The sequence below is a fragment of the Schistocerca serialis genome, chromosome 5 (assembly GCF_023864345.2).
Source record: "Schistocerca serialis cubense isolate TAMUIC-IGC-003099 chromosome 5, iqSchSeri2.2, whole genome shotgun sequence".
In the NCBI taxonomy this organism is placed as follows: Eukaryota; Metazoa; Arthropoda; class Insecta; order Orthoptera; family Acrididae; genus Schistocerca; species Schistocerca serialis.
In genome coordinates this window covers 450,761,678-450,905,856 of record NC_064642.1, presented here as the reverse complement: position 1 = coordinate 450,905,856, position 144,179 = coordinate 450,761,678, and positions in this window count along the sequence as shown.

Genomic DNA, 144,179 nt, shown 5'->3' with positions numbered 1-144,179 from the left:
AGGGAAATTACAGAATCGTATAGATTATCATTTTTTCCTCGATTGGTACATTAGAACGAAGTACGAAAGAAAATTGATAATTCTGTTACAGTATACCCTCCACCATGCACTGTACAAAGGCTCGTTGAGTATGGATTTGGAGTAGACGTGGGCTTTACAGACGTTTAGTTTGTCTTGGAGCAGGATTGAGTCCACATTTTGACTGGCGAACACACACCATATTGACGTCCACTAGTAGATGTTCGGATACTTTTGGTCATATGATGTGTGCACAGTGTCGATCACACAGCACAATTCGAGCAGCTAATAGGGAATCAAGTTTGCGCAAGCACACTGGACTGTGTTGAAAACAATTGCCATGAAGGAAGAATATAAACGGCTAATGGAGAAAACACTGCAGATATGCAAGCAATGTTTACAAATTACTTTCCACTCAAATGGATCAGGGACAGATGCTATATGGTTGTAATACCCTACACCACACCTCATAAGGTGGTATTCAGGAGTTCCGAATCTGATTTTTGGTACAGTCTCTGTAACAACAACATCATCTGGTATGTAGAGTGTTAGTGTTATCTATTGTAAACAGTATAGGAAGCGCAGTATAGCTGGAGGCGAACAGGTATGTCATGTCGTTCCTTAAGTGCAGTTTTTAGTGTTTCATTTTTATAACTGTGATATCGGTCTACACAGGTTGGGGCCTAGGCGGCTTTTTGGCTAATAAATGGCAATGTTGCATCGTGATAGGAAGTACGTAGAATATTACAAAACACGTAGAATATGTACAACAACATCTATAATGCGGAGATGAAAAATCATCCAGGATATTGCATATACGTGGATGTCAAAACAAGTCTCAGGTCGAGCTGTGTGCCGGAGACATACGATCAAAACCCTGTGCACATGTCAACTAGATGCTATAACGTTCAATCTATTAAATAGAGAGACTTTGACAATCTTTGGAGCGAAATGTAAGTAACGGATTCCTTTATGAAATAACCTCTTTCTATCTCTATCCACGACTTTGTTTCAAATATCGACTACATAGCAATAGCGGATGTATTATACACAAAATTAAATAGCAGCTGAGTCGGATAAATGATGTAGGCAAATGCCGTTAAATAACATCTTGACCTTAACACTGGGGGAGATCCGGCACAATGCAGAGTGGGCCAGGACCAGCCTTGTCCATGACGTACATCTGTTGGTGACTCTCCATCACAGACAACATGTTGTGCCTTCCCTATGAAGAAATCCTCAGTATAGTCACATATGTGGTATGATACCTCATATTTTTGGAGTGCCATTAAAAAATGTTAGTGTTGTGCTAATCAAGCTGCATTTGAGAACTCAAGAAGTTTTGCGTTCACCTGATTGCCTTGATCTATGGCTGTCAGTACGACAAATGAGACAAGCGCGAGATTATCTTCAGATGACTGATGTTTTCGAAATTCATTGTGATCGAGATATCTCAATACATTTGAGCTCATAGTATTTTTTAAGATTCTACAACGGATGGATGTCAATGACACGGAACTGTGGTTTTGTGGATCACTTCTATTAGCTATGTGTGATCTGTGCTTTCTTCCAAAATCTGAGCACAGTTTGTTGTTCAAGGGTTCAATAGTATGATTTGATTACGAGGGGCGCTAACTCAGCATGTACTACAGAGATGTGAAATTTGTTATTTCAGAGATTACGTACTTGTTCAGCGCTGTTGCGGAGGTTATTTTAACTATAAGCAAGTAGCTACTTGGATTACACCAAAAATGATGATGATGATGACGAGGTCCAATACTCCGCGGAGCGTAGGGGACGATGCGGGAGACCCGTACCGCCGTACTAGGCAAGGTCCTAGTGGAGGTGGTTTGCCATTGCCTTCCTCCGACCGTAATGGGTATGAATGATGATGCAGACGACACAACAACACCCAGTCATCTCGAGGCAGGAACAGTCCCTGGCCCCGCCGGAAATCGAACCCGGGACCTCGTGCGCGGGAAGCGAGAACGCTACAGCAAGATTAAAAGCTGCGGACACACCAAAGAAAGGGAATAATACTTATTTTAGTATTAAACTAGTAACAGTAAATACGCTCAGAAGTGTCAAGCCTGGGAAAATTAGTGGTGTAGCAGTAAATAGCGTTCGTGTGGACCAAGACTGATGTTTAGGCAGCTCATGAACGGGCATTGTTTACCTTTAAATGAGTCAGAAGCACCGCCAAACGCTTAGTTTTAACGGCAAAGCAAACCGCGTGGCAGCTATTTCCCAGAAACGTGATTATATGACTCGCACATACAAAACCCGTGTCTGGTATTACCTGATCATAGGTTTGGTAATTTTGGCAATCAATGAGTCCTCATTATATGAAAATCACATAAAATACCCACGAACGGCAAACTGGCGGACTTCGAACAATGTTTCATTCTTGTAAAGTAGATTTCGGCACACTTTCATCGGATTGTACCATACGATCTCTAACTGTCCGGGAGCACTGTTCTTCTTGTGTTGAAAGACATGTTGGGTAGTTGTCAGTAAGGAATTACCTAATATTACCTCTCTGTAGCAGTCAGATAACGATCCTAACAGTTGTATGTGGGCTATAACAGCAGTAGCCACTCCCTCAGACCAGAAGCCAGCAGCCGTTAAAAAGGTGGGCACGGCCCGAGAGTCACTTCTAAATACCGATGGAGGCCCTCATATCTCGCTGAAACGCTTTAGGAAGGAATCACACGCTGCTAGAACCGCCGAATGGGAATCGCTTAAGAGAATAGAAGGTCTTGTCTGCATAGGCTGTGCCTGTAGGTAATCAACGTGGCATGTGTCCATTTTAGAACTCCCAGCCGTCCCCTCTCCTCCTCCTCCTCCTCCTCCTCAACCTCTTGTGATTTGCAACAATAGCCATTGCTCCATCAGGTGTACTATGATACGAGTGTGTGCTGAAAATTACTGCTTCCAAATTTTTTTATTTGAAAAAGCTTTTTGAATAAAACTAACGTTATTAACATCCTACATCTTTATTTTCATGTCTACATATTTTCAGCCCTCTGGTGCTAGAGGGCTCCTCCGAATTGTAATGTGTAACATGACGATGCGTAATATAATTATGTCGATGCTTGACAAACCGTGTCCTATAACCGAGTTCCGAATTCGAAGTGTTCTTCCACACATGGAGCACCCTCTCATTCAGCATGGAAACCCTGAATCTACTCTGTAGGAATCAACATGGATTCCGGAAACAGCGATCGTGTGAGACCCAACTCGCTTTATTTGTTCATGAGACCCAGAAAATATTAGATACAGGCTCCCAGGTAGATGCTATTTTTCTTGACTTCCGGAAGGCGTTCGATACAGTTCCGCACTGTCGCCTGATAAACAAAGTAAGAGCCTACGGAATATCAGACCAGCTGTGTGGCTGGATTGAAGAGTTTTTAGCAAACACAACACAGCATGTTGTTATCAATGGAGAGACGTCTACAGACGTTAAAGTAACCTCTGGCGTGCCACAGGGGAGTGTTATGGGACCTTTGCTTTTCACAATATATATAAATGACCTAGTAGATAGCGTCGGAAGTCCCATGCGGCTTTTCGCGGATGATGCTGTTGTATACAGAGAAGTTGCAGCATTAGAAAATTGTAGCGAAATGCAGGAAGATCTGCAGCGGATAGGCACTTGGTGCAGGGAGTGGCAACTGACCCTTAACATAGACAAATGTAATGTATTGCGAATACATAGAAAGAGGGATCCTTTATTGTATGATTATATGATAGCGGAACAAACACTGGTAGCAGTTACTTCTGTAAAATATCTGGGAGTATGCGTGCGGAACGATTTGAAGTGGAATGATCATATAAAATTAATTGTTGGTAAGGCGGGTACCAGGTTGAGATTCATTGGGAGAGTCCTTAGAAAATGTAGTCCATCAACAAAGGAGGTGGCTTACGAAACACTCGTTCGACCTATACTTGAGTATTGCTCATCAGTGTGGGATCCGTACCAGATCGGGTTGACGGAGGAGATAGAGAAGATCCAAAGAAGAGCGGCGCGTTTCGTCACAGGGTTATTTGGTAACCGTGATAGCGTTACGGAGATGTTTAACAAACTCAAGTGGCAGACTCTGCAAGAGAGGCGCTCTGCATCGCGGTGTAGCTTGCTCGCCAGGTTTCGAGAGGGTGCGTTTCTGGGTGAGGTATCGAATATATTGCTTCCCCCTACTTATACCTCCCGAGGAGATCACGAATGTAAAATTAGAGAGATTAGAGCGCGCACGGAGGCTTTGACAGTCGTTCTTCCCGCGAACCATACGCGACTGGAACAGGAAAGGGAGGTAATGACAGTGGCACGTAAAGTGCCCTCCGCCACACACCGTTGGGTGGCTTGCGGAGTATAAATGTAGATGTAGATGTAGACAATGCCAGACCACACACGAGCGCTGAGACACTTGCAACAATTCGACATCTTGGGTTTACAGTCATCGATCACCCTCCATACAATCTCGACTTGGTACCATCATATTTACGTCTGTTTTCTACTCTTAAAGGAAACCTTTGAGGACCTCACGTTGATAATGAAGAAGCAGTGCGAGTAGAGGTGTAGTTGTGGCTCCACAACGAAGTCAAACGTTCAACACATACGGTATCAACAAACAGGTCTCTCTTAGGGAGAAATGTGTTCGTAGCCAGGGTGACTATGTTGAGAAATAAATATGTAGACATGAAGAATAAAAAATCATAAAATGTTAACAACATTTGTTTTATTTAAAAATATATAAGAGTTTTCGCATAAAAAAAATCGGAGGTAGTTCTTTTCATCAGGCCCTCGTGGTTCTCTTGCTGAAGAGGAATTGCACAAACACTCGTCATTAAGTAACAGTCCAAAACAATGTCAGTTTTGGACTAGCACCTACCGTATGATTGGAAGTCGTGTCCATGCTATGGTAAAACAACAATCACTACAGTACAATCTCCCTGGCGGTTGGTGCTTGTGAGTACAACTGTTTTTTGTCTATCCACAACGATGTCTGCCCGTTCCATAGGGAAATATCACTCATTATTCTCTCTATCTCGACATCTGGAGACCAAGCTGGGACCTCTCCCTTAATTTTGTGAACTGCTGTGAAACCGTTCGCACCATCTTCTGACTGATATAGCAGTAGGAGCAACACATCCAGATAGCCGTCTAAATATGTCTCTCGAAACGAGGGCCGGTTTGAGGCACAAGCTACACAAGAGCACAAGTGCAACATTTGTGTACAGGATGTGACGTAATTACAAGCGCAAAACCGACAAGGGTGAAAGTACATGATTAATATAAACGAAAACTTACCAGAAAACGTGAGTCCACAAGTGAGCCGCTTGTGAGATAATTACGAATATGTGGTTACTTCAGTATTGTGGTAATTCGTACCAATGTATTTCAAATTGAAACTCACCTGTCAAGTCCCAATCTAACTGAGGACAAATTTCACTCATGTGGTGTAAATAGAATATTACTATTTTGTATCACGCACATATTTGTGTTTGCCTTTTCAGTTGCAGACATGACCATGTTTATCAATTTTCAATTAGTTTCATGCTGAAGTTACTAAAATTTTGTTGCTTACTGCTGAGCTTTCATCACAAGTAATACACAGTTTACGCAGTCTTACGTTTAACACTGTAGTGTGCCCTTTACCCCGAACATCGAATGAATAAATTGTATATTGTAGCAGCCAAAAACAATAATAAAAACTCTGTCTTATTGCTGCCCAATTTCAACTATTTGCGATTCTCATCTATTTTTTTTCCCCTTTGCACTGCACAGTTGGAGTACAGGTTGCAAATGCTATTCTGAGATGCAGAGGTTGGCACAGGAGAGGAGTTCGTGGCGGGCTGCACCAAACCAGTCACGGGACTGAAGACTTACAAAAAGGGTACAGACGTGGTTATTTTGTCATTCTAGTTTATTTGTGTTAAATAATAATTTTATTGTATTGTATTATAAAATAAGCCATGGTCAGCAGCTTCTAAATAATGACTGATATGTGCATTAAGCGAGAGTAGATTTTTCATTTAAAAAATGAAGTGGTAAAATCCAGTACCTAAGTCTTTATTATTACCGCTGTTGAACATGTTTTACTAAAAACTTTTGTATTGTTTATGTTATGAGCTCCTACAATTCAGAAAAGCTACAATTTGAACCTGCATTTATGATATGAGGTCTCTTACAATTCTGAACACACGAGAAAAAGTATTTAATTATATAAAAGCACTGATAATTTCAGTAACTAATAAGATTCTAAAAACGGGAGCAAGCCATATAAAACGTTTTTCTTGTTGTAGAAAATCATTCTTATATATTTACAAATATTCTGTAATGGTATTTTTCCGTAAAACTAATGCCTTGTCAAATAAATTGTTTACGATGTACAGCAACCAGCACAAATTTGTTTTAGGTTACTTCATTTAAAAAGGAGTGTTACCACTTTTGAATTTTTTGAAGTTCATCAGACGGTTTTTCCATGGTTTCATCAAAACAAATTGCAGATTGGTTTTGATGCATGAAAGCGTGAAAAAACCGTCTGATAATGAATTGCGAAAAATTCGAAACCGGTGACGGTACTTTTTAATTGAAGTAACATAAAACTAATTTTTGGCTGGTTGCTGTACCACCAACCGTTTATTACATGCAACTGCGGTCGCCAACCATATCTTTATTTGACAAAATTACAGTAATGCTTTATTGATTATCTGTTCCATTAGTAACGAGTGGTACTCTCATATAAAAAACTGGATCAGAGACTAGAAAGACCAGAGGGAAACTGGAAGTCAGACGCAGAATAAAAATTTTTTACCAAAAATATGATGGGGGTCTCAAGAAGAAAGTCATCCGTTCCTTATACTAATTCCTGCTTATGCAGATGCTTTTATCAGTTTCAGCAGTCGTTACAGTAAGGAAAATAAAAATACCTTTCATTCAAAATCTCGTCTTTTAGCTTATGCAGTTCAATCTTCGGACTATGAAAATAACTAAATTCATTATTGCTTTCTTTACTGATGTGGCACGGCTGGTGTGGCCGAGCGGTTCTAGGCGCTTCAGTCTGGAACCGCGTGACCGCTGCGGTCGCAGGGTCGAATCCTGCCTCCGGCATGGGCGTGTGTGATGTCCTTAGGTTAGTTAGGTTTAAGTAGTTCTAAGTTCTAGGGGACTGATGACCTCAGATGTTAAGTCCCATAGCGCTCAGAGCCATTTGAACCAATATGCTGATTGTGGTTTTTGACATTCCAATTCTTCCTCCAGACGGCTTCAGTTTATTTGTTTATTTACGCTAGATTCAGAGACATACAAACACTAAGACTCAGAAAATAATTTAGATTGTGTGTGTAATGGTGACCATTTCGAACACCTACAGTGATACCTTTATGTTGTACTTTAAGCTACACTTTCACCAAAAATGAGACAACTCCGTCAATTAGTTTGCAAGTTATGGACTTTTAAACAGTGGATACATTTTTATGGAGTATAAGTACTTGATCTCATACAGAGAGAGACACTTGGGACGCGGACGCCCAGCTCGCTGAAGCTGGAAATAATGATCGAAATTATGATAGTGAAACTGAACAGTACGAAACATTGGAAAAATATCCTCTTTCAGGTTCTTCTGTAAATGTTGCAACTGCTAAACTGGTTAATCAAATATATTTGGTGTAACAAAAATTGCGGAATCTAACATTTATTGTGGCGTAAGTCACTAAATGTGTGATGTAACACTCTAGAAAGTGCATGGAGTATTTATGGTGTGCATAGATCAATCGTATCTGGTTCCCCTTAGCGTTTATTCTCTTGACGCCTTCACCAACAACAAAAGTTAATCATGTAATGTTCATTAATTAGTTACAGGTTGGAGAAGCTTTCACACAATGAGGATCGCACGTATACGGAAAATATCCAAGGATATTCTACCAGTAAGATAACGTTAACTGCACTTTTCATAAGTGGCCTCGTCATACAGTCTACCTACTTTGGTACTTGAGCTACCTGGTCTGTTTGGAGTATAACGAAAACTATAGTTGTGAGGTTTCGTCACTCAGTTCCATTACTAGCACCACAATTACATAAAATTTACTATTCAGATAATTTGGTCTCGTTAACATTATTTAACATTACTTCACCATAGCGCTGCTGCCAATGATTTTCCAGAGTGCATTCATGACTGCAGCATGGCTGAAAAGAAGTATCTCTACTCGTGACTGTTAAGTCACTCATATTACGCCTATATTTCTCTCACAATTAGAATGATCACCGAATTACGATCAAGTCCACGTTTGGTGAACCTCTAAACGTCATGACACGGCAAGACCGAGACGCTACACACGACTGCGGAAATTTCACTTTTCGTAATAACTCGGTGTTATTGAAGCTGCTGCAACTGATGTAAAACACATGACTTTCGTGGTGAAGAGTTTAACCGTTTTCATCAAATATTGTAGTTTGCAATTTTTCAGTTCACAGCTTCTGCACTGCACGAAGCTTCTATTTCCAAGGATAATCCACGAGTTCCTAACAATTACGATCTTCATTTTCGATAGAGGCGACTATCGATACTGCGGCGCCGGCCGCGGTGGTCTAGCGGTTAAGGCGCTCAGTCCGGAACCGCGCGACTGCTGCGGTCGCAGGTTCGAATCCTGCCTCGGGCATGGATGTGTGTGATGTCCTTAGGTTAGGTAGGTTTAAGTAGTTTTAAGTTCTAGGGGACTGATGACCACAGATGTTAAGTCCCATAGTGCTCAGAGTCATTTGAACCATTTTTTGATACTGCGGCGGTCCTGCAGTAGGCTGTAATGTGATTTTTATTTAATTGTAAGCTAAGCTTGAAGTCTTTGCATGGATATGAATCTGTGTCAACAAATTACCAGCTTCTGTCAATTACCATGTGGTTGTACTTCACAATGACAAGTACTCGAAATAAAAATTACATTACAGCCTACTACGGACCATGTCTACGTTTATTAAATATCTAGAGGTTGTGGATCCCCACAAATACAAAACTTCAATGTTCTTATACAGTACAGTCTCGATTATCCGACCTAAACCAGCCGCGGCAAGGTTGGGTAAGCAAGAAGGTCGGATAACACGGAAAATAATACAAAAAAACACAAAAACTAAACTAAAGTAGGCCAAATGAGTTAAACATTTAATACAATACAAATCAAATTAGACTGAATAGATATTTATTGTATGAAGAAGTTAGTAATTGTCTTTTATTTGCCTGCTGTTTGCCATTTTTTTTGCCGCTGAATCACATAGTCTCATAAGAAGTAAAACCCCGTAGACGATGTTTCCTTCAGTTGCTCTACATATTTTAAAGCAGTTTCTAAGGCCTTGTGTCCTTCGTTGTGGGAAATCTTGGGCGCACTTTCCTCCACTACATCCACTTCTTCTTCTTTTTCGTTTACCATGTTGACTATTTCTTCATCTGTCACTTCAAATTCTTGATCTTCGACAATCAATTCATTTATGTCATATTCTGAGGCGTCAGCCTATCCCGGAACTTTTGGTAACAATGAAAGCAGGGTAGTATTTTCTGGTTCGGTCTGCTGCTGTAGATTTTCATCATCTGGAGAATTTTTTTGATTTTCCTGCAGCAAAATTTTCCAGGATTTTGCAATTATATTTGCTCCAACACTCTCCCAAGATTGGACCACGTCATAAACTACGTCTTTCAAATTAATACGGCGCAACTGCTCTAGCATGTCTTCTCCCTTGTCCATAGCATTAATTAAAGAGGAAAGCAAGTTTCTGCGGTATTTTCTCTTCAGTGTCTCTAAGGTCCCTTGGTCCATAGGCTGACATAAGGATGTGACATTTGGAGGCAAAAATATTGCCTTTATATCTTGATCGTGAAGTTCATCTTCATTAGGATGACAAGTGGCATTGTCTAGAAGCAACAGTACTTTGCGGGGCAAGTTGTTGGCTTTCAAAAACTTTTCAGTTTGTGGCACGAACTCGTTAAGAGAACCATTCTTTAAAAATGTCTGAGCTCATCCAAGCATATTTTTGGTTGTAATATTTCTCCGGTAAAGCATTTTTAGATACATTTTTAAGTGCTCTCAGCTTTTTTTGGCTTACCTATCATATACAGTTTCATTTTCAAATTTTCTGTGGCGTTACTGCATGCAAGAATTGTCACTCTTTCTTTGCTACGTTTGTAGCCCGACGCTGCCTTTTCGGCCTTTGACGCTAATGTTTTTTCCGGTAACATTTTGTAATTGAGACCACTCTAGTCGCAGTTAAAAATTTGATCGCCTCTTAAGTTTTCCTTGTCCAATACCTTGTGAATTTTATTCCTAAACAATTGAACAGATTCAAAACTTTTTCCTGCAAAATAGGTCCCGACATGGGTACATCTTTATCTCTATGTTGAGTAAACCATAGGAACAAAGCTTCACTTAATTTTTCATAATCACATTTTTTCATGATTTCCGATCTTCCAAAACAGCCGAGATTGCTCGCTGAGAACACCGCTTCTCAATTTCACTGCGGTTCCTTTTCCAGTCTCCAACTGTTGTTTTCCCGACGTTATAATCTTGCGCCACTTTTAATAAAGTTTCACCATTGTCTATTCTTTTTAAAGCTTTGTGTTTTTCTTCCATTGAAACGACCATATTTTTCCGCTTTGAAGTCGTCACCACAAATTTTTACAATAAACAAAGCGCAACACGTCCACGCTACTACAGAATTCTAAGTTAGCACTGAGGAGTGAGGAGTAGCAGACGGCGACAGTGAACTGAGTATCAACAAACAACACGTTACGTCACTGACCTGTCGGCGGCTGGCGCACGGCCGGCGCAGTGAAAGGGGCGGATAACGCAGAAGTCGGATAACCGAAGATCGGATAATCGAGACTCTACTGTAGTTCCATAAGTCGATTTGAATGACATAAAAGAATTACTGAAATGTGTACCTTCTACTTCATTGTGAAGTCGTGTTACCAATCAATGAGTAAACAGAAAGCACAGCGATGGGGATTAAACAAAAAAAATGGGAGGATGTCGGCGGGGGGCTCAATTTCTGAATCTGCTCTAGACGCTAGTTACCCTTAGCACGCCACTAGCGCTAAAATCGTGTGTTTAATTTGTACCACACTGGATAGTCGACTGTTCTCGACAACCGCTTAAGTTTGAAATACCGGAGACTAGCCTGCAACAATCGAGAGCGAATAATATAATATCAAGTTCTCACTTTCCGTTCACAAATGTCAGCCCATAGGAATAATCCACTTGCATGACCCTAACCGACAAAAAAGGAAGCGAAAGAATAATTTTATAAAAGTGCTAGGCCCCGGTTAAGCTTGTTGTTAGTTTTCTGTGAAATAAATCCCATTCTTCGAGTGGGCAGCAGACGGACAGAAAGATAGCTGGAAAGCGCCTCGTGGTCGATGTTCCAACGGCTGTGGCCACGAGGAAAATGTTTCCGCAGCGTCGTGATGATTCACTGCTGCTTTTTCGCTCGTTAACGGCATCCGAGAGATCACGATAGGAACAAACGGCGCAGTAATGAAATCGTGTGCTTTGCTGTCAAGCGGACAATAAAAGTGAATGGCGCCGCAGAAGCTTAGGACCCACGGCGTAAAAAGCAGCTAATTAAGTGCGCCTGCTGTGTCGGGCTGTCTGCCTGACGGTCTGGCAAAGTGGCTGCATTTGCATTCAGCTTGTGAGATAATTTCGCAGGCGATAACAACGTGAAACTTCATTTTTCTCTGGCGTTCTCCGTCGCGGCTGTGTTCGAGGCTTTTATCGCGTTAAAGTTAGACACTGGAAGTTACGGAGACTCGAGGAGAAAAATAAAAGGACAAAAGTCAACGCCATGACTTCTGTTTAGCTGATTTCATATACTAGACATCTACGCATGCCATGTCGAATATGATAGTGAAATACAACTCCTTTGTAAAGCAATTTCTTAGCCCATACAGGGGACCAGTCACTTTTCCCAAAGAGAAAATTATATAATTATGCTGCTGTGCCGGCCGTTGTGGCCGAGTGGTTCTAGGCGCTACAGTCTGGAAACACGCGACCGCTACGGTCGTACGTTCGAATCCTGCCTCGGGCATGGATGTGTGTGATGTCCTTAGGTTAGTTAGGTTTAAGTAGTTCTAAGTTCTAGGGGACTGATGACCTCAGCAGTTAAGTCCCATAGTGCTCAGAGCCATTTGAAACAATATGCTGATTGTGGTTTTTGACATTCCAATTCTTCCTCCAGACGGCTTCAGTTTATTTGTTTATTTACGCTAGATTCAGAGACATACAAACACTAAGACTCAGAAAATAATTTCGATTGTGAAAGCACAACTCCCGTGATGGAATTATACATGGAAAGTACGGTAAAACCGGGTGGATTCGGATTTCCGAGACTAGAGCTGCCATCGGTCTGATAACACACAGAACTACTAGCAATCGTTTTTCTGGTTGTGGTAAATAACCATCATTAGCATCTGCTGGTTGTCTTTCATTCTAGAGATTTTTAAAGTTTTTGCTACAATTTCCTTCGATTTTATTTATTTTATTTTGCGCATGGCAATACAGCGACAATATTTTATATAAATACAACAATATGTAAACGAAATGTATAAAACAAAACAATGTGTAAATAGTACATGTGTAAAAAACAAGCAATAGCACAAAAGGATAAAGTACAAACACTCAAGACAAAATAACTACACGTTAAAAGCTTGGCAAGCCTGACTAGAAACTCATTCATATATTTAAAGCTCAATATCTAGATTGCACAGCCAATCCAAAGCAGAGGGTTTCACATATATAAACTCAGATACAGGTCCAGCGTATCTTCTTAAGGGGCATTCCTCAATAATATGGCGGACACTCTGTTCTGGTGCTCCACAGTCACAGGCTGGTGAGTCGCATAGACCCCACTTGTACTTATATGCATTGCATCTTGCATGGCCCGTTCTGATACGGTTTAATTTAGTCCAGGTACATCTCTTCAGGTCAAAGCCCGGTAATTCCAGAGTAGGATCTTGGATACCTTGTTTATTAGTTCCAGAATCATTCCAAAAGTGCCGCCATTGCTCCTTGGTGTCAGGTTGATGTTCTTGTGTATTAACCCATATAGGCTTCCGTGACTTCAAGCGGGTCGATGGTGTTTCGTTCAAAACATCATGGATTGGTAGATTCTGTGGGTAATCTGAGTCATAATCTTTGACCACTCTCTTGCTGTTGCTTCTTGCCTTCTCAATTGTGGAGGTGGGATATTACTCAGAGTATGCAACCAAGGGACTGGGGTGGATTTAATAATACCCGTTATTATCCTCATGTGTAGACAATCTCCAAGATGGTGCACCCCGGGCAACGGACTGCGATAGCAGGACGGCAGAAAGTCTACACAAATGGCGGCCGAACTAGATCACTGATCTCTCACGCCCACACACAGCGACAAAAGAAGAATTTCCTTCGATGTTGGCTATTCTTAGAGCAGTGTCTTGAAGAGAAACGTTACCTGATAAATGTCTGTATGATGCACATAATGTGAATGCTAATTTTCCAGCGCCATGTTTTGTTCAATCTTGCTCTGTGAGGCAAAATCGAATATACAGGCTGGGGCAAAACCGGATTGGAAAAAGCTTGTAATGTCTGCTCCAAAGGATGACTTGGTAGAAAGTGCAAAGAAATCACCTATAGGAGAAAAGACAAAGCAGTAATGTGACCTCCTCTCCATACGAAAACGATTTGGAAGTTAAAAAAAAAGCCAGGGAAGATGAAGAGCAAAAGAAGAACTCAAATCTAAACGTCTTATGAGGAAGAAACAAAAGGGTCTAGCTGTAACGATACTGAAGTGGCAGAAAACGATAGTTGGAAAGACTAGATGAATAAAATAAACACCGTCCGAACAGACCTTTAAGGTACAACAGCGCCGTCCGACTGCCATGTCGTCCTCAGCCGTGAAGCGTCATTGGATGCTGATACGGAGGGGCATGTGGTCAGCACACTGGTCTCCCGGCCGTTGTCAGTATTCGCGACCAGTGTCGCTACTTCTCTGTCAAGCAGTTGCTGAACTAGCCTCACAAGTGCTGGGTGTACACAGCTTGCCAAGGGCACTCAGCAGAGCTGGATGGTGAGCTTTCAAAGTGCTAGCCAAGCCTGACAGCTCTTAACTTCTACGATCTGACGGGAACCGGTGTTACTACTGTGGCAAGGCCATTACGTGGAAAGACTAGACCAGCTCAAGAAAATAAAAAAATAAAAAAGAGCATGATTCTGCGACTTCATCAGACGAAGAAAAAAACTTAACGAAACCTCATCTGAAATAGCCTTGGATGGTCCAATGGTAACGACCGACGCCCATTTCATCCTCAGCCTAAGGCGTCACTGGATGCGAATAGGGAGGGGCATGTGGTCAGCACACCGGTCTCCGGGCCGTTGTCAGCTTTCACGACGAGTGCCACTACTTCTCAAGCAAGTAGCTTCTCAATAGGTCTCACAAGGGCTGAGTGCACCCCGCGTGCCAACAGCGCCCGAACAGTCACCCATGCAGTGCCGACAGCGATTAACTTCGTTGAACGATGGAAACCGGTCTTACAATTGCATCAAGGCCATTGGCCAATGAAGAAGACCCAAACGAATGCATATTTTGTAACGGGTTATATTCAGACTCGTTATCAATGGAAGGATGGATGAAGTATATCTCGTGAACAATATTCCACTGCTGAGCAAGAAGACAACTACTCTGTCTGTGATTTCTGTTCATAAAAAATTGTTTTTGATGCTAGGTTTGTCCATACGTCCACATGACATGTTCTGCTAATTTCGTATAGACTCATATATATTTCGACGAATTGCATTTTATGACAACATACTGCGACGCCATACCTTTAAAGTAATATTGATGAATGTATTCAAAATTTATATTATGTCTAACGATTGATAATTGTTCACTTAGTACTTTTAACATACCTTGAGAATTAAGAAGCCACATCAGCTGTTTTTAATCTTTTTATTTTTAGATCACACCCAGTTCCGTGGTACTGAAGACCCCATTCTCAAGTGACATTTGCACAACAATGAAACACGTAAGAGTGGCAGACACTAAAATACCCACTAATATGAAAGAAATTCAAAGAACCTTTTAAAAACATGTTCCACAGAGAAAATTGTACTCATGTAATTAAGTCATAAAAGTAGCCCGAAACAGGGGTCCAACTTCCTTTAGACTAAACGAACAAACCTCTAAATGTCGGTACGTCAAATAATCAGAACCTCAGAACCAGCCCGACGTTGGGATTCATGTCCAAAATGGTCGTTAGAGCCTAAACTAATAACATCACAGTAATCCACTGGTAACGCGAAGATACCTAAACATATAAAGACTTTATGAGTGGCTACATTAAAGTATTTTCATTCACGGAAACTACAGGAGATACATAAATGACAACAGCACAGTCAAATAGAGCAGTATTTCAGCTACAGAATGTCATTTTTCCGCATCGTCACCAGCATTATTTACGCACTTTTGCCAACGATGAACCAGAGCCTGCATGACGCGCTTGTAGAAATCGGAAACAGCTGAGGCCAATCACTTCAGAGGCCCAGAGAGATGGAAGTCCGAAAGTGCTGAATCGGGACTGTACGGTGGATGTGGTAAGACAGTGAGTTGCCTGGTCACGAAACTGGTGTGGGAACTGGCTTTATCATATTGCAGGTGAGAGGTGGTCTTCTTCTCTGGCCTTACCCTGGAAATTCGGGTTTTCAGCTTAGTCAGTGTCGCCTTGTACCGTGATGAACTGACAGTTTCTCCAGGCTCCAGAACATCCAAAAGAACGACACCCTCGCTATCTCAGGAGAATTCGATTCACTTTGCCTGCAGAGGGCTGTGTCTTTATTTTCTTCTTTGACGGAGAATTCGCATGTCGCCATCCCTTCGACTGTCTTCTAGATTCTGGTTCGTAGTGGTGGCACCACGTCTCATCTCCCGTCATGCTATTCAGATAATGATCACCTTCAACTTCATACTGGTCCAGCAGATCCCGACAAATTTCCATTCGATGAGTTTTTGTTCTTCTGTTACTAAGCATCCGCGGGACCCATATTATATAGACTTTGCGATAACCAAGATATTCCGACATTCAAAACATTACAGCCGACATTCAGCTTTGCACACAATTCTTTGGTCGTTATCTTTCGATCAGCACGGATGACTTGATCAAGCCGCTCTTCACTGCGAGGGATGACAGCTGTGCAGGGTCGACCGATCCATGGCTTGTCACGCACACCCTTTTCACCACTGTGAAAATACCGTACCCATCGCCTCACATTGCTCACGTCTGCAATACCGTCTCCACACACCTTTAGCAAGCGTCGATGGTGAGCGGAGTAGCCGCGTGGTCTAAGGTCTCCTTGCCACGGTTCGCGCGGCTCCCCCCGTCGGAAGTTCGAGTCCTTCCTCGAGCATGGGTGTATGTGTTGTCCTTAGCGTAAGTTAGTCTAAGATTAAGTTGTGTGTAAGCCTAGGGACCGATGACCTCAGCAGTTTGGTCCCATAGGAACTTAACACAAATTTCCAAAAAATTCCAACCGTCGAAGGATTTCCATCGGCGCAATTTCTACAGCAGTGAGGAAGTCAGTCACATATCGCTGTTTAGTACGCGCGTCCATATCAGACTCCATTCTGGAACACTGCTCTGCTGGCGCCAACTACCGCAGAAAAGGGAAACCACCTGAAAATGAAAGAGGAAGGTTCAAGCATTAGCACTCCACCAACGATATCTGACGCGGACATCCAAAGTCACCACAAAAAATAGGAAGCATTACATTTGGAGCTACCCTCGTAAATAAAAGAAACACGTACCTCAACTCCAGTCTATGTGTATTCGCGGAACACGAAACGCGACTGCGTACAGTGAAATACTGACACCGCGAAAGTTAACAGCCACCCCATGGAAGGCGATCGATGCACGGATTGTGCTCGAACGCAACTGAAGAATTGGTGATCTTTTACGGAACACGTGAATAATCTTCACCTACATCTACATGGATTGAAATCACATTTAATTGCCTGGCAGAGGGTCCTTCGAACCACGGTCATTATAATTCTCTATTACTCCAATTTACTACAGCGCGTAAGAAACGAACACCTATTCCTTTCCTTCTAGCTCTGATTTCCCTTATTTTATTATGGTGATCGTTTCTCTCAATGTCGGTGACAACAAAATATTTTCGCATCCGGCAGAGAAAGTTGGTGATTGAAATTTCTTGAGATGATTCAATCGCAGCGAAAAACGCATTCGTTTTAATGATGTTCACCCCAAATCCTGCATTATATCAGTGACACTCTCTCTAACCTATTTCGCAATAATACAAAACCTGCTGCCCTTCTTTGAACTTTCTCGATGTACTCCGTCGATCCTAGTAAGGATCCCACATCGCGCAACGGTATTCTAAAATAGGACGAAAAAGCGTAGTGTATACAATCTCTTTAGTCGATGTGTTACATTTTCTATGTGTCCTGACAGTAAAATGCAGTCTTTGGTCAGCCTTCCCCACAACATTTTCTATGCGTTCATACCAATTTAAGTTGTTCGTAATTGTAACTCCTAGGTAATTAGTTCAACTTATGGCCTTCAGATCTGGCTGATTTAGCTTGTAACCGAAGTTCCTTTTAGCACTCATGTGAATGACCTCATACTTTTCGTTATTTACGGTCAACTGCCAATTTTCGTGCCATACAGATATCTTTTCTAAATCGTGCTGTAATTTGTTTTGATCTTTTGATAAGTTTACTAGACGATAAATGACAGCATCATCTGCAAACAACCTAAGACGCCTACTCTGATTGTCTATTAAATCGTTTATACAATATACTCTTTTTCAAATTCTGAAGGTGGCAGGGGTAAAATACAGGGAGCGAAAGGCTATTTACAATTTGTACAGAAACCAGATGGCAGTTATAAGACTCGAGAGGCATGAAAGGGAAGCGGTGGTTGGGAAGGGAGTGAGACAGGGTTGTAACCTCTCCCCGATGTTATTCAATCTGTATATTGAGCAAACAGTAAAGGAAACAAAAGAAACATTCGGAGTAGATATTAAAATCCATGGAGAAGAAATAAAAACTTTGAGGTTGGCCGATGACATTGTAATTCTGTCAGAGACAGCAAAGGACTTGGAAGAGCAGTTGAACAGAATGGACAGTGTCTTGAAGGGAGGATATAAGATGAACATCAATAAAAGCAAAACGAGGATAATGGAATGTAGTCGAATTAAGTCGGGTGATGCTGAGGGAATTAGATTAGGAAATGAGACACTTAAAGTAGTAAAGGAGTTTCACTATTTGGGGAGCAAAATAACTGATGATGGTCGAAGTAGAGAGGATATAAACTGTAGACTGGCAATGGGAAGGAAAGCGTTTCTGAAGAAGAGAAATTTGTTAACATCGAGTGTAGATTTAAGTGTCAGGAAGTCGTATCTTAAAGTATTTGTATGTAGTGTAGCCATGTATGGAAGTGAAACGTGGACGATAAATAGTTTATACAAGAACAGAATAGAAGCTTTCGAAATGTCGTGTTATAGAAGAATGCTGAATATTAGATGGGTAGATCACATAACTAATGAGGAGGTATTGAATAGAATTGGGGAGAAGAGAAATTTGTGGCACAACTTGACTAGAAGAAGGGATCGTTTGGTAGGACATGCTCTGAGGCATCAAGGGATCACCAATTTAGTATTGGAGGGCAGCGTGGAGGGTAAAAATCGTAGAGGGAGACCAAGAGATGAATACACTAAGCAGATTTAGAAGGCTGTAGGTTGCAGTAGGTACTGGGAGATGAAGAAGCTTGCATAGGATAGAGTAGCATGGAGAGCTGCATCAAACCAGTCTCGGGATTGAAGACTACAACAACAACAACAACAACAACAAGAAACAGCAGAGTGCCTATAACACTACCTTGGGGAACGCCAGGAATCACTTCTGTTTTACTCGATGACTATCCGTCAATTACAAGCCTACGAACTGTGATCTCTCTGACAAGAAACCACGAATCCGCTCTCATAACTGATATTTAATAAGCACGCAATTTCACTACAAGCCACTTCTGTGGTACAGTGTCAAAAGCCTTCTAGAAATCTAGAAATAGAGAATCAATTTGAAATCCCTTGTCAATAGCACTCACCACTTCGTGTGAGTAAAGAGCTAGTTGTGTGTCACAAGAACGGTGTTTTCTAAATCCTTGTTGACTATGCCTCAATAGGCCGTTTGGCCGTTTTCTTCGAGGTAATTCATAATGTTCGAATATAATATATATTCCAAAATCCTGCTCCATATCGACGTTAATGATATGGGCCTGTAATTTAATAGATTTCTCCTACTACCTTTCTGGAATATTGGTGTGACCTTTGTAGCTTTCCAGTCTTTGGGTACCGATATTTCATCGAACGAACGGTTGTTTATGATTGTTAAGTACGGAGCTATTGTATCAGCATACTCTGAAAGGAAACTAACTGTTATACAATCTGGACCGGAAGACTTGTTTCTGTTAAGTGATTTAAGTCGCTCACTACTCCGAGGGTATCTGCTTCTACAATACGCATGTTGGCAGCTGCTCTTGATTCGAATTGTGGAATACTTACTTCGTCTTCATTGGTGAAGGAATTTCGGAAGGCTGAAGGCTATGATCAGTAACCTTGTTTTGACAGCACTGTCGTCGATAGTATTTCCATTCCTATCGAGCAGAGAAGGCACTGTTTGTGTCTTGCCGCTAGCATACTTCACATACGACCGCAAACTACTTGGATTTTCTGTCAGGTTTCGAGACAAAGTTTCGTTGTGGAAACTATTGTAAGCATCTCGCATTGATGTCCGCGCTAAATGTCGAGCGGCCAAGAACAAGGAATATTTGGATCTCTGAAAACGATATAACTTGTGTGAAAATATAATAGTGACAGTTAATCTGCATTGAAATGTGCCACTAATAACACCAAATTCAGTGGTGTTAGCCTGAAGGAAACAACATGAGGTAAGAGCGTTTGATGACTTAAATGAAGACCATCAGATACGTACGTTACAACAAGGTGAATAGATCCAGCCCATTGTAATAACATCCGCTAAATAAACCTTTAAAATCTAAAATAAGGATTATCAAATTGTTTTCGAAACCTATGCTTTTCACAATTCGAAAGGATCTAACGAACACGGAAAACTTTTAACAACTTTAGAATACTTTTAATGTAGATTACTTTGATACCGAAACAGTACTCACATTTCAATAGCATATGCAAAGTGCATCTTCTTTATATTATTAGTATTAATATATCTGCCAACTGCTTTTATTCAGCGATCTGAAATTATGCTCTCATATTATTGAATTCAGGGTAACCAGCGAGTTATTGAAATACAGCTAGATAATATTGGAAAAAGTTGTTTCATATTTCAGTAATGTTGACACATTTTTCGACTGAGTGCGTAAAGCATCACTCAGTACCAACATATGATGAAACCACCCACAATCCGGCAAATTCCCGTCACCCCAGTTAGTTTCATTGTTGCAAAGCAACTCTGTCTGAAGTGCAGAATTCTTAGCTCTGTGCATGTGTCCACCCGACAGAGTTATTAAGGTCCCAGTTCCTGAAATGGGCGTCTTTTCGTCCTTGCAATTTCATAATTTTTCCTTTTTCTCCTAGAGTCTAAAACGATATTTTTTTCTTTTAGATTAACGTATTTGTTCCCTTAGATTAAATATGGTAGAGTGCGGCTGTGTTCTTGAGAATCTATGTCGTGTAAGACTGAATGTAGAATCGGCAACCCTTTACGTGTCCTCTTTGTCCACGAACAAATAGTAAACTACTGTTGTGAGACCAATGCGGAACGTTGGAAGGGTGCGGCCTTATAGGAATTGTGAATAGATGAAGCGCACTTATTCTGCTACAATTTTCAAATTGTGTTTGGAATTGCCATCGGAATCGGCGCGCTAGGATGTAGGACCAGTCCTCCTCTGCAGCTTGGTATTCGTTGTACGAGGAAGCGACAGACAAAAGGTTGAAGCCTGTTTCGGCATTTTTCTGTAAAAGTTCGCATCCACCAAGACAGTAGAACAATGTCGAAACTGTCGAAGCGTCAAGAAATTGACATAATTTCCCATGAAGAGCATGACAACCGTAAACAGTCAAGATGTAGTCTATAGGAATTATATGAGAAAAGAAGTAGCACCACAACTGTATCCTGAGAATGTCTATTTTATCACACGACTAATTTTGACGGCACATTTCCGCTATCCTCAGGACCTGTTTACCAATGAACAGTGACACAATGCCAATATCTGAAAACTAAACAACTCTAAAACGACGACATATTCTACGAAGAACCAGTAGAGCACATACGTCAATACATTCATTTTTTTCCTGTTCTCGTCCAGCAATGTGTAAGCATATGAAACAAACACAAAAGAAACCTGAATCACACTCACAAAACACATGGCTGTCATAATATGTAAAAACAATGGACGTCTAAACAGGCAACTTTCGCTCCTTTCAAACCAAATCATTAAAGCAATACAATGTACCACGGTTATAAATTTAACAGAGGGGCCCAAATATCAGAGATGGTGCAACTAAAATGTTCATTAATGTTTGGAGACTTATGTCAAAGGTGTATATGCAGTGTAACGACCTTACAGTATGCATATTGAACCAGGGACCAAGAAACGACAGAGAGGCTTCGTCCCACCGTAGCCCTCAGTGGTCCACAACCCCACGACGGGCCACAGTAGTCCACCCACCCCACTGCCGCCCCACACCGAACCCAGGGTTATTGTGCTGTTTGGCCCACAGTGCCCCCCCCCCCCCTCGGTAACGTGTCAACGTCTCATACCAGACGAGTGTAACCCCAAATGTTTGTGCGGTGGAGTAATTATGCTGTACATGTACCAGGTGATCAAAAAGTCAGTATAAATTTGAAAACTTAATAAACCACGGAATAATGTAGATAGAGAGGTAAAAATTGACACACATGTTTAGAATCACGTGGGGTTTTATTAGAACCAAAACAAAAAAAGTTCACAAAATGTCCGACAGATGGCGCTGGACAGCAAAACGTCAGTGACTGCACATGACAATCGTGTATAAAAGGAGCTGTAATGAGAGAGAGAATGATCCCCCCCACCCTCTGGTTTCCTCCTTCCTCTCCACCCCCCGCCCGTTGCCGCGCCTCTATCGCTGTATCCCTCTCTCTCTCTCCACCTCCACACCCTCCATCTCCTTCATCAGGGCAATTTCCAACGCGTCCCCCTCCCGGATGACGAACTTCACCGTGGCATCTACCCTTCCTTCCAACTATAACCTGGCCTTGTTCCTCCCCCCCTCCCCAGGGCCCCCTTTTTTCCTCTTCCCTCCTTCTCCCAGAGCGGATTTTCCTCCTTCCCCCCCCTCCCTTCCCTGAGACCCTCCATCCCATACTTGCCTCTTTCCTTCCCACATCCCTCCCTACCTGGCCCTCTTCATCGCGGCCCCCGCTCATCTCCCCCATCTCTTCCCCTCCCTCCCTTCTTCCAGTTTCCCTCATCTCCTTGCGCCTGGCAGATCCTCTGTTTTGATCTTCGTCAGTGTGCCACATCAGTGTTGTGTTTAGTGCTGTTTCTCCTGTGCATCAAGAGGTGTGATTTTAATTGTGTACTGCCTTGAGGTTCGCCGTCAGTGTTGTTATGTGCTACACCATCCGTCGATACCTTTTGTGCTCCAGTCATACTGTCGCAGTGTGTGGCTTTTTGTATGTGCTACTTTCAAACAGTTTTAACAGTTTTTTTATCTCCATTTTACCGTCACCCCGTTTTTTGTCTATTGCCTTCCATGATGTTCCCCCTTTTTTATATCTATGTTCACCGTATTCTCTCCTTTGTTCTTTTTAAATATCTTCTATTGTTTGTTCTATGTCTTTCGGCTGAAGAGCAGCGCATATGCTGCTGCCAGCCCGCCCCGATGGGGAATTGAAATACAATAAAAAAAAAGAGAGAGAGACAGAGAGAGAGAGAGAGAATCAGATGCGCCAGCAGTCGCAGCATGTTGACGTTACCTGAAAAGACGCTTTTAGTGAAGCTATATTATCAGAATGGGGAATGTGCTAGTTCAGCATTACGATCAATTTGGGCTACCGAAAATCGTAGAACTGTCGTGGAAACTCCATTGCACGACGAGAATGTCAAGGTATGGATTGGATTTACCACATCTACCGTTATCGGGCCTTTTTTCTTCGAGGAAATGCGTGATTCTGGTTTTGTAACCGCTACCGTGACGGGTGAGCGGTACGCCGATATGCTACAGAATCGCATCATTCCCAGCCTGGCTGATAAACACCTGCTGGAACGTACGATGTTTATGCAGGATGGCGCTCCACACCATATTGTTAGACGCGTGAAAGATCTCTTGCGCGCGTCATTTGGTGATGATCGTGTCCTCAGCTGCCACTTTCGTCATGCTTGGCCTCCCATGTCCCCAGATCTCAGTCCGTGCGAATATTGGCTTTGGGGTTACCTGAAGTCGCAAGTGTATTGTGATCGACTGACATCTCTAGGGATGCTGAAAGACAACATCCGACGCCAATGCCTCACCATAACTACGGACATGCTTTACAGTCCTGTTCACAACATTACTCCTCGAAAACAGCTATTGTTGAGGAATGATGGTGGACATATTGAGCATTTCCTGTAACGAACATCATCTTTGCTTTGTCTTACTTTGTCATGCTAATTATTGCTATTGTGATCAGATGAAGTGCCATCTGTCGGACATTTTTTGAAGTTTTGTATTTTTTTTGGTTATAATAAAACCCCATGTCATTTCAAGCATGTGTCTCAGTTTGTACCTCTCTATCTACATTATTCCGTGATTTATTCAGTTTTCAAATTTATATTGACTTTTTGATCACCCGGTATGTGGAGACAGTGTTTGCACAGTAATCACCCACATAGTGCAACTGAGGCGGAATAAAGGGAACCATCCAGAATTCGCCGAGGTAGACGGAAAACGGTTTTAAAATCCATCCACAGGCTGGCCGGCACACCGGACTTCGACACAAATCTGCCGGGGACCTGCGCGCTTTCCCGCTCGGGAAGCAGCTCGCTAGACCGCACGGCTGGCCGGGCCGGCACCTTACAATAAAAGTGAAACCAACCTGGTACAGGCTAACCACAGACCCATTGCAACTATACATGAACAGCAAAATTTTATGACAACAGAACTGTGTTACTGCTCAAATTACGTGCTAGAGAAACCAAAGGAGATACGAAGCTAGGGATCTTTGCTGATGGACGAACTCGTGGTTGGTACGCAATTTTAATTTCAACTGAAGAACAAATTTCATTATTACAGAATTACAGAATCAGAATAACAATATAAAAATTTAATTCGGACAATTGTCCTCTTTAAAAAAAATATAAAATACAAATGGAATTACCAAGGAATAAGTCTTTAAATTTCGGGCTCTAGTCCTTCACCAAACTCAGAAAAACTATGTGATTGTATCATAAATTAATATAACAAACATCAATTTAAAAATAATAATTAGACATGATTGCAAAAGGATCACAGACAGTCACCACCATAAGCACACTATTAAGTTCATTGCTCACGTAACCAAAATTTACACAACACTAATGATTCACCTTCAGTTACTTACGAAAAGATCTCGTGCGTCCCGGATATTTAACTAACGGATGGAAGTGCGGCTTATACACGGTGGTACTCGGAACAAACGAGTAGAAAGCAACCACCAAGCAATATCGAAGATGATCAGGTCGCAGACCATTTCTGTAACAGCAAATAATACACGTGGCAGACAAATTCAACTCGTGATTCGCCTTCTTCAAGACGATACAAGGCTTACTAACTACGTGACTATCTGTGTCATAACTGGAAACCAAACAGACATCTACCGAATAAAGGAACAATTAAAATTACACTGACTTAACAAAGGCTCTGCCCTTCATATCGAAAGAAAGTCTAAAACCAGAACTGGGCGAAGAGCATTCTAACTAACATACTATATCAAATTAACACTGCAACGAACCTTTAAAACAAGCACTAAAACTCTATTCCCTTTTGCATTTGCTGAAATAATCAGACCCCGCACCGCGAAAACAACACTTCAAAACCTTAGAGTTCGTTAACTTCAGTATAACACTCTCTTATTCAGAACCATCCTTAACTGATCTCCGGCAGATACAACATGCCACTATAACTTTCACAAATCTTCACAGGTTAAGAGCAGAATATGAATCATACGTAACATAATGCTTCCAGTTACGCGATGAGAAGATGTGCAGCGTGAGATGACGGACCGGCCACCGGTTTGCACGCAAACACGTCGACTAATCAGCGCCGTACACACACGGCCCGCGGCGAAGCGGCGAGGACGCCGAGGCCCAGGAACAGCGGATCGAAACGAGGGCCTGCCTTCAAAACATGTTGCCTCGTTGAACGCCGACCGGAGAGAGCCCTCGGCCACACGCCAACCTGAAAACCAAAGGCCGAACAGTCAGAGATACAAGATCAAGCGAGTGTCGATATCAGCGTGCAAGTGGAGCATAACTAGCGCCAGTCGCCACGTATCAACAACCTATCTGCTAGAACTGAAAAGTCCTTCCTGTCGAAACTCTTGATAAATATATACCCATAAATAACCAAACAAACCATGAACCATGGACCTTGCCGTTGGTGGGGAGGCTTGCGTGCCTCAGCGATACAGATGGCCGTACCATAGGTGCAACCACAACGGATGGGTATCTGTTGAGAGGCCAGACAAACTTGTGGTTCCTGAAGAGGGGCAGCAGCCTTTTCAGTAGTTGCAGGGGCAACAGTCTGGATGATTGACTGATCTGGCCTTGTAACACTAACCAAAACGGCCTTGCTGTGCTGGTACTGCGAACGGCTGAAAGCAAGGGGAAACTACAGCCGTAATTTTTCCCGAGGGAATGCAGCTTTACTGTATGGTTAAATGATGATGGCTTCCTCTTGGGTAAAATACTCCCCCATCCGGATCTTCGGGCGGGGACTACTCAAGAGGACGTCGTTATAAGTAGAAAGAAAACTGGCGTTCTACGGATCGGAGCGTGGAATGTCAGATCCCTTAATTGGGCAGGTAGGTTAGAAAATTTAAAAAGGCAAATGGATAGGTTAGAGTTAGATAACGTGGGAATTAGTGAAGTTCGGTGGCAGGAGGAACAAGACTTTTGGTCAGGTGAAATCAAGGTTATAAATACAAAATCAAATAGGGGTAATGCAAGAGTAGGTTTAATAATGAATAAAAAATAGGAGTGCGGGTAAGCTACTACAAACAGCATAGTGAACGCATTATTGTGGCTAAGATAGACACGAAGCCCACGCCTGCTACATCAGTACAAGTTTATATGCCAACTAGCTCTGCAGATGACGAAGAAATTGATGAAATGTATGATGAGATAAAAGAAATTATTCAGGTAGTGAAGGGAGACGAAAATTTAATAGTCATGGGTGACTGGAATTCGAGAGTAGGAAAAGGGAGAGAAGGAAACATAGTAGGTGAATATGGATTGGGGCTAAGAAATGAAAGAGGAACCCGCCTGGTAGAATTTTGCACATAGCATAACTTAATCATAGCTAACACTTGGTTCAAGATTCATAAAAGAAGGTTGTATACATGGAAGAATCCTGGAGATACTAGAAGGTATCAGATAATATAATGGTAAGACAGAGATTTAGGAACCAGGTTTTAAATTGTAAGACATTTCCAGGGGCAGATGTGGACTCTTACCACAGTCTATTGGTTATGCACAGTAGATTAAAACTGAAGAAACTGCAAAAAAGGTGGGAATTTAAGGAGATGGGACCTGGATAAACTGACTAAATCAGAGATTGTACAGAGTTTCAAGGACAGCATAAGGGAACAATTGACAGGAATGGGGGAAAGAAATACAGCAAAAGAAGAATGGATATCTTTGAGGGATGAAATTGTGAAGGCAGCAGAGGATCAAGTAGTTAAAAAGACGAGGGCTAGTAGAAATCCTTGGGTAACAGAAGAAATATTGAATTTAATTGATGAAATGAGAAAATATAAAAATGCAGTAAATGAAGCAGGCAATAATGAATACAAAAATGAGATCGACAGGAAGTGCAAAATGGCTAAGCATGGATGGCTATAGGACAAATGTAAGGATGTAGAGGCTTATCTCACTAGGGGTAAGATAGATACTGCCTACAGGAAAATTAATGAGTCCTTTGGAGAAAATAGAACCACTTGTATGAATATCAAGAGCTCAGATGGAAACCCACTTCTAAACAAAGAACGGAAAGCAGAAAAGTGGAAGGTGTATATAGAGTGTCTATACAAGGGCGATGTACTTGAGGACAATATTATGGAAATGGAAGAGGATGTTGATGAAGATGAAATGGGAGGTACGATACTGCGTGAAGAGTTTGACAGAGCACTGAAAGACCTGAGTCGAAACAAGGCCCCAGGAGTAGACAACATTCCATTAGAACTAGTGACAGCCTTGGGAGAGCCAGTCCAGAGAAAACTCTACCATCTGGTGAGCAAGATGTATGAGACAGGCGAAATAGTCTCAGACTTCAAGAAGAATATAATAATTCCAATCCCAAAGAAAGCAGGTATTGACAGATGTGAAAATTACCGAACTATCTGTTTAATAAGTCACAGCTGCAAAGTACTAACGCGAATTCTTTACAGATGAACGGGAATACTGGTAGAAGCCGACCTCGGGGAAGATCAGCTTGGATTCCGTAGAAATATTGGAACACGTGAGGCAATACTGACCTTACGACTTATCTTAGAAGAAAGTTTAAGGAAAGGGAATCCTACGTTCCTAGTATTTGTAGACTTAGAGAACGCTTTTGACAATGTTGGCTGAAATACTCTCTTTCAAATTCTAAAGGTGGCAGGGGTCAAATACAGGTAGCGAAAAGCTAATTACAGTTTGTACCGAAACCAGATGGCAGTTATAAGAGTCGAGGGGCATGAAAGGGAAGCAGTGGTTGGGAAGGGAGTGAGACAGGGTTGTAACCTCTCCCCGAAGTTATTCAATATGTATATAGAGCAAGCAGTAAAGGAAACAAAAGAAACATTCGGAGTAGGTATTATAATCCACGGAGAAGAAATAAAAGCTTTGAGGTTGGCCGATGACATTGTAATTCTGTCAGAGACAGCAAAGGACTTGGAAGAGCAGTTGAACAGAATGGACAGTGTCTTGAAGGGGGGATATAAGATGAACATCAATAAAAGCAAAACGAGGATAATGGAATGTAGTCGAATTAAGTCGGGTGATGCTGAGGGAATTAGATTAGGAAATGAGACACTTAAAGTAGAAAAGGAGTTTTGCTATTTGGGGAGCAAAATAACTGACGATGGTCGAAGTAGAGAGGATATAAAATGTAGACTGGCAATGGCAAGGAAAGCGTTTCTGAAGAAGAGAAATTTGTTAACATCGAGTATAGATTTGAGTGTCAGGAAGTCGTTTCTGAAAGTATTTGTGTGGAGTGTAGCCATGTATGGAAGTGAAACATGGACGATAAATAGTTTGGACAAGAAGAGAATAGAAGCTTTCGAAATGTGCTGCTACAGAAGAATGCTGAATATTAGATGGGTAGATCACATAACTAATGAGGAGGTATTGAATAGTTTTGGGGAGAAGAGGAGTTTGTGGCACAACTTGACGAGAAGAAGGGATCGTTTGGCAGGACATATTCTGAAGCATCAAGGGATCACCAATTAATATTGGAGGGCAGCGTGGAGGGTAAAAATCGTAGAGAGAAGAGATGAATACATAAAGCAGATTGAGAAGGATGGAGATTACAGTAGGTACTGGGAGATGAAGCAGCTTGCACAGGATGGAGTAGCATGGAGAACTGCATCAAACCAATTTCAGGACTGAAGACCACAACAACAACAATAAGAACAAGAAAAAAATAAATAACATCTACGAACCCGAAAACACATTTAAATATTTAAAACCTAACTGCAACAACTTTATTGCCCCAGTGTTGGGCGTGGTGCCTAAGACAATTTGTTTCCCTCCGATTTCTAGACATATACAATACATAAATATGTAGACCAGTACACCGCTAGATAAGGTGTAACAGCAATGAGAAGTGTGATAGAATCCCCATTACTTATTCCAAAAACTGCAAACCACAATATCTGAAACGTCACGTGCATTGATATACCGATGTAATGGAGTCAAAGGGAAAAGAATAAATGCAAACTGGACCTTGACCTCTGTGATAGCAGCCACAAGGTATCATGTTGTAAGACGTAGAATATGGGGAGACTAACCCATAGTAAAAATCTAAGACCTAAGTAGACACAAACAACTTGACAGGAGCTCCATCCCTTTGTTCTAGTAAACAATGATAAGAACTGCTACCCTGAAAGTTCCTATGCGGAAGGCATAATGTGCTACAGAATGAGTACCCTTAGTAATCGTTATACAACGACTGGTAAAATACAAATCACTGCTGTAGTTATTATCAAAATTACACCATGGTGGTAAGAGAAGAAGCAGCAAAATGCCAAATGAGGAGTTCTCTGATATACACGATCCAGTCACATTAAAACTTTTATCCATTCTGGATTTGGAACACTGTGACTGTCTTGTTAAAGGTTGCAGTAATTCCTGAAAACCAGTCCCATTAATCTGACCACCGCTTATGTTCGACGTCAGCGTGAAATAACCACTCACACACGGCAGGTGGTAGCACTAGCAGTGGAGGGTATATTAAGCAGAATACAACAGTGCAGTCTTTGTCGTAATGCGGAAACAGAGCGATTTAGCTGACTTCCAAAAGCGTATGATCATTGAATTTCGGACTAAGGGTGCAAACATTTCCGAAACAGCTAAGTCTCTAAACTGTTCCTTACTGCCGTTGCTAAAGTATACCGTGCATGGGAAAATGGCACTATCCAGAACTGGCGCCAGGGCATCTGTGGTGCAACCCAAGTAACAGGTGTGAACAAGGGCTGCGAAGACATTTACAGGCGAAAAGATGAGCTACCGTTGAGCAACTGACCTCCCAGATGAACCAAGGGGCTTCCAGTAGTGTATCCTCAATGACCGTTCAGCGAACGTTGCTTTGTATGGGTTTCCGCGACTGATTTCGTGCACCCGTGGTGACTGCTGTTCATCGGTGACGAAGGCTGGAATATACAGGGTGTTACAAAAACGTATTCAGGAAACATTCCTCACACACAAAGAAAGAAAATACACTCCTGGAAATTGAAATCAGAACACCGTGAATTCATTGTCCCAGGAGGGGGAAACTTTATTGACACATTCCTGGGGTCAGATACATCACATGATCACACTGACAGAACCACAGGCACATAGACACAGGCAACAGAGCATGCACAATGTCGGCACTAGTACAGTGTATATCCACCTTTCGCAGCAATGCAGGCTGCTATTCTCCCATGGAGACGATCGTAGAGATGCTGGATGTAGTCCTGTGGAACGGCTTGCCATGCCATTTCCACCTGGCGCCTCAGTTGGACCAGCGTTCGTGCTGGACGTGCAGACCGCGTGAGACGACGCTTCATCCAGTCCCAAACATGCTCAATGGGGGACAGATCCGGAGATCTTGCTGGCCAGGGTAATTGACTTACACCTTCTAGAGCACGTTGGGTGGCACGGGATACATGCGGACGTGCATTGTCCTGTTGGAACAGCAAGTTCCCTTGCCGGTCTAGGAATGGTAGAACGATGGGTTCGATGACGGTTTGGATGTACCGTGCACTATTCAGTGTCCCCTCGACGATCACCAGTGGTGTACGGCCAGTGTAGGAGATCGCTCCCCACACCATGATGCCGGGTGTTGGCCCTGTGTGCCTCGGTCGTATGCAGTCCTGACTGTGGCGCTCACCTGCACGGCGCCAAACACGCATACGACCATCATTGGCACCAGGGCAGAAGCGACTCTCATCGCTGAAGACGACACGTCTCCATTCGTCCCTCCATTCACGCCTGTCGCGACACCACTGGAGGCGGGCTGCACGATATTGGGGCGTGAGCGGAAGACGGCCTGACGGTGTGCGGGACCGTAGCCCAGCTTCATGGAGACGGTTGCGAATGGTCCTCGCCGATACCCCAGGAGCAACAGTGTCCCTAATTTGCTGGGAAGTGGCGGTGCAGTCCCCTACGGCACTGCGTAGGATCCTACGGTCTTGGCGTGCATCCGTGCGTCGCTGCGGTCCGGTCCCAGGTCGACGGGCACGTGCACCTTCCGCCGACCACTGGCGACAACATCGATGTACTGTGGAGACCTCACGCCCCACGTGTTGAGCAATTCGGCGGTACGTCCACCCGGCCTCCCGCATGCCCACTATACGCCCTCGCTCAATGTCCGTCAACTGCACATACGGTTCACGTCCACGCTGTCGCGGCATGCTACCAGTGTTAAAGACTGCGATGGAGCTCCGTATGCCAAGGCAAACTGGCTGACACTGACGGCGGCGGTGCACAAATGCTGCGCAGCTAGCGCCATTCGACGGCCAACACCGCGGTTCCTGGTGTGCCCGCTGTGCCGTGCGTGTGATCATTGCTTGTACAGCCCTCTCGCAGTGTCCGGAGCAAGTATGGTGGGTCTGACACACCGGTGTCAATGTGTTCTTTTTTCCATTTCCAGGAGTGTATGTTATGTGGACATGTGTTAGAGCTCATTTCATTACTTCTCTTCAAATCACATTAATCATGGAATGGAAACATAGCAACAGAACGTACCAGCGTGACTTCAAACACTTTGTTACAGGAAATGTTCAAAATGTCCTCCGTTAGCGAGGATACATGCATCCACCCTCCGTCGCATGGAATCCCTGATGCGCTGATGCAGCCCTGGAGAATGGCGTATTGTATCACAGCCGTCCACAATATGAGCACGAAGAGTCTCTACATTTGGTACCGGGGTTGCGTAGACAAGAGCTTTCAAATGCCCCCGTAAATGAAAGTCAAGAGGGTTGACGTCAGGAGAGCGTGGAGGCCATGGAATTGGTCCGCCTCTACCAATCCATCGGTCAGCGAATCTGTTGTTGAGAAGCGTACGAACACTTCGACTGAAATGTGCAGGAGCTCCATCGTGCATGAACCACATGTTGTGTCGTACTTGTAAAGGCACATGTTCTAGCAGCACAGGTAGAGTATCCCGTATGAAATCATGATAGCGTGCGCCATACTGACGAAACTAAAATGAGCTCTAACATGGAAATTAAGCGTTTCCGGACACATGTCCACATAACATCTTTTCTTTATTTGTGTGTGACGAATGTTTCCTGAAAGTTTGGCCGTACCTTTTTGTAACACCCTGTATAAGCCAATACTGCAACGGGAGGTCCGCTGAGTGGCGACAGTTGGCCTCTTCACATGAATCACGTTTTATGTTCCACCGGACAGATGACCGTTGACGTGTACGGCGAGAAATATCTGAAAGTAAAAACCATGCGACCGTCGTCGCAAGGGTCCAGACGGGTGGAGGGAGCGTTGTAGCTTGGGCTGGGGAATGTTTTACTGGCAGTCATCATTTTGAAAGGCACAATGGATCAACACAAGCTTGCATTTATGATTTGGGGGTCATGTCCACTCCTACATGCAGTTCATCGTGTCACACAGCTCGCAGTGTACATGCGTGGTTCGAAGAGAGCTTCGGTGGCTGAACCGTCCTCCCTTTGCCACAAAGGTCTGTGGGACCCCCGCCATCGGGCTGTTCGTATTATGGATACTCAGCCGAGAAAAACCAGTCCAGCCGGCCATTGTACTGGAGTTGACGTCCCGGTTCAGGCTTTTGTCAGGTGGCCATGTTATTGTGACTGGACAGTGTAATAATAACACTGATAATAATAATGAAAAGGAAAAATAATGAAAAATGGAATGAATATAAGACTTGACACATAAATTCAGTGAGAGGAAACAAAAATATAGGAATACACGCTCCCGCATGTGGAAATGACTTTGATATACTGTCGAAAAATGTAGTATTTGCTGTAATGCAAATTGATATTTTTGAAGGAACATCTAGCACAACCAGGTTAACAGTTTAGGCATAAAATCAAATTTTTAACAAGCATTAGAAAATATCTAAATTTCTCGAAACATATATTGACCAAACAGAAGGTCAAAATGAAACATCTTGGGGAGACAATGTAAGAAAATGGTTTGGGAGAAACGTATATAGAAGCAAGGATAGCTAAAATGGGAAGGGCATATGGTGTAACTACTGCAGTTAAATAAACGCTTGTCTAGAAATGCAAACATAAGGCATTAAAACACAGTAGTGAAGCCATAATTCCATATGGAAGCGAATATCCAGCGTTAAACTATAATTTTGATAAATTACAAATAATAGAAGAATCATCACGAAAACTACTATTTAGGTAAAACGGAAATGCTGCAAAGCCGAATCATTTGGAAAATATTAGGCCCACGCAAACTTTTCAAGCTTAGAAATTACAAAGTAACGATGAAATTCTTCGAAACATAGACGTAATGAGAAAAACAAAATCGGTATTTTTTTGGACATCTATATAGAAAGCAAGCCAACAGAGTAACCGAAAAGGTCTTCAGATATTTGTGGAATAAAGTTAACAAGTTGGATTCAAGAATTTAAAAAATAAAATAAAAGCTGAAGAATCGACAGAAAAGTGTCTAGTGAAGAAGTATTGAATATGGAAAGATTCCAAGGCAGATGAGTGAAAAAAAAACTGGTCTGAAGTGGTCAGAAAACAGGGAGGAAAAACACCGTGAACAGATGAAAGAGTTCTGGAAGAAAGGGGAAGAAACATGAAGGAGGAATTGAAGTTGGCATGTGGCCATTCGTTGATCCATGTCAGAAGAGAAGGTAAAATACATCCGAATTGGCACATCTATATTTCTGAAACTAACATACACAATGAATTTTGTTTTTTGATGAACGGGAAACTCAAAAAGTTCTATTTATACCTTTTCGTAGGTGTTCTGTATGCCCTCCTTGAGATGCACGCTATATGTCAACGTACTATTCAAATTGTTCGATCATTGCAGGGAGCATGTCTTGAGATACAGCTTCCACAGCTGCTGTTGTGCGATGTCTCAGTTCAGTTTTTTGGTAACGAAGGCACATATACAGAGTCTTTTATGGACCCCCAAAATAAACACAGTCAAGTCTGGTGACCTTAGAGGCGAGTAATGTAAGGCTGAATCATTTACTCCAGTACGACCGATCCATCGTTCAGTAATACTTTGATTTAAAAATTCCCACGCTTCCAGATGGCGGGGTGGCGGTACCCTATCCTGTCGGTACATCCAGTTGTTCGAATCAGTCTCCAACTGCGGAAAAAGAAAGTTCTCAAGCATATCGAGATATGTGCTTCCTGTAACAGTTTTCTTGGCAAAGAAAAATGGACAATACACCTTTTCCACGAAACTACACAAAACACATTAAATTTTAGAGAGTCCCTCTCACGTTTTACAAATTCATGTGGTTGTTCCGTACCCCATATTCCCACATTTTGACGGTTCACCAGTCCATTTAAATGGAATGCTGCCTCCTCACTAAATACTAAGCGTGCAAGACAACTATCATCCTCCATCTTACCAAACACGAAATTACATAACTCCACACGTTATTGTTTGTCACCTTCACAACGAGCTTGCAGTAGCTGAATTTTTTTATGATTTCATGTGTAAACGTCGAGGCAATTCACGCCAGACGGACATCGGGGGTTTGAGATGTCGAGTTGCACAGCGAACGGATATCTGCCGACTCCTTGTGAAACTATGACAGATGCGTTCGACGCATGTGCCAGACACTCGGGGGCGACCCGGCGACTTGTCTTTAAAGAGACAACCTGTTTCTCGGAATTGTTCATGCCATCGTCTAATACTTTTCGCTGTAGGAGGATCCACTCCATACATACGAAAGTCACGCTGAACAGTTATCACTGACCCGCACTGCGCAAAACATTGAACACTCTATGATTTCTCTTGTCCCGATACCATTTTTACTAGAACTGAAGTGGGCGCACACTGCTGCTGCCTAGCGGGAACCATGTAAAACTCGAGAATTTCTTCTTTCTAACTTTACCCTGTTCACGCATATATCTGAAATAACATAATGGTTTTGATTTTTTTTAATCGGATGCTTCTTTTCATACACCCCATGTACTGTTATTCCGATCCAAGGCATCTGTGACACCTTAAAAGTGGTGATGACTGTAGATTATACACTACTGGCCATTAAAATTGCTACACCAAGAAGAAATGCAGATGATAAACGGGTATTCATTGGATAAATATATTATACTATAACTGACATGTGATTACATTTTCACGCAATATGGGTGCATAGATCCTGAGAAATCACTACCTAGAACAACCACCTCTGGCCGTAATAACGGCCTTGATACGCCTGGGCATTGAATCAAACAGAGCTTGGATGGCCTGTACGGGTACAGCTGCCCATGCTGCTTCAACACTATACCACAGTTCTTCATCTGGCGTATTGTGACGAGCCAGTTGCTCGGCCACCATTGACCAGACTTTTCAATTGGTGACAGATCTGGAGAATGTGCTGGTCAGGACAGTCGAACATTTTCTGTATCCAGAAGGACCCGTACAGGACCTGCAACATGCGGTCGTGCATTATCCTGTTGAAATGTAGGGTTTCGCAGGGATCGAATGAAGGGTAGAGCCACGGGTCTTAATACATCTGAAATGTAACGTCTACTGTTCGAAGTGCCGTCAATGCGAACAAGAGGTGACCGAGACGTGTAACCAATGGCACACCATACCATCACGCCGGGTGATACGCCAGTATGGTGATGACGAATACACGCTTCCAATGTGCGTTCACAGCAATGTCGTCAAACACGGATGCAACCATCATGGTGCTGTACACAGAACCTGGATTCATGCGAAAAAAATGACGTTTTGCCATTCGTGCACGCAGGTTCGTCGTTGGGTACACCATCACAGGCGCTCCTGTCTGTGATGCAGCATCAGGGGTAACCACAGCCATGGTCTCCGAGCTGATAGTCCTTGCTGCTGCAAACGTCGTCGAACTGTTGCTCAGGGCGAGGAAACACGTGCGTTCAGCGAAGTTCAGTGTATTTTCGCCATGTGACGTCAGTTGTCAGTCGCTGCGTCGAACTTGCAAACGTCCCCATCTGCTGACTCAGCGATCGGGACGTGGCTGCACGATCCGTTACAGCCATGCGGATAAGATGCATGTCATCTCGACTGCTAATGATACGAGGCCGTTGGGATCCAGCACGACGTTCCGTATTACCCTCCTGAACCCACCGATTCCATATTCTGCTTACAGTCATTGGATCTCGACCAACGCGAGCAGAAATGTCGCGATACGATAAACTGCAATCACGATGGGCTACAATCCGACCTTTATCAGATTTGGAAAGCTGATGGTACGCATTTCTCCTCCTTACACGAGGCATCACAACAACGTTTCACCAGGCAACGCCGGTCAACTGCTGTTTGTGTATGAGAAATTGTTTGGAGACGTCCCTCATGTCAGCACGTTGTAGGTGTCGCCACCGGCGCCAACGTTGTGTGAATGCTCTGAAAAGCTAATCATTTGCATATCACAGCATCTTCTTCCTGTCGGTGAAATTCGGCGTCTGTAGCACGTCATCTTCATGGTGTAGCAATTTTAATGGCCAGCAGTGATTTTGATGAAGAGGGGGGAAGAAAGTAACAGGTAGTGATATCTCCCCTCTGCCCTTGAGAACCCAACCTCAGCGTGGCATCAACGCAGTAACCGAGGGCGACGAAACACGTGCGTTCAGCGAAGTTTAGTGTATTTTCGCCAAGTGACGTCAGTTGTCAGTCGCTGCATCGATACCGTCCGCGCCTTCGGTGGCTGCGGGCCACCCGACCCTTCGCGCCGGCGGGCCACGGCGGTCGGGCCGATGGCGCGGAGCGATAGCGGCTGCAGCCGCGGCCGGGCGGGCGATTTATGTCGCGGAAGAGCCGCGTCGTGCCGGCCCGTCGCCGCCACAAAGGAGAAACCCCGGCCCCCTAACGGCGAACCGACCTGCGCCCAGTCATCATGACCAACAGGTGGCCGGTCCGCCACGTGCGTATCAAGGCTAATGTCCGGCCGGTGTAGCCCGCGGAGGCGATGTTTAAGTGTGCGATTCTTCTCGATACCTGTCTTCCAATCACAGCAGTAGCAAAAAGAGCGCGCACGCACAAACAAACAGGTAAACAGTAAGAGGTTCGAATCTGACTGGGATTGTGTTAAGCAGGGTTCTATTTTGGGTCGACTGATTTTTCTGGTATCACGGTGACACGGCTGTAAGTACAGATATTTCTGTTTTTTTTTTTTTAGTTTTTTTTTAACTAAAGTTCAGTCTTGACCACAACACTTATGTCTCTATACCACAGGTGATCGGTTTCGGTTATGAAACTTCCTGGCAGATTAAAACTGTGTGTCGGACCGAGACTCGAACTCGAGACCTTTGCCTTTTGCGGGCAAGTGCTCTACCAACTGAGCTACCCAAGCACGACTCACGCCCCGTCCTCACAGCATTACTTCTGCCAGTACCTCGTCTCCTACCTTCCAAACTTTACAGAAGCTCTCCTGCGAAACTTGCAGAGGTAGCACTCCTGAAAGAAAGGATATTGCGGAGACATGGCTTAACCACGGCCTGGGGGATGTTTCCAGAATGAGATTTTCACTCTGCAGCGGAGTGTGCGCTGATATGAAACTTCCTGGCAGATTAAAACTGTGTGCCGGACCGAGACTCGAACTTGACTTTCGCGGGCAAGTGCTCTGCCAGGAAGAGCTGCAGAGTGAATCTCTCATTGTGGAAACATCCCCCAGGCTGTGGTTAAGCCATGTCTCCGCAATATCCTTTCTTTCAGGATTGCTAGTTCTGCAAGATTCGCAGGAGAGCTTCTGTAAAGTTTGGAAGGCAGGAGACGAGGGACTGGCAGAAGTAATGCTGTGAGGAGGGGGCGTGAGTCGTGATTGGGTAGCTCAGGTGGTAGAGCACGTTCCCGCGAAAGGCAAAGGTCCCGAGTTCGAGTCTCGGTCCGGTACACAGTTTTAATCTGCCAGGAAGTTTCATATCAGCGCACACTCCGCTGCAGAGTGAATCTCTCATTCTGGGTTTCTGTTGTATTTATATAACCTTCTTCAGACCTATGGATTAATTTTAGAAAATGCTAGAGACCAATCTTAAAATAAAATGAATCTTAAAATAAAATGACGACAAATTTTTTAACAAGATAAAATAAAACTTATTATACCCATGGCTTCCTTGGAGGATGGTAGGCGGCGCTCCCCTCAGCTGCTACGAAGTCAACTGATGGTAATGAGTGCTGAGCATGAGCTTAAATATGCAGAGGCTCAGAGGCTCCGTCTACTTCCTTTCACACTACTTCACAACTGCCAATCAGCGTTCATAATATGACGCTATCGTCAAAGTATAAAAGTACGACATACACTAATAACATAAAATTGATTCATTTAAAATGTCTGATTAACAGATAGTATGTGTAAAACTTATTTATATTTTAGATAAAAACGGTAAACTACGATGTGTAATAGCTGTGCAATCTATGGGCAACCTTAATACTATTACAGTGCCAGTTAAATCAAAGATGTAAAAGTCCTTGGAGTTGTGCTATATATCGGTTATACCGAGTCGCCTACATCACAATTGCATCTTTGATGGATGTTGCAGTTTCGTCTTACTTTAACTGTAGTTTTCATAGTGAAATTCTTTATAACAAGAGGGTAGCAGCCAAGAGTACGTTCCGCATTATGTACGTCTGAATAACCGATGAGACCGCTGATTAAATATTTAGAACTCATCGATATAATAGTTTTTGTAATAATCAATCTCAATTTAATAAAAATTTTATATGTTGTATAGCATATTTTTCATACATAACTTTTGCCATGGGTATAACTAATCTTATATTTTAAAACAAAAGAGTAGGTCCATCTTCATTATAAAATTTCGTCAAAAAGGTTGTAAAAATATTTTTCGTGAAAATCTAATTGTTCATTGAGCAGCATTGATGATTTGGTTTTCAAATGAACATATATCTCTATTTCTTCTAAGATATTCATATGTAAGCCTTTATTTACATAATGAAGAACTTGTAGATTCTGCTCTACTGTCCGCTCAGCATGGTTATTAAATGTGATGTGATGGCCGAATACAGATTTTGTTCGTGAGGTACCCGACGTATGTTCTTTGTACCTTACTGCAAAAATTCTACCTGTTTCAACGATATATAGTTTGTCACAGTCTCTACATTGGATCTTATACACTCTTAATCTGGTAAATTTTTCATTATCTTCACTTATGGTATGTCTTAATTTTTGTTGTAAAGTATTGTCAGTTGTGAATGCTATTGTTATTCCAGAATTTTTGAATAAATTAGTAATTCTATCTGATATGTTTCCCATATATGTCATCTTCATATATTTTGGATTACCTATTAGTGGAGTACTTTTTGATTGTTGCACTTTATTAGAAATGATATCTACCTGCCGTGTGTCGAAAGAGTTGATTTTCGCAATTTGTTTTAAGATGGTCATTTCCTTTTTGATCTCATAAGCTTCCAGCGGTAATTTTAGTATTCGGTGTATCATAGACTTAAAAAATGCCTTTTTATATTTGTCAGGAAGTAGGCGGAGCCTCTGCATATTTAAGCTCATGCTCAGCACTCATAACCATCAGTTGACTTCGTAGCAGCTGAGGAGAGCTCCGCCTACCATCCTCCAAGGAAGCCATGGGTATAATAAATTTTATTTTATCTTGTTAAAAAATTTGTCGTCATTAGACTCTTTTCATTTTATTTTAAGATTGGTCTGTAGTATTTTCTAAAATTAATTCACAGGTCTCAAGATGGTTATACAAATATAACCGAAACCGGTCACCTACGTTATTGAGACATAAGTGTTGTGATCAAGACTGAACTTTAGTTAAAATATAATACTTTAATGATCACTGTTTCCAAAAATGTTTACCGAAATTGTACAGATATTTCTACTGGTGACTGAAGATGGTGTATGGCATACTGAAGAACATTACTGCAGTATTTACGTCATTTTCACGGTAGTAGTTATAGCTATTACAAGTCGTATGTTTTGGCTCATTAATGCTTATTTTGCCTCGTGCAGCAGGTCCGGGGTTGTAATGCGGACACGTGAACGCAAGACGGTTAGTCCATAGTGGCAGGCGAATGAAATTTCAGGGAGAAGCACTTACTAATATAGAGGTGCCAAAGGATTTGGAAGAATAGCCGAAATGGATGGTGTCTTGAACTAGTAAACAAGACGAACGTCAACAAAAATTTTAAAAAAGGGTAATGTAATCGAGTTAAATCTCGTGATACAGAGGGACGCAGATTAGGAAATGACACTAGTAAATGAGGGTTACTTTTTGGGGAGAAAAATAGCTCATGATGGTCTCTTTTGAATGAGAGAATTTTGCTGTCATCGAATGTAAATTTCTGAGGGCATTTATCTTGTATCCATCTATGAAAGTGAAAGTGGAAGGTAAGCAGTTCTGATAAGGAGAGAATAGAAGCTTTTGAAATGTGGTGCTATAGAAGAGAGCTGACTATTACATAGATAGCTAGAGTATTGAGTCGAATTAGAGACAAAAGGAATTTGTAGCACGACTAAAACGAGGGATCGATTGATCGGATTGAGCCTGCGGTGTCAAGGGATCGTCGAATTTGGTGATGGAGCGGAGTGTGGAGGGTACAAATTTTGGAGACCAAGGATTGACTACCAAAAAGAGGTACAAATGTATGAAGCTTACAGTAGTAATGCAGAGATGAAGAGGATTGCACAGGTACAGAAACAAAGGGGCAGGGATCACGGGAGACATAAGCCCCCTACCCAAAGCGCATAAACATGTTTCAGCAGTAACGTTTACATTTCTACGTGGATCGGTTTCCTTATTTTACAGATGACTTTCAGAGAAAAGTGTTCCATGTAATGACAAGAGTCCTGTACCTAACCAGGTACAGAACCACATTGACCAATGAACTTGCCCCAGTGGTGACACGGGTTCTCGTCAATTCACCGAAGTTATGTGCTGCCGGGATTGCGTAGAACTTGGAGAAGTGACCATCCGAGTCTGCCGAGCTCTTTTGGCAAGTGGGCTGAGGCAAATTGAGGAGCTGCTTGACTGAGAAGTAGCGGCTTCATTAACTGACATGTCCCTCCATAGCGGCATACAGCAACACCTATGGGATGTGGATGACACAGCGGTCGGTCGATCCTCCAAGACCTGTTCGGATGGCGTAACAGTTGCAGGAGCATATTCCTAGCCTTTCCGTACATTGAGTGTAACTAGTGTCAACAACAAGTCCGACCGAGTGAGATGGTGCAGTAGTTAGCACACTGGACTCGCATTCGGGAGGACGACTGTTCAAACCCTCGTCTCGCCATCCTGATTTAGGTTTTCCGTGATTTCCCTAAATCGCTTCAGACAAATGCCGGGATGGTTCCTTTGAAAGAGGACGGCCGATTTCTTTCCCCATCCTTCCCTCATCCTATGCGACCGATGACCTCGCTATTTGGTCCCCTCCCCAAAATCAACCAACCGAGCAATCAACCAACCAACAAATCCGACACTATCCCAAATTCCACAGGCAGAACCGACGAACCACAGGAAGTTGAGTGAGGGACGACAGGAATGGAAAGATCATCCACTAAGGGAAACAAAATAACAGAAAGACTGACCTCCTGAACATTGGTGGAAACCACGGAAAGAAACAGCGTCCACCTCATTTACACGCTCGCACAGCCATAATCTTCTGACCTATTGCTCATAATCACGTGTTGAGTGAAGTGCCGATAAGTGAGTACAGATAAATTATGACGTTGTCAAAGAGGTGTTATTTTTTTACTATTATAGTACTTAAATTAATTGCATTAAACACGGTTTCCAATTTTCGGACGACTGGTTTTGAAGCGCTTTATTTCTCTGAATTGCAATAGCTTAAACACTATAAACCGTACAGTCACCACCTGTGGAAAGCCTGAATAACCACCTCTTGCAACGCAGACAGCTGCGAGACGTGCAGGGACGGAGACAGTAAGATTCTGGAAGGTACCAACAGGGATGTGGAGTCATGCTGACTCCAGCGCCGTGGCCAATTGCGCTAGTTGTCTCGGTTAGGATCTACGGCGTGAACACCCCGATGAAGGTAGTCCCAGATATTCTCGATTTGGTTTAAATCTAGGGAGTTTGGTGGTCAGGGCAGAACGGTAATCCTGGCGCTCTTCAAACGACCCACGTACTCCGCAAGCTGCGTGACACGTTGCTTTGTCCCGTTGGTAGAAGTATTTAGGGGTGGACACGGTCCTCAAGGACAGGTATGTACAGGGCTATTACAAATGATTGAAGCGATTTCATAAATTCACTGCAGCTCCATTCATTTACATATGGTCACGACACACTACAGATACGTAGAAAAACTCATAAAGTTTTGTTCGGCTGAAGCCGCACTGCAGGTTTCTGCCGCCAGAGCGCTCGAGAGCGCAGTGAGACAAAATGGCGACAGGAGCCGAGAAAGCGTATGTCGTGCTTGAAATGCACTCAAATCAGTCAGTCATAACAGTGCAACGACACTTCAGGACGAAGTTCAACAAAGATCCACCAACTGCTAACTCCATTCGGCGATGGTATGCGCAGTTTAAAGCTTCTGGATGCCTCTGTAAGGGGAAATCAACGGGTCGGCCTGCAGTGAGCGAAGAAACGGTTGAACGCGTGCGCGCAAGTTTCACGCATAGTGATGTGAAAGATTCAGTGTTTAAACCTCCACTACCAAGAAACGTGCCAGAACTGCGAGCTCGCATCAACAATGCTTTCGAACTCATTGATGGGGACATGCTGCGCCGAGTGTGGGAGGAACTTGATTATCGGCTTGATGTCTGCCGAATCACTAAAGGGGCACATATCGAACATTTGTGAATGCCTAAAAAAACTTTTTGAGTTTTTGTATGTGTGTGCAAAGCATTGTGAAAATATCTCAAATAATAAAGTTATTGTAGAGCTGTGAAATCGCTTCAATCATTTGTAATAACCCTGTACTTGTGTTGATCCATAGTGCTTTCCAGAATGATGATGTTACTCAGAGAATGCCACAAAAACATTTCCCAGACCAGTGGCGCAGTCTCCTTAGTAAACGGAGCAGAATATCAACAGCACAACGACTGAAATGTCTTTTGACAGCCAAATTTGTGAGACTTAAACTATATAGGTATTAACGTAATAATGGTATTCCTAAGATGGCATTTGCTGAAAAAGTCACCTATTCGATTGAGATACGTTCGCTCAGGTCGACCCCTTTCAACCCTCCCATACACACTCCTCCTTTATGTTTGTTTTGCCTGGCTCCTTTCGTTCATCCTCTCTATAAGTCAAAGCCATCTGAGGCGTGACGCCATTGAATTAGTAGGCTGTTCTGTCTGGCGTTACTGGCTCAGGTATATTATCGACTACCCCTCTTGCGGCCCCATCGCCAATATCTATGAGGAAGAGTTGGTATTTGTTGGTTGTGTCCTTAGACGGTCTTTGCTTGCGATGTATATACGGGGTTCGCTGGCTCGAGAGAGAGGCACGAAGTTTGGGGATTGGCGATAGCGTTGCGATAAGAGGTGGTCACGAGATCCGAGCGGCCGAAGCCACGAGCTGCGCAAGGAGGGCCTGCGCACAGCGGAGGTTCCGGAGTACTTCACTGGAGTCAGCGTCGACTACAAGCAGCAGGCCGATATCTCGTCAGTTGGTTGGCAATATTCGCGTCGGACCACCGCTCGTGGCTTTGCTGCCCTCTTCTACCTGGCTTTCGTCGGCACCACTCAGTAATCGCTGCGACGCACCGTGGACCCATGGAACTGCTTGCTGATAAAGGGGAGTAACATTCTGTAATCCTCGTGGTCATTTGTTTCATTGTCTACCGCCCTCATTATTTTCTGGTTTGTACCCGACTCTCAGAGTTTTACTCGGTCGGCTCTTTGGTCATAAATATAGGCAGTAGTATTGTAGTAAGACACTAGTTGTTCCGCTATTAATTGCCTTTCCTTTCTGGTTTGTACCCGATCATTAATGTTCTAATTAATCAGCTCTTGATCCTAAATACAGATGGAACAATTGAACTAAGGCACTGGTTGCCGTTAAACAAAAGAGGGACCTTGTAGTTAGGTTTAGCTGTTGAAAGTCTCTTCGGGTTTGCTGCCGGATCCTAAAATCAACTTGACTCGATATTTCGGCGATCCAACTGGTCGCCATCTTCAGGAAAATGCTGCTTCTGCTGATGAGTCCCGCTGAGAAAACGCCAGGCTGCAAATCGACGTCCTATACAGGCCACCGTTCAGTACACGGCGCATGCGTCGCCCATCGCGGTTGCTGCCCTCCAAGACAGGGAGGTGGCGCCGCCCTTAGTGGAATACTGCTGGCAACGATATATCGCACTCAGGGCCGCACCGAAGAACGTTCAATTTTGATGAGAGATAATACAGGATTCCACTTCTTGCTAAGAGGAAACCCATCGTCTCTGTTGGTTAAATTATCCACCATCCTAATTTCAATCGCCTCTTTATAGACACTGTTCCAAAAACCGGAAATGTTGGCAACTACCACAGTTCCATCAGATTTCATACTGTGTCCCTCATTTAAGCAGTGTTCTGCTACTGCCGATTTTTTCGGTTGTTGTAGCCTCGTATGACGGCGATGTTCCACACACCTGTCAAGCACTGTGCGAATCGAACGGCCAATGTAAGTTTTCCCACATTGACACGGAATTTTGTACACCCCGGGTTTCCTAAGCCCCAAATCATCTCTCACAGAGTCGAGCAGTGCCCAAATCCCAGAAAGTGAACGGAACACACTCTTAATGTTGAAGTTCCTCAAAATTCGTCCAATCTTAAACGATAAGCCTCCAGCATAAGGAAGAAAGGCCACCGATCTATGTTCCTCTTCATACACCTCCGGAGATGGTCCAAACTCCATAGCCCGGCGAATCTGCTTCTCGGATTATCCATTTTCCTTAAAAACAGCGATCAAATGCACAAGTTCTTGGGTTAAGCTGTCCGCGTCGGATGGCTATCGCGCTAAGGCGAACGGAATAAATCATTAAATATAATCCAAGGTGAGATTACTTGACTTAGTGCAAATTAGCAGTTATTTAAAAATATAAATATTAATTTAAAACCAAACTTGAAGAAAAAGAAACACTTAAATGACCAGGTTTGTTATTATCCTGGCTTACTGCAGGGCCACACAAATGCCAAGATTTATGAAACTGGAGTAATTGAATGCATACAGTACTTTAACTGTTAAATTAAAGGTTATGTCCGATAATTGCCCGTAGCGAGAGACTATAGTCAATTATTTTAAATTTCTGAGCAGGAGAGACTAACAAAACTACCGCCTGTTGTCAGGTACACACAATAGCCTGAAATAGACAAAATGAAGACTTTAACCAAAAAAAAATTTAACAAACAAATTCGTAAAATATAAATGGTAGCATATGACAAGGAGAAATTTAATAGCGTGACAAATCACTTGACGTCACCGCTCGGAAACAGGCTAACGGACCAATCACTTGCTTTTCCCGACGCACCATACGACTAACATTCTATTCATAGTGTTGCGTTATGTTAGAGAGAAGTCAACTGCTGGTGTAAGTAAGGAGGCGAGAACATATGTCACTAGAAACAGAAGCAATCACCGTCACCTAAACGTGTGATTTTGCCTTCACATGTGGCAACCTTACTGAAACCAACAGCACTGCTTCAGTGAAGTAGTGGCAACCGCGCAGGCTGTTCTGCTGGGTTCACAGCAAGAACCATGTCTACTTTCTCCCTCTCCTCTCTCAACCACGGAGCGATGAGCTTCCCCACCGCGCCGACTGCTAACTCTCGTCTTCATCACGACGGAGCACAACTTTTAGCTTTTCTCCAAACGCTGCAGAGAGCGCCAACAACCGTCTGACTCGCCCTCGTGGACAAACCGTGCACTTAGGCGAAGAATCGATAACGAGAGAGCCGTAATGGCTCAATACCCATAAAGTCAAATCACGACAGTGACTGAGAGTGACTAATGTGAAGAATAGGCTTGCATCTCCATGGAAAGATTGGGCAAGTGAACTTTGTATGCTTGAAAATGACTCACTTCGCATGGATATATACACCAGAATAAGGAAACAACAGCAAATGCCATTTTTAAGCTATTATACGAATTAGGAGTACTATTGCACCTGTACAAATCAACACATCTGCCTTCTTCCGGTTTTTATAAGCAGATCACGTGTGCCGTTAAGTTCACATTTGTTTGGGCCAATATTTCTGTATCAGAACAGAGACATTCAAATTTAGAGCTCCACAGATTTTTTAATCTGGCAATTGCGTTTCAGAGGATCTAATGTCGGTATTAAAGGGACAAAAGCTTAATTCTGTTAAGAAGCATTAAGAGGATTTTTGTCAAAGCTTAACCTCGCTTTACTGTTTCGGAATCCTGGAAACCTGTTGCGAAAAACTTCCTTCATATATGTAAGTGTTCAACGGAACAGATATTTCTACCATTTCTACGCGTCGCTGCAACCGCCGCGCGCCTCCCTGGGTCACGCGCCGCCGATCCCTTCCCGTGACCAGTTGTCCTCCGACATGTAACTCTTGCCCGCTCCGGACCATATGTCGTCTTTGCCCGTCGGGACCCCCGGCCCGATGGAGGTCGACCCTTCGGCACCTCCTGTCTCTCTGCAGGCGCATACACCGCATGTTGACGTGCACCCTGGAGCAGGTTTTCAGGCGTTTCCTAGCTCCCCGCGGTCCGAATTGCAGGGTGCAGGTGGCACAGCCTCGCCTGTTAGGCTCCCCACCTCGTCGCATACGTCAACATGGGGCCCTCCCCACGGCGGGCGGAAGCGATTGTGAACTAAGTAATGCTGAAAAAAGTTATTAGTAATCCTACTCACATGTTGTTGTTGGGGTCTTCAGTCCAGAGACTGATTTGATGCAGCTCTCCATGCTGCTCTATCCTGTGCAAGCTTCTTCATCTCCCAGTACCTACTGTAACCTACATCCTTCTGATTCTGTTTAGTGTATTCTTCTCCTGGTCTCCCTCTACGATTTTTACCCTCCACGCTGCCCTCCAATACTAAATTTTTGATCCCTCGATGTCTCAGAACATGTCCTACCAACCGATCCCTTCTTCTAGTCAAGTTGTGCCACAAATTTCTCTTCTCCCCAATTCTATTCAATACCTCCTCATTAATTATGTGATCTACCCATCTAATATTCAGCATTCTTCTGTAACACGACATTTCGAAAGCTTCTATTCTGTTCTTGTATAAACTATTTATCGTCCACGTTTCACTTCCATACATGACTACACTACATACAAATACTTTCAGAAATGGCTTCCTGACACTTAAATCTATACTCGATGTTAACAAATTTCTCTTCTTCAGAAACGCTTTTCTTTCCATTGCCAGTGTACATTTTATTTCCTCCCTTCTTTGACAATAATCAGTTATATTGCTCCCCAAATAGCAAAACTCCTTTACTACTTTAAGCGTCTCATTTCTTAATCTAATTCCCTCAGCATCACCCGATTTAATTCGACTACATTCCATTATCCTCGTTTTGCTTTCGTTGATCTTATATCCTCCTTTCAAGGCACTGTCCATCTCGTTCAACTGCTCTTCCAGGTCCTCTGCTCTCTCTGACAGAATTACAATGTCATCGGCGAACCTCAAAGTTTTTGTTTCTTCTCCGTGGATTTTCATACCTACTCCGAATTTTTCTTTTGTTTCCTTTACTGCTTGCTCAATATACAGATTGAATAACATCGGGGATAGGCTACAACCCTGTCTCACTCCCTTCCAAACCACTGCTTCCATTTCACTCCCCTCGACTCTTATAACTGCCATCTGGTTTCTGTACAAATTGTAAATAGCCTTTCGCTCCCTGCATTTGATCTCTGCCACCTTCAGAACTTGAAAGAGAGTATTCCGGTAAACATTGTCAAAAGCCTTCTCTAAGTCTACAAATGCTAGAAACGTAGGTTTGCCTTTCCTTAACCTAGCTTCTAAGATAAGTCGTAGGGTCAGTATTGCCTCGCGTGTTCCAACGTTTCTACGGAATCGAAACTGTTCTTCCCCAAGGTCGGCTTCTACCAATTTTTTCCATTCGTCAGTAATGAATTCGTGTTAGCATTTTGCGGCCGTGGTTTATTAAACTGATAGTTCGGTAATTTTCACATCTGTCAACACCTGCTTTCTTTGGGATTGTAATTATTATATTATATATATTATATTCACATATGGAACGTTAAAAGCGTGGGTGTCCGCAAGTAGTATTTCTGGGTGGGATGGGGGAGGGGGAGGGAAAAGGTTGGCGGAGGGACAGCAACAAACAGAACCGAAGTCTGGATCCTCGTCTGAGCTCGCACAGGATAGTCTAACGTCCAGAGATGTCATCAAAGTAGTCTGTGGACTGAACACCACAATAGAAATGGCTTACAGATGTTTTTGACCACATGAACAACAACAGCACTTAGTACGTTGTAACGGAAGGGGAATGTACAATGGGATCAAAGTGAGATCGAATGTGCTCCACTGAAACTTAATAGGACTTCCAATGTTCGTACACACATTGGCCTAATCGATTTATCCGAGCGTCTTGGCAGCACTGTAAAAGTTTTCGCTTTCGATGCTCTTGTCTGCATTCATTCTATGACGTCTGTAGAGAAATTCCGACAGATTTGGGCTTCGTCGGAGGTTCGAGTCCTCCCTCGGGCATGGGTGTGTGTGTTGTCCTTAGCCTAAGTTAGTTTAAGTAGTGTGTAAGTCCAGGGACCGATGATCTCAGCAGTTTTGTCCATTGGAAATTTACACACATTTGAACCTTTTAGACTTGGGCTGTATTTCTGTTTGGTGTAACGAATGGCAGCTCTTTATAAAGTGTGGACAAATACAAGGTAATGCCTTTAATGAAGAGATAGAACCTGGCAGTATTAGACTGGAGTTACCGGTGAGTATCTTGAGCATGCCATATCCTGTTGGTATTTAACGGTAATACTAAAAAGGAGCAAGAAATGTGTCCAACGCATAAACTCGTTAGCAGGAAGCACAGGGCATATGATCAGTATTAAGGAAAGAGAATAGGACACTCAAATTTTTGGAATTGCTTTGAGAAAGTCCTGTGTATCTGTGGCGAAAAATCCGTAGTTCCCGGTTGCTATCAATTGTAGGGCGCAGTTCCAGCTTTTGGGGTTCTTACCGAGTCAGTTTGATTACAGAAATCCAACAAATAATGAAAGTGTTGTGGTTGGCAGGAGAGCCAACACCGTGTTACTAGAGGAGGCCGAAAGGCACGCGTTTTAGCTCACGAAGGCTGGCGTGAGGTCTGGAACAGGACAAGGAAATTAGCATTTAGAAAAACGGACGTAGCTGGTCTAACACTTAACTTTAATCCATTAATGATGAACGTCGGTCTTGACGGTACATGATTCACAATATCAATAGTAACTGATAATGGCGCCTTGCTAGGTCGTAGCAAACGACGTAGCTGAAGGCTATGCTAAACTATCGTCTCGGCAAATGAGAACGTAAGTAGGCAGTGAACCATCGCTAACAAAATCGGCTGTACAACTGGGGCGAGTGTTTGGAAGTCTCTCTAGACCTGCCGTGTGGCGGCGCTCGGTCTGCAATCACTGATAGTGGCGACACGCGGGTCCGACGTATACCAACGGACCGCGGCCGATTTAAAGGCTACCAGCTAGCAAGTGTGGTGTCTGGCAGTGACACCACAGAAAGTACGTGCTGCTAGTATCGTGACAGGTCGGTAAAGCCCATGTGAATCTTTAACAGAGATGCTCTGGGACATTAAATGAGAACACTTGTTATAAAGGCTACGTAGCTTTGACGAAAGTCTGTTATTTTAGAGACTCTAAATTTGAGGAAACTATATTTGTCTGTTTCCTGCTACCATCGTATATAACGTGTAGAGATCAAGAGAGTAAGAGAAAAGAGATTGGGACAAGTACAGAGGTATGAAGGTCGCCTATTTTTTCCCCCTGATACCTCTTTAAGTACTCCATCTAGCTGTTTGAACCATTGTTTGGGAAATATGTAAATAACGCTCTCATTGAATTCTGTTGTAACCTGTCTTAAGAGGAAACTACTTCATAAATAACAGATTGAGATACAAGGTTTTCTGTGGCCTTGGATCTCGTAACAGCATGCCGTAACGTTGATTATAAACATTATGAAGGCACTTTATAAAAGGTGTAAGATGGTAATTGTTGTAGAGTAAAAATTGTAAAGTAACAAATACAATTTTCGGCGATAAAGAACAACCAGTAGGAACCGTAAACAAAAAATACATGTTACGAAAGCTAAATTTCTCTAATGGCGGACTCCCGATAATGGTTTACAACGTTGACATCGATCTGACAACGAATAAGCTCGTTACGAGATATGCAGGTGATTGGAAAAGCTGGTTTTCATTTAGTATATATTTTTTCTCGAGTCATCAATCACCTGAGTATAACTCCCTCCAGTGCCATGGAAGTTATTGCTTGATGGCTTAACACATCCTCAACTTTCTTTTCCATTCTTCTGTGTGTTATTCTTGTCATCAACTTGGCTGCATGAGCTGTTAACTGATTGTGCGATAATTGTCGCACGTGCCAGCTCCTGCTGTCTTGGAAATTGTGTGGATGATGTTTATCCGAAAGTCTGATGGTATGTCGACAGACTCAGGCAAGCTACACACGAATGTGAAAAGTCGTTTTGCTGCCACTTCTCCCAACGATTTTAGAAATTCCAGTGGAACGTTATCTATCCCTTCTGCCTTATTTGATCTTAAGTCTCTCAAAGCTCTTTTAAATTCTGATTCTAGTACAGCATCTCCTATTTCTTCCCCATTGAGTCCTGCTTCTTCTTCTGTCACGTAATCATGTAAGTCCTCCACTCACAGAGGCCTTCAAAGTGTTCTTCCCATCTTTCCCTCTCTTCTCTGCATTTAACAATAGAATTTCCACTGCACTATTAGTGTTACATCCTTTGACTTATCTATATCCTGGGTCAGTCCTTCCGCAATCATTTCTTTTTCATTTTCCTCTCATTTATCACGCAGTCGTTTTGCCTCAGCTTCCCTCCAATTCCTATTCCTGTCATTGCTAAGTGACTTGTATTTCCGTATTCCTGAATTTGGTTGAACATTTTTGTACTTCCTTTTTTATTCTTTTTTTTGTGGATCAGCTGAAGTGTTTCTTCCAGTTACTCGTAGATCCTTCTCGGTTATTTTCCTTGTATGTATGTTTTCTTTCAAACTTCTGTGACCGCCCTTTCTAGAGATGCCCATGCCACTTCAGTTGAACTGCCTACGAAGCACCTCATTGTCGCAGTGTGTACAGCCTCAGAGAGCTTTAAGCGTTGCTCTTCATTCGTTAGTACTTCCGTAGCCCACTTCTTTGCTCATTGATTCATCCTGACAAGTCTCTTAAACTTCAGGCTGCTCTTCGTCGTTACTAAATTGTGATTTGATTCTATATATGCTCCTGCATACGCGCTACAATCCAGTATCTGATTTCGGAATCTATGCTTGACCAGGAGATAATGAAACCGAAATCTTCCCGTATCCCGCCGCCTTTTCCGAGTGTATCAACTCCTTTTGTGATTCTTAAACAGAGTATTCACTATTTCTAGCTACAATTTATTCCAGAAAATTAGTCCTTTTCCTATGTCTTTACTATTAGCAACCTCGAATTCTCCCGCAACACTCTCTTGTACTCCTCACAATACAACCGCATTCCAGCCCTCCATGGCTATTAGGTTATCATCTCCTTTTACGCACTAAATTAACCTTTCAATATCTGCAAGTGCATTCTCTGTCTCTTCATCCTGAGCCTGCGACGTTGGCGTGTATACCTAAACTATTGTTCTAGATGTTGATTTGCTGTCGATTCTGATGATGAAAAAATCTATCATTGAACTATTCACAGTAATTCACTCCTTGCCCTACGTTCCTATTCCAACGAATCCTACTCCCGTTTTCAGTTTCTGGTGCTATTAATATTACCATACAGTCATACGACCAGAAATCCTTGCCTTCCTTCCTTTCACTTCACTGACCCCCACAATATGTAGACTAATCGTTAGCATTTTCCTTTCCAGATTACATAGCTTCCATAGCACGTTCAAACTTCTGACATTCGTAGAAAGTTACCCTATCGTTGGGTATTCATTCCTTTTCTAATGGTCACGTCCCCCTTGGAAGTCCCCTCCCGGAGATCCAAATGAGGAACTAGTCCGATATCTTTTGCCAGTGGAGAGATCATGACACTTTTTCAATCACAGGAGACATGTCTTGTGGATACACATTATGTATCTTTAAAGCAGTGGTTTCCATTGCCTTCGACATTCTCATGCCATTGATCATTGTTGATTCATCCGCCTTTTAATGGCAGTTTCCCACCGCAAAGGCAAAAGAGTGCTCTGAACCTCTCTCCACTCCTCCGCTCTATTTGACAATGTCGTTCGCAGATTGAGGGTGACTTCATATGCTGGAAGTCTTCGATCGCCATTGCTGATAATTTGTATTCGAAATTTAATCAGTGGCTAGGTTCAAACCCGGAATTCAGGGCGTTTTTGGTTACTAGTAGGAGAGGCTACCCATAGACTTAAGAGCCACTAAATAGTTGCTTCACACCGATCGCGGACCCGACGATGCTGAATTCGTATGTGTGACGACTTTCTTGGGCTAAGAAAGTTAAGCAAGTGATAGAAGGGCAAGCACGTACTTACGACGCCTTCATACAGTAGCGTGGGTTGCTGCGGTGGCGGTGACGTAAGTGCCTCATGGACCAGACGTCGTTCTTTGCGACCGTTAAAAATGCATCGTTATTCAAAAGATAAAATGCGAATTTTCAATTAGATAAACAGTATTTGGCACACTGTAGATTCTAATTTGGAATTTTTTTGGAAATTTTTAGTATGTGGACCAAACAACTGAGGTCAAGGTCATCGGTCCCTAGGTTTACAAACTACACTACTTAATCTAACAAACGAACTTACGCTACGCTAACGACAACGCACACACGCACACAGAAGATTCGAAACTCCTACGGTGGGGGGGGGGGGGGGGGGGGGGGGGAGCCGCGCGAAGTAGGATTCAAATTACAACTGTTCATTACACCGTTCACAACATACCTGAGTAGTTCTGAAATGGTGAATGAAATTACATTTGTTTCTTTTGAGCTATTCGCAACTGTTTGAACATTCTGTGTTCTTATCGTAAGCGTCTACTATACACTTAATCAGTTAGCGGAATAATTTGGCAGGACTCATCTGCGCTTATTATATCTTCTTGAGCGCTGTCGTCCTAGCACTAATTTTCAGTAACGCCATTTTTGGTGTAATACCCGAAATCGACTAGGAACGATTGCACAGAAATTTTATGTAGTTCTTATACCACTTTCTAATAGTTTGACAGCCCTAAGTTCTTGTGTGTTCTCAAAAATCATTGTAAAATGCATGAAATTTGTTTTAAAAATATTACTAAAGCGCCTAAAAGTGTTTTTGAAATCGTCCTACAATTTTAAAAAAGTGGTTTTGAAATATTTCTAAGAAAAGCTGTTTTAAATGATTGGTTTAAAAACACTACTTTGTACTGAATACAGCAACAGGCGTTGTCATCGTCGTTAACAGCGTGAAGTGCGCTGCGTCGTGCTACGGCCACCAACTGACAGATGTACTGGCTCATATGATCTCTTTAAACAAAGCAAGAAGCATTTCATTTTAATTCAGTCTGTTTGTTCATTATTTCGTCCGCCTCATTTGTCTTCCATTTAAAAATTCGTATATCCCATCCACCCATTCATATAGGTGTTGAGTGTAGAACTGTTGTAATTTTTTTTTTCTTTTGGGGGCGGGGGGGGGGGGTGTTATGGTGACCATTTTGCTGTGTTGCAGCACCAATTTGGAATTATCATCAAGTGATTCACCGTTGCTCAGGGGACGCCAGCCGGTGAATAACAGTCCTAAGTCAACACCACCTCCATGGCTGCCTCTATTATGCAACATTACACTACCATAAATTAGACGAGAAGAAGCAGCTGTAAGCGCGTTCCAAAAATGAAATTCTCATCAGAAATCACTTCTGTACACTCAGCTACATACCATACCTTCAAGCAGACTAAAATCCAGAAAACCACCCTCACGAAAGCAAGATGTGCCTGTTGTGTGCGAAAAATTGAAAGGGATTTGGCAGACGTTTCTTCCAGCAAATTATCCCCTTATTACTGAGCTAACAAAACGTGTGAATGGATTTTATGTTCCCAGGAAATCTGTATCGATTTCGTACAGAGCATGAATGGTCTGGTGCGTCTTTGTGTGAAAAGATAGACAACCAGGCGTTCGATTGTGAGGTTGCTGTGTAATGTAACACTTGACCGAAATTTCTACGGAAATTTCCTGTTGGACATTGTTGCCACGAAGCTCTGTGGACTCGTTCCGAGATCTAGATATTCGCTATAAAACTTTGATGTCTTTCTTTGTTTTATGTTATGTATTTAAAGTTCTTGTATCAAAGTTTAAAATGATCCTGTAAGCAATACGAATAATAATGACAGTATTTTCAGTTCTACCTGATACACGTTTAGTACTTTCTACATGGTAGGCAAAGTAGTATTATTATCGTATTATTCACCCCTTAAATCTAGTACTAAAAGAATACCATTAAAGTAGGCAGCTTTTCTGACACTTTTAACAATTTTTGCAGCATAACCTTATACAAATACGTACATGCAACTTTTAATTTACGCATATATCGAATTCATTAACCTTTAACTTTGATGACAATAAAGTTTTAACGTGCAATGACGTATTAAGAATACAGTAATACTAATTATCACCAACTTACCCCCAGCTCAGGACAACAATGTGACTTCGAAGGTAAGGAAAGTAGAGTAAAATTCAACTATCAAAAAGACGGATTGACCTATTGTCTTTTGATAATACACATTTATATTTCTGTTAGAAATTTGCTCCATTTTATAAGTTGTACCAGTACGTAGACAAACATTTGTTACTAGGTACAATTTGCAGCAGGATTTTGCAGCTTATACTGTACTCGAACATTATGAATCACCTTGAAGAAAATGACTTATTGATATATAACCAACACTGATTCAGAAAATATCGTTCTTGTGCAACACAGCTAGCTCTTTATTTCCATGAAGTAATGAGTGCTGTCGACATGGGATCTCAGATCGATTCCATATTCCTAGATTTCCAAAAGGCTTTTGATACCGTTCCTCACAAGCGACTATTAATCACATTACGTGCATATGGAGTATAGTCTGAGTTGTGTGACCGGATTCGTGATTTCCTCTCAGAGAGATCGCAGTTCGTAGTGATAGACAGTAAATCATCGAGTAGAACAGAAGTGATATCTGGCGTTCTGCAAGGTAGTGTCATAGGCCCTCTGCTGTTCCTGATTTACGTAAATGATCTAGGTGATAATCTGAGCAATCCCCTTAGATTGTTTGCAGATGATGCTGTAATTCACCGTCTACTAAAATCATCAGACGATCAATTCCAATTACAAAATGATCTAGAGAGAATTTCTGTATCGTGCGAAAAGTGGCAATTGGCACTAAACAAAGAAAAGTGCGAGGCCATCCACATGGGTACCAAGAGAAATCCGAAAAATTTTTGGGTATACGATAAATCGCACAAATCTAAGGGCTGTCAATTCGACTAAATACCAAGGAATTACAATTACGAGCAACTTAAATCGGAAATACCACATAGATAATATTGTGAGGAAGGCGAAACAAAGACTGCGCTTTGTTGGCAGAACACTTAGAAGATGCGACAAACTCACTAAAGAGGCAGCCTATTTTACGCTAGTCCGTCCTCTGCTGGAATATTGCTGCGCGGTGTGGGGTCCTTACCAGGTAGGATTGACGGAGGACATCGAAAAAATGCACAGAAGGACAGGTCATATCGTGTTATCGCGCAATAGGGGTGAGAGTGTCAGTGATATAATACACGACGTGGGGTGGCAGTCACTGAGGCAAAGGCGGTTTTCTTGGCGGGGAGATCTATTTACGAAACTTCAGTCACCAACTTCCTCTTCCGAATGCCAAAATATTTTGTTGGCACTCACCAAGGTAGGGAGAAATGATCATCATAATAAAATAAGATAAATCAGAGCTCGAACGGAAGTATTTAGGTGTTCCTTTTTCCCATGCGCCATTCGAAAGTGGAGTGGTAGAGAAGTAGTATGAAAATGGTTCGATGAACCCTCTGCCACCCACTTAAGTGTGAATTGCAGAGTAACCATGTAGATGTAGATGTAGGTTTTACGTTACGTTAAAATGTGACTGTTTGTAATGTTTAAAAAATAAATTGAAGAATCGTGACTGTGGATTATTACACTCCAGGAAATTGAAATAAGAACACCGTGAATTCATTGTCCCAGGAAGGGGAAACTTTATTGACACATTCCTGGGGTCAGATACATCACATGATCACACTGACAGAACCACAGGCACATAGACACAGGCAACGGAGCATGCACAATGTCGGCACTAGTACAGTGTATATCCACCTTTCGCAGCAATGCAGGCTGCTATTCTCCCATGGAGACGATCGTAGAGATGCTGGATGTAGTCCTGTGGAACGGCTTGCCATGCCATTTCCACCTGGCGCCTCAGTTGGACCAGCGTTCGTGCTGGACGTGCAGACCGCGTGAGACGACGCTTCATCCAGTCCCAAACATGCTCAATGGGGGACAGATCCGGAGATCTTGCTGGCCAGGGTAGTTGACTTACACCTTCTAGAGCACGTTGGGTGGCACGGGATACATGCGGACGTGCATTGTCCTGTTGGAACAGCAAGTTCCCTTGCCGGTCTAGGAATGGTAGAACGATGGGTTCGATAACGGTTTGGATGTACCGTGGACTTTTCAGTGTCCCCTCGACGATCACCAGTGGTGTACGGCCAGTGTAGGAGATCGCTCCCCACACCATAATGCCGGGTGTTGGCCCTGTGTGCCTCGGTCGTATGCAGTCCTGATTGTGGCGCTCACCTGCACGGCGCCAAACACGCATACGACCATCTTTGGCACCAAGGCAGAAGCGACTCTCATCGCTGAAGACGACACGTCTCCATTCGTCCCTCCATTCACGCCTGTCGCGACACCACTGGAGGCGGGCTGCACGATGTTGGGGCGTGAGCGGAAGACGGCCTAACGGTGTGCGGGACCGTAGCCCAGCTTCATGGAGACGGTTGCGAATGGTCCTCGCCGATACCCCAGGAGCAACAGTGTCCCTAATTTGCTGGGAAGTGGCGGTGCGGTCCCCTACGGCACTGCGTAGGATCCTACGGTCTTGGCGTGCATCCGTGCGTCGCTGCGGTCCGGTCCGAGGTCGACGGGCACGTGCACCTTCCGCCGACCACTGGCGACAACATCGATGTACTGTGGAGACCTCACGCCCCAGGTGTTGAGCAATTCGGCGGTACGTCCACCCGGCCTCCCGCATGCCCACTATACGCCCTCGCTCAAAGTCCGTCAACTGCACATACGGTTCACGTCCACGCTGTCGCGGCATGCTACCAGTGTTAAAGACTGCGATGGAGCTCCGTATGCCACGGCAAACTGGCTGACACTGACGGCGGCGGTGCACAAATGCTGCGCAGCTAGCGCCATTCGACGGCCAACACCGCGGTTCCTGGTGTGTCCGCTGTGCCGTGCGTGTGATCATTGCTTGTACAGCCCTCTCGCAGTGTCCGGAGCAAGTATGGTGGGTCTGACACACCGGTGTCAATGTGTTCTTTTTTCCATTTCCAGGAGTGTATTATAAAGTTCGCCTATCTGTCCGGTACAGCGGGTGTCGTAAAACGTTCTACCCATATTACAGAAATACCATGTTCTATCAGTGCTGCAACACATACTTTGGTTTGCTTTCCGCGCGTCTTGTGAAGTTCTCTCGCAGATTTCATCCCGTTTTGCTTCTTCTGTGAATCATTAGGTTGTGTCGCATTATGGTGCTCCGAACATAATGAGCTTCCGCGGGATTTGATTTAATGAATGAACATAATCGGGCTCTTACTTGCATTTCTTGATTACCGCTAAACGTTAACGAATAGAAATCAAGTAGCACCCCAAGTTTTGATAACTTTATTTCGTTGCACTGGATTTTCTCCCTCACTGCCACTTGAATTTAGCATATAGGACAGGCGCAGGATTCGACGTGAAAAGAACAGGCTGAGCTAAATTCAGGTGGCAGTGAGAGAGATAATCCAGAGCAAGGAAATAAAGTTATCAAAACATAGGATGCCACTTGATTTTTATTCGTTAACGAATAGCGGTAATCAAGAAGATCAAGTAAAAGCTCGATGATGTTCATTCATTAAATCAAATCCCGCGGAAGCTCATTATGTTCGGAACACCGCAATACGACACAGTCTAATGATTCACAGTATTGCAAGATGTTCGGAACTTCACACGATCGTTCACCAAGGCACCGTTCAACACGACAAATGATTTTTGGGAACTCGTTACACTATGCTGTCCAAAGCGCGCGTTGCATTTGTTCATGCCTGATATAAAACTTCTAGTGAGCTGTTACATACAAACGTTTCCGAGGCTCTGATAACTGCAACGACTAATTACCGGCTTCGTATTCCACTCGATCAGCCCGACGTGTGTTTCCTCGATCGTACCCGGTAGATGACTAGTAGTGAATTACAGTAGCAGTTTTGCGCCTTCTTATACAGTGCGCGCCTTTTATTGATCCATCGCCTTCCACCAATAACGACTAAGTCTCATTTGTTTTTCTTTTTAGTTAATGATTTTATGAAATTATTATTAACCTTCTATCAATGCAACTAACGTCTTAGGTGTAGCTGGAGGAGCATATCAGTGTTCAAAGAACAAATATTAACTGACAACTTTGTACCGCTTCGCGCCACGCTCAGTGTGTGATTCCCGGCTGTCTAACCAGTACACCAGTTTGATAAAGACACCGCTAGCAGGCGCATTTGCACGTCCTGAAACCATCTGCCACACAACTCAATGCACGCACTCTCACCTACTTTACTATTACTGCATGTTCTTGTCCGATAGACAGCACGCGGAAGTAAAAGAAAAATGTAGTGCGGGCAAAAAATGTGGCAGAAACGCCAAAAGTTGGAGAAAATAGAACAACTACAAGCTCTCGTTCACAGCCAACTTTCCACTTGAAGCCTACATACACAGTCTCCACCGTCTTATTGTCTGTTCTGCATCTACGTCTACATCTACATAACAGCTCTGCAGTTCACAATTAAATACCTTTTAAGCTTCTTCTTCAACGTTCCACTCTCGAACAGCACACAGAAAAAACGAACAGTTAAATCTTTCTTTGTGAGGTCCTATATTATTATGATGATCATCCCCCACTTTGTTGGTGGCGCCAACAACATATTAGAAGAAAGTTATTGAAATTTCACGAGAAGATCCTGCCTTAACGAGAAACGCCTTTATTTTAATGATTGCTACCTCTATTCACATACCATGTCCGTGGCGCCCTTTCTTCTATTTCGCGATAGTACAAAACGAGCTGACTTCCTTTTAACTTTTTCGATGTCCTCCGTCTATCCTATCTGATGCAGATTCCACACCGCACAGCAACACTTCAGAAGAGGTCGAACAAGCGTAGTTAAGCATTCTCTTTAGTAGATCAGTTGCCAATAGATCGTAGTCTTTGGTTTGCATTAAGCAAAACATTATGTGAAGGCTCCAATTTAAGCTATTTGCCATTTACAGCCTTTGTGTTTATGTAATTTATCTTGTATACGAAGTTCAGAGGATTCTTTTTGGCACTCATGTGGATGACTTCACACTTTTTATGATTTACAGTTTGTTGTCAATTTTCGCACCATGTAGGTATCTTGTGTAAATCATTTTGCATCTTACTTTGATCACTTGATCACTTTATAAAATGGTAAACGAGAGCATCATCTGCAAACAATCTAGGAGTGCTACTCATATCGTCTCCTAAATCGTAGGTTAGGAACAGCAGAGGGTCTGTAATACTTCCTTGTGGAACGTCAGATATTACTTCTGATTTACTTTCCGACTGTTACTACGAACTGTGACCTTTGTGACAGGAAGTCACGAGTTAAGTTGCACAAGTGAGACAATAGTCCATAGCCAAGCAAATTTGATTAGAAGTCGTATGTGAGGTATGGTGTCAAAAGACTTCTGGAAATCTAAAAAATGGGATCAGTTTGACATCCCGTATCAATAGAACTCATTACTTTCACAAGAACGATATTTTCTGAGTTCGTGTTGTTTGTTTGTCAATACATCGTTTTCTTCGAACACATTATACGTTCCAAAATCGTACTGCAAATCGACGTTAGCGATATGGGTCCGTAATTGTGCTCATTACTCCTATTTCCTTTCTTGCTATTAATAACTTTCAGGGGAGCTAAGCATTTTTTATGAGACTGATTGTACTGTCTCAGCGTAAGAAACCGTGAGCGAGTGCACTTTGGTTACCATATGTCAGAGATGAGCGCAGATCTGTCACGACTCGGTGCCCATTCGAGATGGTCGTGTGTCATGGAGCAGGCTGTCGCTCGACGCTAGAGCGACGGTCGGGCCTGCCGACCGTGGGAGAGCTGAGCTACTGGGCCCTGAGGACGCCGGCTGCCGGCGATCGCCATCTCGGTGGCGACTGTCCGTCACGGAGGACTAGGAGGCGAGCGCGATGGATCAGCGCCGTGGCGAGCCCTGAACGGGACGCTGCGGGTCGTGCGCTCCTAGCGGGGAGATGCGGGACTGCCTGCCTGGGGTCGACTCGGGCTCAGCCTGGGCTACACACGCTGGCCTGCTGACGGATGGGGGCAATGACTGAGGCCGCAGCGGCGCTCATCTTCACCCGCCGCTGCACCTCGCGCGCTCAGCTCAGCCGCTTCTAGCCTAGGCACCAGCTCTTACTCTGACCGAAATGCTGTCGATAAAGGCGCCACGCTAGTCACTGCCTTGAACCTATATTCACCTGGGAGCTACTACTATTAACTATTACGGATATTCATCAACCTTCGTAAGTATGCTGTTTAGGTTTTTATGTTGGTAACGCCACGTAGCGCTCTGTATGAAAACTATTGACTGTGCTGTGTGCAGTCTGTGGCTGGTTGGCGTTGTTGGAATATTCGCTAATGTAGTGTTCGGCAGTTGGATGTGAACAGAGCGTAGCGTTGCGCAATTGGGGGTGAGCCGCCAGCAGTGGTAGATGTGGGGAGAGATCAAATGGTTCAAATGGCTCTGAGCACTAAGGGGCTTAACTTCTGAGGTCATCAGTCCCCTAGAACTTAGAACTACTTAAACCTAACTAACCTAAGGACAACACACATGTCCATGCCCGCGGCAGGATTCGAATCTGCGACCGTAGCGCTCGCGCGGTTCCAATGGGGAGAGAGATGGCAGAGTTTTGAGAGCGGATGACCTGGACGTGAGTCCGTCAGAAAAATGAAATTTGTAAGATTGGATGTCATGAACTGATGTACAGGGTGAGTCACCTAACGTTACCGCTGGATATATTTCGTAAACCACATCAAATACTGACGAACCGATTCCACAGACCGAACGTGAGGAGGGGGGCTAGTGTAATTGTTTAATACAAACCATAAAAAAATGCACGGAAGTATGTTTTTTAACACAAACCTACGTTTTTTTTAAACGGAACCACGTTAGTTTTGTTAGCACATCTGAACATATAAACAAATACGTAATCAGTGCCGTTTGTTGCATTGTAAAATGTTAATTACATCCGGAGATATTGTAACCTAAAGTTGACGCTTGAAACATTGTCCTCACTTCATTGCAGGGGCCCAAACAGCTGCAACATACATCGCGTTTCTACAGAATGATCTGCCAACGTTGCTCGAAAATGTCCCACTGGAAACGCGTTGACGTATGTGGTATCAGCATGATGGTGCACCTGTACATTCCGCAATTAACACTAGGGTGACCCCTGACAGGATGTTCGACGGGCGTTTCATAGGACGTGAAGGACGCATAAATTGGCCAGCCCGTTCTCCTGATCTTACACCTCTGGACTTCTTTCTGTGGGGTACGTTAAAGGAAAATGTGTACCGTGATGTGCCTACAACCCCAGAGGATATGAAACAACGTATTGTGGCAGCCTGCGGCGACATTACACCAGATGTACTGCGGCGTGTACGACATTCATTACGCCAGAGATTGCAATTGTGTGCAGCAATTGATGGCCACCACATTGAACATCTATTGGCCTGACATGTCGGGACACACTCTATTCCAGTCCGTAATTGAAAACGGAAACCACGTGTGTACGTGTACCTCACCCTTCATGGTAATGTACATGTGCGTCAGTGAAAAAGACCAATAAAAATGTGTTAGCATGTGGACGTAATGTGCTGTTCCAGTCTCTTCTGTACCTAAGGACCATCACCGTTCCCTTTGGATCCCTACGTAATTCGATGCTCTCCGATACACACGATCGAACAGCGGAGGAGTGGTACTCAAGCGTCAACTTTAGGTTACAATATCTCCGGATGTAATTAACATTTTACAATGCAACAAACGGCACTGGTTACGTATTTGTTTATATGTTCAGATGTGCTATCAAAACTAACGGGGTTCCATTTTAAAAAAACGTAGGTTTGTGTTAAAAAACATACTTCCGTGCATTTTTTTATGGTTTGTAATAACCAATTACACTAGCCCCTCTCCTCACGTTCGGTCTGTGGAATCGATTCGTCAGTATTTGATGTGGTTTACGAAATATATCCAGCGGTAATGTTAGGTGACTCACCTGTATATATAATGACTTTTGAACACTATTAAGGTAAGTAAATTGTTTGCTCTCCTTCAAAATCTTTCATTTGCTAACTATGCCTATCAGTAGTTAGTGCCTTCAGTAGTTAGAATCTTTTATTTAACTGGCAGTATTGGCGCTCGCTGTACGGCGATATGAAACATCCCCTTAGAAAAATTTATGAATGACAGTGCTGGAAAACCTCTACGTTATTTGACTTTCAAACAGCTGAGCAAAACTGAACGTACTCAGACATTTCTCTCTCTTCACTTCATCACTAAACTGACAAGCAATATTTTTTTTTTTTTTTTTAGCGCGACCCAATCTGACTTTCAATAATCCTTTCTAGGAAATTTAATAGTAAGTGTTCTTAGTTATATTTTATCCTCAGTGGGAAACTTTACCTCTTTTTTCTGCTGTGATGGTCGTCTCGAATACAGCCACCATAGAAGTTGCTAATTGTTGACCATGTCGCCTAATGAAAGAAACTCGTATTTCGATGTGGTGAGATGAACTGTTTATCAAGCAAATAAACGGGCATTGTAATTTATTTCACGTTATTTGTATTAACCGGAAATCCAATATTATTAACAAAACTGACTTGTCAAGACACAACACAGACTCCTCTCTTTCTGCTGACTAAAAAGAAAGGTGGCAGTCACATTTCTCTCAGCTAACAGCATCTCTGCTGCAGCGTATCGCTTCCTTTTTTATCTTGCGTATACCTCTTTGGAAACATCTACCAAGTGCCATTACAAGCTTCTTCAACGCCTTTAGCCATTGTTATTAACTGTATGACTCTTTGCCTTATGTTTCCGTTCACTTCCATTTCGGAAAGGTTCCTCCCTTTGCTTTACTGACTCTGTTCTTCCTTACTGTTAGCCCGCCAGGCGGCAATGTGTACAACATTCTGTTCGCAGGTTATATGAAGCACATTTCCCCCTTTGATAAAAGTCCTTCTACAATATGTTCTTTCCTCTCAGCGTGTATGTTATTCATTTTACGCCACATATTGTAGTAGTCATTATTATAAAAGTTATTTTTTTGTATCTTTTATACCTCCTTCTTTTATACTACATACAATTTACTTTGTTTAAAACATCTAAATATGTGTCATATTACGTTTTACGTAACTGTTGTGTATTTCAGAAGTTGAGCGCGTATTACGCTATTAGCGCCCACTAAGTGACGCGTTCTACAGCACGTTTACCTGACGTTGCAATCAGTTGCCAAACGTACCATCCAATGCCTGCTCTTTTAACAAGCTGTAGCCATATAACAATATTTGCTTTTTCCACGGAGGACTTTATTCACTCTTTCTAATGTCTGATTATTCCACCCTTTCTACTGTCTGACTCGATCTCCTTACCTCAACATGTACGTTTACAATTTAACGTCATGTAATTTGTGTAAATAACAGTTTTAATCTATGTATTCCACTTCATTGTCGCAAAGTATTGCGTATTTTAGACGTTTATTTTTTTATTTATTTATTTATTTATTTATTTTTTTTGGTCATCAGTCTACTGACTGGTTTGATGCGGCCCGCCACGATTTCCTTTCCTGTGCTAACCTCTTCATCTCAGAGTAGCACTTGCAACCTACGTCCTCAATTATTTGCTTGACGTAGTCCAATCTCTGTCTTCCTCTACAGTTTTTGTCCTCTACAGCTCCCTCTAGTACCATGGAAGTCATTCCCTCATGTCTTAGCAGATGTCCTATCATCGTGTCCCTTCTCCTTATCAGTGTTTTCCACATATTCCTTTCCTCTACGATTCTGCGTAGAATCTCCTCAGTCCTTACCTTATCAGTCCACCAAATTTTCAACATTCGCCTATAGCACCACATCTCAAATGCTTCGATTCTCTTCTGTTCCGGTTTTCCCACAGTCCATGTTTCACTACCATACAATGCTGTACTCCAGACGTACATCCTCAGAAATTTCTTCCTCAATTTAAGGCCGGTATTTGATATTAGTAGACTTCTCTTGGCCAGAAATGCCTTTTTTGCCATAGCGAGTCTGCTTTTGATGTCCTCCTTGCTCCGTCCGTCATTGGTTATTTTACTGCCTAGGTAGCAGAATTCCTTAACTTCATTGATTTCGTGACCATCAATCCTGATGTTAAGTTTCTCGCTGTTCTCATTTCTACTACTTCTCATTACTTTCGTCTTTCTCCGATTTACTCTCAAATCATACTGTGTACTCATTAGACTGTCCATTCCGTTCATCAGATCATTTAATTCTTCTTCACTTTCACTCAGGATAGCAATGTCATCAGCGAATCGTATCATTGATATCCTTTCATCTTGTATTTTAATTCCACTCCTAAACCTATCTTTTATTTCCATCATTGCTTCCTCGATGTACAGATTGGAGAGTAGGGGCGAAAGGCTACAGCCTTGTCTTACACCCTTCTTAATACGAGCACTTCGTTCTTGATCGTCCACCCTTATAATTCCCTCTTGGTTGTTGTACATATTGTAGATGACCCTTCTCTCCCTATAGCTTACCCCTACTTTTTTCAGAATCTCGAACGCTTTTTCCGGGTCGACAAATCCTATGAAAGTGTCTTGATTTTTCTTTAGCCTTGCTTCCATTATTAGCCGTAACGTCAGAATTGCCTCTCTCGTCCCTTTACTTTTCCTAAAGCCAAACTGATTGTCACCTAGCGCATTCTCAATTTTCTTTTCCATTCTTCTGTATATTATTCTTGTAAGCATCTTCGATGCATGAGCTGTTAAGCTGATTGTGCGATAATTCTCGCACTTGTCAGCTCTTGCCGTCTTCGGAATTGTGTGGATGATGCTTTTCCGAAAGTCAGATGGTATGTCGCCAGACTCATATATTCTACACACCAACGTGAATAGTCGTTTTGTTGCCACTTCCCCCAATGATTTTAGAAATTCTGATGGAATGTTATCTATCCCTTCTGCCTTATTTGACCGTAAGTCCTCCAAAGCTCTTTTAAATTTCGATTCTAATACTGGATCCCCTATCTCTTCTAAATCGACTCCTGTTTCTTCTTCTATCACATCAGACAAATCATCACCCTCATAGAGGCTTTCAATGTATTCTTTCCACCTATCAGCTCTCTCCTCTGCATTTAACAGTGGAATTCCCGTTGCACTCTTAATGTTACCACCGTTGCTTTTAATGTCACCAAAGGTTGTTTTGACTTTCCTGTATGCTGAGTCTGTCCTTCCGACAATCATATCTTTTTCGATGTCTTCACATTTTTCCTGCAGCCATTTCGTCTTAGCTTCCCTGCACTTCCTATTTATATCATTCCTCAGCGACTTGTATATCTGTATTCCTGAATTTCCCGGAACATGTTTGCACTTCCTCCTTTCATCAATCAACTGAAGTATTTCTTCTGTTACCCATGGTTTCTTCGCAGCTACCTTCTTAGTACCTATGTTTTCATTCCCAACTTTTGTGATGGCCCTTTTTAGATATGTCCATTCCTCTTCAACTGTCCTGCCAACTGCGCTATTCCTTATTGCTGTATCTACAGCGTTAGAGAACTTCAGACGTATCTCGTCATTCCTTAGTACTTCCGTATCCCACTTCTTTTCGTATTGATTCTTCCTGACTAATTTCTTGAACTTCAGCCTACTCTTCATCACTACTATATTGTGATCTGAGTCTATATCGGCTCATGGGTACGCCTTACAATCCAGTATCTGATTTCGGAATCTCTGTCTGACCATGATGTAGTCTAATTGAAATCTTCCCGTATCTCCCGGCCTTTTCCAAGTATACCTCCTCCTCTTGTGATTCTTGAACAGGGTATTCGCTATTACTAGCTGAAACTTGTTACAGAACTCAATTAGTCTTTCTCTTCTTTCATTCCTTGTCCCAAGCCCATATTCTCCTGTAACCTTTTCTTCTACTCCTTCCCCTACAACTGCATTGCATTCGCCCATGACTATTAGATTTTCGTCCCAGTTTACATACTGCATTACCCTTTCAATATCCTCATACACTTTCTCTATCTGTTCATCTTCAGCCATCGACGTCGGCATGTATACCTGAACTATCGTTGTCGGTGTTGGTCTGCTGTCGATTCTGGGCCGGCCGAAGTGGCCGTGCGGTTAAAGGCGCTGCAGTCTGGAACCGCAGGACCGCTACGGTCGCAGGTTCGAATCCTGCCTCGGGCATGGATGTTTGTGATGTCCTTAGGTTAGTTAGGTTTAACTAGTTCTAAGTTCTAGGGGACTAATGACCTCAGCAGTTGAGTCCCATAGTGCTCAGAGCCATTTGAACCATTTTTTGTCGATTCTGATTAGAACAACTCGGTCACTGAACTGTTCACAGTAACACACCCTCTGCCCTACCTTCCTATTCATAACGAGTCCTACACCTGTTATACCATTTTCTGCTGCTGTTGATATTACCCGATACTCATCTGACCAGAAATCCTTGTCTTCCTTCCACTTCACTTCACTGACCCCTACTAAATCTAGATTGAGACTTTGCATTTCCCTTTTCAGATTTTCTAGTTTCCCTACCACGTTCAAGCTTCTGACATTCCACGCCCCGACTCGTAGAACGTTATCCTTTCGTTGATTATTCACTGGAGAGGATATCTTCCGTGGTACTGAAATCTGGTCAAAGATTTTACAATGGACTTCGGCAACCAGTTAGTTGTATATATTATACGAGAACGTTGAAAAGATTGTTTTTGTTGTTATTTGTGTGGTCTTATTTTATAATATGCTTAAATCTTTATAGGTGACTTCCTTCTGGAGAGGATATCTTCCATGGTACTGAAATCTGGTCAAAGATTTTACAACGAACTTAGGTAACCAGTTGGCTGTATATACTATACGAGAACGTTGAAAAGATTGTCTTTGTTGTTATTTGTGTGGTCTTCAGTCGAAAGACTGCAACATTGGCAAAATAATACACTAAACAGATTCAGAAGGATGTAGGTTGCAGTAGGTACTTGGAGAAGCTTGCACAGGATAGAGTAGCATGGAGAGCAGCATCAAATCAGTCTCTGGACTGAAGACCACAACATCAAAAATATCTACTTTAGAAGGAAAGTCACTTGTAATATTTTAAACACAATAAAAAAAATAAAGTAAAATAAACGTCTGAAATACTTAATATTTTACAAGACCGAAGTGGAGTACATGGAGCAAAACTGGTACTTACACAAATTACGTGAGATTAAAATTGTAAACATACATCATAAGCTAAGAAGGTCAAGACAGACAGGAGAAAATATGGAACCAAATCCGGCATAGAAACAATAAAAACTGTTCAACAGGTACAGCTTCCTAGAAGAGCAGACACTGGAACGTGCAAGTGACAACTAGCTGTGATGGCAGGTACAGCATGGTGTAGAGCGCGCCAGTTACCGGCCGCTAGTAACGTGACAGATACTCAGCCGAATGAAATACCGAAATGTTACAGTTTATTAAACCATACTTGTGTTAAGTATTTTTCTTCTGACATCTGTGTGTCTGGCAACAACCTTGCGTGCATTGGCAAGTAGAATCTCACAATTTTAAACACGTTTACCTGGCATCACAACTGTTTGCCACACGTTCAGTGCAGTGTCTGCTCTTTTAACAAGCTGTAGCTGTGTAATAGCTTTTACTCTTTCCATGGAGGACTTTATTCCTTTTGCTTATTGCTCTCAGTGTATTACGTCAGTGTAGTGTTTGGTGCTGCTCTCCTGTGAGTCAAGATCTGTGATTTTAATTGTGTGCTGGACTTGTGGATAGTGTTGCTGTCAGTGATCGTTATGTGCTACGCAGTCCATCGATACTTTTATGATGCAGCCACACTTCGCCTGGTGTTCTTTTAATTGTCCCAGTATGAGGTTTTTTGTGCACAATAGTTTTTTAAGGTTTTTATCTCCATTTTACAGTCGCGCCCCTTTTGTCTGTTCTCTTCCATTAAGTTCACCCTTTTTTTATATATTTTGTCCGCCATATTTTCTCCTTTGTAATTTTAAATGTCTTCTGTTGTATCATTATTGTCTTTTGGCTGAAGAGCGGCGCATATGATGCTGCCAGCCCGCCCCAGTTTGGGAACTGAAACACAATAAAGGAAAAAAAGACTAGCCGCGCGGGGTAGCCATGCGGTCTCAGGCGTGTTGTGACGGTTTGAACGGCTCCCTCCCCTCGGAGGTTCGAGTTCTTCCTCGGGCATGGGTGTGTGTGTTGTCCTTAGCGTAAGTTAGTTTAAGTTAGATTAAGCAGTGCGTAAGCCTAGGGACCGATGACCTCAGCAGTTTAGTCCTATAGTCCGTACCAGAAATTTCCAATTCCTTATTTTCTGCTGTTGGCTTGGGGTTCTTAGCTTATCATGTATATTTGCAATTTTAACGTCTGATAATTTGTAGTATCCCGTTTCATTCCATGCATTCCATTTCAGTGCTGTAAAGTATTAAGTATTTTAGACGCTTATTTTATGTTTTTAAAACATAATAGGTGACTTTTCATCCGTACAAAATAGCCTTAGTGGCCGGTGAAAACTGCTCAAGCTTTTTACATTAAACTTACGCAACTGGTTGACTTTATACTTTATTTATTGCAAAAATTTTATATTTAGCCTTCAGGGTTTTCAGATGTCGAGAACTACAGGGTAATGATGATGATGATGATGATGATGTTTTGTTTCTGGGGCGCTCTACTGCGCGGTCATCAGCGCCCGTACACATTTCCAATGTGTACACAGTCCATTCTAGCCACTTTCATCAATGAAAGTGGAATGATGAGGACAACACAAACACCCAGCATTTTGCAAAAACAGACATAATGTCTGATTGGATAGCAGCAATCAGTGATTTTACAATGTTACTTATAATCCGTCTTGATTCCAAACTGTTTATTCATATGACCGGTTTCGGTTCCCCTAGAAACATCTTCAGATCTGATATTTCGGTTACAGGAGTAAGCCGTCCAAATACAGCAACTTTCACATGCTGATGACCGAGCAGTAGTCCACCCGAAGAGAAAATCCCCACCCCGGTCGGGAATCGAATCCGGGATCCCGGGCTCCAGATGTAGCAACGCTACCGCTAGAAAACGAGCTGCGGACAAAACTCAGCGTGCCGCCGCTTTTGTTCGACGTTTGGAGTAGATCTCAATAACGTATAGAAGGAATTTATTGGAGAAGGAATTCAAAATCTGATGGGACAAAGACCGAAAGAGAAGTTGGCCGTGACCTATTCAAATGAGAAAACTCAGCAATCGCTTTTAATCATCTAAGAAAACTACAGGAAATCGTAACCTACATGGGAGGATGGAAATTTGCAACCCGCTTCTGAGGAGTAGAAGGACAAGAAGTGCGATGACTTATACACATATATGCTCCTCGCTCTCTCGTTTCTCTCTCTTTTTCTCCCTCCCTCTGTCACAAAAACACACACCCAAACACACACACACACACACACACACACACACACACACACACACACACAGATATAAATTAAAAAATCAAACGGCGATTACGTGTTTCCCAGGCGCTGATCCCGTTCCGAGACCACCTGAAGCAAATTGGCTTGTGACACACCTGTTCGGAGGCATCTATGTCATCTTGCGACAGCTATGGCACTACCGATGACCGCTTCAATCTTGCGAGACGTCCATACATATTCAGAAGCTTCGTTCTGCCCGGACAACATCCAAGTAGCTGAGTTTTGCGCCAGACCATTGGTCTTTGGCCATTGAAACTGCTACACAAAGAAGAAATGCAGATGATAATCGGGTATTCATTGGACAAATATGTTATACTAGGACTGACATGTGATTACATTTTCACGCAGTTTGGGTGCATAGATCTTGAGAAATCAGTACCCAGAACAACCACCTCTGGCCGTAATAACGGCCTTGATACGCCTGGGCATTGAGTCAAACTGATCTTGGATGGCGTGTACTGGTACAGCTGCCCATGCAGCTTCAACACTATACCACAGTTCATCAACAGTAGTGACTGGCATATTGTGACGAGCCAGTTGCTCGGCCACCATTGACCAGACGTTTTCAATTGGTGAGAGATCTGGAGAATGTGTTGGCCAGGGCAGCAGTCGAACATTTTCTGCATCCAGAAAGGCCCGTACAGGACCTGCAACATGCGGTCGTGCATTATCCTACTGAAATGTAGGGTTTCGCAGGGATCGAATGAAGGGTAGAGCCACGGGTCGTAACACGTCTGAAATATAACATCCACTGTTCAAAGTGCCGCCAATGCGAACAAGAGGTGACCGAAACGTGTAACCAATGGCACCCCATACCATCACGCCGGGTGATACGCCAGTATGGCGATGACAAATACACGCTTCCAATGTGGCTTCACCGCGATGTCACCTAACACGGATGCAACCGTCATGGTGCTGTTAACAGAACCTGGATCCAGCCGAAAAATGAATTCGCAGCTTCGAATCCCGCCTCGGGCACGGATGTGTGTGATGTCCTTAGGTTAGTTAGGTTTAATTAGTTCTAAGTTCTAGGGGACTGATGACCTTAGAAGTTAACTCCCATAGTGCTCAGAGCCATTTTTGAACTTTCCACGTGGAGGCGGAGACTGTTAATTTTCTCTATTTTTTTCCTTTTTTTAACGTAATACAGCTATTATACTTATCCTTAACATAAAATGTACTTATATGTGCAAGAGGAGATATATATCTGTATTTTTAAAAAGAATTGAAGGTAAAAGGATAGAAAAGGTTTGTCCCTCTAACTTAGGGGTCATGGGATGAGAGCCTCTGTATGATTACTCCAGCTATTGACGCCCGGACGCCTTTAATATTCTTAATCCTGCCGTTCAGTTTTAAGTTAAGCTTGTTTCGACTATGTTAGTCCAGGGTCAGACTGACTCTGGTCTACACTTCTACGGTTAATCTGAGGAAGAAATTTCTGAGAATGTACGTTTGGAGGACAGCATTGTGTGGTAGTGAAACAAAGATGATGGGAAAAATGTGATATTATTGGATTTCAGACATTTTGCATATGAGAAAAGGACAGCCTTCGAGCTGTAGTTTGTAATGATACTAAGCATGACAACGCTAGAGTAAAGAAACGAAATCTATTTATAACGTGCGCCTATGCCAAGACGCGCGGACAGCGTTTAAAAGGTACTTTTAAACACTATGACTCGCTGGGCGCAGATATTTAAAATCATTGTCGCAGCGCTTGATATCAAGACGCTGCGAAACAGAAGAAAGAACAATTTATCATTTGTTAGGAAAATTCTAGAGTCTTGATAGTTAGTTGTACTTCTGGTCGCCGATATGTTAACATGTACTTCATTACCTTTGATGTTTGGTCGCCGACTTGTTAAGACGTGTTGTGTAGCACCGCTACAAGTCATATTTCATTTAGTGTGAGAAACCACGTTATCACGAAGAGAAAAAAAACGCTTTTGTAAACCTTGTGACGATAAAAAATACTTACGCGCACGCCAGGACATTTAATTTTTACAAAATGTCACACATACAAAAGCAGCGATTGTTTGACTGCTCCATGTATGAGAAAAACATTAAAAATGTAAGTTTTTTATTCATTGTAAATTTTTTAATGTTTATAGTTTAACGCCTTTGTTCTTTGAGAATATATTGATGCTTCACTGTACAGAAAATCTATGCTTATTCTTTTCTGTAAATTAACCACATATAATGTTTATGAACCGCGGGACTGCTACGGTCGTAGGTTCGAATCCTGCCTCGGGCACGGGTGTGTGTGATGTCCTTAGGTTAGTTAGGTTTAAGTCGTTATAAGTTCTGGGGGACTTATGACCTAAGATGTTGAGTCCCATAGTGCTCAGAGCCATTTGAACCATTTTTTATAATGTTTATGTTTAAATGAACTTTGTTGCAGGTTCGCTCTCTATCGCGGTGTCTCGATTGTATTTGGGAGACCATTAATGTGTTCAATTTCCGATCTGACAACTTTTTTTAGAAAATTTCACTGTTTTGCATTCATTTCCAATTTTTTTTATTATTCAAATAGGTCCCTTAGGTAATTTCATTGAAGAGTCTGATTGCGTGAAAGCAATCCGGGTTAAGAGGTCATTTGAGAAAGTATTTTCGCGCAATCAATCTGTACGTCTCCTGAACACAATCGAGAACCGACGCTTCGGCGATCATTCATTAATTTTTCTCTCTTTTCAAGTCGTACCAAAAAACGGCCAAGGAGAACTACCGTGAGTACGCAATCTAGTGTTATAAGGTTGCATTCTTTATCTTGTCGGCAAACATTGCCATAAATTATCATCATCAATGTTATATTTGGTTAAATACGAAAAGCAAAAAACCTTTTAACGCTAGACCCTCTAACTTAGGGGTCATGGGATGAAAGCCTCTGTATGATTACTCCAGCTACTGACGCTCGGACGCCTTTAATATTCTTGATCCTGCCGTTCAGATTTAAGTTAAGCTTGTTTCGACTATGTTAGTCCAGGGTCAGACTGACTCTGGTCTACACTTCTACGGTTAATCTGAGGAAGAAATTTCTGAGAATGTACGTTTGGAGGACAGCATTGTGTGGTAGTGAAACAAAGATGGTGGGAAAACCGGGACAGAAGAGAATCGCAGCGTATGACATGCGGTGCTACAGAAGAATGTTGAAAATTACGTGGTAAGGAATTAGAAGTTCTCCTCAAAATCGTCGAGGAAAGGAACATAGAGAAAAAACTGACAAGAAGAAGCGTCAGGATCGTACGATATCTGTGAAGACATCACGGAAAAACTTCCATGGTACTCAAGGGAGCTGTTGAGATAAAACCTGTAGAGGAAGACACAGGTTGGAATACAGCCAGCAAATAATGGACGCCGGCCCTTTGTGGTCGAGCGGTTCTAGGCGCTACAGTCTCGAACCGCGCTGCTGCTACGGTCGCAGGTTCGAATCCTGCCTGGGGCATGGATGCGTGTGATGTCCTCAGGTTAGTTAGATTTAAGTAGTTCTAAGTCTAGGGGACTGATGACCTCAGATGTTAAGTCCCATAGTGCTCAGAGTCATTTGAACCATGTTTGAGATAATGGGCGTCATAGGTCATAGGTGCTACAATGAGATGAAAAAGTTGGCTCAGGAGAGGAATTCGTGGCGGCCGCATCAAACTAGTCAGAAGACTGATTAAAAAGTGGCTGGTCTCACAGCTTAAGTGCAGGAGTCTGTGCAGGAGAACAAAGTGACAATTCTACAAATCTTTAATACGTCCAGTATAAACATAGGCTCAGAATCCTGGACATTGACGCAAGTGTGTGAACAGCTAATAGAATGTTTTGAAAAGAAGGTGTTACGCAAAATCTATGGGACGACTAAGGAAGGTGGAGTATGGCGAGCCGATACATCTCTAACGTTGCAGATTATGTAATGAGGAGGCAGAAATAATGGAATGCCTCCTAATATCGTGTCCGACCTAAATTTTTGCCGGCGTAGTGTCACAACTCGACGTGGCATGGACTCAACAAGTCGTTGGAAGTGTCCCCTGCAATAATACTGAGCCATGCAGCCTCTATAGGCGTCCATCATTGCGGAAGTGTTGCCGGTGTAGGAGCTTGTGCTCGAACTCTTCATTGTGTCTCATAAACATTCGATGGGATACATGTCGAGCGGTCAAATCGTTCGCAAAAATTGTCCAGGATGTTCTTCAAACCAATAGCAAACAATTGCGACCCGGTAACATTACATCGTTGTTTGGGAACATGAAGATCTTGAAGGGCTGCAAATGACAGCCAAAGACAACCATTTTAAGGCAATGTTTGTTACAGCTGCACCAGAGAACCCAGTACAATCCACGTAAATACAGCCCACTCCATTATGGAGCCACCACCAGCGTGCGCAGTGCCTTGTTTACGAGTTAGGCTCCACCTCGTGGAGAACTACGTGCGTCTTCAACTACAACAAACTCCAAGCGCTGCAAAACATTTGCTATCGATGGATCACAGGAGCTCCATGGTGGACAAGAACGTCGACATCCGCACCGCATTCCACGAGACCACTATACAAGAGAAGGTGAGAGGTGGCATGAGCCCCCTCTCATATTTCTATCTTACGATTTTCCTCTCTAATTGCATGCAGTGAAAAGTCGCTATTCCTTCACACGCGGACTTCCCACGCAGCGTCTCTCGTCACCCGGGTGGTCCGGTGACAGGCGGGCTCCGCTGATCTGGAAAGGGTTAAGCCGACGGGTGTGAGGAAGTCGAGTGAATGCTTTGCAGACGCCGACATTGTCAAAAGACACGTCCGGAGGGATCTGAAGTAGCGGCTGGGCTAGAGGTTCCGTTACTTCGCAGAATCTTAGCGAAAACACTTTCTGGCGTGGGAATGACTTGTGTACCCAGGCAGTTGTGGCGGGAAAATTCCCACGCTTTCTGCAAAATAGTAACTGTGATTGGCTTGCTCAGGGCATAGCTCCGTGACGTAGCAAAATCAGCGCAGAAATTGGCGCCAAGAATCTCCATTGGTGGAATGGTAGTGCTCCGGCAATGGAGTGGAATTTTCCGCCGGTTTTCGAGTTGCTGATTGGAACGTTTAACCACGGCCACTGTCGTGGGGGCGGGAATGTTGTGTGTTCGGCCTGTACGGGTGCTCTAGGTAGTCGGCTCTCGCCTTTCCGTCGAGGACGTCGAAGCAACCAACCATCGCCTCCGGTACGCCAGTTCGTGTTCTGGCAGTTAAGAAGACAGTTTGGTAATGTATGTCCGCAGCACCGGAAGACAGGGATTTTCCTAGGTGATAATCAGAGCTCAGTAGAGCGCGCCTGTTCGTCTTTTTCTAACTTTGTTCTGTCTTGAGTAGCAGCAATTAATGTTGGGTTAGCTGTGTGTCTCTCTTAAGATTTGAGTGGCAAGGAATTGGCTCCACCTACCACTTCGTCATAATCCTCACAATCTAGTTTAGGGACAACTTCACCTTCACAGCGTTTGTTTGAGTATCCAATTTGAGCCAATTTGATGTATTATAAATGTTTCATGTGTTTTTGTTTATTATTTTGTGTTTAGTCTTAATAAATCATATTATTTTGGACAGAACTTTCATTCTGTTAATCGGTAGAGCAACCCATCATTTCTCACTACGTTAATGAAACCTTCCTTTATTTAAATTATTTATCAAATTAAATTATTGCAGGTGCCAAACTCTTTTCTACTCCACTTGCAGGGTTGATTACAGTCAGTTCGCGTATATTTTGTAATCCTTGTGCAACAGCAAAAGTCGGAGTTAGAATAGGGGGGGGGGCTTAGAGCATCATTTACATATGTAGATTCTAGAATTTAGTGTTAAATACGCTGCTAACCCCGGCACCTCGCAAAGGTCCATGACAAGGGTCTACGAGTTTTTGACAAAATCGATGCCCTTAGGGACGAAGTTCGACATTTACAATCGGTAGGAACGGTAAACCCTGCAACAATATGGCACAGGTATCGAGTACGGAAGTCAATAACGTTTCACCCCCCCCCCCCTCCCCCAATAGGCAATCTGTCATAACACGAGGAAGCAGTCACACATAACAGCCTAGACACATTTCACCCTCCACAGCAGATAGACATCACCAAAGACAGCAGGCTAAAGGACCCATTGAGTGCCCAAGTTTAACTGAATGTGTAATAAATAAAGTGTTTTCCTTTTCCGTCAGCTCTTACTAACTGAAATCGGGCTTCATCTGCCTGGTCCACGGTTTTCCAATCGTCTAGGGTCCAACCGATATGGCCACGAGCTCAGGGCGTCGTGCTGTTAACAAAGGCACCTGCGTCGGTCGTCTGCTTTCGTTAATGCCAAGTTTCGCCACTATGTCCTAACGGCCGGCCGCGATGGCCAGGCGGCTCCAGGCGCTACAGTCCGGAACCGCGGGACTGCTACGGTCGCAGGTTCGAATCCTGCCTCGGGCATGGATGTGTGTGATGTCCTTAGGTTACTTAGGTTTAAGTAGTTCTAAGTTCTAGGGGACTGATGACGTAAGATGTTAAGTCCCATAGTGCTCAGAGCCATTTGAACCATTTATGTCCTAACGACGTTCGCCATACGTCACACACGTATTTCACACGTAGTTGCTTTTCTGTTACCACTGACAACTTGACGCAAGCTTACATTATCGATCTCGGAATATTGAATTCCCTAACAATAAATGTCCCATGCGTCTAGATTCAACTACCACTCCACACTCAAAGTCTGTAAATCCCCATCAGGCGGCCACAATCACGGCGGAAATCTTTTGACATGGATCACCTGTGTACAAATGACAGCTCCACCAATACACCGTACTTTTACAGCTTGTGAACGTGATACTACCGCCATCTGTATATGTGCACATCGCTATACCATGACTATTGTCACATCAGTGTACGATTTGTGCAAGAACCAAGACAGGAAAAATAAGAGTGGATGACCAAAAACGAAGTGCACGGGTTACAAAAGATATAAATCAGGAATGTAGTCAGATGGTTCAAATGGCTCTGAGCACTATGGGACTTAACATCTATGGTCATCAGTCCCCTAGAACTTAGAACTATTTAAACCTAACGAACCTAAGGACAGCACACAACACCCAGTCGTCACGAGGCAGAGAAAATCCCTGACCCCGCCGGGAATCAAACCCGGGCGTGGGAAGCGAGAACGCTACCGCATACCACGAGCTGCGGACGGAATGTAGTCCTTCACCATTTCTGTGCAATCTGGACGTCGAGGAAGCAATGACGAATATAAAAGAAAGGTTCGAGAGTGGGATTAAAATTCAAGGTGAAAGAGTATGAGTGATACGATTCGCTGATTACATTGCTATTCACAGTGAAAGTGAAGAAGAATTACAGGATCTGCTGAATGCAATTAACTAATGAGTACAGAATATGGATTGAGAGCAAATCTAAGAAACACGAATGTAATGGCAAGTACCAGAAATGAGAACAGCGACAAATTTAACATCGTAATTAGTGATCACGAAGTATATAAAGTTAATGGATTCTGATACCTAGGTAGCAAAATAACCCCTGACAGATGATGCAAGGAGGACATAAAAAACGGACTAGTATTCGGAAAAAAGGCATTTTTGGACAAGAGAAGACTACTAGTATCAAACACAGGTCTTAATTTGAGGAAGAAATTTCTGAGGATGTTCGTTTGGAGCGAAGCATTGTATGGCGGTTAAACACGGACTATGGGTAAAAATGGTTCAAATGGCTCTGAGCACTATAGGACTTAACATCTGAGGTCATCAGTCCCCTATAACTCAGAACTACTTAAACCTAACTAACTTAAGGATATCACACACATCCATGCCCGAGGCAGGATTCGAACCTGCGACCGTAGCAGTCGCACGGCTCCGGACTGAAGCGCCTAGAACCGCTCGACCGACTATGGGTAAACCGGAACAGAAGTGAATAGAAGCATTTGAGATGTGGCGCAACAGAGGAATGTTGAAAGTTAGATGGAGTGATAAGGTAAGGAATGAGGAGGTTTCCAGAATGAGATTTTCACTCTGCAGCGGAGTGTGCGCTGATATGAAACTTCCTGGCAGATCATAACTGGGTGCCCGACCGAGACTCGAACTCGGGAACTTTGCCTTTCGCGGGCAACTGCTCTACCAACTGAGCTACCGAAGCACGACTCACGCCCGGTACTCACAGCTTTACTTCTGCCAGTATCTTGTCTCCTACCTTCCAAACTTAGCAGAAGCTCTCCTGCGAAACTTGCACAACTAGCACTCCTGAAAGAAAGGATATTGTGGAGACATGGCTTAGCCACAGCCTGGGGGAGGTTTCCTGAATGAGATTTTCACTCTGCAGCGGAGTGTGCGCTGATATGAATCTTCCTGGCAGATTAAAACTGTTTGGAGATATTGCGGAGACATGGCTTAGCCACAGCCTGGGGGAGATTTCCAGAGTGAGATTTTCACTCTGCAGCGTGACTGAGGAGGTGTTCCGCAGTATCGACGGGGAAAGGAATGCATGGAAAACGCTGACAAGAATAAGGGGCACGACGATAGAACATCCGTTAAGATATGATGAAATAACTCCCATGGTACTAGAGGCTGTAAAGGGTAAAAGCTAGAGGAAGGCAGAGATTCGGATACGTCCAGAAAATAATGTTAATCAAGTGTGGGTCTTCGTCGTTTGTTATTCATTAACTTGGAACGTACTTACCCAAACTGCTGCTTATAACGTCTTTCAGTTTCAATCCAATTTTCCGCCTTTTGGAGATCTGAATTACAAATCCATGTACTCATCACTGCCTCCTCCCCCCCCCCCCCCCCCAAAATATAGTCTCTTGCAACTTTTGTAACCAGACATGTTTCGGCTTATGATGCTAGGCATCATGAGTGTTTTTCATTTTTCTGTCCTTCTCGTGTGTCCAAGAGTTCTTCTGTAGCCTCTAGACGCACACAGTGCAAGTTCTACTTCTAGGTCGCTTTATAGATTTCGCTACCCATAATCTACCCTGCTGCACACTGCACATGATCTGGCTAGCTTCTTGTATAGTAGGCTCAAATACTAAAAATATTGTACATATTTACTTCTTCTTCCTTTCTTTCTAGGCTGAAGCCTGTTTCCTTCGGTACCTATTTGTGTATCCTGAAGTTGTCACTCCATCTTTTCCTAGGAGGGCCAATATTTATTTATTGCGATTTTCGCAATATTCCATTCATTCATCCTGCCTAGGTGTTCGTTCCATTCATGCTTTCTCTTATCTACGATCTCATTGCCGGAGTCCACTTAACATCTTTTTCTAATGCCTGCACTTCTGTCTCTGTCTCGAAGTGTCTTCGCAGTCTTTTGTTTTTGATGTTTCCGGTCTTGTTCAAAATGGTTCAAATGGCTCTGAGCACTATGGGACTTAACTTCTGAGGTCATCAGTCCCCTGGAACTTAGCACTACTTAAACCTAACTAACGGAAGACATCACACACGTCCATGCCGGAGGTGTGATTCGAACCTGCGACCGCAGCGGTCGCGCGGTTCCAGACTATAGCACCTAGAACCGCTCGGCCACCCTGGCCGGCTTTCCGATCTTGTCTCATCTGCATAGTCATAATTGGTTTCTCTGTTGTTCTGTGTATTCTTGCCTTTGCGTCTTCTCCTATATTCTTTTTTTTTACGAATAGTGACATTTAAACACACACTTTGTTTGCTTTTGCTACTTGCTCTCTAACTTCCTTTTCGACACTTCCACAGCTGGACAGTTCAATACCAAGATATTTAAATGTCATTATCTGTTGAATAATTTTTCCTTTCACTTCCAGGCTGCGTCTGATGGGTTACACAGATTTCGTCATACATTTAGTTTTTTGAGTCGTTATGCCATATTTAGGTTTTTGTCTACCACGTTAAATATATGTAAAAGTTCCTGTAGGTTATTTTCAATGTTTGCCCGCTGAACTGCATCGTCAGAATAACAAATGGTTTCTATTTCTTCATCCCTCATTCTATATCTACTACCAGCCAATACCTTCATCATCACATCGTCCATGACTATATTAAAAAGTTGCGGACACATAGAGTCATGTTGTCTAATACCACTATTAACTGCTATGCAGCTAGTTGGCGTGGAACTAATTTTCGCCTGGATGTAGTTGTTGGAATAAATGTTTTCAATTATTTTTATTATACTGAAAGGAATCCCCCTATTGTAGAGCAGGTTTAAAACATCTATTAACTGAATCCAATCGAAAGCTCTCTGAAAAACAATAAAACGAAAATAAGCGGGTCTGTTGTAATCAATGGACTGCTCTACAAGCAGGCTAAGAATGAGTACTGCATCTGTTCAAATGGCTCTGAGCACAATGGGACTTAACATCTGAGGCCATCAGTCCCATTGAACTTAGAACTACTTAAGGCTAACTAACCTAAGGACATCACACACATCCATGCCCGAGGCAGGATTCGAACCTGCGACCGTAGCGGTCGCGCGGTTCCAGACTGAAGCGCCCAGAACCGCTCACTGTATCTGTTCATGACCTTCCAGATACACAAACTACTGCTCCTCTACAAGGATTGTAATGTTTTTTTATGTTATATCCTATTATTTTTGTTGTGAGTTTAAGAACTGTACTCGTAGATGTACTCATTAGATGTATCCCTCTGTAGCTGGATGGGTCTTTCGTATCTCCTTTTTTGTACATGACAATTGTAATACTAGTTATCCATTAGTTTGGAATTTTATTACCAGCTATAACATTATTAATGAACTTGGTTAATTGTTTAGTTCGGGTGGATAGCCTCCATAATTCAGTAATTGATTGAAAATACTGTCTTCTCCTGGAGACGTTTTACTTTTTAACAGACTTGTAACCTCTTATACCTCTGCTTGTGAAACTGTTAATCACTATTTGCTTGTGTACTGATCTCTGATCGCTCTTCGTTTTCTGGTAATTTTTTACCTTTATACAGCTCTGTTAAACATTTAACACATGATACTTCATTTACGTCGTCCACTTTGAAAATTTCATTTAATTCTTTCCTTGTTTGTGCAACCCATAGAAGTCATGTTCTAAATTTTTAGAAAAAATATTTCCCAATGTGCAAGTTTAAAACGCTTCAGTAGTGATCTTGTCTCATTACTAGCTCTTTTTTAATCTTTATAAGATCTTGTATTGTGAATGTTTTATATTTCAAATCGGAACATGTCTATTTTTACGCATTTCTTTAAGCTCTTTGCGAAGCCATGGTATTTTATTTGTTTTCCTTCTCGCTTTATAACTCGTACCGAGCTGCTGTTTCAATACTCTCTTTGTTTTTCTCACAATCAGATCTACGTTGTCCTCTGGGTTAATTGGTTGCTCTTCTATTCTCTCTACTAATCACTTGTGACATAAAATTTTTGTAGATTAATTCCATAGTGCCACTATATTACATTTTTCTGCTTTTCAGATCGGTCACCTTCAATCTGATTTTGGCCATGAGTAGGCTGTGATCACTTCCATGTTCGCAGAGTTTAAAGTCGTAACATATAGCCCCTCTTGTTTCCTCAAAAGTGTATTTATATTGCTCTTAATGGACATAGAAGGTATTATTTACTCTCAATTATTGCTTCAATGTAAACTGATCATATCTCACCATTATCAAAGTCTTCATTAAATCTTTGTTTAACTCTGGGGGTAACACTGTTTCCAATACGAGCTTTAAAATCTACCGTCATGACTGTACGTTCGTTTGAAAGTATCGGACTGACAACTTCTTGTAACTGTTCATAGAAGGCCTATCCTTCTGTTCTAGATTTACGATCCTCTGGTCTGTACAGGGAGAAACGTTCAGTTTGTGGTGAGACAGTTCCTGTTTTAGTAAAACTATTCTCTCAGAGATGTGCTGGCGCTCCTCAATAAGGTCTTTGTACACTCCTGGAAATGGAAAAAAGAACACATTGACACCGGTGTGTCAGACCCACCATACTTGCTCCGGACAGTGCGAGAGGGCTGTACAAGCAATGATCACACACACGGCACAGCGGACACACCAGGAACCGCGGTGTTGGCCGTCGAATGGCGCTAGCTGCGCAGCATTTGTGCACCGCCGCCGTCAGTGTCAGCCAGTTTGCCGTGGCATACGGAGATCCATCGCAGTCTTTAACACTGGTAGCATGCCGCGACAGCGTGGACGTGAACCGTATGTGCAGTTGACAGACTTTGAGCGAGGGCGTATAGTGGGCATGCGGGAGGCCGGGTGGACGTACCGCCGAATTGCTCAACACGTGGGGCGTGAGGTCTCCACAGTACATCGATGTTGTCGCCAGTGGTCGGCGGAAGGTGCACGTCCCCGTCGACCTGGGACCGGACCGCAGCGACGCACGGATGCACGCCAAGACCGTAGGATCCTACGCAGTGCCGTAGCAGACCGCACCGCCACTTCCGAGCAAATTAGGGACACTGTTGCTCCTGGGGTATAGGCGAGGACCACTCGCAACCGTCTCCATGAAACTGGGCTACGGTCCCGCACACCGTTAGGCCGTCTTCCGCTCACGCCCCGACATCGTGCAGCCCACCTTCAGTGGTGTCGCGACAGGCGTGAATGGAGGGACGAATGGAGACGTGTCGTCTTCAGCGATGAGAGTCGCTTCTGCCTTGGTGCCAATGATGGTCGTATGCGTGTTTGGCGCCGTGCAGGTGAGCGCCACAATCAGGACTGCATACGACCGAGGCACTCAGGGCCAACACCCGGCATCATGGTGTGGGGAGCGATCTCCTACACTGGCCGTACACCACTGGTGATCGTCGAGGGGACACTGAATAGTGCACGGTACATCCAAACCGTCATCGAACCCATCGTTCTACCATTCCTAGACCGGCAAGGGAACTTAATGTTTCAACAGGACAATGCACGTCCGCATGTATCACGTGCCACCCAACGTGCTCTAGAAGGTGTAAGTCAACTACCCTGGCCAGCAAGATCTCCGGATCTGTCCCCCATTGAGCATGTTTGGGACTGGATGAAGCGTCGTCTCACGCGGTCTGCACGTCCAGCACGAACGCTGGTCCAACTGAGGCGCCAGGTGGAAATGGCATGGCAAACCGTTCCACAGGACTACATCCAGCATCTCCGATCGTCTCCATGAGAGAATAGCAGCCTGCATTGCTGCGAAAGGTGGATATACACTGTACTAGTGCCGACATTGTGCATGCTCTGTTGCCTGTGTCTGTGTGCCTGTGGTTCTGTCAGTGTGATCATGTGATGTATCTGACCCCAGGAATGTGTCAATAAAGTTTCCCCTTCCTGGGACAATGAATTCACGGTGTTCTTATTTCAATTTCCAGGAGTGTATTTCTTGTGAATAGGTATCCCTACTCCTACATCAGCTCCTGCCTCCTTCTCAACTCCACTACAAATGAGTAGGCACCGATCATATTCCTTCCTTTCTATTTTGTCTCTTGGATACTACATATTGAGATTTCAAGATGTTTCTTCTATATCTCTTGATGTTTGTTATTAAATGATTTTGTGTTCGATGTTGCAATGCTCAGAATATTTTGATTTTTCGATACCTTAGATCTAAGTCCGTCCAGCATAGTACTTGTACAATGGGCAGTGCAACTATACCTCCAGTGGGTCGCTGGCCTTACTGTCAGGGAGGTTATTTTCAAGATTTTCCTTTCCGTGGGCTGGCTACTTTCACCTCAGCTTAAAAGCCCAACCTGCCCAACCAGACTGGGAGTTCTGGTTTCTCCTAGCCTTTGGTGCTCCCGCAGCATAGTACTTGTACTCTGGGCAGTGCAACTATACCTCCAATAGGTCGCTGGCCATGCTGTCGGGGAGGTTATTTTCAAGATTTTCCTCTCCCTGGGCTGGCTACTTTCACCTCAGCTTAAAAGCCCAACCTGCCCAACCAGACTGGGAGTTCTGGCTTCTCCTAGCCTTTGGTGCTCCCGCAGCATAGTACTTGTACTCTGGGCAGTGCAACTATATCTCCAATAGGTCGCTGGAATCGCTGTCAGGGATGCTATTTTAAAGATTTTCCTTTCCCTGGGCTGGCTACTTTCACCTCAGCTTAAAAGCCCAACCTGCCCAACCAGACTTGGAGTTCTGGCTTCTCCTAGCTTTTGGTGCCCCGCAGCATAGTACTTGTACTCTGGGCAGCGCAACTATAACTCCAATAGGTCGTGGCCATGCTGTTGGGGAGGTTATTTTCAAGATTTTCCTTTCCCTGGGCTGGCTACTTTCACCTCAGCTTAAAAGCCCTACCTGCCCAACCAGACTTGGAGTTCTGGCTCCTCCTAGCTTTTGGTGCCCCGCAGCATAGTACTTGTACTCTGGGCAGTGCAACTATACCTCCAATAGGTCGCTGGCCTTGCTGTCGGGGATGCTATTTTCAAGATTTTCCTTTCCCTGGGCTGGCTACTTTCACCTCAGCTTAAAAGCCTAACCTGCCCAACCAGACTTGGAGTTCTGGCTTCTCCTAGCTTTTGGTGCCCCCGCAGCATAGTACTTGTACTCTGGGCAATGCAACTATACCTCCAATAGGTCGCTGGCCTTGCTGTCGGGGCCCGCATCTCGTGGTCGTGCGGTAGCGTTCTCACTTCCCACGCCCGGGTTCCCGGGTTCGATTCCCGGCGGGGTCAGGGATTTTCTCTGCCTCGTGATGGCTGGGTGTTGTGTGCTGTCCTTAGTTAGGTTTAAGTAGTTCTAAGTTCTAGGGGACTGATGAACTAAGATGTTAAGTCCCATAGTGCTCAGAGCCATTTGAACTATTTGAAGCTTGCTGCCGGGGATGCTATTTTCAAGATTTTCCTTTCCCTGGGCTGGCTACTTTCACCTCAGCTTAAAAGCCCAACCTGCCCAACCAGACTTGGAGTTCTGGCTTCTCCTAGCGTTTGGTGCCCCCGCAGCATAGTACTTGTAATCTGGGCAGTGCAACTGTACCTCCAATAGGTCGATGGCCTTGCTGTCGGGGATGCTATTTTCAAGAATTTCCTTTCCCTGGGCTGGCTACTTTCACCTCAGCTTGACAGCCCAACCTGCCCAACCAGACTTGGAGTTCTGGCTTCTCCTAGCTTTTGGTGCCCCCGCAGCATAGTACTTGTACTCTGGGCAGTGCAACTATACCTCCAATAGGTCGCTGGCCTTGCTGTCGGGGATGCTATTTTCAAGATTTTCCTTTCCCTGGGCTGGCTACTTTCACCTCAGCTTAAAAGCCCAACCTGCCCAATCAGACTTGGAGTTCTGGCTTCTCCTAGCTTTTGGTGCCCCCGCAGCATAGTACTTGTACCCTGGGCAGTGCAACTATACCTCCAATAGGTCATGGCCATGCCGTCGGGGAGGTTATTTTGAAGATTTTCCTTTCACTGGGCTGGCTACTTTCACCTCAGCTTAAAAGCCCAACCTGCCCAACCAGACTTCGAGTTCTGGCTTCTCCTAGCTTTTGGTGCCCCCGCAGCATAGTACTTGTACTCTGGGCAGTGCAACTATACTTCCAATAGGTCGCTGGCCTTGCTGTCGGGGATGCTATTTCCAAGATTTTCCTTTCCCTGGGCTGGCTACTTTCACCTCAGCTTAAAAGCCCAACCTGCCCAACCAGACTTGGAGTTCTGGCTTCTCCTAGCTTTTGGTGCCCCCGAAGCATAGTACTTGTACTCTGGCCAGTGCAACTATACCTCCAATAGGTCGCTGGCCTTGCTGTTGGGGATGCTATTTTCAGGATTTTCCTTTCCCTGGGCTGGCTACTTTCACCTCAGCTTAAAAGCCCAACCTGCCCAACCAGACTTGGAGTTCTGGCTTCTCCTAGCTTTTTGTCCACCCGCAGCATAGTACTTGTACTCTGGGCAGTGCAGCTATACCTCCAATAGGTCGTGGCCATGCTGTCGGGGAGGTTATTAACAAGATTTTCCTTTCCCTGGGCTGGCTACTTTCACCTCAGCTTAAAAGCCAAACCTGCCCAACCAGACTTGGAGTTCTGGCTTCTCCTAGCTTTTGGTGCCCCCGCAGCATAGTACTTGTACTCTGGGCAGTGCAAATATACCTCCAGTAGGTCGCAGGCCTTTGCTGTCATGGATGCTATTTTCAAGATTTTCCTTTCCCTGGACTGGCTACTTTCACCTCAGCTTAAAAGCCCAACCTGCCCAACCAGACTTGGAGTTCTGGCTTCTCCTAGCTTTTCGTGCCCCCGCAGCATAGTACTTGTACTCTGGGCAGTGCAAATATACCTCCAGTTGGTCGCAGGCCTTTGCTGTCGGGGATGCTATTTTCAAGATTTTCCTTTCCCTGGACTGGCTACTTTCACCTCAGCTTAAAAGCCCAACCTGCCCAACCAGACTTGGAGTTCTGGCTTCTCCTAGCTTATGGTGCCCCCGCAGCATAGTACTTGTACTCTGGGCAGTGCAGCTATACCTCCAATAGGTCGTGGCCATGCTGTTGGGGAGGTTATTTTCAAGATTTTCCTTTCCCTGGGCTGGCTACTTTCACCTCAGCTTAAACGCCCAACCTGCCCATCCAGACTTGGAGTTCTGGCTTCTCCTAGCCTTTGGTGCTCCCGCAGCATAGTACTTGTACTCTGGGCAGTGCAACTATGCCTCCAATAGGTCGCTGGCCTTGCTGTCAGGGATGCTATTTTGAAGATTTTCCTTTCCCTGGGCTGGCTACTTTCACCTCAGCTTAAAAGCCCAACCTGCCGAACCAGACTTGGAGTTCTGGCTTCTCCTAGCTCTTGGTGCCCCCGCAGCACAGTACTTGTACTCTGGGCAGTGCAACTATACCTCCAATAGGCCGCTGGCCTTGCTGTCGGGGATGCTATTTTCAAGATTTTCCTTTCCCTGGGCTGGCTACTTTCACCTCAGCTTAAAAGCCCAACCTGCCCAACGATACTTGGAGTTCTGGCGTCTCCTAGCTTTTGGTGCCCCCGCAGCATAGTACTTGTACTCTGGGCAGTGCAACTATACCTCCAGTAGGTCGTGGCCATGCTGTCGGGGAGGTTATTTTCAAGATTTTCCTTTCCCTGGGCTGGCTACTTTCACCTCAGCTTAAAAGCCCAACCTGCCCAACCAGACGTGGAGTTCTGGCTTCTCCTAGCTTTTGGTGCCCCCGCAGCATAGTACTTGTACTCTGGGCAGTGCAACTATACCTCCAATAGGTCGTGGCCATTCTGTCGGGGAGGTTATTTTCAAGATTTTCCATTCCGTGGGCTGGCTACTTTCACCTCAGATTAAATGCCCAACCTGCCCAACCAGACTTGGAGTTCTGGCTTCTCCCAGCCTTTGGTGCTCCCGCAGCATAGTACTTGTACTCTGGCAGTGCAACTATACCTCCAGTAGGTCGGGGCCTAGCTGTTGGGGAGGTTATTTTCAAGATTTTCATTTCCCTGGGCTGGCTACTTTCACCTCAGCTTAAAAGCCCAACCTGCCCAACCAGACTAGGAGTTCTGGCTTCTCCTAGCTTTTGGTGCCCCCGCGGCATAGTACTTGTACTCTGGGCAGTGCAACTATACCTCCATTAGGACGCTGGCCTTGCTGTCGGGGATGATATTTTCAAGATTTTCCTTTCCTTGGCTGGCTACTTTCACCTCAGCTTAAAAGCCCAACCGGCCCAACCAGACTTGGAGTTCTGGCTTCTCCTAGCTTTTGGTGCCCCCGAAGCATAGTACTTGTACTCTGGGCAATGCAACTATACCTCCAATAGGTCGTGGCCATGCTGTTGGGGAGGTTATTTTCAAGATTTTCCTTTCCCTGGGCTGGCTTCTTTCACCTCAGATTAAAAGCCCAACCTGCCCATCCAGACTTGGTGTTCTGGCTTCTCCTAGAGTTTGGTGCTCACGCAGCATAGTACTTGTACTCTGGGCAGAGCAACTATACCTCCAATGGGTCGCTGGCCTTGCTGTCGGGGATGCTATTTTCAAGATATTCCTTTCCCTGGGCTGGCCACTTCAACCTCAGCTTAAAAGCCCAACCTGCCCAACCAGACTTGGAGTTCTGGCTTCTCCTAGCCTTTGGTGCCCCCGCAGCATAGTACTTGTACTCTGGGCAGTGCAACTATACCTCCAATAGGTCGTGGCGATGCTGTTGGGGAGGTTATTTTCAAGATCTTCCTTTTCCTGGGCTGGCTACTTTCACCTCAGCTTAAAAGCCCAACCTGCCCAACCAGACTTGGAGTTGTGGCTTCTCCTTGCTTTTGGTGCCCCCGCAGCATAGTACTTGTACTCTGGGCAGTGCAACTATACCTCCAATAGGTCGCTGGCCTTGCTGCCGGGGATGCTATTTTCAAGATTTTCCTTTCCCTGGGCTGGCTACTTTCACCTCAGCTTAAACGCCCAACCTGCCCAACCAGACTTGGAGTTCTGGCTTCTCCTAGCTTTTGGTGCTGCCGCAGCATAGTACTTGTACTCTGGGCAGTGCAACTATACCTCCAATAGGTCGCTGGCCTTGCTGTCGGGGATGCTATTTCCAAGATTTTCCTTTCCCTGGGCTGGCTACTTTCACCTCAGCTTAAAAGAGCAACCTGCCCAACCAGACTTGGAGTTCTGGCTTCTCCTAGCGTTTGGTGCTCCCGCAGCATAGTACTTGTTCTCTGGGCAATGCAACTATACCTCCAGTAGGTCGCTGGTCTTGCTGTCGGGGATGCTATTTTCAAGATTTTCCTTTCCCTGGGCTGGCTACTTTCACCTCAGCTTAAAAGCCCAACCTGCCCAACCAGACTTGGAGTTCTGGCTTCTCCTAGCCTTTGGTGCTGCCGCAGCATAGTACTTGTACTCTGGGCAGTGCAACTATACCTCCAATAGGTCGCTGGCCTTGCTGTCGGGGATGCTATTTCCAAGATTTTCCTTTCCCTGGGCTGGCTACTTTCACCTCAGCTTAAAAGAGCAACCTGCCCAACCAGACTTGGAGTTCTGGCTTCTCCTAGCCTTTCGTGCTCCCGCAGCATAGTACTTGTTCTCTGGGCAATGCAACTATACCTCCAGTAGGTCGCTGGCCTTGCTGTCGGGGATGCTATTTTCAAGATTTTCCTTTCCCTGGGCTGGCTACTTTCACCTCAGCTTAAAAGCCCAACCTGCCCAACCAGACTTGGAGTTCTGGCTTCTCCTAGCCTTTGTTGCCCCCGCAGCATAGTACTTGTAGTCTGGGCAGTGCAACTATACCTCCAATAGGTCGCTGGCCTTGCTGTTGGGGATGCAATTTTCAAGATTTTCCTTTCCCTGGGCTGGCTACTTTCACCTCAGCTTAGAAGCCCAACCTGCCCAACCAGACTTGGAGTTCTGGCTTCTCCTAGCCTTTGGTGCTCCCGCAGCATAGTACTTGTACTCTGGGCAGTGCAACTATACCTCCAATAGGTCGCTGGACTTGCTGTCGGGGATGCTATTTTCAAGATTTTCCTTTACCTGGGCTGGCTACTTTCACCTCAGCTTAAAAGCCCAACCTGCCCAACCAGACTTGGAGTTCTGGCTTCTCCTAGATTTTGGTGCCCCCGCAGCATAGTACTTGTACTCTGGGCAGTGCAACTATATCTCCAATAGGTCGTTGCAATGCTGTCGGAGAGGTTATTTTCAAGATTTTCCTTTCCCTGGGCTGGCTACTTTCACCTCAGCTTAAAAGCCCAACCTGCCCAACCAGACTTGGAGTTCTGGATTCTCCTAGATTTTGGTGCCCCCGCAGCATAGTACTTGTACTCTGGGCAGTGCAACTGTACCTCAAATAGGTCGTGGCCATGCTGACGGGGAGGTTATGTTCAAGATTTTCCTTTCCCTGGGCTGGCTACTGTCACCTCAGCTTAAAAGCCCAACCTGCCCAACCAGACTTGGAGTTCTGGCTTCTCCTAGCTTTTGGTGCCCCCGCAGCATAGTACTTGTACTCTGGGCAGTGCAACTATGCCTCCAATAGGTCGCTGGCCTTGCTGTCAGGGATGCTATTTTCAAGATTTTCCTTTCCCTGGGCTGGCTACTTTCACCTCAGCTTAAAAGCCCAATCAGCCCTACCAGACTTGGAGTTCTGGCTTCTCCTAGCTTCTGGTGCCCCCGCAGCATAGTACTTGTTCTCTGGGCAATGCAACTATACCTCCAGTAGGTCGCTGGCCTTGCTGTCGGGGATGCTATTTTCAAGATTTTCCTTTCCCTGGGCTGGCTACTTTCACCTCAGCTTAAAAGCCCAACCTGCCCAACCAGACTTGGAGTTCTGGCTTCTCCTAGATTTTGGTGCCACCGCAGCATAGTACTTGTACTCTGGGCAGTTCAACTATACCTCCAGTAGGTCGTGGCCATGCTGTCGGCTAGGTTATTTTCAAGATTTTCCTTTCCTTGGGCTGGCTACTTTCACCTCAGCTTTAAAGCCCAACCTGCCCAACCAGACGTGGAGTTCTGGCTTCTCCTAGCTTTTGGTGCCCCCGCAGCATAGTACTTGTACTCTGGGCAGTGCAACTATACCTCCAATAGGTCGTGGCCATGCTGTCGGGGAGGTTATTTTCAAGATTTTCCATTCCGTGGGCTGGCTACTTTCACCTCAGATTAAATGCCCAACCTGCCCAACCAGACTTGGAGTTCTGGCTTCTCCTAGCCTTTGGTGCTCCCGCAGCATAGTACTTGCACTCTGGGCAGTGCAACTATACCTCCAATAGGTCGCTGGCCTTGCTGTCGGGGATGCTATTTTCAAGATTTTCCTTTCCCTGGGCTGGCTACTTTCACCTCAGCTTAAAATCCCAACCTGCCCAACCAGACTTGGAGTTCTGGCTTCTCCTAGCTTCTGGTGCCCCCGCAGCATAGTACTTGTTCTCTGGGCAATGCAACTATACCTCCAGTAGGTCGCTGGCCTTGCTGTCGGCGATGCTATTTTCAAGATTTTCCTTTCCCTGGGCTGGCTACTTTCACCTCAGCTTAAAAGCCCAACCTGCCCAACCAGACTTGGAGTTCTGGATTCTCCTAGATTTTGGTGCCCCCGCAGCATAGTACTTGTACTCTGGGCAGTGCAACTGTACCTCAAATAGGTCGTGGCCATGCTGACGGGGAGGTTATGTTCAAGATTTTCCTTTCCCTGGGCTGGCTACTGTCACCTCATCTTAAAAGCCCAACCTGCCCAACCAGACTTGGAGTTCTGGCTTCTCCTAGCTTTTGGTGCCCCCGCAGCATAGTACTTGTACTCTGGGCAGTGCAACTATACCTCCAATAGGTCGCTGGCCTTGCTGTCGGGGATGCTATTTTCAAGATATTCCTTTCCCTGGGCTGGCTACTTCAACCTCGGCTTAAAAGCCCAACCTGCCCAACCAGACTTGGAGTTCTGGCTTCTGCTAGCTTTTGGTGCCCCCGCAGCATAGTACTTGTACTCTGGGCAGTGCAACTATACCTCCAATAGGTCGTGGCCATGCTGTTGGGGAGGTTATTTTGAAGATCTTCCTTTCCCTGGACTGGCTACTTTCACCTCAGCTTAAAAAGCCCAACCTGCCCAACCAGACTTGGAGTTCTGGCTTCTCCTAGCTTTTGGTGCCCCTGCAGCACAGTACTTGTACTCTGGGCAGTGCAACTATACCTCCAATAGGTCGCTGGCCGTGCTGTCGGGGATGCTGTTTTCAAGATTTTCCTTTCCCTGGGCTGGCTACTTTCACCTCAGCTTAAAAGCCCAACCTGCCCAAACAGACTTGGAGTTCTGGCTTCTCCTAGCTTTTGGTGCCCCCGCAGCATAGTACTTGTACTCTGGGCAGTGCAACTATACCTCCAATAGGTCGCTGGCCTTGCTGCCGGGGATGCTATTTTCAAGATTTTCCTTTCCCTGGGCTGGCTAATTTCACCTCAGCTTAAAAGCCCAACCTGCCCAACCAGACTTGGAGTTCTGGCTTCTCCTAGCCTTTGGTGCTGCTGCAGCATAGTACTTGTACTCTGGGCAGTCCAACTATACCTCCAATAGGTCGCTGGCCTTGCTGTCGGGGATGCTATTTCCAAGATTTTCCTTTCCCTGGGCTGGCTACTTTCACCTCAGCTTAAAAGCCCAACCTGCCCAACCAGACTTGGAGTTCTGGCTTCTCCTAGCCTTTGGTGCTCCCGCAGCATAGTACTTGTTCTCTGAGCAGTGCAACTATACCTCCAGTAGGTCGCTGGCCTTGCTGTCGGGGATGCTATTTTCAAGATTTTCCTTTCCCTGGGCTGGCTACTTTCACCTCAGATTAAAAGCCCAACCTGCCCTACCAGATCTGGAGTTCTGGCTTCTCCTAGCTTTTGGTGCCCCCGCAGCATAGTACTTGTACTCTGGGCAGTGTAACTATACCTCCAATAGGTCGTGGCCGTGCTGTCGGTGAGGTTATTTTCAAGATTTTCCTTTCCCTGGACTGGCTACTTTCACCTCAGCTTAGAAGCCCAACCTGCCCAACCAGACTTGGAATTCTGGCTTCTCCTAGACTTTGGTGCTCCCGCAGCATAGTACTTGTACTCTGGGCAGTGCAACTATACCTCCAATAGGTCGCTGGCCTTGCTGTCGGGGATGCTATTTTCAAGATTTTCCTTTCCCTGGGCTGGCTACTTTCACCTCAGCTTAAAAGCCCAACCTGCCCAACCAGACTTGGAGTTCTGGCTTCTCCTAGATTTTGGTGCCCCCGCAGCATAGTACTTGTACTCTGGGCAGTGCAACTATATCTCCAATAGGTCGTTGCCATGCTGTCGGGGAGGTTATTTTCAAGATTTTCCTTTCCCTGGGCTGGCAACTTTCACCTCAGCTTAAAAGCCCAACCTGCCCAACCAGACTTGGAGTTCTGGATTCTCCTAGATTTTGGTGCCCCCGCAGCATAGTACTTGTATTCTGGGCAGTGCAACTGTACCTCAAATAGGTCGTGGCCATGCTGACGGGGAGGTTATGTTCAAGATTTTCCTTTCCCTGTGCTGGCTACTGTCACCTCAGCTTAAAAGCCCAACCTGCCACACCAGACTTGGAGTTCTGGCTTCTCCTAGCTTTTGGTGCCCCAGCAGCATAGTAGTTGTACTCTGGGCAGTGCAACTATACCTCCAATAGGTCGCTGGCCTTGCTGTCGGGGATGCTATTTTCAAGATTTTCCTTTCCCTGGGCTGGCTACTTTCACCTCAGCTTAAAAGCCCAACCAGCCATACCAGACTTGGAGTTCTGGCTTCTCCTAGCTTTTGGTGCCCCGCAGCATAGTACTTGTACTCTGGGCAGTGCAACTATACCTCCAATAGGTCGCTGGCCTTGCTGTCGGGGATGCTATTTTCAACATTTTCTTTTCCCTGGGCTGGCTACTTTCACCTCAGCTTAAAAGCCCAACCTGCCCAACCAGACTTGGAGTTCAGGCCTCTCCTAGCCTTTGGTGTCCCCGCAGCATAGTACTTGTACTCTGGCAGTGCAACAATACCTCCAATAAGTCGCTGGCCTTGCTGTCGGGGATGCTATTTTCAAGATTTTCTATTCCCTGGGTTGGCTACATTCACCTCAGCTTAAAAGCCCAACCCGCCCAACCAGACTGGGAGTTCTGGCTTCTCCTAGCTTTTGGTGCCCCCGCAGCATAGTACTTGTACTCTGGGCAGTGCAACAATACCTCCAATAGGTCGCTGGCCTTGCTGTCGGGGATGCTATTTTCAAGATTTTCCTGTCCCTGAGCTGGCTACTTTCACCTCAGCTTAAAAGCCCAACCTGCCCAACCAGACTTGGAGTTCTGGCTTCTCCTAGCTTTTGGTGCCCCCGCAGCATAGTACTTGTACTCTGGGCAGTGCAACTATACCTCCCTTAGGTCGATGGCCTTGCTGTCGGGGATGCTATTTTCAAGACTTTCCTTTCCCTGGGCTGGCTACACTCACCTCAGCTTGAAAGCCCAACCTGCCCAACCAGACTTGGAGTTCTGGCTCCTCCTAGCCTTTGGTGCTCCCGCAGCATAGTACTTGTACTCTGGGCAGTGCAACTATGCCTCCAATAGGTCGCTGGCCTTGCTGTCGGCGATACTATTTTCAAGATTTTCCTTTCCCTGGGCTGGCTACTCTCACCTCAGCTTAAAAGCCCAACCTGCCCAACCAGACTTGGAGTTCTGGCTTTTCCTAGCTTTTGGTGCCCCCGCAGCGTAGTACTTGTACTCTGGGCAGTGCAACTATACCTCCAATAGGTCGTGGCCATGCTGTCGGGAAGGTTATTTTCAAGATTTTCCTTTCCCTGGGCTGGCTACTTTCACCTCAGCTTAAAAGCCCAACCTGCCCAACAAGACTTGGAGTTCTGGCTTCTCCTAGATTTTGGTGCCCCCGCAGCATAGTACTTGTACTCTGGGCAGTGCAACTATGCTTCCAATAGGTCGTGGCCATGCTGTCGGGGAGGTTATTTTCAAGATTTTCCTTTCCCTGGGCTGGCTACTTTCACCTCAGCTTAAAAGCCCAACCTGCCACACCAGACTTGGAGTTCTGGCTTCTCCTAGTTTTTGGTGCCCCCGCAGCATAGTACTTGTACTCTGGGCAGTGCAACTATACTTCCAATAGGTCGCTGGCCTTGCAGTCGGGGATGCTATTTTCAAAAATTTCCTTTCCCTGGGCTGGCTACTTTCACCTCAGCTTAAAAGACCAACCTGCCCAACCAGACTTGGAGTTCTGGCTTCTCCTAGCTTTTGGTGCCCCCGCAGCATAGTACTTGTACTCTGGGCAGTGGAACTACACCTCCAGTAGGTCGTGGCCATACCGTTGGGGAGGTTATTTTCAAGATTTTCCTTTCCCTGGGCTGGCTACTTTCACCTCAGCTTAAAAGCCCAACCTGCCACACCAGACTTGGAGTTCTGGCTTCTCCTAGCCTTTGGTGCTCCCGCAGCATAGTACTTGTACTCTGGGCAGTGACACTATACTACCAATAGGTCGCTGGCCTTGCTGTCGGGGATGCTGTTGCAAGATTTTCCTTTCCCTGGGCTGGCTACTTTCACCTCAGCTTAAAGGCCCAACCTGCCCAACCAGACTTGGAGTTCTGGCCTCTCCTAGCATTTGGTGCCCCCGCAGCATAGTTCTTGTACTCTGGGCAGTGCAACTATACCTCCAATAGGTCGCTGGGCTTGCTGTTGGGGTGCTATTTTCAAGATTTTCCTTTCCCTGGGCTGGCTACTTTCACCTCAGCTTAAAAGCCCAACCTGCCCAACCACACTTGGAGTTCTGGCTTCTCATAGCTTTTGGTGCCCCCACAGAATAGTACTTGTACTCTGGGCAGTGCAACTATACCTCCAATAGGTCGTGGCAATGCTGTTGGGGAGGTTATTTTCAAGATTTTCCTTTCCCTGGGCTGGCTACTTTCACCTCAGGTTAAAAGCCCAACCTGCCCAACCAGACTTGGAGTTCTGGCTTTTCCAAGCTTTTGGTGCCCCCACAGAATAGTACTTGCACTCTGGGCAGTGCAACTATACCTCCAACAGTTCGTGGCCATGCTGTTGGGGAGGTTATTTTCAAGATTTTCCTTTCCCTGGGCTGGCTACTTTCACCTCAGCTTAAAAGCCCAACCCGCCCAACCAGACGTGGAGTTCTGGATTCTCCTAGCTTTTGGTGCCCCCGCAGCATAGTACTTGTACTCTGGGCAGTGCAACTATCCCTCCAATAGGTCGTGGCCATGCTGTCGGGGAGGTTATTTTCAAGATTTTCCTTTCCCTGGGCTGGCTACTTTCACCTCAGCTTAAAAGCCCAACCTGCCCAAGAGGACTTGGAGTTCTGGCTTCTCCTAGCTTTTGGTGCCCCCGCAGCATAGTACTTGTACTCTGGGCAGTGCAACTATACCTCCAATAGGTCGTGGCCATGCTGTTGGGGAGGTTATTTTTAAGATTTTCCGTTCCCTGGGCTGGCTACTTTCACCACAGCTTAAAAGCCCAACCTGCCGAACCAGACGTGGAGTTCTGGCTTCTCCTAGCTTTTGGTGCCCCCGCAGCATAGTACATGTACTCTGGGCAGTGCAACTATACCTCCAATAGGTCGTGGCCATGCTGTTGGGGAGGTTATTTTCAAGATTTTCCTTTCCCTGGGCTGGCTACTTTCACCTCAGATTAAAAGCCCAACCTGCCCAACCAGACATAGAGTTCTGGCTTCTCCTAGCTTTTGGTGCCCCCGCAACATAGTACTTGTACTCTGGGCAGTGCAACTATACCTCCAATAGGTCGTGGCCATGCTGTTGGGGAGGTTATTTTCAAGATTTTCCTTTCCCTGGGCTGGGTACTTTCACCTCAGCTTAAAAGCCCAACCTGCCCGACCAGACTTAGAGTTCTGGCTTCTCCTAGCTTTTGGTGCCTCCGCAGCATAGTACTTGTACTCTGGGCAGTGCAACTATACTACCAATAGGTCGTGGCCATGCTGTTGGGGAGGTTATTTTCTAGATTGTCCTTTCCCTGGGCTGGCTACTTTCGCCTCAGCTTAAAAGCCCAACCTGCCCAACCAGACTTGGAGTTCTAGCTTCTCCTAGCTTTTGGTGCCCCCGCAGCATAGTACTTGTACTCTGGGCAGTGCAACTGTACCGCCAATGGGTCGTGGCCATGCTGTTGGGGAGGTTATTTTCAAGATTTTCCTTTCCCTGGGCTGGCTACTTTCACCTCAGCTTAAAAGCCCAACCTGCCCAACCAGACTTAAAGTTTTGGCTTCTCCTAGCTTTTGGTGCACCCGCTGCATAGTACTTGTACTCTGGGCAGTGCAACTATACCTCCAATAGGTCGTGGCCATGCTGTTGGGGAGGTTATTTTCAAGATTTTCCTTTCCCTGGGCTCGCTACTTTCACCTCAGCTTAAAAGCCCAACCTGCCCAACCAGACTTGGAGTTCTGGCTTCTCCTAGCTTCTTGTGCCCCCGCAGAATAGTACTTGTACTCTGGACAGTGCAACTATACCTCCAATAGGTCGTGGCCATGCTGTTGGGGAGGTTATTTTAAAGATTTTCCTTTCCCTGGGCTGGCTACTTTCACCTCAGGTTAAAGCCCAACCTGCCCAACCAGACTTGGAGTTCTGGCTTCTCCTAGCTTTTGGGGCCCCCGCAGCATAGTACTTGTACTCTGGGCAGTGCAACTATACCTCCAATAGGTCGTGGCCATGCTGTCGGGGAGGTTATTTTCGAGATTTTCCTTTCCCTGGGCTGGCTACTTTCACCTCAGCTTAAAAGCCCAACCTGCCGAACCAGACGTGGAGTTCTGGCTTCTCCTAGCTTTTGGTGCCCCCGCAGCATAGTACATGTACTCTGGGCAGTGCAACTATACCTCCAATAGGTCGTGGCCATGCTGTTGGGGAGGTTATTTTCAAGATTTTCCTTTCCCTGGGCTGGCTACTTTCACCTCAGCTTAAAAGCCCAACCTGCCGAACCAGACTTGGAGTTCTGGCTTCTCCTAGCTTTTGGTGCCCCCGCAACATAGTACTTGTACTCTGGGCAGTGCAACTATACCTCCAATAGGTCGTGGCCATGCTGTTGGGGAGGTTATTTTCAAGATTTTCCTATCCCTGGGCTGGGTACTTTCACCTCAGCTTAAAAGCCCAACCTGCCCAACCAGACTTGGAGTTCTAGCTTCTCCTAGCTTTTGGTGCCCCCGCAGCATACTACTTGCACTCTGGGCAGTGAAACTATACCTCCAACAGGTCGTGGCCATGCTGTTGGGGAGGTTATTTTCAAGATTTTCCTTTCCCTGGTCTGGCTACTTTCACCTCAGCTTAAAAGCCCAACCTGCCCAACCAGACGTGGAGTTCTGGCTTCTCCTAGCTTTTGGTGCCCCCGCAGCATAGTACTTGTACTCTGGGCAGTGCAACTATACCTCCAATAGGTCGTGGCCATGCTGTCGGGGAGGTTATTTTCAAGATTTTCCTTTCCCTGGGCTGGCTACTTTCACCTCAGCTTAAAAGCCCAACCTGCCCAAGAGGACTTGGAGTTCTGGCTTCTCCTAGCATTTGGTGCCCCCGCAGCATAGTACTTGTACTCTGGGCAGTGCAACTATACCTCCAATAGGTCGTGGCCATGCTGTTGGGGAGGTTATTTTTAAGATTTTCCTTTCCCTGGGCTGGCTACTTTCACCTCAGCTTAAAAGCCCAACCTGCCGAAACAGACGTGGAGTTCTGGCTTCTCCTAGCTTTTGGTGCCCCCGCAGCATAATACATGTACTCTGGGCAGTGCAACTATACCTCCAATAGGTTTTGGCCATGCTGTTGGGGAGGTTATTTTCAAGATTTTCCTTTCCCTGGGCTGGGTACTTTCACCTCAGCTTAAAAGCCCAACCTGCCCAACCAGACTTGGAGCTCTGGCTTCTCCTAGTTTTGGTGCCTCCGCAGCATAGTACTTGTATTCTGGGCAGTGCAACTATACCTCCAATAGGTCGTGGCCATGCTGTTGGGGAGGTTATTTTCTAGATTTTCCTTTCCCTGGGCTGGCTACTTTCACCTCAGCTTAAAAGCCCAACCTGCCCCACCAGACTTGGAGTTCTAGCTTCTCCTAGCTTTTGGTGCCCTCGCAGCATAGTACTTGTACTCTGGGCAGTGCAACTGTACCGCCAATGGGTTGTGGCCATGCTGTTGGGGAGGTTATTTTCAAGATTTTCCTTTCCCTGGGCTGGCTACTTTCACCTCAGCTTAAAAGCCCAACCCGCCCAACCAGACTTAAAGTTTTGGCTTCTCCTAGCTTTTGGTGCCCCCGCAGCATAGTACTTGTACTCTGGGCAGTGCAACTATACCTCCAATAGGTCGTGGCCATGCTGTTGGGGAGGATATTTTCAAGATCTTCCTTTCCCTGGGCTGGCTACATTCACCTCAGCTTAAAAGCCCAACCTGCCCAACCAGACTTGGAGTTCTGGCTTCTCCTAGCTTTTGGTGCCCCCGCAGAATAGTACTTGTACTCTGGGCAGTGCAACTATACCTCCAATAGGTCGTGGCCATGCTGTTGGGGAGGTTATTTTCAAGATTTTCCTTTCCCTGGGCTGGCTACTTTCACCTCAGCTTAAAAGCCCAACCTGCCCAACCAGACTTGGAGTTCTAGCCTCTCCTAGCTTTTGGTGCCCCCGCAGCATAGTACTTGTACTCTGGGCAGTGCAACTGTACCGCCAATGGGTCGTGGCCATACTGTTGGGGAGGTTATTTTCAAGATTTTCCTTTTCCTGGACTGGCTACTTTCACCTCAGCTTAAAAGCCCAACCTGCCCAACCAGACTTGGAGTTCTGGCTTCTCCTAGCTTTTGGTGCCCCCACAGAATAGTACTTGTACTCTGGGCAGTGCAACTATACCTCCAATAGGTCGTGGCCATGCTGTTGGGGAGGTTATTTTCAAGATTTTCCTTTCCCTGGGCTGGCTACTTTCACCTCAGCTTAAAAGCCCAACCTGCCCAACCAGACTTAGAGTTCTGGCTTCTCCTAGCTTTTGGTGCCCCCGCAACATAGTACTTGTACTCTGGACAGTGCAACTATACCTCCAATAGGTCGTGACCATGCTGTTGGGGGGGTTATTTTCAAGATCTTCCCATCCCTGGGCTGGGTACTTTCACCTCAGCTTAAAAGCCCAACCTGCCCAACCAGACTTGGAGCTCTGGCTTCTCCTAGCTTTTGGTGCCTCCGCAGCATAGTACTTGTACTCTGGGCAGTGCAACTATACCTCCAATAGGTCGTGGCCATGCTGTTGGGGAGGTTATTTTCTAGATTTTGCTTTCCCTGGGCTGGCTACTTTCACCTCAGCTTAAAAGCCCAACCTGCCCAACCAGACTTGGAGTTCTGGCTTCTCCTAGCTTTTGGTGCCGCCGCAGCATAGTACTTGCACTCTGGGCAGTGCAACTATACCTCCAACTGGTCGTGGCCATGCTGTTGGGGATGCTATTTTCAAGATTTTCCTGTCCCTGGGCTGGCTACTTTCACCTCAGCTTAAAAGCCCAACCTGCCCAACCAGACGTGGAGTTCTGGCTTCTCCTAGCTTTTGGTGCCCCCGCAGCATAGTACTTGTACTCTGGGCAGTGCAACTATACCTCCAATAGGTCGTGGCCATGCTGTCGGGGAGGTTATTTTCAAGATTTTCCTTTCCCTGGGCTGGCAACTTTCACCTCAGCTTAAAAGCCCAACCTGCCCAAGAGGACTTGGAGTTCTGGTTTCTCCTAGCTTTTGGTGCCCCCGCAGCATAGTACTTGTACTCTGGGCAGTGCAACTATACCTCCAATAGGTCGTGCCCATGCTGTTGCGGAGGTTATTTTTAAGATTTTCCTTTCCCTGGGCTGGCTACTTTCACCTCAGCTTAAAAGCCCAACCTGCCGAACCAGACGTGGAGTTCTGGCTTCTCCTACCTTTTGGTGCCCCCGCAGCATAGTACATGTACTCTGGGCAGTGCAACTATACCTCCAATAGGTCGTGGCCATGCTGTTGGGGAGGTTATTTTCAAGATTATCCTTTCCCTGGGCTGGCTACTTTCACCTCAGCTTAAAAGCCCAACCTGCCCAACCAGACTTAGAGTTCTGGCTTCTCCTAGCTTTTGGTGCCCCCGCAACATAGTATTTGTACTCTGGGCAGTGCAACTATACCTCCAATAGGTCGTGGCCATGCTGTTGGGGAGGTTATTTTCAAGATTTTCCTTTCCCTGGGCTGGGTACTTTCACCTCAGCTTAAAAGCCCAACCTGCCCAACCAGACTTGGAGCTCTGGCTTCTCCTAGCTTTTGGTGCCCCCACAGAATAGTACTTGTACTCTGGGCAGTGCAACTATACCTCCAATAGGTCGTGGCCATGCTGTTGGGGAGGTTATTTTCAAGATTTTCGTTTCCCTGGGCTGGCTACTTTCACCTCAGCTTAAAAGCCCAACCTGCCCAACCAGACTTGGCGTTCTGGCTTCTCCTAGCTTTAGGTGCCCCCACAGAATAGTACTTGCACTCTGGGCAGTGCAACTATACCTCCAACAGGTCGTGGCCATGCTGTTGGGGAGGTTATTTTCAAGATTTTCCTTTTCCTGGGCTGGCTACTTTCACCTCAGCTTAAAAGCCCAACCTGCCCAACCAGACGTGGAGTTCTGGCTTCTCCTAGCTTTTGGTGCCCCCGCAGCATAGTACTTGTACTCTGGGCAGTGCAACTATACCTCCAATAGGTCGTGGCCATGCTGTCGGGGAGGTTATTTTCAAGATTTAACTTTCCCTGGGCTGGCTACTTTCACCTCAGCTTAAAAGCCCAACCCGCCCAAGAGGACTTGGAGTTCTGGCTTCTCCTAGCTTTTGGTGCCCCCGCAGCATAGTATTTGTACTCTGGGCAGTGCAACTATACCTCCAATAGGTCGTGGCCATGCTGTTGGGGAGGTTATTTTTAAGATTTTCCTTTCCCTGGGCTGGCTACTTTCACCTCAGCTTAAAAGCCCAACCTGCCGAACCAGACGTGGAGTTCTGGCTTCTCCTAGCCTTTGGTGCCCCCGCAGCATAGTACATGTACTCTGGGCAGTGCAACTATACCTCCAATAGGTCGTGGCCATGCTGTTGGGGAGGTTATTTTCAAGATTTTCCTTTCCCTGGGCTGGCTACTTTCACCTCAGCTTAAAAGCCCACCCTGCCCAACCAGACTTAGAGTTCTGGCTTCTCCTAGATTTTGGTGCCCCCGCAACATAGTACTTGTACTCTGGGCAGTGCAACTATACCTCCAATAGGTCGTGGCCATGCTGTTGGGGAGGTTATTTTCAAGATTTGCCTTTTGCTGGGCTGGGTACTTTCACCTCAGCTTAAAAGCCCAACCTGCCCAACCAGACTTGGAGCTCTGGCTTATCCTAGCTATTGGTGCCTCCGCAGCATAGTACTTGTACTCTGGGCAGTGCAACTATACCTCCAATAGGTCGCTGGGCTTGCTGTCGGGGTGCTATTTTCAAGATTTTCCTTTCCCTGGGCTGGCTACTTTCACCTCAGCTTAAAAGCCCAACCTGCCTAACCAGACTTGGAATTCTGGCTTCTCCTAGCCATTGGTGCCCCCGCAGCATAGCTTGTACTCTGGGCAGTGCAACTATACCTCTAATAGGTCGTGGCCATGCTGTCGGGGACGTTATTTTCAAGATTTTCCTTTCCCTGGTCTGGCTACTTTCACCTCAGCTTAAAAGCCCAACCTGCCCAACCAGACTTGGAGTTCTAGCTTCTCCTAGCTTTTGGTGCCCCCGCAGCATAGTACTTGTACTCTGGGCAGTGCAACTGTACCGCCAATGGGTCGTGGCCATACTGTTGGGGAGGTTATTTTCAAGATTTTCCTTTTCCTGGGATGGCTACTTTCACCTCAGCTTAAAAGCCCAACCTGCCCAACCAGACTTGGAGTTCTGGCTTCTCCTAGCTTTTGGTGCCCCCACAGAATAGTACTTGTACTCTGGGCAGTGCAACTATACCTCCAATAGGTCGTGGCCATGCAGTTGGGGAGGTTATTTTCAAGATTTTCCTTTCCCTGGGCTGGCTACTTTCACCTCAGCTTAAAAGCCCAACCTGCCCAACCAGACTTGGAGTTCTGGCTTCTCCTAGCTTTTGGTGCCCCCACAGAATAGTACTTGCACTCTGGGCAGTGCAACTATACTTCCAACAGGTCGTGGCCATGCTGTTGGGGAGGTTATTTTCAAGATTTTCCTTTCCCTGGGCTGGCTACTTTCACCTCAGCTTAAAAGCCCAACCTGCCCAACCAGACGTGGAGTTCTGGCTTCTCCTAGCTTTTGGTGCCCCCGCAGCATAGTACTTGTACTCTGGGCAGTGCAACTATACCTCCAATAGGTCGTGGCCATGCTGTCGGGGAGGTTATTTTCAAGATTTTCCTTTCCCTGGGCTGGCTACTTTCACCTCAGCTTAAAAGCCCAACCTGCCCAACCAGACTTGGAGCTCTGGCTTCTCCTAGCTTTTGGTGCCTCCGCAGCATAGTACTTGTACTCTGGGCAGTGCAACTATACCTCCAATAGGTCGTGGCCATGCTGTTGGGGAGGTTATTTTCTAGATTTTGCTTTCCCTGGGCTGGCTACTTTCACCTCAGCTTAAAAGCCCAACCTGCCCAACCAGACTTGGAGTTCTGGCTTCTCCTAGCTTTTGGTGCCCCCGCAGCATAGTACTTGCACTCTGGGCAGTGCAACTATACCTCCAACTGGTCGTGGCCATGCTGTTGGGGATGCTATTTTCAAGATTTTCCTGTCCCTGGGCTGGCTACTTTCACCTCAGCTTAAAAGCCCAACCTGCCCAACCAGACGTGGAGTTCTGGCTTCTCCTAGCTTTTGGTGCCCCCGCAGCATAGTACTTGTACTCTGGGCAGTGCAACTATACCTCCAATAGGTCGTGGCCATGCTGTCGGGGAGGTTATTTTCAAGATTTTCCTTTCCCTGGGCTGGCAACTTTCACCTCAGCTTAAAAGCCCAACCTGCCCAAGAGGACTTGGAGTTCTGGTTTCTCCTAGCTTTTGGTGCCCCCGCAGCATAGTACTTGTACTCTGGGCAGTGCAACTATACCTCCAATAGGTCGTGGCCATGCTGTTGGGGAGGTTATTTTTAAGATTTTCCTTTCCCTGGGCTGGCTACTTTCACCTCAGCTTAAAAGCCCAACCTGCCGAACCAGACGTGGAGTTCTGGCTTCTCCTAGCTTTTGGTGCCCCCGCAGCATAGTACATGTACTCTGGGCAGTGCAACTATACCTCCAATAGGTCGTGGCCATGCTGTTGGGGAGGTTATTTTCAAGATTTTCCTTTCCCTGGGCTGGCTACTTTCACCTCAGCTTAAAAGCCCAACCTGCCCAACCAGACTTAGAGTTCTGGCTTCTCCTAGCTTTTGGTGCCCCCGCAACATAGTATTTGTACTCTGGGCAGTGCAACTATACCTCCAATAGGTCGTGGCCATGCTGTTGGGGAGGTTATTTTCAAGATTTTCCTTTCCCTGGGCTGGGTACTTTCACCTCAGCTTAAAAGCCCAACCTGCCCAACCAGACTTGGAGCTCTGGCTTCTCCTAGCTTTAGGTGCCTCCGCAGCATAGTACTTGTACTCTGGGCAGTGCAACTATACCTCCAATAGGTCGTGGCCATGCTGTTGGGGAGGTTATTTTCAAGATCTTCCTTTCCCTGGGCTGGCTACTTTCACCTCAGCTTAAAAGCCCAACCTGCCCAACCAGACTTGTAGTTCTAGCTTCTACTAGCTTTTCGTGCCCCCGCAGCATAGTACTTGTACTCTGGGCAGTGCAACTGTACCGCCAATGGGTCGTGGCCATACTGTTGGGGAGGTTATTTTCAAGATTTTCCTTTTCCTGGACTGGCTACTTTCATCTCAGCTTAAAAGCCCAACCTGCCCAACCAGACTTAGAGTTCTGGCTTCTCCTAGCTTTTGGTGCCCCCACAGAATAGTACTTGTACTCTGGGCAGTGCAACTATACCTCCAATAGGTCGTGGCCATGCTGTTGGGGAGGTTATTTTCAAGATTTTCGTTTCCCTGGGCTGGCTACTTTCACCTCAGCTTAAAAGCCCAACCTGCCCAACCAGACTTGGCGTTCTGGCTTCTCCTAGTTTTAGGTGCCCCCACAGAATAGTACTTGCACTCTGGGCAGTGCAACTATACCTCCAACAGGTCGTGGCCATGCTGTTGGGGAGGTTATTTTCAAGATTTTCCTTTCCCTGGGCTGGCTACTTTCACCTCAGCTTAAAATCCCAACCTGCCGAACCAGACGTGGAGTTCTGGCTTCTCCCAGCTTTTGGTGCCCCCGCAGCATAGTACATGTACTCTGGGCAGTGCAACTATACCTCCAATAGGTCGTGGCCATGCTGTTGGGGAGGTTATTTTCAAGATTTTCCTTTCCCTGGGCTGGCTACTTTCACCTCAGCTTATAAGCCCACCCTGCCCAACCAGACTTAGAGTTCTGGCTTCTCCTAGCTTTTGGTGCCCCCGCAACATAGTACTTGTACTCTGGGCAGTGCAACTATACCTCCAATAGGTCGTGGCCATGCTGTTGGGAAGGTTATTTTCAAGATTTGCCTTTTGCTGGGCTGGGTACTTTCACCTCAGCTTAAAAGCCCAACCTGCCCAACCAGACTTGGAGTTCTGGCTTCTCCTAGCTTTTGGTGCCCCCACAGAATAGTACTTGTACTCTGGGCAGTGCAACTATACCTCCAATAGGTCGTGGCCATGCAGTTGGGGAGGTTATTTTCAAGATTTTCCTTTCCCTGGGCTGGCTACTTTCACCTCAGCTTAAAAGCCCAACCTGCCCAACCAGACTTGGAGTTCTGGCTTCTCCTAGCTTTTGGTGCCCCCACAGAATAGTACTTGCACTCTGGGCAGTGCAACTATAGTTCCAACAGGTCGTGGCCATGCTGTTGGGGAGGTTATTTTCAAGATTTTCCTTTCCCTGGGCTGGCTACTTTCACCTCAGTTTAAAAGCCCAACCTGCCCAACCAGACGTGGAGTTCTGGCTTCTCCTAGCTTTTGGTGCCCCCGCAGCATAGTACTTGTACTCTGGGCAGTGCAACTATACCTCCAATAGGTCGTGGCCATGCTGTCGGGGAGGTTATTTTCAAGATTTTCCTTTCCCTGGGCTGGCTACTTTCACCTCAGCTTAAAAGCCTAACCTGCCCAAGAGGACTTGGAGTTCTGGCTTCTCCTAGCTTTTGGTCCCTCCGCAGCATAGTACTTGTACTCTGGGCAGTGCAACTATACCTCCAATAGGTCGTGGCCATGCTGTTGGGGAGGTTATTTTCAAGATTTTCCTTTCCCTGGGCTGGGTACTTTCACCTCAGCTTAAAAGCCCAACCTGCCCAACCAGACTTGGAGCTCTGGCTTCTCCTAGCTTTAGGTGCCTCCGCAGCATAGTACTTGTACTCTGGGCAGTGCAACTATACCTCCAATAGGTCGTGGCCATGCTGTTGGGGAGGTTATTTTCAAGATCTTCCTTTCCCTGGGCTGGCTACTTTCACCTCAGCTTAAAAGCCCAACCTGCCCAACCAGACTTGGAGCTCTGGCTTCTCCTAGCTTTAGGTGCCTCCGCAGCATAGTACTTGTACTCTGGGCAGTGCAACTATACCTCCAATAGGTCGTGGCCATGCTGTTGGGGAGGTTATTTTCAAGATTTTCCTTTTCCTGGACTGGCTACTTTCATCTCAGCTTAAAAGCCCAACCTGCCCAACCAGACTTAGAGTTCTGGCTTCTCCTAGCTTTTGGTGCCCCCACAGAATAGTACTTGTACTCTGGGCAGTGCAACTATACCTCCAATAGGTCGTGGCCATGCTGTTGGGGAGGTTACTTTCAAGATTTTCGTTTCCCTGGGCTGGCTACTTTCACCTCAGCTTAAAAGCCCAACCTGCCCAACCAGACTTGGCGTTCTGGCTTCTCCTAGTTTTAGGTGCCCCCACAGAATAGTACTTGCACTCTGGGCAGTGCAACTATACCTCCAACAGGTCGTGGCCATGCTGTTGGGGAGGTTATTTTCAAGATTTTCCTTTCCCTGGGCTGGCTACTTTCACCTCAGCTTAAAATCCCAACCTGCCGAACCAGACGTGGAGTTCTGGCTTCTCCTAGCTTTTGGTGCCCCCGCAGCATAGTACATGTACTCTGGGCAGTGCAACTATACCTCCAATAGGTCGTGGCCATGCTGTTGGGGAGGTTATTTTCAAGATTTTCCTTTCCCTGGGCTGGCTACTTTCACCTCAGCTTAAAAGCCCACCCTGCCCAACCAGACTTAGAGTTCTGGCTTCTCCTAGCTTTTGGTGCCCCCGCAACATAGTACTTGTACTCTGGGCAGTGCAACTATACCTCCAATAGGTCGCTGGGCTTGCTGTCGGGGTGCTATTTTCAAGATTTTCCTTTCCCTGGGCTGGCTACTTTCACCTCAGCTTAAAAGCCCAACCTGCCCAACCAGACTTCGAGTTCTGGCTTCTCCTAGCCATTGGTGCCCCCGCAGCATAGCTTGTACTCTGGGCAGTGCAACTATACCTCTAATAGGTCGTGGCCATGCTGTCGGGGACGTTATTTTCAAGATTTTCCTTTCCCTGGTCTGGCTACTTTCACCTCAGCTTAAAAGCCCAACCTGCCCAACCAGACTTGGAGTTCTAGCTTCTCCTAGCTTTTGGTGCCCCCGCAGCATAGTACTTGTACTCTGGGCAGTGCAACTGTACCGCCAATGGGTCGTGGCCATACTGTTGGGGAGGTTATTTTCAAGATTTTCCTTTTCCTGGACTGGCTACTTTCACCTCAGCTTAAAAGCCCAACCTGCCCAACCAGACTTGGAGTTCTGGCTTCTCCTAGCTTTTGGTGCCCCCACAGAATAGTACTTGTACTCTGGGCATTGCAACTATACCTCCAATAGGTCGTGGCCATGCAGTTGGGGAGGTTATTTTCAAGATTTTCCTTTCCCTGGGCTGGCTACTTTCACCTCAGCTTAAAAGCCCAACCTGCCCAACCAGACTTGGAGTTCTGGCTTCTCCTAGCTTTTGGTGCCCCCACAGAATAGTACTTGCACTCTGGGCAGTGCAACTATAGTTCCAACAGGTCGTGGCCATGCAGTTGGGGAGGTTATTTTCAAGATTTTCCTTTCCCTGGGCTGGCTACTTTCACCTCAGTTTAAAAGCCCAACCTGCCCAACCAGACGTGGAGTTCTGGCTTCTCCTAGCTTTTGGTGCCCCCGCAGCATAGTACTTGTACTCTGGGCAGTGCAACTATACCTCCAATAGGTCGTGGCCATGCTGTCGGGGAGGTTATTTTCAAGATTTTCCTTTCCCTGGGATGGCTACTTTCACCTCAGCTTAAAAGCCCAACCTGCCCAAGAGGACTTGGAGTTCTGGCTTCTCCTAGCTTTTGGTCCCTCCGCAGCATAGTACTTGTACTCTGGGCAGTGCAACTATACCTCCAATAGGTCGTGGCCATGCTGTTGGGGAGGTTATTTTTAAGATTTTCCTTTCCCTGGGCTGGCTACTTTCACCTCAGCTTAAAAGCCCAACCTGCCGAACCAGACGTGGAGTTCTGTCTTCTCATAGCTTTGGGTGCCCCCGCAGCATAGTACATGTACTCTGGGCAGTGCAACTATACCTCCAATAGGTCGTGGCCATGCTGTTGGGGAGGTTATTTTCAAGATTTTCCTTTCCCTGGGCTGGCTACTTTCACCTCAGCTTAAAAGCCCAACCTGCCCAACCAGACTTAGAGTTCTGGCTTCTCCTAGCTTTTGGTGCCCCCGCAACATAGTACTTATACTCTGGGCAGTGCAACTATACCTTCAATAGGTCGTGGCCATGCTATTGGGGAGGTTATTTTCAAGATTTTCCTTTCCCTTGGCTGGGTACTTTCACCTCAGCTTAAAAGCCCAACCTGCCCAACCAGACTTGGAGCTCTGGCTTCTCCTAGCTTTTGGTGCCTCCGCAGCATAGTACTTGTACTCTGGGCAGTGCAACTATACCTCCAATAGGTCGTGGCCATGCTGTTGGGGAGGTAATTTTCTAGATTTTCCTTTCCCTGGGCTGGCTACTTTCACCTCAGCTTAAAAGCCCAACCTGCCCAACCAGACTTGGAGTTCTAGCTTCTCCTAGCTTTTGGTGCCCCCACAGCATAGTACTTGTACTCTGGGCAGTGCAGCTGTACCGCCAATGGGTCGTGGCCATGCTGCTGGGGAGGTTATTTTCAAGATTTTCCTTTCCCTGGGCTGGCTACTTTCACCTCAGCTTAAAAGCCCAACCTGCCCAACCAGACTTAAAGTTTTGGCTTCTCCTAGCTTTTGGTGCCCCCGCAGCATAGTACTTGTACTCTGGGCAGTGCAACTATACATCCATTAGGTCGTGGCCATGCTGTTGGGGAGGTTATTTTCAAGATTTTCCTTTCCCTGGGCTGGCTACTTTCACCTCAGCTTAAAAGCCCAACCTGCCCAACCAGACTTGGAGTTCTGGCTTCTCCTAGCTTTTGGTGCCCCCGCAGAATAGTACTTGTACTGTGGGCAGTGCAACTATACATCCAATAGGTCGTGGCCATGCTGTTGGGGAGGTTATTTTCAAGATTTTCCTTTCCCTGGGCTGGCTACTTTCACCTCAGCTTAAAAGCCCAACCTGCCCAACCAGACTTGGAGTTCTAGCTTCTCCTAGCTTTTGGTGCCCCCGCAGCATAGTACTTGTACTCTGGGCAGTGCAACTGTACCGCCAATGGGTCGTGGCCATGCTGTTAGGGAGGTTATTTTCAAGATTTTCCTTTCCCTGGGCTGGCTACTTTCACCTCAGCTTAAAAGCCCAACCTGCCCAACCAGACTTGGAGTTCTGGATTCTCCTAGCTTTTGGTGCCCCCACAGAATAGTACTTGTACTCTGGGCAGTGCAACTATACATCCAATAGGTCGTGGCCATGCTGTTGGGGAGGTTATTTTCAAGATTTTCCCTTCCCTGGGCTGGCTACTTTCACCTCAGCTTAAAAGAGCAACCTGCCCAACCAGACGTGGAGTTCTGGCTTCTCCTAGCTTTTGGTGCCCCCGCAGCATAGTACTTGTACTCTGGGCAGTGCAACTATACCTCCAATAGGTCGTGGCCATGATGTTGGGAGGTTATTTTCAAGATTTTCCTTTCCCTGGGCTGGCTACTTTCACCTCAGCTTAAAAGCCCAACCTGCCCAACCAGACTTGGAGCTCTGGCTTCTCCTAGCTTTTGTTGCCTCCGCAGCATAGTACTTGTACTCTGGGCAGTGCAACTATACCTCCAATAGGTCGCGGCCATGCTGTTGGCGAGGTTATTTTCCACATTTTCCTTTCCCTGGGATGGCTACTTTCACCACAGCTTAAAAGCCCAACCTGCCCAACCAGACTTGGAGTTCTGGATTCTCCTAGCTTTTGGTGCCCCCGCAGCATAGTACTTGTACTCTGGGCAGTGCAACTATACCTCCAATAGGTCGTGGCCATGCTGTTGGGGAGGTTATTTTCAAAATTTTCCTTTCCCTGGGCAGGCTACTTTCACCTCAGCTCAAAAGCCCAACCTGCCCAACCAGACTTGAAATTCTGGCTTCTCCTAGCTTTTGGTGCCCCCGGAGCATAGTACTTGTACTCTGGGCAGTGCAACAATACCTCCAATAGGTCGTGGCCATGCTGTTGGGGAGGTTATTTTCAAGATCTTCCTTTCCCTGGGCTGGCTACTTTCACCTCAGCTTAAAAGCCCAACCTGCCCAACCAGACTTGGAGTTCTGGCTTCTCCTAGCTTTTGTTGCCTCCGCAGCATAGTACTTGTACTCTGGGCAGTGCAACTATACCTCCAATAGGTCGCGGCCATGCTGTTGGCGAGGTTATTTTCCACATTTTCCTTTCCCTGGGATGGCTACTTTCACCACAGCTTAAAATCCCAACCTGCCGAACCAGACGTGGAGTTCTGGCTTCTCCCAGCTTTTGGTGCCCCCGCAGCATAGTACATGTACTCTGGGCAGTGCAACTATACCTCCAATAGGTCGTGGCCATGCTGTTGGGGAGGTTATTTTCAAGATTTTCCTTTCCCTGGGCTGGCTACTTTCACCTCAGCTTAAAAGCCCACCCTGCCCAACCAGACTTAGAGTTCTGGCTTCTCCTAGCTTTTGGTGCCCCCGCAACATAGTACTTGTACTCTGGGCAGTGCAACTATACCTCCAATAGGTCGTGGCCATGCTGTTGGGAAGGTTATTTTCAAGATTTGCCTTTTGCTGGGCTGGGTACTTTCACCTCAGCTTAAAAGCCCAACCTGCCCAACCAGACTTGGAGCTCTGGCTGATCCTAGCTATTGGTGCCTCCGCAGCATAGTACTTGTACTCTGGGCAGTGCAAATATACCTCCAATAGGTCGCTGGGCTTGCTGTCGGGGTGCTATTTTCAAGATTTTCCTTTCCCTGGGCTGGCTACTTTCACCTCAGCTTAAAAGCCCAACCTGCCCAACCAGACTTGGAGTTCTGGCTTCTCCTAGCCATTGGTGCCCCCGCAGCATAGCTTGTACTCTGGGCAGTGCAACTATACCTCTAATAGGTCGTGGCCATGCTGTCGGGGACGTTATTTTCAAGATTTTCCTTTCCCTGGTCTGGCTACTTTCACCTCAGCTTAAAAGCCCAACCTGCCCAACCAGACTTGGAGTTCTAGCTTCTCCTAGCTTTTGGTGCCCCCGCAGCATAGTACTTGTACTCTGGGCAGTGCAACTGTACCGCCAATGGGTCGTGGCCATACTGTTGGGGAGGTTATTTTCAAGATTTTCCTTTTCCTGGACTGGCTACTTTCACCTCAGCTTAAAAGCCCAACCTGCCCAACCAGACTTGGAGTTCTGGCTTCTCCTAGCTTTTGGTGCCCCCACAGAATAGTACTTGTACTCTGGGCAGTGCAACTATACCTCCAATAGGTCGTGGCCATGCAGTTGGGGAGGTTATTTTCAAGATTTTCCTTTCCCTGGGCTGGCTACTTTCACCTCAGCTTAAAAGCCCAACCTGCCCAACCAGACTTGGAGTTCTGGCTTCTCCTAGCTTTTGGTGCCCCCACAGAATAGTACTTGCACTCTGGGCAGTGCAACTATAGTTCCAACAGGTCGTGGCCATGCTGTTGGGGAGGTTATTTTCAAGATTTTCCTTTCCCTGGGCTGGCTACTTTCACCTCAGTTTAAAAGCCCAACCTGCCCAACCAGACGTGGAGTTCTGGCTTCTCCTAGCTTTTGGTGCCCCCGCAGCATAGTACTTGTACTCTGGGCAGTGCAACTATACCTCCAATAGGTCGTGGCCATGCTGTCGGGGAGGTTATTTTCAAGATTTTCCTTTCCCTGGGCTGGCTACTTTCACCTCAGCTTAAAAGCCTAACCTGCCCAAGAGGACTTGGAGTTCTGGCTTCTCCTAGCTTTTGGTCCCTCCGCAGCATAGTACTTGTACTCTGGGCAGTGCAACTATACCTCCAATAGGTCGTGGCCATGCTGTTGGGGAGGTTATTTTTAAGATTTTCCTTTCCCTGGGCTGGCTACTTTCACCTCAGCTTAAAAGCCCAACCTGCCGAACCAGACGTGGAGTTCTGTCTTCTCCTAGCTTTTGGTGCCCCCGCAGCATAGTACATGTACTCTGGGCAGTGCAACTATACCTCCAATAGGTCGTGGCCATGCTGTTGGGGAGGTTATTTTCAAGATTTTCCTTTCCCTGGGCTGGCTACTTTCACCTCACCTTAAAAGCCCAACCTGCCCAACCAGACTTAGAGTTCTGGCTTCTCCTAGCTTTTGGTGCCCCCGCAACATAGTATTTGTACTCTGGGCAGTGCAACTATACCTCCAATAGGTCGTGGCCATGCTGTTGGGGAGGTTATTTTCAAGATTTTCCTTTCCCTGGGCTGGGTACTTTCACCTCAGCTTAAAAGCCCAACCTGCCCAACCAGACTTGGAGCTCTGGCTTCTCCTAGCTTTAGGTGCCTCCGCAGCATAGTACTTGTACTCTGGGCAGTGCAACTATACCTCCAATAGGTCGTGGCCATGCTGTTGGGGAGGTTATTTTCAAGATTTTCCTTTTCCTGGACTGGCTACTTTCATCTCAGCTTAAAAGCCCAACCTGCCCAACCAGACTTAGAGTTCTGGCTTCTCCTAGCTTTTGGTGCCCCCACAGAATAGTACTTGTACTCTGGGCAGTGCAACTATACCTCCAATAGGTCGTGGCCATGCTGTTGGGGAGGTTACTTTCAAGATTTTCGTTTCCCTGGGCTGGCTACTTTCACCTCAGCTTAAAAGCCCAACCTGCCCAACCAGACTTGGCGTTCTGGCTTCTCCTAGTTTTAGGTGCCCCCACAGAATAGTACTTGCACTCTGGGCAGTGCAACTATACCTCCAACAGGTCGTGGCCATGCTGTTGGGGAGGTTATTTTCAAGATTTTCCTTTCCCTGGGCTGGCTACTTTCACCTCAGCTTAAATTCCCAACCTGCCGAACCAGACGTGGAGTTCTGGCTTCTCCTAGCTTTTGGTGCCCCCGCAGCATAGTACATGTACTCTGGGCAGTGCAACTATACCTCCAATAGGTCGTGGCCATGCTGTTGGGGAGGTTATTTTCAAGATTTTCCTTTCCCTGGGCTGGCTACTTTCACCTCAGCTTAAAAGCCTACCCTGCCCAACCAGACTTAGAGTTCTGGCTTCTCCTAGCTTTTGGTGCCCCCGCAACATAGTACTTGTACTCTGGGCAGTGCAACTATACCTCCAATAGGTCGCTGGGCTTGCTGTCGGGGTGCTATTTTCAAGATTTTCCTTTCCCTGGGCTGGCTACTTTCACCTCAGCTTAAAAGCCCAACCTGCCCAACCAGACTTGGAGTTCTGGCTTCTCCTAGCCATTGGTGCACCCGCAGCATAGCTTGTACTCTGGGCAGTGCAACTATACCTCTAATAGGTCGTGGCCATGCTGTCGGGGACGTTATTTTCAAGATTTTCCTTTCCCTGGTCTGGCTACTTTCACCTCAGCTTAAAAGCCCAACCTGCCCAACCAGACTTGGAGTTCTAGCTTCTCCTAGCTTTTGGTGCCCCCGCAGCATAGTACTTGTACTCTGGGCAGTGCAACTGTACCGCCAATGGGTCGTGGCCATACTGTTGGGGAGGTTATTTTCAAGATTTTCCTTTTCCTGGACTGGCTACTTTCACCTCAGCTTAAAAGCCCAACCTGCCCAACCAGACTTGGAGTTCTGGCTTCTCCTAGCTTTTGGTGCCCCCACAGAATAGTACTTGTACTCTGGGCATTGCAACTATACCTCCAATAGGTCGTGGCCATGCAGTTGGGGAGGTTATTTTCAAGATTTTCCTTTCCCTGGGCTGGCTACTTTCACCTCAGCTTAAAAGCCCAACCTGCCCAACCAGACTTGGAGTTCTGGCTTCTCCTAGCTTTTGGTGCCCCCACAGAATAGTACTTGCACTCTGGGCAGTGCAACTATAGTTCCAACAGGTCGTGGCCATGCAGTTGGGGAGGTTATTTTCAAGATTTTCCTTTCCCTGGGCTGGCTACTTTCACCTCAGTTTAAAAGCCCAACCTGCCCAACCAGACGTGGAGTTCTGGCTTCTCCTAGCTTTTGGTGCCCCCGCAGCATAGTACTTGTACTCTGGGCAGTGCAACTATACCTCCAATAGGTCGTGGCCATGCTGTCGGGGAGGTTATTTTCAAGATTTTCCTTTCCCTGGGATGGCTACTTTCACCTCAGCTTAAAAGCCCAACCGGCCCAAGAGGACTTGGAGTTCTGGCTTCTCCTAGCTTTTGGTCCCTCCGCAGCATAGTACTTGTACTCTGGGCAGTGCAACTATACCTCCAATAGGTCGTGGCCATGCTGTTGGGGAGGTTATTTTCAAGATTTTCCTTTCCCTGGGCTGGCTACTTTCACCTCAGCTTAAAAGCCCAACCTGCCCAACCAGACTTAGAGTTCTGGCTTCTCCTAGCTTTTGGTGCCCCCGCAACATAGTACTTATACTCTGGGCAGTGCAACTATACCTCCAATAGGTCGTGGCCATGCTATTGGGGAGGTTATTTTCAAGATTTTCCTTTCCCTTGGCTGGGTACTTTCACCTCAGCTTAAAAGCCCAACCTGCCCAACCAGACTTGGAGCTCTGGCTTCTCCTAGCTTTTGGTGCCTCCGCAGCATAGTACTTGTACTCTGGGCAGTGCAACTATACCTCCAATAGGTCGTGGCCATGCTGTTGGGGAGGTAATTTTCTAGATTTTCCTTTCCCTGGGCTGGCTACTTTCACCTCAGCTTAAAAGCCCAACCTGCCCAACCAGACTTGGAGTTCTAGCTTCTCCTAGCTTTTGGTGCCCCCGCAGCATAGTACTTGTACTCTGGGCAGTGCAACTGTACCGCCAATGGGTCGTGGCCATGCTGTTGGGGAGGTTATTTTCAAGATTTTCCCTTCCCTGGGCTGGCTACTTTCACCTCAGCTTAAAAGCCCAACCTGCCCAACCAGACGTGGAGTTCTGGCTTCTCCTAGCTTTTGGTGCCCCCGCAGCATAGTACTTGTACTCTGGGCAGTGCAACTATACCTCCAATAATTCGTGGCCATGCTGTCGGGGAGGTTATTTTCAAGATTTTCCTTTCCCTGGGCTGGCGACTTTCACCTCAGCTTAAAAGCCCAACCTGCCCAAGAGGACTTGGAATTCTGGCTTCTCCTAGCTTTTGGTGCCCCCGCAGCATAGTACTTGTACTCTGGGCAGTGCAACTATACCTCCAATAGGTCGTGGCCATGCTTTTGGGGAGGGTATTTTTAAGATTTTCCTTTCCCTGGGCTGGCTACTTTCACCTCAGCTTAAAAGCCCAACCTGCCGAACCAGACTTGGAGCTCTGGCTTCTCCTAGCTTTTGGTGCCCCCGCAGCATAGTACATGTACTCTGGGCAGTGCAACTATACCTCCAATAGGTCGTGGCCATGCTGTTGGGGAGGTTATTTTCAAGATTTTCCTTTCCCTGGGCTGGGTACTTTCACCTCAGCTTAAAAGCCCAACCTGCCCAACCAGACTTGGAGCTCTGGCTTCTCCTACCTTTTGGTGCCTCCGCAGAATAGTACTTGTACTCTGGGCAGTGCAACTATACCTCCAATAGGTCGTGGCCATGCTGTTGGCGAGGTTATTTTCAAGATTTTCCTTTCCCTGGGCTGGCTACTTTCACCTCAGCTTAAAAGCCCAACCTGCCCAACAGGACTTGGAGTTCTGGCTTCTCCTAGCTTTTGGTGCCCCCGCAGCATAGTACTTGTACTCTGGGCAGGGCAACTATACCTCCAATAGGTCGTGGCCATCCTGTTGGGGAGGTTATTTTTAAGATTTTCCTTTCCCTGGGCTGGCTACTTTCACCTCAGCTTAAAAGCCCAACCTGCCGAACCAGACGTGGAGTTCTGGCTTCTCCTAGCTTTTGGTGCCCCCGCAGCATAGTACATGTACTCTGGGCAGTGCAACTATACCTCCAATAGGTCGTGGCCATGCTGTTGGGGAGGTTATTTTCAAGATTTTCCTTTCCCTGGGCTGGCTACTTTCACCTCAGCTTAAAAGCCCAACCTGCCCAACCAGACTTAGAGTTCTGGCTTCTCCTAGCTTTTGGTGCCCCCGCAACATAGTACTTGTACTCTGGGCAGTGCAACTATACCTCCAATAGGTCCTGGCCATGCTGTTGGGGAGGTTATTTTCAAGATTTTCCTTTCCCTGGGCAGGGTACTTTCACCTCAGCTTAAAAGCCCAACCTGCCCAACCAGACTTGGAGCTCTGGCTTCTCCTAGCTTTTGGTGCCTCCGCAGCATAGTACTTGTACTCTGGGCAGTGCAACTATACCTCCAATAGGTCGTGGCCATGCTGTTGGGGAGGTTATTTTCTAGATTTTCCTTTCCCTGGGCTATCTATTTTCACCTCAGCTTAAAAGCTCAACCTGCCCAACCAGACTTGGAGTTCTAGCTTCTCCTAGCTTTTGGTGCCCCCACAGCATAGTACTTGTATTCTGGGCAGTGCAGCTGTACCGCCAATGGGTCGTGGCCATGCTGCTGGGGAGGTTATTTTCAAGATTTTCCTTTCCCTGGGCTGGCTACTTTCACCTCAGCTTAAAAGCCCAACCTGCCCAACCAGACTTAAAGTTTTGGCTTCTCCTAGCTTTTGGTGCCCCCGCAGCATAGTACTTGTACTCTGGGCAGTGCAACTATACATCCATTAGGTCGTGGCCATGCTGTTGGGGAGGTTATTTTCAAGATTTTCCTTTCCCTGGGCTGGCTACTTTCACCTCAGCTTAAAAGCCCAACCTGCCCAACCAGACTTGGAGTTCTGGCTTCTCCTAGCTTTTGGTGCCCCCGCAGAATAGTACTTGTACTGTGGGCAGTGCAACTATACATCCAATAGGTCGTGGCCATGCTGTTGGGGAGGTTATTTTCAAGATTTTCCTTTCCCTGGGCTGGCTACTTTCACCTCAGCTTAAAAGCCCAACCTGCCCAACCAGACTTGGAGTTCTAGCTTCTCCTAGCTTTTGGTGCCCCCGCAGCATAGTACTTGTACTCTGGGCAGTGCAACTGTACCGCCAATGGGTCGTGGCCATGCTGTTAGGGAGGTTATTTTCAAGATTTTCCTTTCCCTGGGCTGGCTACTTTCACCTCAGCTTAAAAGCCCAACCTGCCCAACCAGACTTGGAGTTCTGGATTCTCCTAGCTTTTGGTGCCCCCACAGAATAGTACTTGTACTCTGGGCAGTGCAACTATACATCCAATAGGTCGTGGCCATGCTGTTGGGGAGGTTATTTTCAAGATTTTCCCTTCCCTGGGCTGGCTACTTTCACCTCAGCTTAAAAGAGCAACCTGCCCAACCAGACGTGGAGTTCTGGCTTCTCCTAGCTTTTGGTGCCCCCGCAGCATAGTACTTGTACTCTGGGCAGTGCAACTATACCTCCAATAGGTCGTGGCCATGATGTTGGGAGGTTATTTTCAAGATTTTCCTTTCCCTGGGCTGGCTACTTTCACCTCAGCTTAAAAGCCCAACCTGCCCAACCAGACTTGGAGCTCTGGCTTCTCCTAGCTTTTGTGGCCTCCGCAGCATAGTACTTGTACTCTGGGCAGTGCAACTATACCTCCAATAGGTCGCGGCCATGCTGTTGGCGAGGTTATTTTCCACATTTTCCTTTCCCTGGGATGGCTACTTTCACCACAGCTTAAAAGCCCAACCTGCCCAACCAGACTTGGAGTTCTGGATTCTCCTAGCTTTTGGTGCCCCCGCAGCATAGTACTTGTACTCTGGGCAGTGCAACTATACCTCCAATAGGTCGTGGCCGTGCTGTTGGGGAGGTTATTTTCAAAATTTTCCTTTCCCTGGGCAGGCTACTTTCACCTCAGCTCAAAAGCCCAACCTGCCCAACCAGACTTGAAATTCTGGCTTCTCCTAGCTTTTGGTGCCCCCGGAGCATAGTACTTGTACTCTGGGCAGTGCAACAATACCTCCAATAGGTCGTGGCCATGCTGTTGGGGAGGTTATTTTCAAGATCTTCCTTTCCCTGGGCTGGCTACTTTCACCTCAGCTTAAAAGCCCAACCTGCCCAACCAGACTTGGAGTTCTGGCTTCTCCTAGCTTTTGGTGCCCCCGCAGCATAGTACTTGTACTCTGGGCAGTGCAACTATACCTCCAATAGGTCGTGGCCATGCTGTTGGGGAGATTATTTTCAAGATTTTCCTTTCCCTGGGCTGGCTACTTTCACCTCAGCTTAAAAGCCCAACCAGCCCAACCAGACTTAAAGTTTTGCTTTCTCCTAGCTTTTGGTGCCCCCGCAGCATAGTACTTGTACTCTGGGCAGTGCAACTATACCTCCAATAGGACGTGGCCATGCTGTTGGGGAGGTTATTTTCAAGATTTTCCTTTCCCTGGGCTGGCTACTTTCACCTCAGCTTAAAAGCCCAACCTGCCCAACCAGACTTGGAGTTCTGGCTTCTCCTAGCTTTTGGTGCCCCCGCAGCATAGTACTTGTACTCTGGGCAGTGCAACTATACCTCCAATAGGTCCTGGCCAAGCTGTTGGGGAGGTTATTATCAAGATTTTCCTTTCCCTGGGCTGGGTACTTTCAGCTCAGCTTAAAAGCCCAACCTGCCCAACCAGACTTGGAGTTCTGGCTTCTCCTAGCTTTTGGTGCCCCCGCAGCATAGTACTTGTACTCTGGGCAGTGCGACTATACCTCCAATAGGTCGTGGCCATGCTGTTGGGGAGGTTATTTTCAAGATTTTCCTTTCCCTGGGCTGCCTACTTTCACCTCAGCTTAAAAGCCCAACCTGCCCAACCAGACTTGGAGTTCTGGCTTCTCCTAGCTTTTGGTGCCCCCGCAGCATAGTACTTGTACTCTGGGCAGTGCAACTATACCTCCAATAGGTCGCTGGCCTTGCTGTCGGGGATGCTATTTTCAAGATTTTCCTTTCCCTGGGCTGGCTACTTTCACATCAGCTTAAAAGCCCAACCTGCCCAACCAGACTTGGAGTTCTGGCTTCTCCTAGCTTTTGGTGCCCCCGCAGCATAGTACTTGTACTCTGGGCAGTCCAACTATACCTCCAATAGGTCGTGGTTATGCTGTTGGGGAGGTTATTTTCAAGATTTTCGTTTCTCTGGGCTGGCTACTTTCACCTCGGCTTAAAAGCCCAATCTGCCCAACCAGACTTGTAGTTCTGGCTGCTCCTAGCTTTTGGTGCCCCCGCAGCATAGTACTTGTACTCTGGGCAGTGCAACTATACCTCCAATAGGTCATGGCCATGCTGTCGGAGAGGTTATTTTCAAGATTTTCCTTTCCCTGTGCTGGCTACTTTCACCTCAGCTTAAAAGCCCAACCTGCCCTACCAGACTTGGAGTTCTGGCTTCTCCTAGCTTTTGGTGCCCCCGCAGCATAGTACTTGTACTCTGGGCAGTGCAACTATACCTCCAATAGGTCGTGGCCATGCTGTTGGGGAAGTTATTTTCAAGGTTTTCCTTTCCCTGCGATGGCTACTTTCACCTCAGCATAAATGCCCAACCTGCCCAACCAGACGTGGAGTTCTGGCTTCTCCTAGCTTTTGGTGACCCCGGCAGCATAGTACTTGTACTCTGGGAAGTGCAACTATACCTCCAATAGGTCGTGGCCATGCTGTTGGGGAGGTTATTTTCAAAATCATCCTTTCCCTGGGCAGGCTACTTTCACCTCAGCTTAAAAGCCCAACCTGCCCAACCAGACTTGGAGTTCTGGCTTCTCCTAGCCTTTGGTGCTCCCGCAGCATAGTACTTGTACTCTGGGCAGTGCAACTATACCTCCAATAGGTCGCTTTCCTTGCTGTCGGGGATGTTATTTTCAAGATTTTCCTTTCCCTGGGCTGGCTACTTTCACCTCAGCTTAAAAGCCCAACCTGCCCAACCAGACTTGGAGTTCTGGCTTCTCATAGCTTTTGGAGCCCCCGCAGCACAGTACTTGTGCTCTGGGCAGGGCAACTATACCTCCAATAGGTTGTGGCCATGCTGTTGGGGAGATTATTTTCAAGATTCTCCCTTCCCTGGGCTGGCTACTTTCACCTCAGCTTAAAAGCCCAACCTGTCCAACCAGACTTGGAGTTCTGGCTTCTCCTAGCTTTTGGTGCCCCCGCAGCATAGTACTTGTACTCTGGGCAGTGCAACTATACCTCCAATAGGTCGTGGCCATGCTGTTGGGGAGGTTATTTTCAAGATTTTCCTTTCCCTGGGCTGGCTACTTTCACCTCAGCTTAAAAGCCCAACCTGCCCAACCAGACTTGGAGTTCTGGCTTCTCCTAGCTTTTGGTGCCCCCGCAGCATAGTACTTGTACTGTGGGCAGTGCAACTATACCTCTAATAGGTCGTGGGCATGCTGTTGGGGAGGTTATCTTCAAGATTTTCCTTTCCCTGGGCTGGCTACTTTCACCTCAGCTTAAAAGCCCAACCTGCCCAACCAGACTTGGAGTTCTGGCTCCTCCTAGCATTTGGTGCTCCCGCAGCATAGTACTTGTACTCTGGGCAGTTCAACTATACCTCCAATAGGTCGCTGGCCTTGCTGTCGGGGATGCTATTTTCAAGATTTTCCTTTCCCTGGGCTGGCTACTTTCTCGTCAGCTTAAAAGCCCAACCTGCCCAACCAGACTTGGAGTTCTGGCCTCTCCTAGCCTTTGGTGCTACCGCAGCATAGTACTTGTACTCTGGGCAGTGCAACTATACCCCCAATAGGTCGCTGGCCTTGCTGTCGGGGATGCTATTTTCAAGATTTTCCTTTCCCTGGGCTGGCTACTTTCACCTCAGCTTAAAAGCCCAACCTGCCCAACCAGACTTGGAGTTCTGGCTACTCCTAGCTTTTGGTGCCCCCGCAGCATAGTACTTGCACTCTGGGCAGTGCAACTATACCTCCAATAGGTCGTGGCCTTGCTGTCGGGGATGCTATTTTCAAGGTTTTCCTTTCCCTGGGCTGGCTACTTTCACTTCAGCTTAAAAGCCCAACCTGCCCAACCAGACTTGGAGTTCTGGCTTCTCCTAGCCTTTGGTGCGCCCGCAGCATAGTACATGTACTCTGGGCAGTGCAACTATACCTCCAATAGGTCGCTTTCCTTGCTGTCGGGGATGCTATTTTCAACATTTTCCTTTCCCTGGGCTGGCTACTTTCACCTCAGCTTAAAAGCCCAACCTGCCTAACCAGACTTGGAGTTCTGTCTTCTCATAGCTTTTGGTGCCCCCGCAGCACAGTACTTGTACTCTGGGCAGTGCAACTATACCTCCAATAGGTTGTGGCCATGCTGTTGGGGAGGCTATTTTCAAGATTTTCCCTTCCCTGGGCTGGCTACTTTCACCTCAGCTTAAAAGCCCATCCTGCCCAACCAGACTTGGAGTTCTGGCTTCTCCTAGCTTTTGGTGAACCCGCAGCATAGTACTTGTACTCTGGGCAGTGCAACTATACCTCCAATAGGTCGTGGCCATGCTGTTGGGGAGGTTATTTTCAAGATTTTCCTTTCCCTGGGCTGGCTACTTTCACCTCAGCTTAAAAGCCCAACCTGCCCAACCAGACTTGGAGTTCTGGCTTCTCCTAGCTTTTGGTGCCCCCGCAGCATAGTACTTGTACTCTGGGCAGTGCAACTATACCTCCAATAGGTCGTGGCCATGCTGTTGGGGAGGTTATCTTCAAGATTTTCCTTTCCCTGGGCTAGCTACTTTCACCTCAGCTTAAAAGCCCAACCTGCCCAACCAGACTTGGAGTTCTGGCTCCTCCTAGCATTTGGAGCTCCCGCAGCATAGTACTTGTACTCTGGGCAGTTCAACTATACCTCCAATAGGTCGCTGGCCTTGCTGTCGTGGATGCTATTTTCAAGATTTTCCTTTCCCTGGGCTGGCTACTTTCACCTCAGCTTAAAAGCCCAACCTGCCCAACCAGACTTGGAGTTCTGGCTCCTCCTAGCATTTGGTGCTCCCGCAGCATAGTACTTGTACTCTGGGCAGTTCAACTATACCTCCAATAGGTCGCTGGCCTTGCTGTCGGGGATGCTATTTTCAAGATTTTCCTTTCCCTGGGCTGGCTACTTTCTCCTCAGCTTAAAAGCCCAACCTGCCCAACCAGACTTGGAGTTCTGGCTTCTCCTAGCCTTTGGTGCTACCGCAGCATAGTACTTGTACTCTGGGCAGTGCAACTATACCTCCAATAGGTCGCTGGCCTTGCTGTCGGGGATGCTATTTTCAAGATTTTCCTTTCCCTGGGCTGGCTACTTTCACCTCAGCTTAAAAGCCCAACCTGCCCAACCAGACTTGGAGTTCTGGCTACTCCTAGCTTTTGGTGCCCCCGCAGCATAGTACTTGCACTCTGGGCAGTGCAACTATACCTCCAATAGGTCGTGGCCTTGCTGTCGGGGATGCTATTTTCAAGGTTTTCCTTTCCCTGGGCTCCCTACTTTCACTTCAGCTTAAAAGCCCAACCTGCCCAACCAGACTTGGAGTTCTGGCTTCTCCTAGCCTTTGGTGCGCCCGCAGCATAGTACATGTACTCTGGGCAGTGCAACTATACCTCCAATAGGTCGCTTTCCTTGCTGTCGGGGATGCTATTTTCAACATTTTCCCTTCCCTGGGCTGGCTACTTTCACCTCAGCTTAAAAGCCCAACCTGCCCAACCAGACTTGGAGTTCTGGCTTCTCCTATCTTTTGGTGAACCCGCAGCACAGTACTTGTACTCTGGGCAGTGCAACTATACCTCCAATAGGTCATGGCCATGCTGTTAGGGAGGTTATTTTCAAGATTTTCCTTTCCCTGGGCTGGCTACTTACACCTCAGCTTAAAAGCCCAACCTGCCCAACCAGACTTGGAGTTCTGGCTTCTCCTAGCTTTTGGTGCCCCCGCAGCATGTACTCTGGGCAGTGCAACTATACCTCCAATAGGTCGTGGCCATGCTGTTGGGGAGGTTATCTTCAAGATTTTCCTTTCCCTGGGCTGGCTACTTTCACCTCAGCTTAAAAGCCCAACCTGCCCAACCAGACTTGGAGTTCTGGCTCCTCCTAGCATTTGGAGCTCCCGCAGCATAGTACTTGTACTCTGGGCAGTTCAACTATACCTCCAATAGGTCGCTGGCCTTCCTGTCATGGATGCTATTTTCAAGATTTTCCTTTCCCTGGGCTGGCTACTTTCACCTCAGCTTAAAAGCCCAACCTGCCTAACCAGACTTGGAGTTCTGGCTTCTCATAGCTTTTGGTGCCCCCGCAGCACAGTACTTGTACTCTGGGCAGTGCAACTATACCTCCAATAGGTTGTGGCCATGCTGTTGGGGAGGCTATTTTTAAGATTTTCCCTTCCCTGGGCTGGCTACTTTCACCTCAGCTTAAAAGCCCATCCTGCCCAACCAGACTTGGAGTTCTGGCTTCTCCTAGCTTTTGGTGAACCCGCAGCATAGTACTTGTACTCTGGGCAGTGCAACTATACCTCCAATAGGTCGTGGCCATGCTGTTGGGGAGGTTATTTTCAAGATTTTCCTTTCCCTGGGCTGGCTACTTTCACCTCAGCTTAAAAGCCCAACCTGCCCAACCAGACTTGGAGTTCTGGCTTCTCCTAGCTTTTGGTGCCCCCGCAGCATAGTACTTGTACTCTGGGCAGTGCAACTATACCTCCAATAGGTCGTGGCCATGCTGTTGGGGAGGTTATCTTCAAGATTTTCCTTTCCCTGGGCTAGCTACTTTCACCTCAGCTTAAAAGCCCAACCTGCCCAACCAGACTTGGAGTTCTGGCTCCTCCTAGCATTTGGAGCTCCCGCAGCATAGTACTTGTACTCTGGGCAGTTCAACTATACCTCCAATAGGTCGCTGGCCTTGCTGTCGTGGATGCTATTTTCAAGATTTTCCTTTCCCTGTGCTGGCTACTTTCACCTCAGCTTAAAAGCCCAACCTGCCCAACCAGACTTGGAGTTCTGGCTCCTCCTAGCATTTGGTGCTCCCGCAGCATAGTACTTGTACTCTGGGCAGTTCAACTATACCTCCAATAGGTCGCTGGCCTTGCTGTCGGGGATGCTATTTTCAAGATTTTCCTTTCCCTGGGCTGGCTACTTTCTCCTCAGCTTAAAAGCCCAACCTGCCCAACCAGACTTGGAGTTCTGGCTTCTCCTAGCCTTTGGTGCTACCGCAGCATAGTACTTGTACTCTGGGCAGTGCAACTATACCTCCAATAGGTCGCTGGCCTTGCTGTCGGGGATGCTGTTTTCAAGATTTTCCTTTCCCTGGGCTGGCTACTTTCACCTCAGCTTAAAAGCCCAACCTGCCCAACCAGACTTGGAGTTCTAGCTACTCCTAGCTTTTGGTGCCCCCGCAGCATAGTACTTGCACTCTGGGCAGTGCAACTATACCTCCAATAGGTCGTGGCCTTGCTGTCGGGGATGCTATTTTCAAGGTTTTCCTTTCCCTGGGCTGGCTACTTTCACTTCAGCTTAAAAGCCCAACCTGCCCAACCAGACTTGGAGTTCTGGCTTCTCCTAGCCTTTGGTGCGCCCGCAGCATAGTACATGTACTCTGGGCAGTGCAACTATACCTCCAATAGGTCGCTTTCCTTGCTGTCGGGGATGCTATTTTCAACATTTTCCCTTCCCTGGGCTGGCTACTTTCACCTCAGCTTAAAAGCCCAACCTGATCAACCAGACTTGGAGTTCTGGCTTCTCCTATCTTTTGGTGAACCCGCAGCACAGTACTTGTACTCTGGGCAGTGCAACTATACCTCCAATAGGTCATGGCCATGCTGTTAGGGAGGTTATTTTCAAGATTTTCCTTTCCCTGGGCTGGCTACTTACACCTCAGCTTAAAAGCCCAACCTGCCCAACCAGACTTGGAGTTCTGGCTTCTCCTAGCTTTTGGTGCCCCCGCAGCATAGTACTTGTACTCTGGGCAGTGCAACTATACCTCCAATAGGTCGTGGCCATGCTGTTGGGGAGGTTATCTTCAAGATTTTCCTTTCCCTGGGCTGGCTACTTTCACCTCAGCTTAAAAGCCCAACCTGCCCAACCAGACTTGGAGTTCTGGCTCCTCCTAGCATTTGGAGCTCCCGCAGCATAGTACTTGTACTCTGGGCAGTTCAACTATACCTCCAATAGGTCGCTGGCCTTCCTGTCATGGATGCTATTTTCAAGATTTTCCTTTCCCTGGGCTGGCTACTTTCACCTCAGCTTAAAAGCCCAACCTGCCCAACCAGACTTGGAGTTCTGTCTTCTCCTAGCTTTTGGTGCCCCCGCAGCATAGTACTTGTACTCTGGGCAGTGCAACTATAACTCTAATAGGTCGTGGCCATGCTGTTGGGGAGGTTATCTTCAAGATTTTCCTTTCCCTGGGCTGGCTACTTTCACCTCAGCTTAAAAGCCCAACCTGCCCAACCAGACTTGGAGTTCTGGCTCCTCCTAGCATTTGGTGCTCCCGCAGCATAGTACTCGTACTCTGGGCAGTTCAACTATACCTCCAATAGGTCGCTGGCCTTGCTGTCGGGGATGCTATTTTCAAGATTTTCCTTTCCCTGGGCTGGCTACTTTCACCTCAGCTTAAAAGCCCAACCTGCCCAATCAGACTTGGAGTTCTGGCTTCTCCTAGCTTTTGGTGCCCCTCAGCATAGTACCTGTACTCTGGGCAGTGCAACTATACCTCCAATAGGTCGCTGGCCTTGCTGTCAGGGATGCTAATTTCAAGATTTTCCTTTCCCTGTGCTGGCTACTTTCACCTCAGCTTAAAAGCCCAACCTGCCCAACCAGACTTGGAGTTCTGGCTTCTCCTAGCCTTTGGTGCCCCCGCAGCATAGTACTTGAACTCTTGGCAGTGCAACTATACCTCCAATAGGTCGCTGGCCTTGCTGTCGGGGATGCTATTTTCAAGATTTTCCTTTCCCTGGGCTGGCTACTTTTACCTCAGCTTAAAAGCCCAACCTGCCAAACCAGACTTGGAGTTCTGGCTTCTCCTAGCCTTTGGTGCTCCCGCAGCGTAGTACTTGTACTCTGGGCAGTGCAACTATACCTCCAATAATCCGTGGCCATGCTGTCGGGGAGGTTATTTTCAAGATTTTCCCTTCCCTGGGCTGGCTCCTTTCACCTCAGCTTAAAAGCCCAACCTGCCCAACCAGACTTGGAGTTCTGGCTCCTCCTAGCATTTGGTGCTCCCGCAGCATAGTACTTGTACTCTGGGCAGTTCAACTATACCTCCAATTGGTCGCTGGCCTTGCTGTCGGGGATGCTATTTTGAACATTTTCCTTTCAATGGGCTGGCTACTTTCTCCTCAGCTTAAAAGCCCAACCTGCCCAACCAGACTTGGAGTTCTGGCTTCTCCTAGCCTTTGGTGCTACCGCAGCATAGTACTTGTACTCTGGGCAGTGCAACTATACCTCCAATAGGTCGCTGGCCTTGCTGTCAGGGATGCTATTTTCAAGAATTTCCTTTCCCTGGGCTGGCTACTTTCACCTCAGCTTAAAAGCCCAACCTGATCAACCAGACTTGGAGTTCTGGCTACTCCTAGCTTTTGGTGCCCCCGCAGCATAGTACTTGTACTCTGGGCAGTGCAAGTATACCTCCAATAGGTCGTGGCCCTGCTGTCGGGGATGCTATTTTCAAGGTTTTCCTTTCCCTGGGCTGGCTTCTTTCACTTCAGCTTAAAAGCCCAACCTGCCCAACCAGACTTGGAGTTCTGGCTTCTCCTAGCTTTTGTTGCCCCTACAGCATAGTACTTGTACTCTGGGCAGTGCAACTATACCTCCAATAGGTTGCTGGCCTTGCTGTCGGGGATGCTATTTTATAGATCTTCCTTTCCCTGGGCTGGCTACTTTCACCTCAGCTTAAAAATCCAACCTGCCCAATCAGACTTGGAGTTCTGGCTTCTCCTAGCTTTTGGTGCCCCTCAGCATAGTACTTGTACTCTGGGCAGTTCAACTATACCTCCAATAGGTCGTGCCCATGCTGTTGGGGAGGTTATCTTCAAGATTTTCCTTTTTTCTGGGCTGGCTACTTTCACCTCAGCTTAAAAGCCAACCTGCCCAACCAGACTTGGAGTTCTGGCTCCTCCTAGCATTTGGAGCTCCCACAGCATAGTACTTGTACTCTGGGCAGTTCAACTATACCTCCAATAGGTCGCTGGCCTTGCTGTCGGGGATGCTATTTTCAAGATTTTCCTTTCCCTGGGCTGGCTACTTTCACCTCAGCTTAAATGCCCAACCTGCCCAACCAGACTTGGAGTTCTGGCTTCTCCTAGCTTTTGGTGCCCCCGCAGCATAGTACTTGTACTTTGGGCAGTGCAACTATACCTCCAATAGGCCGCTGGCCTTGCTGTCGGGGATGCTATTTTCAAGATTTTCCTTTCCCTGGGCTGGCTACTTTCACCTGAGCTTAAAAGACCAACCTGCCCAACCAGACTTGGAGTTCTGGCTTCTCCTAGCTTTTGTTGCCCCTACAGCATAGTACTTGTACTCTGGGCAGTGCAACTATACCTCCAATAGGTTGCTGGCCTTGCTGTCGGGGATGCTATTTTATAGATTTTCCTTTCCCTGGGCTGGCTACTTTCACCTCAGCTTAAAAGTCCAACCTGCCCAATCAGACTTGGAGTTCTGGCTTCTCCTAGCTTTTGGTGCCCCTCAGCATAGTACTTGTACTCTGGGCAGGGCAACTATACCTCCAATAGGTCGCTGGCCTTGCTGTCGGGGATGCTATTTTCAAGATTTTCCTTTCCCTGGGATGGCTACTTTCACCTCAGCTTAAAAGCCCAACCTGCCCAACCAGACTTGGAGTTCTGGCTTCTCCTAGCCTTTGGTGCCCCCGCAGCATAGTACTTGTACTCTGGGCAGTGCAACTATACCTCCAATAGGTTGTGGCCATGCTGTTGGGGAGTTTATTTTCAAGATTTTCCCTTCCCTGGGCTGGCTACTTTCACCTCAGCTTAAAAGCCCAACCTGCCCAACCAGACTTGGAGTTCTGGCTTCTCCTAGCTTTTGGTGCCCCCGCAGCATAGTACTTGTACTCTGGGCAGTTCAACTATACCTCCAATAGGTGGTGGCCATGCTGTTGGGGAGTTTATTTTCAAGATTTTCCTTTCCCTGGGCTGGCTACTTTCACCTCAGCTTAAAAGCCCCACCTGCCCAACCAGACTTGGAGTTCTGGCTTCTCCTAGCTTTTGCTGCCCCCGCAGCATAGTACTTGTAATCTGGGCAGTGCAACTATAACTCTAATAGGTCGTGGCCATGCTGTAGGGGAGGTTATCTTCAAGATTTTCCTTTCCCTGGGCTGGCTACTTTCACCTCAGCTTAAATGCCCAACCTGCCCAACCAGACTTGGAGTTTTGGCTCCTCCTAGCATTTGGTGCTCCCGCAGCATAGTACTCGTACTCTGGGCAGTTCAACTATACCTCCAATAGGTCGCTGGCCTTGCTGTCGGGGATGCTATTTTCAAGATTTTCCTTTCCCTGGGCTGGCTACTTTCACCTCAGCTTAAAAGCCCAACCTGCCCAACCAGACTTGGAGTTCTGGCTTCTCCTAGAATTTGGTGCCCCCGCAGCATAGTACTTGTACTCTGGGCAGTGCAAGTATACCTCCAACAGGCCGCTGGCCTTGCTGTCGGGGATGCTATTTTCAAGATTTTCCTTTCCGTGGGCTGGCTACTTTCACCTCAGCTGAAAAGCCCAACCTGCCCAATCAGACTTGGAGTTCTGGCTTGTCCTAGCTTTTGGTGCCCCTCAGCATAGTACCTGTACTCTGGGCAGTGCAACTATACCTCCAATAGGTCGCTGGCCTTGGTGTCAGGGATGCTAATTTCAAGATTTTTCTTTCCCTGGGCTGACTACTTTCACCTCAGCTTAAAAGCCCAACCTGCCCAACCAGACTTGGAGTTCTGGCTTCTCCTAGCCTTTGGTGCTCCCGCAGCGTAGTACTTGTACTCTGGGCAGTGCAACTATACCTCCAATAGGTTGTGGCCATGCTGTTGGGGAGGTTATTTTCAAGATTCTCCCTTCCCTGGGCTGGCTCCTTTCACCTCAGGTTAAAAGCCCAACCTGCCCAACCAGACTTGGAGTTCTGGCTTCTCCTAGCTTTTGGTGCCCCCGCAGCATAGTACTTGTCCTCTGGGCAGTGCAACTATACCTCTAATAGGTCGTGGGCATGCTGTTGGGGAGGTTATCTTCAAGATTTTCCTTTCCCTGGGCTGGCTACTTTCACCTCAGCTTAAAAGCCCAACCCGCCGAACCAGACTTGGAGTTCTGGCTCCTCCTAGCATTTGGTGCTCCCGCAGCATAGTACTTGTACTCTGGGCAGTTCAACTATACCTCCAATAGGTCGCTGGCCTTGCTGTCGGAGATGCTATTTTCAAGATTTTCCTTTCCCTGGGCTGGCAACTTTCACCTCAGCTTAAAAGACCAACCTGCCCAACCAGACTTGGAGTTCTGGCTTCTCCTAGCCTTTGGTGCTACCGCAGCATAGTACTTGTACTCTGGGCAGTGCAACTATACCTCCTATAGGTCGCTGGCCTTGCTGTCGGGGATGCTATTTTCAAGATTTTCCTTTCCCTGGGCTGGCTACTTTCACCTCAGCTTAAAAGCCCAACCTGCCCAATCAGACTTGGAGTTCTGGCTTCTCCTAGCTTTTGGTGCCCCTCAGCATAGTACTTGTACTCTGGGCAGTGCAACTATACCTCCATTAGGTCGCTGGCCTAGCTGTCGGGGATGCTATTTTCAAGATTTTCCTTTCCCTGGGCTGGCTACTTTCACGTCAGCTTAAAAGCCCAACCTGCCCAACGAGACTTGGAGTTCTGGCTTCTCCTAGCCTTTGGTGCACCCGCAGCATAGTACTTGTACTCTGGGCAGTGCAACTATACCTCCAATAGGTCGCTGGCCTTGCTGTCGGGGACGCTATTTTCAAGATTTTCCTTTCCCTGGGCTGGCTACTTTCACCTCAGCTTAAAAGCCCAACCTGCCCAACCAGACTTGGAGTTCTGGCTTCTCCTAGCCTTTGGTGCGCCCGCAGCATAGTACTTGTACTCTGGGCAGTGCAACTATACCTCCAATAGGTCGCTGACTATGCTGTTAGGGATGCTATTTTCAAGACTTTCCTTTCCCTGGGCTAGCTACTTTAACCTCAGCTCAAAAGCCCAACCTGCCCAACCAGACTTGGAGTTCTGGCTTCTCCTAGCTTTTTGCGCCCACGCTGCATAGTACTTATACTCTGGGCAGTGCAACTATACCTCCAATAGGTCGTGGCCATGCTGTGGGGAAGGTTATTTTCAAGATTTTCCTTTCCCTGGGCTGGCTACTTTCACCTCAGCATAAAAGCCCAACCTGCCCGACCAGACTTGGAGTTCTGGCTTGTCCTAGCCTTTGGTGCTCCCGCAGCATAGTACTTGTACTCTGGGCAGTGCAACTATACCTCCAATAGGTCGCTGTCCTTGCTGTCGGGGATGCTATTTTCAAGATTTTCCTTTCCCTGGGCTGGCTACTTTCACCTCAGCTTAAAAGCCCAACCTGCCCAACCAGACTTGGTGTTCTTTGTTCTCCTAGCTTTTGGTGCCCCCGCAGCATAGTACTTTTACTCTGGGCAGTGCAACGATACTTCCAATAGGTCGCTGGCCTTGCTGTCGGGGATGCTATTTTCAAGATTTTCCTTTCCCTGGGCTGGCAACTTTCACCTCAGCTTAAAAGCCCAACCTGCCCAACCAGACTACGAGTTCTGGCTTCTCCTAGCCTTTGGTGCCCCCGCAGCATAGTACTTGTACTCTGGGCAGTGCAACTATACCTCCAATAGGTCGCTGGCCTTGCTGTCGGGGATGCTATTTTCAAGATTTTCCTTTCCCTGGGCTGGCTACTTTCACCTCAGCTTAAAAGCCCAACCTGCCCAACCAGACTTGGAGTTCTGGCTTCTCCTAGCCTTTGGTGCTCCCGCAGCGTAGTACTTGTACTCTGGGCAGTGCAACTATATCTCCAATAGGTTGTGGCCATGCTGTTGGGGAGGTTATTTTCAAGATTTTCCTTTCCCTGGGCTGGCTACTTTCAACTCAGCTTAAAAGCCCAACCTGCCCAACCAGACTTGGAGTTCTGTTTTCTTCTAGCTTTTGGTGCCCCCGCAGCATAGTACTTGTCCTTTGGGCAGTGCAACTATACCTCTAATATGTCGTGGCCATGCTGTTTTGGAGGTTATCTTCAAGATTTTCCTTTCCCTGGGATGGCTACTTTCACCTCAGCTTAAAAGCCCAACCTGCCCAACCAGACTTGGAGTTCTGGCTTCTCCTAGGCTTTGGTGCTACCGCAGCATAGTACTTGTACTCTGGGCAGTGCAACTATGCCTCCAATAGGTCGCTGACCTTGCTGTCAGGGATGCTATTTTAAGATTTTCCTTTCCCTGGGCTTTCTACTTTAACCTCAGCTTAAAAGCCCAACCTGCCCAACCAGACTTGGAGTTCTGGCTTCTCCTAGCTTTTGGCGCCCACGCTGCATAGTACGTATACTCTGGGCAGTGCAACTATACCTCCAATAGGTCGTGGCCATGCTGTGGGGGAGGTTACTTTCAAGATTTTCCTTTTCCTGGGCTGGCTACTTTCACCTGAGCTTAAAAGCCCAACCTGCCCAATCAGACTTGGAGTTCTGGCTTCTCCTAGCCTTTGGTGCTACCGCAGCATAGTACTTGTACTCTGGGCAGTGCAACTATACCTCCAATAGGTCGCCGACCTTGCTGTCGGGGATGCTATTTTCAAGATTTTCCTTTCCCTGGGCTAGCTACTTTCACCTCAGCTTAAAAGCCCAACCTGCCCAACCAGACTTGGAGTTCTGGCTTCTCCTAGTTTTGGTGCCCCCGCAGAATAGTACTTGTACTCTGGGCAGTGCAACTATACCTCCAATAGGTCGCTGGCCTTGCAGTCGGGGATGCTATTTTCAAGATTTTCCTATCCCTGGGCTGGCTACTTTCACCTCAGCTTAAACGCCCAACCTGCCCAACCAGACTTGGAGTGCTGGCTTCTCCTAGCTTTTGGTGCCCCCGCAGCATAGTACTTGTACTCTGGGCAGTGCAACTATACCTCCAATAGGCCGTGGCCATGCTGTCGGGGAGGTTATTTTCAAGATTTTTCTTTCCCTGGGCTGGCAACTTTCACCTCAGCTTAAAAGCCCAACCTGCCCAACCAGACTTGGAGTTCTTGCTTGTCCTAGCTTTTGGTCCGCCCGCAGCATAGTACTTGTACTCTGGGCAGTGCAATTACACCTCCAATAGGTCGTGGCCGTGCTGTCGGGGAGGTTATTTTCAACATTTTCCTGTCCCTGGGCTGGCTCCTTTCACCTCAGCTTAAAAGCCCAACCTGCCCAACCAGACTTGGAGTTCTTGCTTGTCCTAGCTTTTGGTGCCCCCGCAGCATAGTACTTGTACTCTGGGCAGTGCAACTATACCTCCAATAGGTCGTTGGCCGTGCTGTCGGGGATGCTATTTTCAAGATTTTCCTGTCCCTGGGCTGGCTACTTTCACCTCAGCTTAAAAGCCCAACCTGCCCAACCAGACTTGGAGTTCTGGCTTGTCCTAGCTTTTGGTGCCCCCACAGCATAGTACTTGTACTCTGGGCAGTGCATCTATATCTCCTATAGGTCGTGGCGATGCTGTCGGGGAGGTTATTTTCAAGATTTTCCTTTCCCTGGGCTGGCTATTTTCACCTCAGCTTAAAAGCCCAACCTGCCCAACCAGACTTGGAGTTCTGGCTTCTCCGAGCTTTTGGTGCCCCCGCAGCATAGTACTTGTACTCTGGGCAGTGCAACAATACCTCCAATAGGTCGCTGGCCTTGCTGTCGGGGATGCTATTTTCAAGATTTTCCTTTCCCTGGACTGGCTACTTTCACCTCAGCTTAAAAGCCCAACCTGCCCAACCAGACTTGGAGTTCTGGCTTCTCCTAGCTTTTGGTGCCCCCGCAGCATAGTACTTGTACTCTGGGCAGTGCAACTATACCTCCAATAATCCGTGGCCATGCTGTCGGGGAGGTTATTTTCGAGACTTTCCTTTCCCTGGGCTGGCTACTTTCACCTATGCTTAAAAGCCCAACCTGCCCAACCAGACTTGGAGTTCTGGCTTGTCCTAGCTTTTGGTGCCCCCGCAGCATAGTACTTGTACCCTGGGCAGTGCAACTATGCCTCCAATAGGTCGTGGCCATGCTGTTGGGGAGGTTATTTTCAAGAATTTCCTTTCCCTGGGCTGGCTACTTTCACCTCAGCTTAAAAGCCCAACCTGCCCAACCAGACTTTGAGTTCTGGCTCCTCCTAGCATTTGGTGCTCCCGCAGCATTGTACTTGTACTCTGGGCAGTGCAACTATACCTCCAATAGGCCGTGGCCATGCTGTCGGGGAGGTTATTTTCAAGATTTTTCTTTCCCTGGGCTGGCTACTTTCACCTCAGCTTAAAAGCCCAACCTGCCCAACCAGACTTGGAGTTCTTGCTTGTCCTAGCTTTTGGTCCGCCCGCAGCATAGTACTTGTACTCCGGGCAGTGCAACTACACCTCCAATAGGTCGTGGCCGTGCTGTCGGGGAGGTTATTTTCAACATTTTCCTGTCCCTGGGCTGGCTACTTTCATCTCAGCTTAAAAGCCCAACCTGTCCAACCAGACTTGGAGTTCTTTCTTCTCCTAGCTTTTGGTGCCCCAGCAGCATAGTACTTGTACTCCGGGCAGTGCAACTATACCTCCAATAGGTCGATGGCCTTGCTGTCGGGGATGCTATTTTCAAGATTTTTCCTTTCCTGGGGTGGCTACTTTCACCTCAGCTTAAAAGCCCAACCTGCCCAACCAGACTTGGAGTTCTGGATTCTCCTAGCTTTTGGTGCTCCCGCAGCATAGTACTTGTACTCTGGGCAGTGCAACTATACCTCCAATAGGTCGCTGGCCTTGCTGTCGGGGATGCTATTTTCATGATTTTCCTTTCCCTGGGCTGGCTACTTACACATCAGTTTAAAAGCCCAACCGGCCCAACCAGACGGAGTACTGGCTTCTCCTAGCTTTTGGTGCCCCCGCAGCATAGTACTTGTACTTTGGGCAGTGCAACTATACCTCCAATTGGTCCCTGGCCTTGCTGTGGGGGATGCTATTTTCAAGATTTTCCTGTCCCTGGGCTGGCTACTTTCACCTCAGGTTAAAAGCCCAACCTGCCCAACCAGACTTGGAGTTCTGGCTTCTCCTAGCTTTTGGTGCCCCCGCAGCATAGTACTTGTACTCTGGGGAGTGCAACTATTCCTCCAATAGGTCGTGGCCATGATGTTGGAGAGGTTATTTTCAAGATTTTCCTTTCCCTGGGATGGCTACTTTCACCTCAGCTTAAAAGCCCAACCTGCCCAACCAGACTTGGAGTTCTGGCTTCTCCTAGGCTTTGGTGCTACCGCAGCATAGTACTTGTACTCTGGGCAGTGCAACTATGCCTCCAATAGGTCGCTGACCTTGCTGTCAGGGATGCTATTTTAAGATTTTCCTTTCCCTGGGTGGCTACTTTAACCTCAGCTTAAAAGCCCAACCTGCCCAACCAGACTTGGAGTTCTGGCTTCTCCTAGCTTTTGGCGCCCACGCTGCATAGTACGTATACTCTGGGCAGTGCAACTATACCTCCAATAGGTCGTGGCCATGCTGTGGGGGAGGTTACTTTCAAGATTTTCCTTTCCCTGGGCTGGCTACTTTCACCTGAGCTTAAAAGCCCAACCTGCCCAATCAGACTTGGAGTTCTGGCTTCTCCTAGCCTTTGGTGCTACCGCAGCATAGTACTTGTACTCTGGGCAGTGCAACTATACCTCCAATAGGTCGCTGACCTTGCTGTCGGGGATGCTATTTTCAAGATTTTCCTTTCCCTGGGCTGGCTACTTTCACCTCAGCTTAAAAGCCCAACCTGCCCAACCAGACTTGGAGTTCTGGCTTCTCCTAGTTTTGGTGCCCCCGCAGAATAGTACTTGTACTCTGGGCAGTGCAACTATACCTCCAATAGGTCGCTGGCCTTGCAGTCGGGGATGCTATTTTCAAGATTTTCCTATCCCTGGGCTGGCTACTTTCACCTCAGCTTAAACGCCCAACCTGCCCAACCAGACTTGGAGTGCTGGCTTCTCCTAGCTTTTGGTGCCCCCGCAGCATAGTACTTGTACTCTGGGCAGTGCAACTATACCTCCAATAGGCCGTGGCCATGCTGTCGGGGAGGTTATTTTCAAGATTTTTCTTTCCCTGGGCTGGCTACTTTCACCTCAGCTTAAAAGCCCAACCTGCCCAACCAGACTTGGAGTTCTTGCTTGTCCTAGCTTTTGGTCCGCCCGCAGCATAGTACTTGTACTCTGGGCAGTGCAACTACACCTCCAATAGGTCGTGGCCGTGCTGTCGGGGAGGTTATTTTCAACATTTTCCTGTCCCTGGGCTGGCTCCTTTCACCTCAGCTTAAAAGCCCAACCTGCCCAACCAGACTTGGAGTTCTTGCTTGTCCTAGCTTTTGGTGCCCCCGCAGCATAGTACTTGTACTCTGGGCAGTGCAACTATACCTCCAATAGGTCGTTGGCCGTGCTGTCCGGGATGCTATTTTCAAGATTTTCCTGTCCCTGGGCTGGCTACTTTCACCTCAGCTTAAAAGCCCAACCTGCCCAACCAGACTTGGAGTTCTGGCTTGTCCTAGCTTTTGGTGCCCCCACAGCATAGTACTTGTACTCTGGGCAGTGCATCTATACCTCCTATAGGTCGTGGCCATGCTGTCGGGGAGGTTATTTTCAAGATTTTCCTTTCCCTGGGCTGGCTATTTTCACCTCAGCTTAAAAGCCCAACCTGCCCAACCAGACTTGGAGTTCTGGCTTCTCCGAGCTTTTGGTGCCCCCGCAGCATAGTACTTGTACTCTGGGCAGTGCAACAATACATCCAATAGGTCGCTGGCCTTGCTGTCGGGGATGCTATTTTCAAGATTTTCCTTTCCCTGGACTGGCTACTTTCACCTCAGCTTAAAAGCCCAACCTGCCCAACCAGACTTGGAGTTCTGGCTTCTCCTAGCTTTTGGTGCCCCCGCAGCATAGTACTTGTACTCTGGGCAGTGCAACTATACCTCCAATAATCCGTGGCCATGCTGTCGGGGAGGTTATTTTCGAGACTTTCCTTTCCCTGGGCTGGCTACTTTCACCTATGCTTAAAAGCCCAACCTGCCCAACCAGACTTGGAGTTCTGGCTTGTCCTAGCTTTTGGTGCCCCCGCAGCATAGTACTTGTACCCTGGGAAGTGCAACTATGCCTCCAATAGGTCGTGGCCATGCTGTTGGGGAGGTTATTTTCAAGAATTTCCTTTCCCTGGGCTGGCTACTTTCACCTCAGCTTAAAAGCCCAACCTGCCCAACCAGACTTTGAGTTCTGGCTCCTCCTAGCATTTGGTGCTCCCGCAGCATTGTACTTGTACTCTGGGCAGTGCAACTATACCTCCAATAGGCCGTGGCCATGCTGTCGGGGAGGTTATTTTCAAGATTTTTCTTTCCCTGGGCTGGCTACTTTCACCTCAGCTTAAAAGCCCAACCTGCCCAACCAGACTTGGAGTTCTTGCTTGTCCTAGCTTTTGGTCCGCCCGCAGCATAGTACTTGTACTCCGGGCAGTGCAACTACACCTCCAATAGGTCGTGGCCGTGCTGTCGGGGAGGTTATTTTCAACATTTTCCTGTCCCTGGGCTGGCTACTTTCACCTCAGCTTAAAAGCCCAACCTGCCCAACCAGACTTGGAGTTCTTTCTTCTCCTAGCTTTTGGTGCCCCAGCAGCATAGTACTTGTACTCCGGGCAGTGCAACTATACCTCCAATAGGTCGCTGGCCTTGCTGTCGGGGATGCTATTTTCAAGATTTTTCCTTTCCTGGGGTGGCTACTTTCACCTCAGCTTAAAAGCCCAACCTGCCCAACCAGACTTGGAGTTCTGGATTCTCCTAGCTTTTGGTGCTCCCGCAGCATAGTACTTGTACTCTGGGCAGTGCAACTATACCTCCAATAGGTCGCTGGCCTTGCTGTCGGGGATGCTATTTTCAAGATTTTCCTTTCCCTGGGCTGGCTACATTCACCTCAGCTTAAAAGCCCAACCGGCCCAACCAGACGGAGTACTGGCTTCTCCTAGCTTTTGGTGCCCCCGCAGCATAGTACTTGTACTTTGGGCAGTGCAACTATACCTCCAATAGGCCGCTGGCTTTGCTGTCGGGGATGCTATTTTCAAGATTTTCCTTTCCCTGGGCTGGCTACTTTCACCTCAGCTTAAAAGCCCAACCTGCCCAACCAGACTTGGAGTTCTGGCTTCTCCTAGCTTTTGGTGCCCCTACAGCATAGTACTTGTACTCTGGGCAGTGCAACTATACCTCCAATAGGTTGCTGGCCTTGCTGTCGGGGATGCTATTTTCAAGATTTTCCTTTCCCTGGGCTGGCTACTTTCACCTCAGCTTAAAAGCCCAACCTGCCCAACCAGACTTGGAGTTCTGGCTTCTCCTAGCTTTTGGTGCCCCCGCAGCTTAGTACTTGTACTCTGGGCAGTGCAACTATACCTCCGATAGGTCGTGGCCATGCTGTCGGGGAGGTTATTTTCAAGATTTTCCTTTCCCTGGGCTGGCTCCTTTCACCTCAGCTTAAAAGCCCAACCTGCCCAACCAGACTTGGAGTTCTGGCTTGTCCTAGCTTTTGGTGCCCCCACAGCATAGTACTTGTACTCTGGGCAGTGCAACTATACCTCCTATAGGTCGTGGCCATGCTGTCGGGGAGGTTATTTTCAAGATTTTCCTTTCCCTGGGCTGGCTCCTTTCACCTCAGCTTAAAAGCCCAACCTGCCCAACCAGACTTGGAGTTCTTGCTTGTCCTAGCTTTTGGTGCCCCCGCAGCATAGTACTTGTACTCTGGGCAGTGCAACTATACCTCCAATAGGTCGTTGGCCTTGCTGTCGGGGATGCTATTTTCAAGATTTTCCTGTCCCTGGGCTGGCTACTTTCACCTCAGCTTAAAAGCCCAACCTGCCCAACCAGACTTGGAGTTCTGGCTTGTCCTAGCTTTTGGTGCCCCCACAGCATAGTACTTGTACTCTGGGCAGTGCAACTATACCTCCTATAGGTCGTGGCCATGCTGTCGGGGAGGTTATTTTCAAGATTTTCCTTTCCCTGGGCTGGCTACTTTCACCTCAGCTTAAAAGCCCAACCTGCCCAACCAGACTTGGAGTTCTGGCTTCTCCGAGCTTTTGGTGCCCCCGCAGCATAGTACTTGTACTCTGGGCAGTGCAACAATACCTCCAATAGGTCGCTGGCCTTGCTGTCGGGGATGCTATTTTCAAGATTTTCCTTTCCCTCGACTGGCTACTTTCACCTCAGCTTAAAAGCCCAACCTGCCCAACCAGGCTTGGAGTTCTGGCTTCTCCTAGCTTTTGGTGACCCCACAGCATAGTACTTGTACTCTGGGCAGTGCAACTATACCTCCAATAATCCGTGGCCATGCTGTCGGGGAGGTTATTTTCGAGACTTTCCTTTCCCTGGGCTGGCTACTTTCACCTATGCTTAAAAGCCCAACCTGCCCAACCAGACTTGGAGTTCTGGCTTCTCCTAGCCTTTGGTGCCCCCGCAGCATAGTACTTGTACTCAGGGCAGTGCAACTATGCCTCCAATAGGTCGCTGGGGTTGCTGTCGGGGTGCTATTTTCAAGATTTTCCTTTCCCTGGGCTGGCTATTTTCACCTCTGCTTAAAAGCCCAACCTACCCAACCAGAGTTGGAGTTCTGGCTTCTCCTAGCTTTTGGTGCTCCCGCAGCATAGTACTTGTACTCTGGGCAGTGCAACTATACCTCCAATGGGTCGCTGGCCTTGCTGTCGGGGATGCTATTTTCAAGATTTTCCTTTCCCTGGGCTGGCTACTTTCACCTCAGCTTAAAAGCCCAACCTGCCCAACCAGACTTGGAGTTCTGGCTTCTCCTAGCTTTTGGTGCCCCTACAGCATAGTACTTGTACTCTGGGCAGTGCAACTATACCTCCAATAGGTTGCTGGCCTTGCTGTCGGGGATGCTATTTTCAAGATTTTCCTTTCCCTGGGCTGGCTACTTTCACCTCAGCTTAAAAGCCCAACCTGCCCAACCAGACTTGGAGTTCTGGCTTCTCCTAGCTTTTGGTGCCCCCGCAGCTTAGTACTTGTACTCTGGGCAGTGCAACTATACCTCCAATAGGTCGTGGCCATGCTGTCGGGGAGGTTATTTTCAAGATTTTCCTTTCCCTGGGCTGGCTCCTTTCACCTCAGCTTAAAAGCCCAACCTGCCCAACCAGACTTGGAGTTCTTGCTTGTCCTAGCTTTTGGTGCCCCCGCAGCATAGTACTTGTACTCTGGGCAGTGCAACTATACCTCCAATAGGTCGTTGGCCTTGCTGTCGGGGATGCTATTTTCAAGATTTTCCTGTCCCTGGGCTGGCTACTTTCACCTCAGCTTAAAAGCCCAACCTGCCCAACCAGACTTGGAGTTCTGGCTTGTCCTAGCTTTTGGTGCCCCCACAGCATAGTACTTGTACTCTGGGCAGTGCAACTATACCTCCAATAGGTCGTGGCCATGCTGTCGGGGAGGTTATTTTCATGATTTTCCTTTCCCTGGGCTGGCTACTTTCACCTCAGCTTAAAAGCCCAACCTGCCCAACCAGACTTGGAGTTCTGGCTTCTCCGAGCTTTTGGTGCCCCCGCAGCATAGTACTTGTAGTCTGGGCAGTGCAACAATACCTCCAATAGGTCGCTGGCCTTGCTGTCGGGGATGCTATTTTCAAGATTTTCCTTTCCCTGGGCTGGCTACTTTCACCTCAGCTTAAAAGCCCAACCTGCCCAACCAGACTTGGAGTTCTGGCTTCTCCTAGCTTTTGGTGCCCCCGCAGCATAGTACTTGTACTCTGGGCAGTGCAACTATACCTCCAATAATCCGTGGCCATGCTGTCGGGGAGGTTATTTTCGAGACTTTCCTTTCCCTGGGCTGGCTACTTTCACCTATGCTTAAAAGCCCAACCTGCCCAACCAGACTTGGAGTTCTGGCTTATCCTAGCTTTTGGTTCCCCCGCAGCATAGTACTTGTACCCTGGGCAGTGCAACTATGCCTCCAATATTTCGTGGCCGTGCTGTTGGGGAGGTTATTTTCAAGATTTTCCTTTCCCTGGGCTGGCTACTTTCACCTCAGCTTAAAAGCCCAACCTGCCCAACCAGACTTTGAGTTCTGGCTCCTCCTAGCATTTGGTGCTCCCGCAGCATAGTACTTGTACTCTGGGCAGTGCAAATATACCTCCAATAGGTCGCTGGCCTTGCTGTCGGGGATGCTATTTTCAAGATTTTCCTTTCCCTGGGCTGGCTACTTTCACCTCAGCTTAAAAGCCCAACCTGCCCAACCAGACTTGGAGTTCTGGCTTCTCCTAGCCTTTGGTGCCCCCGCAGCATAGTACTTGTACTCAGGGCAGTGCAACTATGCCTCCAATAGGTCGCTGGGCTTGCTGTCGGGGTGCTATTTTCAAGATTTTCCTTTCCCTGGGCTGGCTATTTTCACCTCAGCTTAAAAGCCCAACCTACCCAACCAGACTTGGAGTTCTGGCTTCTCCTAACTTTTGGTGCTCCCGCAGCATAGTACTTGTACTCTGGGCAGTGCAACTATACCTCCAATAGGTCGCTGGCCTTGCTGTCGGGGATGCTATTTTCAAGATTTTCCTTTCCCTGGGCTGGCTACTTTCACCTCAGCTTAAAAGCCCAACCTGCCCAACCAGACGGAGTTCTGGCTTCTCCTAGCTTTTGGTGCCCCCGCAGCATAGTACTTGTACTTTGGGCAGTGCAACTATACCTCCAATAGGACGCTGGCCTTGCTGTCGGGGATGCTATTTTCAAGATTTTCCTTTCCCTGGGCTGGCTACTTTCACCTCAGCTTAAAAGCCCAACCTGCCCAACCAGACTTGGAGTTCTGGCTTCTCCTAGCCTTTGGTGCCCCTACAGCATAGTACTTGTACTCTGGGCAGTGCAACTATACCTCCAATAGGTTGCTGGCCTTGCTGTCGGGGATGCTATTTTCAAGATTTTCCTTTCCCTGGGCTGGCTACTTTCACCTCAGCTTAAATGCCCAACCTGCCCAACCAGACTTGGAGTTCTGGCTTCTCCTAGCTTTTGGTGCCCCCGCAGCTTAGTACTTGTACTCTGGGCAGTGCAACTATACCTCCAATAGGTCGCTGGCCTTGCTGTCGGGGATGCTATTTTCAAGATTTTCTTTTCCTGGGCTGGCTACTTTCACCTCAGCTTAAAAGCCCAACCTGCCCAACCAGACGGAGTTCTGGCTTCTCCTAGCTTTTGGTGCCCCCGCAGCATAGTACGTGTACTCCGGGCAGTGCAACTACACCTCCAATAGGTCGTGGCCGTGCTGTCGGGGAGGTTATTTTCAACATTTTCCTGTCCCTGTGCTGGCTACTTTCACCTCAGCTTAAAAGCCCAAACTGCCCAACCAGACTTGGAGTTCTTTCTTCTCCTAGCTTTTCATGCCCCAGCAGCATAGTACTTGTACTCCGGGCAGTGCAACTATACCTCCAATAGGTCGCTGGCCTTGCTGTCGGGGATGCTATTTTCAAGATTTTTCCTTCCCTGGGGTGGCTACTTTCACCTCAGCTTAAAAGCCCAACCTGCCCAACCAGACTTGGAGTTCTGGATTCTCCTAGCTTTTGTGCCCCTGCAGCATAGTACTTGTACTCTGGGCAGTGCAACTATACCTCCAATAGGTCGTGGCCATGCTGTCGGGGAGGTTATTTTCAAGATTTTCCTTTCCCTGGGCTGGCTCCTTTCACCTCAGCTTAAAAGCCCAACCTGCCCAACCAGACTTGGAGTTCTGGCTTCTCCTAGCTTTTGGTGACCCCACAGCATAGTACTTGTACTCTGGGCGGTGCAACTATACCTCCAATAATCCGTGGCCATGCTGTCGGGGAGGTTATTCTCGAGACTTTCCTTTCCCTGGGCTGGCTACTTTCACCTATGCTTAAAAGCCCAACCTGCCCAACCAGACTTGGAGTTCTGGCTTCTCCTAGCCTTTGGTGCCCCCGCAGCATAGTACTTGTACTCAGGGCAGTGCAACTATGCCTCCAATAGGTCGCTGGGGTTGCTGTCGGGGTGCTATTTTCAAGATTTTCCTTTCCCTGGGCTGGCTATTTTCACCTCTGCTTAAAAGCCCAACCTACCCAACCAGAGTTGGAGTTCTGGCTTCTCCTAGCTTTTGGTGCTCCCGCAGCATAGTACTTGTACTCTGGGCAGTGCAACTATACCTCCAAAAGGTCGCTGGCCTTGCTGTCGGGGATGCTATTTTCAAGATTTTCCTTTCCCTGGGCTGGCTACTTTCACCTCAGCTTAAAAGCCCAACCTGCCCAACCAGACTTGGAGTTCTGGCTTCTCCTAGCTTTTGGTGCCCCTACAGCATAGTACTTGTACTCTGGGCAGTGCAACTATACCTCCAATAGGTTGCTGGCCTTGCTGTCGGGGATGCTATTTTCAAGATTTTCCTTTCCCTGGGCTGGCTACTTTCACCTCAGCTTAAAAGCCCAACCTGCCCAACCAGACTTGGAGTTCTGGCTTCTCCTAGCTTTTGGTGCCCCCGCAGCTTAGTACTTGTACTCTGGGCAGTGCAACTATACCTCCAATAGGTCGTGGCCATGCACTCGGGGAGGTTATTTTCAAGATTTTCCTTTCCCTGGGCTGGCTCCTTTCACCTCAGCTTAAAAGCCCAACCTGCCCAACCAGACTTGGAGTTCTTGCTTGTCCTAGCTTTTGGTGCCCCCGCAGCATAGTACTTGTACTCTGGGCAGTGCAACTATACCTCCAATAGGTCGTTGGCCTTGCTGTCGGGGATGCTATTTTCAAGATTTTCCTGTCCCTGGGCTGGCTACTTTCACCTCAGCTTAAAAGCCCAACCTGCCCAACCAGACTTGGAGTTCTGGCTTGTCCTAGCTTTTGGTGCCCCCACAGCATAGTACTTGTACTCTGGGCAGTGCAACTATACCTCCAATAGGTCGTGGCTATGCTGTCGGGGAGGTTATTTTCAAGATTTTCCTTTCCCTGGGCTGGCTACTTTCACCTCAGCTTAAAAGCCCAACCTGCCCAACCAGACTTGGAGTTCTGGCTTCTCCGAGCTTTTGGTGCCCCCGCAGCATAGTACTTGTACTCTGGGCAGTGCAACAATACCTCCAATAGGTCGCTGGCCTTGCTGTCGGGGATGCTATTTTCAAGATTTTCCTTTCCCTGGGCTGGCTACTTTCACCTCAGCTTAAAAGCCCAACCTGCCCAACCAGACTTGGAGTTCTGGCTTCTCCTAGCTTTTGGTGCCCCCGCAGCATAGTACTTGTACTCTGGGCAGTGCAACTATACCTCCAATAATCCGTGGCCATGCTGTCGGGGAGGTTATTTTCGAGACTTTCCTTTCCCTGGGCTGGCTACTTTCACCTATGCTTAAAAGCCCAACCTGCCCAACCAGACTTGGAGTTCTGGCTTGTCCTAGCTTTTGGTTCCCCCGCAGCATAGTACTTGTACCCTGGGCAGTGCAACTATGCCTCCAATATTTCGTGGCCGTGCTGTTGGGGAGGTTATTTTCAAGATTTTCCTTTCCCTGGGCTGGCTACTTTCACCTCAGCTTAAAAGCCCAACCTGCCCAACCAGAGTTGGAGTTCTGGCTCCTCCTAGCATTTGGTGCTCCCGCAGCATAGTACTTGTACTCTGGGCAGTGCAAATATACCTCCAATAGGTCGCTGGCCTTGCTGTCGGGGATGCTATTTTCAAGATTTTCCTTTCCCTGGGCTGGCTACTTTCACCTCAGCTTAAAAGCCCAACCTGCCCAACCAGACTTGGAGTTCTGGCTTCTCCTAGCCTTTGGTGCCCCCGCAGCATAGTACTTGTACTCAGGGCAGTGCAACTATGCCTCCAATAGGTCGCTGGGCTTGCTGTCGGGGTGCTATTTTCAAGATTTTCCTTTCCCTGGGCTGGCTATTTTCACCTCAGCTTAAAAGCCCAACCTACCCAACCAGACTTGGAGTTCTGGCTTCTCCTAGCTTTTGGTGCTCCCGCAGCATAGTACTTGTACTCTGGGCAGTGCAACTATACCTCCAATAGGTCGCTGGCCTTGCTGTCGGGGATGCTATTTTCAAGATTTTCCTTTCCCTGGGCTGGCTACTTTCACCTCAGCTTAAAAGCCCAACCTGCCCAACCAGACGGAGTTCTGGCTTCTCCTAGCTTTTGGTGCCCCCGCAGCATAGTACTTGTACTTTGGGCAGTACAACTATACCTCCAATAGGCCGC